Source organism: Sus scrofa, chromosome 2 (assembly GCF_000003025.6).
Source record: "Sus scrofa isolate TJ Tabasco breed Duroc chromosome 2, Sscrofa11.1, whole genome shotgun sequence".
In the NCBI taxonomy this organism is placed as follows: domain Eukaryota; kingdom Metazoa; phylum Chordata; class Mammalia; order Artiodactyla; family Suidae; genus Sus; species Sus scrofa.
In genome coordinates, this window is record NC_010444.4 from 11072630 (window position 1) to 11194919 (window position 122290).

Consider the following 122290-nt stretch of genomic DNA (forward strand, 5'->3'; position numbering starts at 1 on the left):
AACACATTGAAAAAACCTATATACAAGTTTTTCCTCTTTATTTATACCTCCTTAGTTCAAAATGAAATGTGGATGACTTGCCAAAGTGCATATATCAGATTTAAAAATGAATGAACAGAAATAACTGATAGGCAAAGACACTAGGGATAATAAGGATTCATATAACCAGCTGAGGTCCCTGTAATGTTAGTCCAGTGAGATTGTATTGTGGATCCCTGAACAATCTCTGGGACTGAATAGAACTAACATTCATTTTTGATTTTGAGGTTACTGGTGGCTTTCTTACTGTGTGCTACATGCATAATAAAGGTAGGTAAATATATATAACCCATGTGTGGTTTATCACACTGGGTAATCAATGCTCTCAACCTCTTATTGGATTCCCACCATATCTTGGAGGTCAGATTCGATGAGTCATTGTGTCAGAACAGCACACATACTGCACTTGCTCTTTCAGCTTCTGCTACATGATTTTTCTTCATCTGTATGAAAACTCAATGAAACAGTTGTTTAAACTTGCTCCATCTTCTGATTTTTTTCTTAAATCCACTCCAACCAGGTTTCCAAGCTCCACCTTGTCAACAAACTTCCTCTCATCAAGATTGCTAATGACTTCAATGTTGCAAAATCCACTGGCAATTTTAGGTCTTATTTCATCAAACTTGACCAGTCTGTAGTCTGAGAGTTGACTGTTCCCTTGTTCTTGACTCTACTTTCTTTGGCTGGCTTCCAGGATAGCGTACTCTCCTGTTTGTTTCCTCAGTTTTCTTTCTTTGTCCCTCTCCTGCAACCTGGATTCCTAATGTTGGAGATGTCCCAGAACCCAGGCAATGGTCCTCTTTTTCAGTCTGTCTACACAAGGTGAGATCACTTGTCTCAGAGCATTAAATACCATCAATATGACAGTGACCCCACATTTAACTTCTTTCTCAAACTCCAGAGACATATATACAAGTAGGATACTTGATATCTTGATTTGATGTCTGAAAGACATTTCAAACCCAACATGCTCCAAATTGAGCATCTGAAATTCTATTCCCTTCACTCTCATAGCCTTACCCATCTCACGTGATGGAAAATCCATTCTTATAATTGCTTGAACCAATATTTTGGTGTTTCCTTTATTTCTTTTTTTCCTTCTCGTATCCCATATTCAATCCACTAGAATATCTTTTGAGTTCTATTATAAAAATACATCCAGAATCAAGTAACTTTTTGTTTTACTACCTTCCTTGGTTTGAGCCACAGTTATCTCTCACTTGGATAATTGTAACTATATTTTAAGAAGTTATCCTGCTTTTACCTTTGCTCCTTTATGATCATTCAATGGCTCTTTAAAACTTAAGTCAGATCATATGATTCCTCTGTTTAACACCTGCAATGACTTTCAGTGTTTTTCAGAGTAATGGCACATAAAATGACTACAAATTCTTAGATGAACAGAGCTCCTCTCATAGCTCGATCTGCTCCATCCACACTGGGCTCTTTGATTTTCAGTAAACACTCCAGGCCTGCTCCCAGCCAAGGGCCTGTTCTTCTCACACACTTTCCTTCAGATATCTCTGTGGCTTATCACATCCAAGTCTTTCCTCAAATTTCTTTTCCCAATGAAGCTTGAATATCTTATAAAAAATAGAAACCTGCACTCACCTCATACCTGCTTACCCTCATCTATATTTTATTTTATTGTCTTTTTGCCATTTCTTGGGCCGCTCCCGTGGCATGTGGAGGTTCCCAGGCTAGGGGTCTAATCATAGCTGTAGCTGCCAGCCTACACCAGAGCCACAGCAACGTGGGATCTGAGCTGCGTCTGCGACCTACACCACAGCTCACAGCAACGCCGGATCCTTAACCCACTGAGCAAGGGCAGGGACCGAACCCGCAACCTCATGGTTCCTAGTCGGATTGTTAACCACTGCACCACGACGGAACTCCTACATTTTATTTTTTTCCCCACGGTCATTATCATCTTTTAACATGTTATCTTTTGCTAGAAGTTAAATTTTATAAGGGTAGGGATCTGGGTCTGTTTTGTTCATTGATGTAACCAAACCACTTAGAACAGAGCCTGGCCCATGCTAAGTATTTAGTAAATATTTACCAAGTCAATGAACTGAAACTATTTTTTTGTGATATAGGCAGATATTTTTGGGAAGTCTATAGGAAAATGCAAGGAGATGGAATATTTTACTCTATGCTATAAGACAACCCAAATCCCTTAGTAATCCCTATTGAATTCTTCCAAATTCCTCTTGAGCCAATAGCACCCTGCTCTCCCTTCCTTGCTCTTTTGCTGAACTACTTTTAAAAGTCTCTTTTATTGCCTAAGAAGTTAAGCTCAGGCTGTTAGCTTGCCTATTTTATCTGCAAACATGAGCCTTGCAGGTAAGCTGAGAATCACCAGCCATTTACTGCTCGCTTAAAATGACCTTTGGGATACTTACCATTCCTTGGTCTCAATATTCACTTAATTAAATAGAATCTTTGTATGGAAGAACTTTATCATTTAAAAATAACTTCAACAAATACAAGAATGAGCTGACAGCAAGTACTATTCGTTTCCATAGATGATATCTCTAGCATAGTGCCTGGCCACAGAAACAGTCACTAAATATATTATATAAATGAATAAATGATCACTAGCAAGATAATTTACTCACAAACAGAAATGCCCCAAATGGGTATCCTGATATCAAGGTTATAGGTACATGGTTTTGCGAAAGCACTGCAATTGTCTGATAAATAAATGTAACCAGATATATCCCAGAGCACAGTGGAGCAGACCGATCATTATTTGGGAAGCCTGTTAGAAAAGAATATAATCAATTGCCAAGACATAAAATTTCAAGAGAGTTGTAGATAGGGTGATAGGAAGGGCGTGGGTGTGTATGGCTTTTGTGTTTCTGAAGCATAGGGGTCTCTGCTACTATTCTTATTCAGCCTTAGAAATTTTTGGAGTTCCCTGGTGGCACAGTAGTGAAGAATCTGGCATTGTCACAGCCGTGGCATAGGTTTGATCCCTGGCCCGGGAACTTCCACAGGCTTTGGTGCTGGCCAAAAAAAAAAAAAAAAAAAAAGAAAAAAGAAAAAGAAAAAAAAAGCTTGAAAAGCTGGGAGAAGCCAAGGTAATGGAGGAAGGAAGGTGGCAGTCATAAAAGCACTTCAAATTTCTACCTGTAATTAATACAGAAATTATTCACAAGGGTTTTTAGCAATTTGTAAAGGTATGATTGCTTCCAGATATATGAAGATGGCTTGAGACTTGTTTATGAACTAGGTCAGAAGGACACAGGCCTGGGGGTCCCCTAGGTCTGAGAAAAGAGCTGCAGCCTCTGAAGGCCCTTCTGCCTCTTCTTCCTCTTGTCTCTTTGATCTTGCATATACTACCCTTAGTTCCGTTACTTTTCTATGATACATTTCTACCATCTCCATTCCCTTCAGCCAATTAATGGGACAATGCTTTTCTTCTGGTTGCAATTTTGACTTCCAGCGGCATGAAGTCGGAGGACCCCCTCACAACCAGACCTGCTGAATCTTAGGTTTCTGGCCCCAGTGATCTTAGGCACTTTCCTGAACCCCGATACATCATCTTACAGCCCTGGTTTTTATCTGACTCAAGACCCCACTAATTAGGATGTATGATGAAGAAAGATACAGCATGCTAGGTTCAGACGGAGAGAAAGGATAGAAATAGTGGTCTAGAAATTCATTTCCTCCAAGATAGATGTACAAGGAGGATGTCAGGAACACAAAGCTATGAGACAATCTATGTCCACAAAGCCCTGCCATCTCTTGACTATAACCTGCATCATCTACTTTAGGACCTACAGCCTCAGATTTACTTCAAAGGCTTTAGAGACATGCATAGATAGATAAAAGAACATCACAGAGGCATGACTGCTGGAACCCAGTCCATCAATTCTCTTTCATTGGGTAGTTGAGACAGAGGAGTCACACTCTCCTTTTTAAAATATTCAGAACTTAGAACAGCAAGGTCATTTATTCATTCAAGTAGTGCCCAGTCCTTACCCCCACCATTCTGGTTTCTTTTTTCAACACAATGTGGCGTCGTGGCATCTTACCCAAAAATATAACAGAGGCATTAGAGAAATGATGATATCTATTTCTAGAAGAAAATATAGAAAAAGAAACATAATGATTTTCTCAGATAAGTCATTAAAAAGTCATTGAGAAATGTATTCTTGCTTTCTATAATTTTTCACAATAAACAATTCCCCAAAATAATAATTTAAAATCAATTTATTGATATGCTCTCTCGGACAAAGCTAATGACTTCTTAAAATTTTAACTGTTCTGTTCAATTTTATCCATTTTTTTAAAACCAACTTTAAAGATACTTTACGAGCCCTTAGGATTCTTAGATGTATACAACAGAATCTAATCTGGCTTGGCTTAAGCAAAATAGGATATTAGTGAGCTCACAGAATCATTGGGAAGGCTGAACTTGTAGAAAATGCCCAGAGCCAAAGCACTGATCCAGACTGAGAAGGAAATATCCTTGCTATGTCCCACTGCAGAACTCTGCTGCAGATGGTCAAATCTTCCCTGCCTCCTTGGGCCACCACCTGTGCAAGCAGAATTGATGTTTTGTTTTTCACTTCCAAATCAAACTCTAGTGCAAGGGTATGTGATTGGAAGAACCTAAATCAAATGCCTTCATGGAAGGCTGGGGAATATAATTTTTTGGGATTCTATTTTTGGAAAGGTAGCATTTACAACTTAGCAATCAACAAAAAAGAGAAGATTTTCAAGAGATGTGGCAGTCATGAATGATTGATTACTTTACTCTTGTGGCTGTCCTTTGCGGTATGTGCTCCATTCAGCTCAGTTTCATGTTTGGCATCTGTAGGAATTACTCTTTGATCATACATACCTAATTGAAAGGGAGGTGGGGAATTTGTCTCAAATTGGACCCACAAATATCTCTTTCTCAGAATTTGCATGCTTAGAATGAAGGTAGTGTTTCTAAATATACAATTTAATCTGAGACTATCTCTTGATAAGGAGATGTAAACTCTCTGGAGTTCTTGTTGCGATGCAGAGGCAACAAGTTTGGCTAGTAGCCATGAGGATGTGGATTCAATCCTCAGCCTCACTCAGTGGGTTAAGGATCTGGGTTAAGGATCCAGTGTTGCTGTGGGGTGAGCTGTGGTGTAGTTTGCAGCAATGGCTCGGATCCTGCATTGCTGTGGCTGTGGTGTAGGTCGGCAGCTATAGCTCCGATTTGCTCCCTAGCCTGGGAATTTCCGTATGCTGCGAGTTCAGCCCTAAAAAGAAAAAAAAATTGATATAAACTCCTGGAACAAAGAATATTGATGTATTCTACTAGATGGGCTGAGAAGATAGCCAGAGAAATCAGAGGTGAGGAAATAGAGCAAGAAATCTGAGGACTGTCAATTTTCTAATTCCAATCCTTTCCTGAAACTTGGATATATTTCTGTTCTTCGGTGCTGGAAAACATATATATATCCTTAAAATACATTTTCCTTTGTTTTGCTTAAGCTAATGTGAGTTGTTTTCTAGTACTTACAACCAAAGTATTTTTTAATCCTTGCTTTGTCTTTCTTATAACTATCATTCTATGACTTTGAGAACTCACATTTTGATTCTTCAAAATCTGACAAATCTTCATTCTTTCCCTCATTTGGAGGTTTTTCTCAACCTTTTGTCAATAGTCAACACTGATGTTTAAGTTCTTGATTTCAGAATTTTTACTTACACTAATTTCTGTTCTAATTTACATCAATCATCAATTCTCAAGGATAAGTTACCAAGCTGATGTACCAAAGACACATGAACAGAGAAAATCGAACATAATATTACAGACCGAGTGATATAGATTTGAGTTCAAATCTTATTTATATCAATTACTAATTGACATAAATTCTACTTAATATTTTGGAGAATTAGTTTTCTGATACCACAGACTTGTTTTGAGAGGTTAATAATAGGAAATGGCACATAATTGAATGTAAAACTGAATTCATAGTTCAATGCTTTTTCCTATTTCCTTCAACCTTTCTCCAGTTACTCGATTATCAGAGTCCACTACTCTGCCATAGTTTGGAGTACTTTTTTTGGCCCCTATCCTATACATTTTTATAAACAAGCTCATTGATTATTTCACACCATTCTTTTAAATTACAGCTTGAGTTTAGTATGGGTCATCAGGAATCTATTCCCAGGTTAATGCAATGGCAATCCTGGTGTGCTCCCACATTAACCCAAAGTGCAAAAAGTTGTCTGTAAACTATACATCAAATGCCATAGTGCCTGCTGCCATGTTCACAGATCCATCCGGGGGGAGACTGAGCTCTGCCTCACTGCACCTGCCCTACAACTTCAGCAAGGTGCTTCTGCTGAGCCCTCACTGCAAGTGCAGCAGCTTCATGACCCCAACCGTCTCATGGTCAAAACTGGATATTTCCCTCAACTTTAACTTGCTAAAGAACAGAAAAATACAAAATGATAACCCAATGACCACAATGGAGGAACATAAAGCCTTAAATCTAGACTCTGTACTATGACCAATGACAATTCTAAACTGGAAATTGAATGTCGAAATCACTTGCTCAAAATCTTTCAATGGCTCCTTGTGGCCTGCAGGCTCAAGGCACATTCCTTTGTGTAGCTCATTAGAGTTCGGTATGATTCGACCTCCACTCCCTTCTCCCCCACATAGTACCCCACCCATTCTTGGCCACTGATATTTCCACTATCATATGATATCATACTCACATTTTTAGGCACTTTCTCATAAACATCTTTGCTGCTGTAAAACCTCACAGAGTGTTGTGGTGGCTCTAGTAACATATTTGTAAATTGTTGGAATTTGATAGTTGCTTGCTAAATCAATCTGACAAATAAAATTAAATTCTTTCTGTTGGTGTTTTACCACATTACATATGAGTAGATAGATTTATTTATACTGGTCATGTAACACATATTTGGGAAGGTCAGCGTTACAACGTAGGTTAGCTGGCATTTACTGAATTACTTTTGGATAGCACTAGAGGTTACCACAAATACAAATAAAGTCATTCTCCAGAGCAAGTGAATCCAACAAAAAAAGAACAGGCCAGCTGGGACATAGGGCATGTACTGAGAAGCCATGTGTAGAGAAAACAACCTTTGTTTTGATGTTGAGGGTCAAACTGAATTTCAAAGGCAGGCCAGGTGATTAGCAGGGAGTGATTCCCAGAAGGGCCACTTTTCAACTCTCTGTGGCCGGCTCCACATCACCAGGTGCAGTTAAAGATTCTTCCAAACAATGCTTGTGAACCCAGCTAAGAAAGGGAATACACGATCAGAGAATCTCTTAGCTCACCATTCCTATTCTCAAGAATATGAATTTCTGTTCATACATTTCCTATTGCAAAATCTAACACACACCCCCTTAACCACCAAGAAGATGGGAATATGGTCAAACGGTGAAAGGCAAGAGTCAGTATTGCCTCTACTTGCTCCATAACACTGGGATCCCCAAGTCGCTACACCCTGTATTCTCCTGTAAATCAGCCTATTTACCTTTATCTGAGAGAACAAGGTGTAAAATGGGTCAACTGTTGAAAATACACATTGGAAGAAGAGGTATTGAAAGGAATGAATGAAAAGTAGCACAATGAATACTTGGGTTCTTCCTAACTATAAGTGATTTGGGAAGTACTCTAACTAGGGGGTTGTTGGGAACGCCGGCCTCCCAGGATACCTTTGTTCCTAGTACCAATGACGACCCAGCCAAAGCTCTCTACACTCACGTGAAGGCCCCCTAAAAGCGTGATCCAGTAGGTTGTGCCCTTGCTTTGGGGCCTCACAGCTACGGTATCTGGGTGGGCGGTACTCCTCCCATCCCCCCTTACGCAGTTCCAGCTCTGCCGTTGTGGCCAAGACTGAGGGTGCTGGGGGCGTTGCGCGAGGAGGAGACCCACGCGGACACCACTGAGCCTGCAGGTTCCCAGGATGAGGGTGGGGTCAAGGGCTGACGACGATGCCATACTTTCCTATCTGTATTGGCATCATACTTTGTCCTTGGACCCGGGCATATCCGGGCTTGGGGAGAGGCTGTGCTTGAGGCTACGGGCAGGTTGATCACGTGGCTACCCTTCTCTAACTGCAGAGACCCCACCCTCCTGGCAACTGGGAAGAAATTTGCTGCAACTAAGAATCTTCTACAGGATGTGGTGAGTACAGCTTCTTTGTTCCTCAGTTTATTCTCTTGTGAAGTAGAGATAACATCACACAGGCATCTTACAGGCCCATGGCTACAGAACTTAGAAGACAAGTTCTTTTACAGACATACTCCATTGCTACGATCTGGTGTATATATCCATGCTGAACCCGACAGTGTACTTTTTATATACTCGTGTTTAAGTTGTCCCAACACATGAATGTAGGAACAAATGAACGACTATAAAATCTGGTCTAAATTATTAAATTATTTTCATCACATGGCTAATTATAAGTAGTAGATGGGATTAATGTGCATTGAGCTCCTTTATATTTGGTGCTTTGCCAGTTAATCAATTCAATAAATTTTCACTGAGTGCTGGTGATATAGCAGTGAAGAAGAAAAATGAAATACCCTGCCCTCTTGGGGGCTTACATTAAGAAGCAGGAAACCAATAATAAGCAAGATCCAGAAGGAAAAATTATAGTATGTTAAAGAGTGATGCAAGCTTAGGAGAAAAATTAGAGCAGGGACATAGGGATGTGGATGGAAATGTCAGGAAAGTCCTTCCTGCCTTACTTCACTCAGTATGAGAGTCTCTAGTTCCATCCATGTTGCTGTGAATGGCATTATGTCGTTCTTTTTTATGGCTGAGTAGCATTCCAATGTGTATATATACCACGTTTTCCTAATCCAATCATCTGTCAATGAACATTTGGGTTGTTTCCATGTCTTGGCTATTGTGAATAGAGCTGCAATGAACATGTGGGTGCATGTGTCTTTTTTAAGGAAAGTGTTGTCCGGATATATGCCCAAGAGTAGGATTGCTGGGTCATATGGTAGTTCTATGTATAGATTTCTAAGGTACCTCCATACTGTTCTCCATAGTGGTTGTACCAGCTTACATTCCCACCAACAGTTAAGGAGGGTTCCCTTTTCTCCACATCCCCCTCCAGCATTTGTTGTTTGTGGACTTATGAATGATGACCATTCTGACTGGTGTGAGGTGATATCTCGTGGTAGTTTTGATTTGCATTTCTCCAATAATCAGGGATGCTGAGCCTTTTTTCATGTGCTTGTTGGCCATCTGTACATCTTCCATGGAGAAATGTCTATTCAGGTCTTTTGCCCATTTTTCCATTGGGTTGTTGGCTTTTTTATGGTTGAGTTGTAGAAGTTGCTTCTATAGTCTAGAGATTAAGCCCTTGTCAGTGCATCATTTGAAACTATTTTCTCCCATTCTGTAAGTTGTCTTTTTGTTTTCTTTTGGGTTTCCTTTGCTGTGCAAAATCTTGTCAGTTTGATTAGGTCCCATTGGTTTATGTTTGCTTTTATTTCTGTGGCTTTGGGAGACTGACCTGAGAAAATGTTTATAAGGTTGATGTCAGAGAATGTTTTGCCTGTGTTCTCTTCCAGGAGTTTGATGGTGTCTTGTCTTATATTGAAGTCTTTCGGCCATTTTGAGTTTATTTTTGTGCATGGTGTGAGGCTGTGTTCTAGTTTAATTGATTTGCATGCAGCTGTCCAGGTTTCCCAGCAATACTTGCTGAAAAGACTGTTTTTTCTTCATTTTATGTTCTTGCCTCCTTCGTCAAAGATTAATTGACCACAGGTGTCTGGGTTTATTTCTGGGTTTTCTATTCTGTTCCATTGGTCTGTCTGTCTGTTTTGGTACCAGTACCACACTGTCTTGATGACTGTGGCTTTGTAATATCGCCTGAAGTCTGGGAGAGTTATTCCTCCTGCTTGGTTTTTGTTCCTCAGGATTGCCTTGGCAATTCTGGGTCTTTTGTGGTTCCATATAAATGTTTGGATGTTTGTTCTAGTTCTGTAAAAAATGTCATGGGTAATTTGATAGGGATTGCACTGAATCTGTAGATTGCTTTGGGTAGTATGGCCATTTTTACAATATTAATTTTTCCAACCCAGGAGCATGGGATATCTTTCCATTTCTTTACATCTTCTTTAATTCCCTTGATTAATGTTTTATGGTTCTTGGCATATAAGTCCTTTACCTGCTTGGTCAGGTGTATTCCCAGGTATTTGATTTTTTTTGTGGTGCAGTTTTAAAATGTATCGTATTTTTGTATTCCTTTTCTAATATGTCATTGTTAGTATACAGAAATGCGACTGATTTCTGAATGTTAATCTTATATCCTGCTACTTTGCTGTATTTGTCGATCGGTTCAAGTAGTTTTTAAATCAGAAATGAAAAAGAGGAAGTCACAACGGATACTACAGAAATACAAAAAACCATGAGAGAATACTATGAACAATTGTATGTCAACAAATTTGACAACCTAGAAGAAATGGACAACTTTCTAGAGACTTACAGCTCGCCAAAACTGAATCGAGAAGAACTAGATCAACTGAACAAGCCCGATCACTAGAAAGAAATTGAAGATGTCATAAAAACACTCCCTACAAATAAAAGTCCAGGACCAGATGGCTTCACAGGTGATTCTACCAAACATACAAAGAGGAACTTATACCATCCTCCTTAAACTTTTTCAAAAGGTTGAAGAAGAAGGAACCCTCCCAAAGACATTCTATGATGCCACCATCACCCTCATTCCAAAACCAGACAAAGATACCACCAAAAAGGAAAACTATAAGCTAATATCTTTGATGAGTATAGACGCAAAAATTCTCAACAAAATTTTAGCCAACTGAATCCAACAACATATAAAAAAGATCATACACCATGACCAGGTGGGATTCATCCCAGTTCACAAGGATGATTCAAACATACGCAAATCAATCAACGTCATACACCACATTAACAAAAGAAAAGTCAAAAACCACAAGGTCATCTCAATAGATGCAGAGAAAGCATTTGACAAAGTCCAACATCCATTCATGATTAAAACTCTTACCAAAGTGGATACAGAGGGGACGTACCTTAAGATAACAAATGCCATTTATGACAAACCCACAGCAAATATAATACTCAATGGAGAAAAGCTGAAAGCCTTCCCACTAAAATCTGGGATAAGACAAGGATGCCCACCCTCACCACTGTTATTCAACATAGTACTGGAAGCCCTAGCCACAGCAATCAGACAAACAAATAAAAGGCATCCAAATAAGAAGCGAAGAGTTAAAACTGTCACTGTATGCAGATGACATGATATCATATATAGGAAACCCTAAGGACTCAACCCATAATTTTTATATAATGCACTGAGAAACCAAATATTTGTGTGACCTGCTTTATTGTGATATTTGCATGACTGCAGTGGTCTGGAACCAAACCTGCAATAGCTCTTCGGTATGCTTGTATATCTGTAAAACAGAATATTATTTGATAATGAAACAGAACCAGTTACTGATTAATGCTATACCATGGACAAGTCTTAAAAAAATTATACTAAGCTTTGCCAGGCACAAAAGACATTCATAGTAAAATAGCCCTAAAAGGCAAATCCGTAGAGACAGAAAGTAGATTAATATTACCCTAGGGCTGACGTGAGTGGGTCAGGAATTAGAATAACTGCTAATAAGTTTGGGGGATAATGATAAAAATGCTACAAAATTATGTGTTGGTGATGTTTGCACAACTCTGTGAATACATTAAAACCCACTGAACTATATATAATTAAGTGAATTCTATGATATATGAATTATATCTCAGTGAAACTTTTTTTAAAGGAGAATGCAAGCTTTATTTTATCTCTTAATTTATGATTTTTTGGAATAATGAGCACTCTCCAGAGTGGGTGGGATAAGAGTGGCCCTTAAACTTTTTATGTTTGATTTGCTGACTAGGGCGTGATCTATGCAGTGCCACTGCTTTCCTCTCCTTGGAAGTTAGGTCCATGAGGACAGGGTCTTGTCTCTTTTGTTTACATATGTATTCTCAGAAGCAGTTATGCCTGGTGCACAGTGGGTAATCAATAACTAGTTTTTGGTACATGAATGAATGAATAAAAGAGCCACCCTATAGTTTCTGATCCCTTGGAGCTAATTCTCTCAGGTATCTGAATTCTAACGTCCTGTTTTGTGGTCACAAACATCATTCTCCAGTTTCCATATGTTATGACTCTTTAGTTACTCCTTGTGTTAAACAAGAGCAAGCTGTGCAGATGCTTGCACAAGGGTACATGCCAATGAGGGCAAAAATTGGGGCTGAAATCCTACCTGGGTTCCACCTGCAGAACTGACTACCCTTGGTGTTGAGTTGATCAGCTAGGAGGAAGAGGCCTCCAATTTTACTGTTCAGAGGGGGACTTATGTTCTAATTCAACCCAGAGGGGTTGCCATTGAGTAATGTGTCTTCTCAGAAGGGTGCTTTTTTCTAATTTCCACAAAGGCACCCTGTCTTTCATTTGTGTTTCAGATTATTGGCCCCCTGAACCCTACATTTCTTTCAAAATTATTGACCCCTTCCTAGCATCATATCCTTCTTTATTCATCCTGGATCCCACAGATACAACTCATTGCTTTCTTCTTGGAACCCACAAATTATAATTCGATCTTCTTTACCGTGGCATGTTGTAGGCAAACCCTCACAATCACACAGATAGCAGCACAACAAATCTGTTCTCAAATCTTTGGCTTTATCTGTGCTTCTCGTCAATTCTTTGATTATAATTCAGTCATTTATGTCTCTAATTTCTACAACTCTTAATCCAAACTACTACTTTACTAATTACCACCCCTCACCCTTAGGTGACTGCCTAGCCACTTATTTCAATGGACAAATGAAGGCTCTCGTGTTCTTCCCTTGTATCTCCCTAATGTATGTTTTTACATGACAATTATTTCTTATTTATTTACTTATTAAGAATCAGGTGCTCTTTCTCTGTCCCTAAGTGTATATCTATCTGTTCATGTGCTATTAACCTCATTTCCTTTCATAGGCTTATGATTCTTATTCCACAAGGTATCTTTCTCCTCATATTCAAACCTTACTCCCTATTCTACATTTCCTTTCAACCCATAAATGTGCTCAAGTCTCTCTTAATGGTTGTAGTTTCTAGTTCATAAAAGTTGAATGAACAGATACTACTTCTTCCTCATATCTGAGAAATGGCAAAAAAATTCTTTGCTATATTGGAAAATAAGAAGTGACACTATTTTGAGAGCAGAATTTGTGACTCTCTAAGGGGCAAAATGTATACAGACTCTATTGAAGAAAGATGTGAAACCTATAGGAACTGCAGCAAAGGACTGTTCTAAATGTTGAAAATTCTTGCAATTCATGAGTAAATGACATTATCTATCTAGATATCTAGGGTAAGTTGGGTGTTAGTAAGTTGATAATCAATATACTCTAAAATAAAGAACTACAGAATTGGGGGGTAGAAATTTGGAAAAAAATGCTAATAAGAATATTTTCAACATTGAGATTTTAAAATAATACCATATATGTTTTAGTTTTCTTCCTCTCCTCCCTCCCTCCTTTCATTCTTCTCTCAATACCTTCCTTCCTTTTTGTTTCTTTAGGTTGAAAGCCAAAGACAATGCTATGTTAAGAGATAGATTCCAAAACAGATTGATCACATAAGAACATACAGTTTTATGCTCAAACTAAATTGCATTATTTAGTACTGTGTTGAATACCTATCAGTTTGAATTTGATCTAGTTGAGTAGAAAACTATACTCATCATGTGTTCATTTTTTTCTCCTTTCACTTTATTCAGAGGAGAATTAAGAATTAGGGGTATGTGTGTGTGTGTGTGTGTGTGTGTGTGTGTGGTGTGGTGTGTTTTTGTTTACTTTCCTTTTGGCTAGAACCATGATTTCTTTTTAAATTCTGAATTTGGATGCCTTTAGATGGAACTTCCACTCCTCATTTTACTACTTAGCCACCATTTTCAAATCTCACATACTTGACCTTTCAATTCAGCTTTGTATCTGGGCCTTAATCTCCTCAGGCTGCTATTTCTGTCCCTTGACTTTTCTAACTTTAGTTTTATTGTCTTTCCATGGGCAACACCTTTTACAACTCTGGCTTGGTCCACTCCTTACACATTTACAACAATCCTTATGGTGAATCTTCATCCAAGACCTCTCTGGGATCATATTTCCAATCCCCCTGCCCCCTTTTTTTTTTTTCCTTTTTTGGCCACCCCATGGCACATGGAGTTCCCAGGCCAGGGATCAGATATGAGCCGCAGTTGCAACCTATACTGCAGCTGCGGCAATGCCATATCCTTTAACCCACTGTGCTGGGCTGGGAATAGAACCTGTGTCCTGGTGCTGCAGAAATCCTCTTGTAGTGGGAACTCCTACAATTTCTTACTACAGCTTCCAACCCAGATGATCACAAAACACTTCAAATAAAATAACTGAACTCATCGTCTCATCCACAAAATCATTTTTTTCTCTTCCATTTAAGAGCATTGCCATCACCCAACTTCCCTGGGCAAGGAGCTGAGACACAGTCTCAAATGGAGAACATTCTACACTCCTTACAATACAATCTAGGTATAGTTAAATCATGTCCTCCTTTTCTCTACCTCCCACAATTCAAGTTTATACAGGCAACACTCACAGCATGGGAGCCTGATCATAGAGCACAGCATTTATTTCTGTAATAATTCTGCCCAATCGATTTCTTGACCTCCATTTCCCACCATTCACCCCCACAGAAGCTGTGCTCCAGGCTCATTAACTTATTTACTAAAATTCCATAAATATGTTTGTTTAGTTTACCATCTTATTCTGCAGATTTCTTTGCTTAAATAATCTGTATACTGAATTAATCTGATAAAATTAATTAGAAGTAGATAAGGAATTATCAGCAAAAATTTCCCTTAGGTCTTCTACTTTTCTTGATAGTCAGAGGCTGCATCTCCATTTGAACTGCAGAAGGCATCTCCTTTTAAATGTATGTGAGTTAGGTGTCATTCCAAAGAAATTAGTGTTTTGAAAGCCTGATATCTGGATCACTGACTACCTTTCAATAAATTTTCTCTCTTTTTTCTTCTTCTTCTTTTTTGGCTTTTTAGGGCCGCACATGTGGCATATGGAGGTTCCCAGGCTAGAGATCGAATAGGAGCTGCAGCTGCCCGCCTACACCACAGCTATAGCAACATGGAATCTGAACCATGTCTACGACCTACACCACAACTCAAGGCAATGCTGGATCCTTAACCCATTGAGACAGGCCAGGGCTTGAACCCTCATCCCCATGGATACTGGTTGGGTTCCTAACCTGCTGAGCCACAGTGGGAACTCTTTAAAAAATTTTCTATTGCTAGTTTTTGAGATCCTAAAAAACATGTCTTTTGAGGATGTTTTCCCATATTCTGGTATTCTATAATTTCTATCATCACACATTTCACACAATGACACTTTTTCTTGGAAAAAAATTCTGTAGTCTTGGGTATAGCTTTTATGTGACTGGCGTGTCGCCTACTGCACTAATGAGGCGCCTGGGTATAGTTTTTAAATGCTGGGATTTACCCATATTATTCCTACCACTTTACAGCTTAGACGCAAGATTTCCTTGGGCTTCTTCCACTTCTTATTTGGGCATTTTGCTTTTATTCCCATTTCTCTTATCAGAGTAGTGGTTGACTTGATCTCAGTCATTTGTGCTTTAGTATTTAAGTTGGCCACACCTATTCCTGACAGATGCTTGAAGTGGAGGAAAATATTACCTGGGTATCAATGATTTCATCCAAGTACACATGAAGTCCTAGAATCAGAAATATTTGAGAACAGGATCTTTCAGCATCTCCTTTACTTTTTTCTCTCGACTCTCCTTTTCCTTCTGCTCCTGGACTCCCAGGTCCTAGCCATTCCATTCTTTCTTGATATTTCCTAAATTTATCTATGTATCTCTTCTAGACTAAATGGACAAAATTACTCTCTCTTTCATGACTTGTGCTCCTTCTGTGTTGTTGTCATGATTCCGTTGACCCTTAAGCCTGGTCCTGTTGTGTGGGTACTGGGAAGGAAAAGGCAAATACATCTTTCATCAGAGTTTTCTGATTCTGTGATGTTGACATAAACTGGAGATAAAGTTTCCCTTCAGACAATGAAGTAGTAGGAAAATAGCTTTACTGAAAAGTGTTATTATCTTTTCCAACTTCCCAGTTATTACTCCAGAATCTTGGTTTCTGAAAATACTAAAGTTCCTGAATCTTAACGTTCACTGCTCCTCTCAAATTGTGAGTGCCAAAGGTATGAGACTTCAGTATTTCCATATTCCTATGCTTGGCAACACCCTTCACAAAGATTTCCAGGGGAATATCTGTGGAATCAGACCTGATCCAGAAAGTCATATATCTTCTATCTTATTCTCCTATGAGGTATGAATATAAAGATATCCTATAATATAAGACACCTTTGCTTGGGAAAATTATTTACCCTTGGTTGTGTAGAAACCATGTAGTATATGAGGGTTAGTGCAGAGTGTTTTCAGTTACCTATAACTGCAGCTTAGAGAGGACACTAGTTACACTTCTTATCAAAACCTTAGTTCTTCAAACAGGATTAATAACAGAAGCTGATACCTTCTGACTCACCAAGGAAGAAATGAGATGCTCACCCATCTTTATTATCTGCTATACTTTGCTTTGTACATCCAGTTGACCACGGTACAGGTCACAGACAAGTCCAAGATGCTGAACAGGAGCAAACCGTCTGAAAGGACTTTACCAGCTCTCTGTTTTCAAAAAGAAAATGTCCATTCTTACAGATCTTTATATGTTAACACTTTAAAAGTAATAAAGATAAAATCGCAGAAAGATGGCAAATAGAAGAGAAAAAGTGCTCACTATACCTCCCACCTTCAACTATGGTTACATATATTTCTATTTTATCATCATAATAACTAATAATTATTGAGGATTAGTTTAAGCTGATAAATGTCACCAAATGGATGTGACATTGTGTTTTCACATTCGTTGTTATGGATAAGGTCAATACATTTTCATTGAGGCTAATAGATTTCTGGAGAAGATGGAATTGGGACACTCAAGGTTCAGCGCTATAGAATTTATTTAAGGTTTAAAATAGACCTACTGTTAGACAGGGCCATAGAGAGGAGTTCACAGTGAAGGAAGAAGAGGTTTGGATTTGTGACCTAGGCTCAACACAAGGGTATGTGTGTCCCAGGGGTAGTTGGTTTCCTTTTGGGATCATGCCTCTGACTGGAAGCCCCAGTAGACCCAAGTTCTTGCAGGATAGTTGGGTTGGAAACAAGAATATAGAATTGGTAATCTTGGAAACCCAAGCCTGAGGGACCAAAAGCACTTTGTGACAAGGTTACCATGGCTTTCGGGATCAGTTTTCAATATTGACACCATTTAATAGTAAATGAAGCTATGGCAATGGAAATTACAGGCATGCTGGTGCACTGCTGAGATGCTCCAGGATTCTATCAACTAGAGGTTTGGAGTCAATATTGAACTTTAGGCTCTCAACATTTTTGAATAACTTGAAAGGGTAAACAGGGAAGGGACCTCAACAGGAAGATTGTAGATTTCTTGCTAATATGAACATTGGTGGTTCAAGAGAAGAATTGGGAAAACAAAAGAATTAAGACTGTAATTGTACTCCAGTCCAGTAAAATGAGACATTCCTGTTATGCAAATATAATCTTAAGCAATATCTGGAGGTTTATATTTATTTAAAATTTCTCTTTGAGGGATCCTTCAAGGTATGTGTCATCAAATATTAGCATCCTCTACAACAATAAGCTGTTTCTTTGATGTGCCATTTAATTGATTTGTTAGGGCTCAATTTCGTGCAGTGAAATAACTTGGATTTTAAATCATCCTGATTGGGAACAATATTCTATAAGTGACCAGCCCTGTGACCCTGAGCTAGCAGCTCTAAGCTCATTTCTAAGGTTGTTTCTTTAATTGAATCAGTGACATACATCATTCCTTGAGGAAGTCTGCAATCCCAGTTGCTTTCAAAGCTACTTAGAAATAAAATTCAGCAAAGAGCAAACTAACAAATGCTTTGGAACTAGTTAATTGACCAAGAGTTGGGGATGTTGAAGTAAGGAGTGCTTTGCTGAATTAGGCTAGGAATTTAAAAACAAGCAACATCAATGGGTCTCAATTCAGAAAAATTGGTTTCTAGGTCTTGGTCAAAGGCCCAGCTATTATAACCTCTGAAAAGCCCTGGCCAGATGAGATAGAGCAGGACAGGACTCCACAGAGAAGGCTTGGACCTATGGCAATTCTTACACTATTTGCTTAGGACTGACTCCCAGCTTCCTGCTCTCCTAGCTCCTCCTGCTCTCCACAGCAACAAGCCTATATAGGTAAGTACACATACATCCACAGTCTCATTTGGAAATTTAATTCTAAATTTGTGATGAAATTCTCATAGAAAATGGTACTTACGTGAGGCCAAATACGTTTTGAAGATAAACCATATATTAAAAATTCAGGTAATAGTAAAAGCAGACCTAACACTAAAATGCAGGCACTTAGGATGTTCAATATTATAGTATAGGGCATCTGGAATAGATAAAAAGAATCACTTGGTCATTGGAAGTTATCCATATGCATCACTGGCAAGTGTATTCATGTGGAAGATTTTATATAAATTCTGATCTTTCCAGAATGGGAAGGTCATTAAAAGGGCTGTCAGAACTGCAGACTTTTCAGGATACCAATAAGACTGAACAATTTTAGAGAAAACAAAACTTTTGATGTAGAATTCATGTATTTATTCCTTAACTGACAAATAATTATTGAATCTGTATCATGGGAACTGTGCTCTCTGTTAAGTAGATAAAGAGGTAGAAAAGAAATGGTCTCTGTACTCAAGGAGCTTTCAGACTAATAAGGAAGACAAACAAGTGCATGTGAACAGAATTTTAAAAAACTCCATTCGGAAGTTCACATTGTGGCTCAGTGGTAACCAGCCCGACTAGTATCCATGTGGACATGGTGATCCCTGGCCTCGCTCAGTGGGTTAAGGATCCAGCGTGGCCTTGAGCTGTGGTGTAGGTTGCAGACATGGCTTGGATCCTGCATTGCTGTAGCTGTGGTGAAGGCTGGCAACTGTAACTCTGAGAACCTCCATATGCCGCAGGGCTTGGCCCTAAAAAGCAAAAAAAAAAAAAAAAAAAAAAAAAGAAAAAAAACCCACAAAAAACCTCAAAAAACCTACCCTCCCCCCCCCAAAAAAAACCTCCCCAAACCCCATTCTGTTAAGAAATAAAAAAGAACAACTTGAAGTGGCACTATGTGAAAGGCCAATACAGCAATTAAAAAGTGTGAGGTAGGGGATCAGCTACTCCCTTTGACCCTGCCATCCACTAAAGAGTTTTTTTCATTTCAGTAATATATTTCCTTAATTACTAATTAATTAGTATTTTTTGTATTTTGTATTTCCTTAATTACTAATTTCTTTTTTTTTGTATTTCCTTAATTACTAATGATGTCAAGCAACTTTGTTTATTGATCATGTATAGATTTTCTTTGTAAAGAATCTGCTCAAATTTTGCCCATTTTAATTGGGTTGTTTGTCCTCTTAATACTGAACTATAGTGATTTCTTTTGTATATTTTGGGTGCAAGTCCTTTGTCAGATATATGAGTTTCATATATTTTCTCCCAATCTGTAGCATGTTTTTAATTTTCTTGATAATGTCTTTTTTTATCTTTTTGGTTTTTTGGCCACGTCTATGGCATGTGGAAATTCCTGGACCAGGGATCCAACCTGTGCCATAGCAGTGACAATGCCAGATCCTTAACCACTAGGCCATCAGGGAACTCTTGATGTTTTTTACAAAGCAGAAGATTTTAATTTCTATGTCCAGTTTATCGGCTTTTTCTTTCATGAGTTATGCTTTTAGGTTCTTTCTAAGAAGTCTTAACTTACCCCAACATCACAGAGAATTTCTTCTATTACTTCCAGAAAATTTATAATTTCAGTTTAATGGTTAGATTTATAATCCATATCAAATTAGCTTGTGTATGGTATGAGGTAGAAGTCAAAGGGCATTTTATTCCATACGTATATTCAGGTGCTCCAGAGCCATTTGTCTAAATGACCCTATGAATTATAGTGGTGCCTTTGTCAAAAATGAATTGATAAACATGTGTGATAAGACTAGAATGTAATGCATATGTATACACACACACATACATAATGTATATATATAAGAATGTAATATAATGTAAAATGTATGTAATACATACATATATACATATATTTAATCTCACACAGATTAAATGTGTGTGTGTGTGTATATATATATATATGTGCCTATGTGAGCACACACATTAATATTGTCTTGACTCTGGTACAATAAGTCTTGAAATCAAGTAGTATATGCTTTTTTTTCTGGTTATTTCCATATAGATTTTGAAATCACCTCACCAATATCTAGAAAAAAGTCCTCTTAGGGTTTTTTATTGGGATCGTATTGAATCTATAAAATGATTTGAGAGAAAACTGACATCTTAAAAATGTTTATATCTTTCCATCTGTAAACATACCTAATTTAGATATTACTCAATTTCTCTCTGAAGTGTTTTGTAGTTTTCTATTAAGTGGTAATGAAAATACTTCACTAAAATTTAGGGGAAATATTTTCTAAGTGTTTTATATTTATGTGCAGTTAGTTGTAATTGGTGGTTTTCAATTTTTTATCTTCAATACATGGAAATATAATTGATTCTTTATGTAGTGAACTTGTATTCATTCTGCAATGCTGATAAATTCTTATTAGTTGAAGTTTTTTTTTTTTTGCAGAGCACTTAGGATGTTTTAGGATATCTGTGTACAAAACAAGTATTACTTCTAACTTTTCAAACATTATGCCTTTTATATCTTCTTCTTGACTTACTGCATTGAATCAGAGCTCCTGTACAATATTAAATAAATGTGGTGAAATGGTACGTACTTGCAGTGTTTCTGATCTTAGGGGAAAGCATTCATTCAGTCTTTCACCATTAAGTATATTAGTTATAGGTTTTTTTGTAGGTGTCCTTCAATAGGTTGAGGAAGTTCCCCTTCACAGCTTGTTTGATGAGAGTTAAAAAAAAAATCAAGTGTGTTTTATATTAGTGTTATCTCTTCAATTACCCTAATATGTTGAATTACACTGATTTTTTTTTTAATGTTGGACCAAGCTTGCAGTCCTGGAATAAATTCCACTTCAGTACGATTTTTAAAAAATAAGAACAAATATGATTTATGATATTTTAAGTATTTTGACATCAGCATTCATGATGGATACTTGTTCTGTTTTTCTTCTCTTTTAAGGTCCTTGCCAAATTTTAGTGTCAGGATTATCTTGGACTCCAAAAAATCAGTGGAAAGTGTTCTTTCTCCTATATTTTCTGAAATATTTTGTACTATGTGATAGTATTTGTTCATTAAATCCTTGATAAATTTGCCATTTAAATCATGCATGCCTGGAGTTTTCTTCATGGAAGGATTTTTAGTGACTAATATAATTCCTTTAACAGACAGATACAGGGATATTGAGTTTTCTATTTCTTTTTGGTAAACTGTATCTTCAAAATTTACTGACATAACATTGTTCATGTCATTTTCTTGTTATTTCTTCACTGTCTTTACCATCTGTAGTGATATTTATTTTGTTCCTGATAAAGGTTAGTTCATGTTTTCTCTCAGTTTTCTTGATCAGTCTTACCAGGGGTTTATTTTTAGAGAAAAAGTTTTCAACATTGCTAGTTTTCCTTATTAAGTATTTTATTGACATCTGCTCCTATCTTTATTATTTCCTATCTTCTATTTACTTTGTGTTAAATGTGCTCTTTTTTAACTTTTTAAGTTGGAAATTTAAACAATTGGACTTCATCCTTTCATCTTTTCTAATATATGCTTTTAAAGCTGTAAATTTCCCTCAAGCATTGCTTTGTGTCTCAAAAATATTGATATGTGGTGGGAGTTCCTGTCGTGGCACAGCAGAAACGAGTTTGACTAGGTTGCGGGTTTGATCCGGCGTTGCTGTGAGCTGTGGTGTAGGTCACAGATGTGGCTCAGATCTGATGTTGCTGTGGCTGTGGTGTAGGCCAGCAGCTGTAGCTCTGATTGGACCCCTGGCCTGGGAATCTCCATATGCCGCAGGTGCAGCCCTAAAAAGCAAAAGAAAAAAAATTTATATGTGGTGGTATAATTCAAAATATTTCCTAATTTCTCTCACGATTTTTTATCCATGGGTTGGTTATTTATTAAAAATATGCAATTTTCAAATATTTGGATAATTTCTTGGACACATAGTTGATTTTTAATTTAATTCTACCTCCTTTGTAAACTTATTCTGTAATATTTCAATCGTGAAATTTACCAATATTTTTTCTAATTCAAATATATTGCATCTTTGTGACTATTCTATGTGCATTTTAAAAGTATGTATTTTGTAGCATTCTGTATGTAGTCTTTGTGTGTAGTATCCTATAACGGTCAACTAGATCAAATGTTATTTCAATTTTCTACCTGTTTTTTGTCCACTTGTTCTATTAGTTACTTAGATGCAAAAATTTATTATGATTGTGGATTTTTTTTATTTCTCCTTTTATTTCTTTGGTTTTTGCTTTATTTATCTTAAAGCTGTAATATTGTATATATATGTTTGTGGCAGTATGTATTCTTTTTTATGATTTTTATTTTTTCCATTATTACTAATTTACAGTGTTCTGCCAATTTCTACTGTACAGCAAAGTGACCCAGTCATAGATACAGTCTCATTATGTATTCTTATTAAAATAACATTTCCTTTTATTGAAATGTATCTTTTTATTTATCGTAATATGTTATATCTTGAAGTTTATTGGGCTGGTATGATATAATCACAGAAGCTTCCTTATGCTTGTGCATATACTTTCTTTTCATGTATATATTTTTCTATTCTATTATATATAATCTGTATTTGTCATTATATTGAAACTGAGCTTATTAATGATAACTCATAGTTGGGCATTACTATTTTTATCCATTCTGAGAATACTGGACTTTTAATTGTAGTATTTGTCTATTTACATGTGATGTGATTATTGATACGTTTGGGTTGTCCTTTTTTTTTTTACATTTTTTCTTCCTTCTCTACCTTCTTTTGTGTTAATAAAATATTTTTAAAAATTTTATTTCCACCGTGAACTTTAAAAATATGTATTTTTACATTATTGTATATTTAGGGTCTTTGAATTAATATTGTATGATTTCATGGAAAATGTAACAAATCCATGAGAATTCTAATTAGTGTATTAATTTAAAATAATATTTTGGATTTGTGCTAACTTAAATTTATATAGTATATCGAACTTTGCTCCAATATACTTCTGCTTCTTCCCTTTATTCTCTATTATTATTATTATACACTTTACTACCTGCCAACATAAAACCCAGCACTCTCTAAAGGAAATCAACATAATCCAGACTCTACAATATCTCACACACAGTGTCCATCATACAATCAAAAGCTCTGAGAAATGTGAAGAAGAAAATAAAAAAGGTAATAACAGATACTGGGTCACTTCAAGAAATCAAATATATGTGTCATAACCAACATTTTAATTTGCATTAAATATTTTCATGTAGAAATTTAACTTCATGATTGACTTCAAACATCCTGAGTTATTTTGTGGCTAATTAAATATAACAAAGATTTCAGTAATTGGATAAAAATTCAATAGGAACTTAAATTTTTATATCTTAAAAGTTTATGCTCCAAAAGTTTGGATAGATTTCTAGTGACTTAAAGACAATGCTACTTCCTTATGGACTCTCCTTTTGGCAAATAAAACTTATCTCCAGAGTTCCTACAAACATTCTGACTTACCAAGAACCTTGAACGCTTCCTCTCTAACAATACTGTAAAGACTCCTGAGAGGATACACTGGAAACAAAAATCGCACTTATTAATACCAAGTCATTATGTCTACATATACTAACTTAAAGAGTAAGAGAATTCTGGAATGCTGTAATATGAAGAATATCACCTTGATTCTTTGGGGGGCCATTAAGACAATCGTAGGCTCCTTGAGTGACAAGGAGTGGGGCAAAAGGAGTGTTAAATTTTACTTAATTTTTGTCAATCATAATTTATCAAACCCACAAGGGGAATTACAAGAAAATATGTATCATTGATTAATTTACTACTAGACAATATTATATCTTAGTGATATTGCAAGCGAGTCCTTTAAACATAATGTTAAAAAGATTTTAGTAATAGAAAATACCTCATTCAGAAAATATTTAAGCTTCATTTTATGTATTTATGCATTTATTTATTTATTATGATTTTTGTTTTTTTTCCATTATAGCTGGTTTACAGTGTTTTGTCAGTTTTCTACTGTACAGCACAGTCACCCAGTTACACATACATGTATACATTCTTTTCTCTCACACTATCATGCTCCATCATAAGTGACCAGACATAGTTCCCAGTGCTGCACAGCAGGATCTCATTGCTAATCCATTCCAAAGGCAATAGTCTGCATCTACTAACCCTAAGCACCCCATCCATCCAACTCCCTCCCCCTTGGCAACCATAAGTCTACTCTCCTTGATGTTATTTTCTATGGAAAGGTTCATTTGTGCCATATATTAGATTCCAGATACAAGTGATATATGGTATTTGTCTTTCTCTTTCTGACTTACTTCACTCATACTGACTATTCAGGTCTTTTGCCCATTTTTTCCATTGGGTTGTTGGCTTTTCTGCTGTTGATTTGTCTAAGTTGCTTCTATAGTCTAGAGATTAAGCCCTTGTCAGCTGCATCATTTGAAACTATTTTCTCCCATTCTGTAAGTTGTCTTTTTGCTTTCTTTTGGGTTTCCTTTGCTGTGCAAAAGCTTGTCAGTTTGATTAGGTCCCATTGGTTTATGTTTGCTTTTATTTCTGTGGCTTTGGGAGACTGACCTGAGAAAATGTTCATAAGGTTGATGTCAGAGAATGTTTTGCCTGTGTTCTCTTCCAGGAGTTTGATGGTGTCTTGTCTTATATTGAAGTCTTTCGGCCATTTTGAGTTTATTTTTGTGCATGGTGTGAGGCTGTGTTCTAGTTTCATTGATTTGCATGCAGCTGTCCAGGTTTCCCAGCAATACTTGCTGAAAAGACTGTTTTTTCTTCATTTTATGTTCTTGCCTCCTTTGTCAAAGATTAATTGACCACAGGTGTCTGGGTTTATTTCTGGGTTTTCTATTCTGTTCCATTGGTCTGTATGTCTGTTTTGGTATAGCACCACACTGTCTTGATGACTGTGGCTTTGTAATATCGCCTGAAGTCTGGGAGAGTTATTCCTCCTGCTTGGTTTTTGTTCCTCAGGATTGCCTTGGCAATTCTGGGTCTTTTGTGGTTCCATATCAATGTTTGGATTGTTTGTTCTAGTTCTGTGAAAAATGTCATGGGTAATTTGATAGGGATTGCACTGAATCTGTAGATTGCTTTGGGTAGTATGGCCATTTTTACAATATTAATTTTTCCAACCCAGGAGCATGGGATATCTTTCCATTTCTTTACATCTTCTTTAATTCCCTTGATTAATGTTTTATGGTTCTTGGCATATAAGTCCTTTACCTGCTTGGTCAGGTGTATTCCCAGGTATTTGATTTTTTTTGTGGTGCAGTTTTAAAATGTATCATATTTTTGTATTCCTTTTCTAATATGTCATTTTTAGTATACAGAAATGCGACTGATTTCTGAATGTTAATCTTATGTCCTGCTACTTTATGCTGTATTTGTTGATCAGTTCAAGTAGTTTTTGGGTCGAGTCCTTGGGGTTTTCTATGCATGGTATCATGTCATCTGCATACAGTGACAGTTTTACCTCTTCACTTCCTTTTGGATGCTTTTATTTCTTTTGTTTGTCTAACTGCTGTGGCTAGGACTTCCAATACTATGTTGAATAACAGTGGTGAGGGTGGGCATCCTTGTCTTGTTCCAGATTTTAGTGGGAAGGCTTTCAGCTTTTCTCCATTGAGTATTATATTTGCTGTGGGTTTGTCATAAATGGCTTTTATTATCTTAAGGTATGTTCCCTCCATACCCACTTTGGTAAGAGTTTTAATCATGAATGGATGTTGGACTTTGTCAAATGCTTTCTCTGCATCTATTGAGATGATCATGTGGTTTTTGACTTTTCTTTTGTTAATGTGGTGTATGATGTTGATTGATTTGCGTATGTTGAACCATCCTTGTGCATCTGGGATGAATCCCACCTGGTGGTGGTATATGATCTTTTTTATATATTGTTGAATTTGGTTGGCTAAAATTCTGTTGAGAGTTTTTGTGTCTATATTCGTCAAAGATATTGGCCTATAGTTTTCCCTTTTGGTGGTATTTTTGTCTGGTTTTGGAATTAGGGTGATGGTGGCATCATAGAATGTCTTTGGGAGGGTTCCTTCTTCTTCAACCTTTTGAAAAAGTTTAAGGAGGATGCGTATAAGTTCCTCTTTGTATGTTTGGTAGAAGTCACCTGTGAAGCCATCTGGTCCTGGACTTTTATTTGTAGGGAGTGTTTTTATGACATCTTCAATTTCATTTCTAGTGATTGGTCTTGTTCAGTTGATCTATTTCTTCTCGATTCAGTTTTGGTGAGCTGTAAGTCTCTAGAAAGTTGTCCATTTCTCTAGGTTGTCAAATTTGTTAGCATAAACTTGTTCATAGAATTCTCTCATAGTTTTTTTGAATTTCCATAGTATCTGTTGTGACTTCTTCCTTTTCATTTCTTATTTTTGTTTATTTGGGTTTTTTCTCTCCTCTTCTTGGTGAGTCTGGCCAGAAGTTTGTCAATTTTGTTTACCTTTTCAAAGAACCAGCTCTTTGTTTTATTGATTTTTCTATTGTTTTTTTAAATCTCTATTTTATTGATTTCCTCTCTGATCTTGATGATTTCCTTACTTCTACTGACTTTAGGTTTTTCTCATTTTCTTTTTCTAATTCATTTAGATGGTAGGTTAATTTGCTGATTTGAGATTTTTCTCCTTTTTTTTGAGGAAGGCCTGTATTGCTATGAATTTCCCTCTGAGCACTGCTTTTGTGGCTTCCCATAAATTTTGAGTGGTTGTGTCTTCATTATCATTTGTCTTGAGGTATTGTTTCATTTCCTTCTTGATTTCCTCATTGACCCATTGGTTTTTTAGTAGCATGTTGTTTAGTCTCCATGCAGTCAGTTTTTTCTCATTTCTTTTCCTGTGGTTGATTTCTAGTTTCATGCCATTGTGGTTAGAGAAGATACTTGAAATAATTTCTGTACTTTTAAATTTGTTGAGGTTAGCTTTGTGCCCCAGTATGTGATCAATCCTTAAGAATGTTCTCATGTGCAGTTGAGAAGAATGTATATTCTGATTTTTTTGAAGGTAATGTCCTGAAATGTCAATTAAATCTAACTTTTCTATTGTGTCATTTAGGATCTCTGTTGCCTTAATGATTTTCTGTCTAGAGCATCTGTCCATTGATGTGACGGGGGTGTTAAAGTCTCCTACTATGATTGTATTCCCATCAACTTCTCCTTTTATGTCTGTTAGTATTTGTTGTAAGTATCTGGGTGCTCCTATATTAGGGGCATATATATTGATGATTGTAATATCCTCTTCTTGAATGGATCCTTAAAACATTAGTGTCCTTCTTTGTCTTTCTTTATGGCCTTCATTTTAAAGTCTATTTTGTCTGATATGAGTTTTGCAACTCCTGCTTTCCTGTCTTGACCATGGGCATGAAATATCTTTTCCCACCCCCTCGCTTTCAATCTATATGTTTCCTTTGCCCTAAGATGAGCTTCTTATAGACAGCAGATTGAAGGTTTTTGCTTTTTTATCCAATCAGCCATTCTATGTCTTTTGATTGGAGCTTTCAGTCTATTGACATTTAAGGTGATTATTGATAGATATGCACTTATTGCCATTTTCAACCTTGTTTTCCAGCTGATTCTTTGTTTCTCTTTTCTTTTTTTGGCTGGATGGTTTCCCTTTTTTTTTTTTTTTTTGTCTTTTTGTTATTTCTTTGGGCCACTCCCGTGGCATATGGAGGTTCCCAGGCTAGGGGTCGAATCGGAGCTGTGGCCGCTGGCCTACGCCAGAGCCACAGCAATGTGGGATCCAAGCCGCATCTGCAACCTACACCACAGCTCACGGCAATGCCGGATCGTTAACCCACTGAGCAAGGGCAGGGACCGAACCCGCAACCTCCTGGTTCCTAGTCGGATTTGTTAACCACTGCGCCACGACGGGAACTCCAGTTTCCATTTTTTAATGTTTGAGTTCTTTTCAGTTTTTGCGAATGTAATGTTCAGTTTTGATTCGTTGTTGCTCTGTTTTTAAAGTACATTTTATGTATTTAAATATAAGAATCATATAATGTCTTCAATGACAATGAGTAGCATCCATCATTTCCTAAAACTTGTTATAGAGATAGCAGTTACAGTGCATCAGAACTTATTTTTGCCTTTGGTGCAACTTTTATGTCTGCATGGAAACTTCCACAGCATAAAAAGTAGACTATTCAGTTAGTATTAGTGGAAAGGAATGTTCTTTCCCCAGAAAAAATGGGCCATTAACATTTCGATACTAAATAGCATTTTGGGGTCAGAAGGACCTGAACTTGAATTCTTTGCACGTTGCTTTCTATGTGATTCAAGAGAAATTACTTAACCTATTATTTTTTTTTCCATTGGTAAATGGGAATAATATTTTCCACCTTGTGTTACTACATTGTTATCGTAATAGTTACATATCAAGTAATTCACTGAATTACTTGTATTCAACTTGGTTCTACAATTTTCACCAATGCTCAGAACTGTATTTTCCAGAATTAATTCATTTTATGGTTTTTGGTTGTAAGAGTCTAAGAGAAAATCTCAAGCAATATTTCAAAGGGAGAAGGGAAATAGAAACTATTACCCTCAGAAAGTCATAGTGAACAGACATGGCAACTGTGGCTGTTTTTTTTTCCTCCCTCTTCTCTATTTTCATTTTATCTTCCGGAGACTGTGGTTTCCAGGCTGCTCCATGACCTTCCCTTTACAACCCTACTCTGTTGTCCCAGAACTGGGCTTCTCAGATTTAATTGCAGTCTCAACTTGTCCACTCATGCCAGTGCCTTGGCAGGAGTAATTAGTGATCCTTATTAAGATCCTCCAACTTTCTTTCCACATCTTCTCATCTGTGGGAAGTCCCACATTTACAAAGGCTCCAATTTTTATACCAGTTTCTTTACTCCCATAAGTATTAAAGTGGCCCTGTTTTCTTTACAAAACTCTGCACTGAAATAAGCACCTTACTATAGGGCCCCAAATTTGGACAATTGGCAGATATTATTGACTTTTATTTCTTTCTGTTTCATTTTCTATTTCCACATATTTTACTTGGGATTCTTTCCAGAACTTTGAAATGGGTGCTTCCTTGTCTTCCAGCTGCTTATCTTAGATATTCTCTATATAGCAAGAGAACAGTCTGTTCCTCCTTGGCATCCTGGACTTCCTCCATTTGACAGTCTCATTCCAAAAAGTCTCCCAGAAAAATCAAAACATAAAAGTCAGCAAAAAGAAAATGACCATCAGGACAATGTTTACTTTTGTAATATCAGGCAAAGTCAAAGTCATAAATAAAATTGCTATAGTTATTTATCACATGCTGCACAGGCCTCTCACAAAGTACAGATGCTACAGCACATACATTCATTTTCTTTTGCAGTTCTAGCTCTGACTGATAATCCATTAAGACATCAAAAAGGTGTATGAGCAATAATAAATGCCAAATTATCTACAGGTAGGTAACCAACGGTTTCAAAGGTGTTAATTCCCAATTTAGTGGGACTGTGAAGGAGGACTTAGGACATGGAGACCAGTTGATGGGATGCAGCATGGCAAGGAAAACCTTGATTTATGATATTCCTATTTTCTCTATTAGTACATTCATATTTGTCAGGCTAGTACTTCTGATATGTAAGGGAATAACTGGGGCCACCTTAAATAGGTGAATACAAGGTCTTTCTCTCTCTTTTTTAATGGCCACACCCATGGCATATGAAGCTCCCAGGCCAGGAACTGCATCTGAGCCTCAGCTGTGACCTATGCTGTAGCTTTGGCAATGCTGGATCCTTTAACCTATTTCATTGGGTCAACACTAAAGGATCCAACATGTACTTCCACAGCTACCCAGCTGCTGTAGTCAGATCCTTAACCCACTGCACCACAGCAGGAACTCCAAGGTCTCTTGAAAGAGTAACTTGAAAGCTGAGTTAAGAGTGATATGAAGTCTTGAAAACTAGAGGAAAGAAAGAGTTTTCTAGGGAGAGGAAATACAAGCACTTGACAGAGGAGAAATCTTTGTTTAAGGAATAGAGCCAAGAACAATGTGCTTGGAGCATTAAGAAAGATTATCACCCCAAAAGATTGCTCTAGGGTCAATCACTATCCTTTAGAAGAGGATGCTGCTTATTTTCTTCCTGACACTTCCTAACTGTAAGAGATTTTAAATACTTGCTTGCTAACTTTTTGTCTCCTCACTAAGAAAGTGAAGTCTATGAAAATAGAGGCACTTTTAATCTTACTTAAACTTGGAGTTCCTGTTGTGGCTCAGTGGTTAACAAACCCTCCTGGCATCCATGAGGATGTGGGTTTGATCCCTGGCCTCACTCAGTGGGTTAAGGATCCAGCATTGCCATGAGCTGTGGTGTAGGTTGCAGATGCAGCTTGGATCTAGTGTTACTGTGGCACCAGTTCCTCTTTAAATGTTTGATAGAATTTGCCTGTGAAGCCATCTGATCCTGGACTTTTATTTGTAGGGAGTGTTTTTATGACATCTTCAATTTCATTTCTAGTGATCGGTCTGTTCAGTTGGTCTGTTTCTTCTTGATTCAGTTTTGGTAGGCTGTAAGTTTCTAGAAAATTGTCCATTTCATCCAGATTGTTAAATTTGTTGGCATGTAATTGTTCATAGTATTCTCTTATGGTTTTTTTTGTATTTCTGCAGTATCTGTTGTGATTTCTCCTTTTTAATTTATAATTTTGGTTATTTGAGTTCTTTCTCTCCTCTTTTTAGTGAGTCTGGCCAGGGGTTTGTCAATTTTGTTCACCTTTTCAAAGGTCTTAGTTTTATTAATTTTCTCTATTTTTTTTTGAGTCTCTATTTTATTTATTTCTTCTTTGATCTTTATAATTTCCTTCCTTCTGCTGACTTTAGGTCTTTTTTGTTCTTCTTTTTCTAATTCGTTTAGGTGGAGGGTTAAGTTGTCAATTTGGGATCTTTCTTCTTTTTTGAGAAAGGCCTGTATCGCTATAAATTTCCCTCTGAGCACTGCTTTTGCAGCATCCCATAGATTTTGAGAGGTTGTGTCTTCATTATCATTTGTTTCAAGGTAGTTTTTAATTTCCTTCTTGATTTCCTCATTGACCCATTGGTTTTTTAGTAGCATGTTGTTTAGTCTCCATGAAGTAGGTTTTTTCTCATTTCTTTTCCCATGGTTGATTTCTAATTTCATGGCGTTGTGGTCAGAGAAGATACTTGAGATAATTCCTATGCTCCTAAATTTGTTGAGGTTAGCTTTGTGTCCCAATATGTGGTTGATTCTTAAGAATGTTCCATGTGCATTTGAGAAGAATGTGTATTCTGATTTTTTTGGATGTAGTGCCCTGAAGATATCAATTAAGTCTAACTTTTCTATTGTTTCCTTTAGGATCTCTGTTGCTATATTGGTTTTCTGTCTAGAGTATCTGTCCATTGGTGTGAGTGGGGTATTAAAGTCTCCTACTGTGATTGTATTCCCATCATTTTCTCCCTTTATGTCTGTTAATATTTGTTGTATGTATCTGGATGCTCCTGTATAGTAACTACAAATTTAAAAGCACTAACCAAAGTGACTAAAATTAAGAAAACTGACAATAGAAAGTACTGTTGAGGATACAGAACAGCGGTTTAATTCTCATTGCCTGCTAATGAAGGTGTAAACTGGCAAAACTATGTGGGAAAACTTTAGCATTACATGCTGAAGTTGAGTATGTGCATAACTTTAGACCTCATAATTTCATTTTTTTTTGTCTTTTTTTTTTTGTTGTTGTTGTTGCTATTTCTTGGGCCGCTCCTGCGGCATATGGAGGTTCCCAGGCTAGGGGTTGAATCGGAGCTGTAGCCACCAGCCTACGCCAGAGCCACAGCAACGCGGGATCCGAGCCGCGTCTGCAACCTACACCACAGCTCACGGCAACGCCGGATCGTTAACCCACTGAGCAAGGGCAGGGATCGAACCCGCAACCTCATGGTTCCTAGTTGGATTCATTAACCACTGCGCCATGATGGGAACTCCGTCATAATTTCATTTTTGTGTATATACCTGAAAGCTCTATCTGTACATGTGCAACTAAAATCTTGTACACATAAGTTACTAATAGCCCAAACTGGAAGTACTGTAATACTCCAAACTGGAAGCACCCAAATGTCCATTTGTTAGATTAAAAAAATTAACCATAGTAGATTAATACAATGGAATACTGAGTCAGCAATACCAATGAATGAACTACAGCTATATCAATAACAAGGATGGATCTCACAATCATAAATTGAGCAAAGAAGCCAGATACAAAATAATACACATTGTCTGATTCTACTAATATAAACTTTATAAACACATAAGAGTAATATATGATATTAGAAGTCAGGTTAATGGCTAGGATAGGATGGAGAAGTTACTGATTGGAAGGGACATGAATGGGACTTTTGAGGTGCTAGAATTTCTCTTTTTTTTCTGACTGGGTGTTGTTATTTCTGTTTTTTTTTTTCTGACTGGGTGTTGTTACACTGATATATTCACTTTGTGATAATTAAGATGTACAATTGTTATTTTGGACCTTTGTGTGTGTATGTTTTATTTAAACATTTGAAAAAAATAAAAAGCAGGAAAACCATAGCACCTAGCCCAGAACATTCTCTCCAACAGCTTTAGATAAATCAGGGAATTATTTTAGGAGCTAATGTATCAAATCCAACTCACCATCAGCAATTTTCCCCTGGATTTGTCTTATGTTGAGTGGCAAAATGGATTTTGTTCTCATTAATATTTTGATTCAATGTTTTCTTTTGTTTGAAGGTTTTTATGGCTGCACCTGTGACATATGGAGGTTCCTGGGCAAAGGGTCAAATTTGAGCTGCAGCTGAGGCCTATAGCACAGCCACAGCAATACCAGATCAGAGCCACATCTCCAACCTACACTACAGTTTGTGGCAATGCTGGATCCTTAACCCACTGAGCAAGGCCAGGAATTGAACCCTCATCCTTGGAGAGACTATGTCGGGTCCTTAATCCATTGAACCACAATGGGAACTCCTGACTCAATGTTTTAATAACCCCATGCAAGTGTTAATAATTATAATGTCTTCCTGCTCATGTTAGAAATAGGGACACAGATAATGTTAGCAGCATTATATAAGAGCCAGAACTAACATTCCTATGAAGAGTTCATAAAAATAATTAAAAATAAGGAAGGCATTTTGAAGAGATGAGAAATGAACTCATACTAATTAAATATTTTTTCTTTCAATTAAATATTTTTGATTAAGAATAGCATCCGTGTAATTCTCTCAACTAGAAATACCTTCAAAGTTCCTCTTTTTTTCCTCTCCCCTACAATCTGTCTGGAACTTGATAGACTCAAAACATTTTTTTTTCTTTGTCTTTTCTAGGGCCGCACCCACAGCATATGGAGGTTCCCAGGCTAGGGGTCTAATCATAGCTGTAGCAACCAGCCTATGCCAGAGCCACAGCAATGCGGGATCTGAGCCACGTCTGTGACCTACACCACAGCCCACAGCAACACTGGATCCTTAACCCACTGAACAAGGCCAGGGATTGAACCTGCAACCTCATGGTTCCTAGTCGGATTCGTTAACCACTGAGCCATGATGGGAACTCCAAAACATTTTTTTTAATTTTTTTTAAATTAAAGAATAAAAGAATGTCTCCTAGTCTGAAGTGTAAGTTTAGTGAGATTAAGTAACATTTATTTTTCTTTTAGTAAATAAATGTTTCTTGAGTAAAACTAAAATATATACTAACAAAGGAAATAGTGGTCTTAGGAAAATTGTGAATTAAACAAAAAATTCTAAATAATTTAAAATGCTACTTTCAGATGATAAATATGAATATATGTGATAATTTAATATAATTCACATAATATGAATACATAACTAACATAATGTATAACATGTAAATTATATAATTTATGTAATAGCAACCTAGTTCTTAATCAGAATATTACTTGAGATACTAATACCATTGACTCATTTGTTTTTCACTTAGAACCTATATATTTGGCACTCCTACATTGAATTAAGGCCCTCATTTTTCTTGTATGAACTGTGGTGGCCTTTTCTCCAATCTAATCTCTTACTACTCATAGAAAAATATTAGAACAATTTAATCATGCCACTGTCCTCAGTCAGAATACTTGGGTCCAGGGCTATCCAATATAAATACAATCAAGGGATACATGTAAATTTTAAGTTTTCCAGTACTACATTAAGGAAAATAATAAAAAATACTGAAATTGATTTTAATATATTTCATATTACTTTAGACTGTAATTTCAACATAGAATCAATATAAAATGATATATTTACCATTTTCTTTATTCATATCAAATTTCTGAAATCTGGTATGTATTTTATATTTACAGCACTTCTCAGTGCTGTACTTTGAAGGCTCAGTAGCTACATGTAACTAGTGGCTACTGAACTGGACAGAGCAGCTCCAGTCCTTGGTCATATTTGCTATCTTCACTCCCATCCTTGGTCATCTCATTCAGTCACATGGCTTTCAAATACCTACCTGCCAGTGACTCCCAAACTTATACCTTAAGCCTAGCTCTTTCTTCAAAACTCTAGGTTCTATATCAAAGAGGCTACAGCTCTCCAGTTGAATATTAAATATCTCAAACTCATTGTACCTTAAGCCTAGCTCTTTCTTCAAAACTCTAGGTTCTATATCAAAGAGGCTACAGCTCTCCAGTTGAATATTAAATATCTCAATCATTTATTGTTTTTTCTTTTTATCAGCTAACTCCAGTTGAATATTAAATATCTCAAACTCATTGTATTCAGAGCACACTCAGTTTTATCTTCCTTGAAAACCAGCTCTACCTGTCGGCTTCCTTGTATCAGTTGATAAATCATTCCTTGTATTAGCTTCACCCAAAACCCAGCATTATTCCTCTCTTTCTTGTTCCACACCCAATCTATCAAGATATTCAATTTACTCTATTTCAACAGGTTACTTTTCATCCCTTCACTATTATCAACCTTGTTTGGGACTTACCAGGATTTTCCAGTAACTTTCTAAAAAGTCTCTGAGTCCTTTCACTGTTTCTTTTCTTTTTCTTTCTTTCTTTCTTTTTCTTTTTTTTTTTTTTTAACACAACAGCCAAAGGGATCTTTTAATTTTTTAATTTTTTTTTTGGCCACATTGTGGCATATGGAAGTTCTCAGGCCAGGGTCAAATGTGAGCTGCAGCTTCAGCCTACACCACAGCTGTAGGAATGCTGGATCCTTAACCCACTGTGCCACCACAGGAACGCCCAAAGTGATCTTTTGAAAACATAGGCCAGATGATTTAACAGTACCTTAAATGCTAATTTCATGAGACACTCTAATTCCATTTTATAACAAGGGCCAAAATCCTTATAGGGGCTTAAAACGTGTTATACTATTTGTCCCCCATTATTTTTCTGACCTCTTTTTTTGCTACATTTGCTGTTTTTAGCTCTACTTCAGCAATATTTGCCATACTTTTTGAGGTACAATGCAGGCACATGAGACTTTGAAGATTTTGTTCTGGATGTTTCCTGTCCTAAAATGTTCTTTCCCCACATCTGGCCCAAGACTTTTGCAAGTCTTCGTTCAATATCACCATGGTAGTTTGAATTATTGGTCACAGTTCCTTACTTCCAGGTGATAACATTATACAGAAGTTCTTTCCATGGTCTCATGGTTGGTTGGACTATGCTTCTCTGATTCTCAACTAAAGGCTTTGCCATTTTATTTGCTTTGGCTAGGATGTTAGTAAACAAAAGCCAAGCAAAGGCTTGAAACGTTCTTGTCTAACTAGTCTTGACCTCTTGTGTTCCTGGTTTTCACAGTGAGGAAAATATGCCTTCAGTAGTCACTAGTCTAAGGAGAATAAGATACATATGGACATATCTGCACCTGACCTATAGCTTGAAGTCAAGTCTAGCTAGTTCCAGTCTAGAGAACTGAATCTCTGCTGATTTACAGATGATATAAGTAAGAAATAAATACCTGTAATTGTATGCCACTGAGTTTTGTGATGGTTTGCTATATAATAATAGATTATCAGTAGTAATTTTTCAATGAGGTCTACCTACACTATTCACTTAAAAATGATAACCCATGTTCCTCTGCTATTTTCCCATAAATTTCATTCTGTCTTACCCTATTCAACCTTTTCTTTTTTTATTTTTATAGCTTCATCATCTTCTAACATACAATCCCCTGCTGGAATAAAGCTCCATAAGGGCTGGGATCTTTGTTTTGTTTACTGATATATTTCTCACACCTAGAACAGGCACCTGACACATAGCGGGTACTCTAGTTGAATGACCAAATTTCAAATGTATTATTATTATTGAGAGTTTTACTCAGCATGTTGTGGAGACAATGGCATATCACTCATCATACTAACAGACAAAATTTACTTTAGAAATCTCTGTTAAATTATACTAAATGCTTCTTGGGAACATAGTAAAAAAGATCTCATTTTTCTTTCCTTATACAAGTCCTATATATGCCGCTATTTCAATTATGTTCTCTCATCTTGCTTGGCCCACTGGGAAAAGAAAAGCTCTATGTGTAGTGGAACAATCACCACTGTTCCATTTTCCTAAAATGCCCCTTGTGCATCTTAGCATTATCCCCCATATCCAAGAGCATGTAAAAAGTGGTTATCTAACAAAATAGACTCTTATTGCAGAAGAAAATAGACTGGTAAGACTCTAAGTTTTTTTCATCTTGATATATGCCTTTTCAACTAGGTATGAGTTCCTTGAAAATAGGAATTGTGCATTTTTAGTGTTCTATCTCTGGCATGCTACTGGGATCAGAAATATTTATTAAATTCAATGAATAAATTAATGAATAACAATTAAAGTAGATGATTTACTCACAAAGAAGCTGCCACAAATGGATATCCTGTTAGTGTTGCAATAGGAATATATGAATTTCCAAATGCTGGATTTTGTGTGGCTAACAAATACATCCAGAGCAGTCCCAGGAAGTGAAGAAATAGGCCAGCCATTATTTGTATGGCCTGGGAGAAAGGAACACCATTAATTACTTACTACTATTCCAGTCCAACCTTTGAAAGAAACACCCATCAAGAAAAAGCCAGGGTAGAGAGGTAAGGTGACAACCTAACAGAATTTTGAGATTTTCAACATTTAACTCAGTTTGCAGATACAATGACAATTTACACCCAATAAAACTGTACTAAGACACACTGTAAACCAGCTATAATGGAAAAAATAAAAATCATTATTAAAAAAATTGTACTAAGAGCCTGTTTATCTATTGTTTGAAGGAGCCATATGGCAAGAGCCTTGGCGCCTTGAAAGAACTGATCTCCTTGATACACATCAGTCCTCATGTGGTCAACAATCTTTACCTGCAGATATAACTCTTACGTTTTATATGATACTAGACTTGGTATTTTTTTACCTTACTTGCTTTTCTCTCATCTTCCCTAAACTGGAATTTGGACTTTGATTCCTTCTGTTTTTCCCACCCCCATGCCCTCTCATAACTATGGTTTATATCAGAGTCATAGGCCCTGTATGAACAAGAGTGAAAGAAAAATAGTGAATCCTTGGGTTACCTGGTTTTCTATAACTCCTCCAATGAATCATTACCTGGCTTGGGGATTGTAGATAATTTCTGCCCACTGAGGTCAAGCCGACAATGATAGTTTCTGAGCCAAAGGAAAAAGATAATTCTAAGATTGCTATGTAGAGCCCCCGACATGTCTCGGTAGGGCCTTTCAGTTAGTTTCAGATAGATGTTTCTCAGGTGTGCCTTATTCTACCACAGCTGAATAAGCCACCCCTCCATGCTCCTATTCATCCCCCAGACAAAGGAGTTAAGCTTGAAAAAACTTAGGGAGTTATATCAGAGTTCAGAACCTAGAATCTCTTGTCTTACTGCAACTCATATTCCCAGGATGCCTGGTGATGCTGACACCATTTTTCTCACAGATCTTCTTAAACAGGATAACTTCAACTTGAAGTTTACAACAGGCTCCTTTTATAGTATGTGATTATGAAGAGAGCCAAGAACTAGCTAGTTGGTGGGAAACTTCTTACCACCAACCACTATGACCACTAGGCAACACAAAAATATGCATTTAGTGGCATTTCTGACAGGCTATGGCAAGAGGAGGAGGCAAGGGGATCCTGAAGTAGATAGGACTTTTCCCACTACTGCAATGGTGTAGGGTTTTGGCTCCTTTGCTGGACTGGGAATATGGTGACTTTCTCTAAAGTCTGAGTTTAGAAGATTGCAGGATTAAAAAAAAACTTTTATTTTTAAGTAATTATAGATTTACAGGAATTTGTAAAAATAGTACAGAGAGGTCCCGCATGCCCTGAACCTGGATTCTCCCAATGGTTACATCTTAACATAAGTGTAGTCTATAATCAGAATGAGGAAATAGAGCTTGGTATGATATGTGCTTGTAGTTCTGTGCCATTTTGCGACATGTATATTTTTATATACCCACCACCATAATCAAGATACAGAACTATTTAATCACTACAAAGATATCCGTCATCCGACACCTCTATAGTCACTCTCTCTCCAACTTCCTTAATCCCTGAAAGTCAATATGATTTTTTTTTCTTTTAAAGCTGTACCTATGGAATATGGAAGTTCCTGGGTTTTTTGGTATCCTTGCTGATTTTTGTTTAATTACCAATTTTTCAGAAGGGGATATTGAAGTTACAATTAAAATTGCAGATTTGTTTCTATTTTTCTTCCACTTCTATCAGTTTTTGTTCCTTGTTTGTGCAGTGTTGTTGTTTGGTGCCTATGCACTGAAGATTATATTTTCTTGGTCTAACGATTATTTTATCATTGTGTAATGCCTCTTTCTGTCCTTTCCTTTATAACTTTATCTGTTTTAATAGAGCTAGTCCTACTTTATTTTCATTAAGTATATATAGTATTTCTTTTCCCATTCTTTCTCTTTCAACCTTTGTCATTGAATTTTTTGGTAGACATCATATAGTTATTGATGAAGCTTAAGTCTTTTTTAAAATTTGTTTTGTTTTTTATTTGCTCATTCTTTTTTATTTCTGTTTTCCTTTGATTGTCTTACTCTGGGTTTCTTGAATAATTTTTAGGATTCCATTTGATGTATCTGTAGTGTTTCTGAGAATATCACTTTGTAGAGGATTTTTAGTGGTCGTGCTGGGTATTTTTTAAAGATATACGTAGTTTATCACAGTTTACTGGTATTGACATTTTACCAGTTCAAGGGATGTGTAGAACTTACTTCCCTTTATTTTCTCCCATTTATACCATACTTATATAACAAAACAGAAACAGACTCACAGATAGACACTTACATTGAGAACCACATCAGACAATGTTATAATTTTTGCTTCACCTATCAAACATAACTTTAAAAACTAAAGGGAAAAAAGTATATTGTATTTATCCAAATTTTACTTTTTCCATTATCCTTTTTTTTCTTCTTCTTGATGTTCCAAAGTTGTTTTATCATTTATTTCTGGATAACTTCTTTAACCATTCTTTTAGGGTAAGTCTGTTTGGGACAAATGTTCTTAGTTTTTCTTCACCTGAAATTGTCTTGACTTCTCCCTTTGTTCCTGGAGGGTGTATGCATATATTTATATTATATTATATTATATTATATCATATCATATCATATCATATCATATCATATCATATCATATTATATTATATTACATTATCCTGAGTTGTCAGTACTTTTCTTTCAACACTTTAAAAATGTTGTGTCACTTTTTTCTGGCTTCCATGGTATTCTGATGAGAAATACATGTCATTCCAATTACCTTTCCTCTGAAACTAAGGGCATACTTCTCTTTCACTGTTTTCTTATGATTTTTTTCTTAGTTTTCAGAAGTTTCATCATGACATGTCTTGGCATTAATTTTTTTTTTTTTTTTGTCTTTTTGCTATTTCTTGGGCCACTCCCGCGGCATATGGAGGTTCCCAGGCTAGGGGTCGAATCATAGCTGTAGCCCCTGGCCTACGCCAGAGCCACAGCAACGTGGGATCCGAGCCGCATCTGCAACCTACACCACAGTTCATGGCAACACCAGATCCTCAACTCACTGAGTGAGGTCAGGGATCAAACCTGCAACCTCACCTCATGGTTCCTAGTTGGATTCATTTCTGCTGCAGCACAACGGGAACGCCTCTTTATTTTTTGGTTTATCCTCTCCATGTTCACATTGAATAATCTTTTTCTTATTGAATATGGTTGATTTACAAAATTATATTAGTTTCAGGTGTACCACATAGTGATTCAATCTTTTATAGATTATACTTCACTTAAAGCTATAAAATATGGCTATATTCACTGTGCTGTACAATATATCTTTGTAGCATATTTCTTTTATACATAGTAGTCTGTGCCTCTGAATCCCCTACCCCATCTTTCTCCTCCCTCCTTCCCCCTCCCCACTGGTAATCATTCATTTGTTCTCTACATCTCTGAGTCTATTTCTGCTTTGCTTTATTCATTAACTTGTTTTACTTTTTAGATTTCACATATAAGTGATAACATAAAATATTAGTCTTTCTCTGTCTGACTTATTTCACTTAGCAATGCCCTCCAAGTCCATCCATGTAGTTGAAAATGGCAAAATCTCAATCTTCATGGCTGAGTAATATTTCATTGCATGTATGTATGTATGTGTGTATGTGTGTATGTGCATGCACATATATGTGTGTGTACATACACATACATATATGCCACATCTTCTTTACCCATTAATCTGTTAATCGACACTTCAGATATTATAAATAGTGCTGCTATTGACAATGGGGTGCATGTATGTTTTCAAATAAATGTTTTCATTTTCTTTGGATGTATACACAGGGGTGGATTTGCTGGATCATACAGTAGTTCTATTTTCAGTTCTTTGAGGAAGTTCCATACTGTTTTCTGTAGTGGCTGTACCAATTACATTTCTACCAACAGTGTACAAAGGGTTCCCTTTTCTCCACATCCTCTCCAACATTTGTTGTTTGTAGACTTTTTGATGGTAGCATTCTGAGAAGTGTGAGGTGATATCTCATGGCAGTTTTTTTTTAATAATTTTTATTTTTTATTAAAGTATAGTTGATTTACAATGTTTCTTTAATTTCTGTTGTACAGCAAAATGACACAAACACATACAGTTCCCTCTGTTGTACATTAGAAGACCTATCCATTCCAAATTTTACAGTTTGCATCCACCAACCCCAAACTCCCCATCCGTCCCAATCCTTCTGGCATCCTCCCCTGGCAACCAGAAGTCTGCTCTCTATGTCTGTGATCTGTGTCTGTTTTGTGGATAGGATCATCAGAGCCATATTTCAGATTCCACATGTAAGTGATATCATATGGTACTTGTCTTTCTCTTTCTTTGTCTTTTGTCATTTTGTCTTTTGTTGTTGTTGTTGTTGTTGCTATTTCTTGGGCCGCTCCCGCGGCATATGGAGGTTCCCAGGCTAGGGGTTGAATTGGAGCTATAGCCACCAGCCTACGCCAGAGCCACAGCAACGCGGGATCCGAGCCGCGTCTGCAACCTACACCACAGCTCACGGCAACGCCGGATCGTTAACCCACTGAGCAAGGGCAGGGACTGAACCCGCAACCTCATGGTTCCTAGTCGGATTCGTTAACCACTGCGCCACGACGGGAACTCCTGTCTTTCTCTTTCTGACTTACTTCACTTGATATGAGAATCTGTAGTTCCATCCATGTTGCCACAAATGGCATTGTTTTGTCCTTTTTTATGACCAAGTAGTAATCCATTGTGTATATATACAAGAGCTTCTTAGTCCATTCATCTGCCAGTGGACATTTAGGTTGTTTCCATGTCTTAGCTATTGTGAACAGCACTGCAATGAACATAGGGGTGCATGTATATTTTTGAATGAATCTTTTGTCTGGATATATGCCCAGGAGTGGGATTGCTAGATCATATGGTAGCTCTATATTTAGCTTTCTGAGGAACCTCCATACTGTTTTCCATAGTGGTTCTACCAATTTACATTCCCATCATCAGTGAAGAATGGTACATTTTTCTCCACACCCTCTCCAGCATTTGCTATTTGTTGAACTTGTTAATGATGCCATTCTGACCAGTGTGAGGTGGTACCTCATTGTAGTTTTGATTTGCATTTCTCTAATATTAGTGGTGTTGAGCATTTCTTTTCATGTTGCTCTTATTGTGTTTCTCTAATGATTAGTAATGTTGAGCATCTTTTAATAAATCTGTTGCCCATGTGTATATCTTCTTTGGAAAAGTATCTATTCAGGTCTTATGTGAGTTTTTGGTCAGAATTGTCAGTTTTTTTATATTGAGTATTAAGAGCTGTTTATATATTTTAAATATTAACCCTCTATTAGTCATATTATTTGCAAATATTTTATTCCATTCAGTAGGTTGTTTGGATTTTCTTTTCTTTTCTTTTCTTTCTTTTTTTTTTTTTTTGATGGTTTCCTTTGCTCTGCAAAAGGTTTAAAGTTTAATTTATTGCTTTTGTTTCCTTTACTTTAGGAGACAGATCAAAAATAATATTGCTATGATTTTTTTTTTGTCTTTTTCCAGGGCCTCTTCCTGCAGCATATGGAGGTTCCCAGGCTAGGGGTCGAATCAGAGCTGTAGTCACTGGCCTATGCCAGAGCCACAGCAATGCGGGATCCGAGCCGCGTCTGCAACCTACACCACAGCTCACGGCAACGCAGGATCCTTAACCCAACTGAGCAAGGCCAGGGATGGAACCCGCAACCTCATGGTTCCTAGTCAGATTCATTAACCACTGCGCCACAATGGGAACTCCTATTGCTATGATTTATGTCAAAGAATGTTCTGCTCTTGTTCTCTCCTAGGAGTTTTATGGTTTCTGGTTTTACATTTAGGTTTTTAATCCATTTTTAGTTTTTATATATTGTGTGAGAAGATGTTATAGTTTCATTTTTTTTTTACATGTAGTTGTCCAGTTTTCCCAGTGCCATTTATTGAAAAGACTGTCTTTTTTCCATTGTATATTCTTGCCTCCTTTGTCACAGATTAATTAACCATATGTGTGTGGGTAATTTCTGGGCTCCCTATTCTATTCCATTGATTATGTAGGTCTGTGTTTGTGCCAGTTCCATACTGTTTTGATTACCATAGCTTTGTAGTATAGTCTGAAGTCAGGGATTATGATACCTCCAGTTTTATTCTTCCTTCTCAAGATTTCTTTAGCAATTCAGGGTCTTTTTGTGGTTCCATAAAGGTTTTAGAATCATTTGCTATGGTTTTGTAAAAAATGTCCTGGGTATTTTGATAGGAATTGCATTAAATTTATAGATTTCTTTGGGTAGTATGGACATTTGAACATATCAATTCTCTCAGTCCAAGAGCATGAGATATCTTTCCATTTCCTGTATAATTTTCCTTCATCAGTGTTTTAAAGTTCTCAGAGTATATGTCTTTCACCTCCTTGGTTAATTTTATCAATAGATATTATATTCTTTTTGATGTAATTTTAAGCAAGTTTTTTTTCTTTGTCTGTCTGATAGTTCATTATTAGTGTACAGAAAAGAAACAGACATCTGTATTAATTTCATATCCTGTGATTTACTGAATCCATTTAGTAGTTCCAATAGTTTTGGGGTGGAGATTTAGGTTTCCTATGTATAGTATCATGTCATCTGCAAATAGTGATAGTTCTACTTCTTCCCTTCCAACTTGGCTGCATTATCTTTCTTTTTCTTGTCTGATTTATGTGGGCTAGACTTCCAATACTATGTTAAATAAAGTGATGAAATTGGGCATCCTTGTTTTTTTTTCCTGATTTTAGAGGAAAAGCTTTCAGCTTTTCAACATTGAGTATGATGTTAGCTGTGGGTTTGTCACAAATAGCCTTTATTATGTTGAGATATGTTCCCTCTGTACCCACATGATGAGAGTTTTTATCATGAATGGGTGTTGAATGTTGTGACATGCTTTTTCTGTGTATATTGAGATGACCATGTGCTTTTCATTCTTCTTTTTTTACAATGTGGTGTATCACATTAATTTGTGGATATTGAATAATCTTGCATTCCTGGAACACATCCCACTTGATCATGATGTATGATCCTTGGCAGTGCTTTATCCTTGGCAGTGGCAGTCTTTGCCCTAGGAGGGAACATTGCAAGAGGGACCAGAATGGGTGCTGGATTCAGATTAGAGTATGTACTAAGGCAGTTGTGGGAAACCAGTCAGAGTGCCAGGCAGCTTCAATCCACTTCCTTCTGCCTTATTTCAGGAGTAAGCAAGCATGTACACACCTTTCATGAGCAGAGTCTAGGTTTATTACAGCTCGAATGTCAGTCTGGAGTTGGTTTTCAAACCTGCTAAGGGGACTTATCCTCCCAATGCTGGACTCCAAGTTTGGGATCCCCAGTATGTGGTTTGAACTGCTCATTCCCCAGAGAAGATCTATGAACCTGTGTGATCCCCTTCCTCTCTGTGTCAGCCTCCAGAAGATGTGGGCCCTGACTTGACTTCTCTCTTCCCTTCTTACTTGACTCTGTGTGGTTCCTTCTCACAGCCTGGACTGTATAAGAGTTTTTCTGACAGTCTCCAGTTTGTTTTCAGTGATGTGTTTGTGCTCTATGTGCTTCTACTTTGTCCTCTTGATCTCCTCTCGAATTGGGTAGTTTGTATTGTTATACTTAAAGTTTACTGATTCTTTCCTCTGTCTTTTCTATACTCTTGCTGAACACATCCAGTGATTGTTTTGTAAGTTATTATATTTTTCTGTTATAACATTTCCATTTAGTTTTCTCTCTCTCTTCTATTTCTTTTCTTAGACTTTCTATTTTTAAAGTTGTATTAAGCATGCTCATAATTGTTTGTAATATTTTTCTAGTAGCTACTTAAAAATCATTGTCAGATAATTCTAATGTCTATATTATCCTGGTGTTGGCATCTATGCACTGTCTCTTCTCATGAAAGTTGAGATTTTCCTGGTTCTGTTTTAGATGAGTGATTTCCAATTGTATCCTGGACTTTTTGTGTACAGTGTTAGAAAATCAAGATATTACTTAAGGTCAGAAAGATGGAAGATTAGGAAGCTCCAGGCCCTTTTTCCCCCATGAAAATATCAAGTGAAAAACAACAGGCTGACTATAATAGCTTTCTGAGAGCTCAATACTCTTTCATGATAAAGACGTTCAACAAATGGAGCAGAGGGAAGCTACCCCAACATAATAAAGACCAAACATTAAAGGCCATAACTAACTTCACACTCAGTGGTAAAAGACTAAAAACTTTTCCTCTAAGATCAGAAATAAGACAAGGATGCTCACTTTTGCTATTTCTATTCAACATGGTACTGGGGTTCCAGTCAGAGCAACTCAGAAAAGAGAAGAAATTAAAAGCATCCGAAATGGAAAGGAAGAAGTCAAGTGATCTCTGTTTGTGGGAAACCTAAAGATTCCACAAAAAGTGTTAGAACTTACAAATGAATTCAATAAAGTTGCAGGTTACAAAGTCAACATATAAAAATCATCAGATGTATTTCTGTGCATTAGTAATTACGAAATCAGAAAAAGAAATTAACAAAGCATTCCCATTTATAATAGCACCAAAAAGAATAAAACTCTTAGGAATAAATTTAACCAAGGAGGTGAAAGACCTGTACACTGAAAACTACAAAACAGTGCTGAAAAAAAATTAAAGATACCAATACATGGAAAGATAGCTCTTGTTCATAAATTGAAAGATTTAATATTGTTAAGATGTCAATACTACCCAAAGCAATATACAAAGTCAATGTCATCCTTACCAAAATCTCAACAATTTTTTTTTCAGAAATAGTAAAATAAATCCTGAAATTCATGAGAAATCTCAAGTATGAATCTGAATCATCAAAACAATCTTGAAAAAGAATAACAGATGTGGCTGTCACACACCTCCTGATTTCAAAACTTATCTCAAAGCTATAGAATCAAAACACCATTAATGTTAAAGAGATAATAAAGAAATATCATGAACAACTTTATGCCTGCAAATTTGATAGCTTAGATTGAATAGACCAACTCCTTCAAAAACACAATTTGCCCAGCTCATGCAGAAAGAAACAGAAAATCTGAGTAAGTATTATCTATTAAAGAAATTTAGGGAGTTTCCATTGAGGCTCAGTGGTTAACAAATCCGACTAGGAACCATGAGGTTGCAGGTTTGACCCCTGATCTTTCTCAGTGGGCTGAGGATCCGGGGTTGCTGTGAGCTGTGGTGTAGGTTGCAGACGCGGCTCAGATCTGGTGTTGCTGTGGCTGTGGCCGGTGGCTACAGCTCTGATTAGACCCCTAGCCTGGAAACCTCCATATGCCACAGGTACAGCCCTAGAAAAGACAAAAAAAAAAAAAAAAAAAAAGAAAGAAATTTAATCAATAATAAATAAGCTTCCAAAACAGAAAGCACAAGGTCCAAATGAAAGGACGTGGAGGAAACTTAAATGCATATTGCTAAGTGAAAGAAGTCAATGTAAAACACCTACATACTATTTGATTACAAGGATATGACATTCAGGAAATGACAAAATTATGGAGATAATAAAAAGATCTGTGGTTGGGTTGGGGGGGAGATGAGAAGGTGATGCTCACAGGACCTATAGGATGCAAAAATACTCCATGTGATATCATATAGATGGATACACGTCCTTATACATTTGTCAAGACCTATATAATATACAATACCAAGAGCAAATAGACTTTGGGTGATTATGATGTGTCAATGTAGAGTTCATCAATTGTAAAAAAATATATATATATATATACCACTCTGGTGGGGGTTGTTGATGGTGAGGAAAGCTATTTGGGTGTTTACGGGAAGTATCTGTTCCTTTCCTTCAATTTTGCTGTGCAACTAAAATTACTCTTAAAAAATTAAAGTCTTAGTAAGAAAAAAAGAACAAGACAAAAAAAACTCTAGTGTGGTACTGACATAAAGATGAACATATATACCAATGGAACAGAATGGAGAGATCAGAAAGAAACTCTTGCATGTATGGTCAAATGGTTTTTGGCAAAGATGCCAAGGCCTGTCAATGGGGAAAGACAATCTTTTCAATAAATAGTGCTGGGAACACTGGATATCTGTGTATAAAACAATGAAGTTAGACCCTTTCTTAGATTGTGTATGAAAATTAACCCAAAATGGATCCAAGACCTAAATGTAGGATCTAATACTATAAAACCTGCAGTGTAAGTGCCTGACATCAAGCTTTTGTGATTGTAATGTAAATGTTTGATATTAATCTTTTGATTGCTGAGGAATTTATTTCAAAGACATCCCTCTTGAAAAAATGTACTGCAACTGTGTAACACAGCATCTAGCAAAACAACCAGATAAGGAACCAGGCCACCTCTACCTATGAAATTCTCCTTTAGAAAGCCCTGGGTAACCTAGAAAACTAGCTGCCTAAGAGAATCCTCCTTCCCACACCCTGATTCCTGCTCTTATGCTTTAAATTCACCAATAATAGTGAGCTCATGAAATGCTAGATATTCTACGCTAGGGCCCTAATAATGCAGAGCCCCAGGTCCATGCTCTCTCCCTCTGTCTCTACTTACAACTTCACTGTGTAACTCCAGGACTTGCTCTGTATCCTCCAGGACCTGCAAGAAATAAATCTTGTTCTTAAAAGGTCCCTGATGTTTTCTTGTTGAAGTGCACCCTGTGATCATAAGAACCCTCTGGTCATAAGAACCACAAGGACTGGCCAGCTACAACATGGACCCCGGCGGGGGTGGGGTGGGGTGGGGTGGGGTGGGGCTCCCTATGAGTAAATATGGTCTCAGAAATTGGCTCTGACATTCCCAGCCAAGAATATCACAATCAATAAGCTGGGACAACACAAAACTCCTAGTAGAAAATATAGGAGAAAAGTTACTTGACACTAGATTTGGCAATGATTTTTTTGGATATGAGATTAAAAAAAACAGGCAACAAAAGAAAGAAGAAGATAAACTACATCAAAATTTAAAACTGCTGTGCATCAAAGGACACAATCAGAATGAGAATGCAACCCACGGAACTGTAGAAAAATTTTCGAATCACATATATTCACAAGAGTATATATCCACAAGAGTATTATAAAGAGTAAATATATGGAAAATGTAACTCCTAACACTCAACAACCACATCAACAAAAACATATAACCCAATTAAGAACTGGGCAGAGGACTCGACATTTCTCTAAAGAAGATACACAAATGGCCTATAAGTACATGAAATGATGCTCAGCATCACTAATCCAAGGGAAATGCCAGTCAATGAGATACTACTTTGCACTCATTAGGATAACTACCATCTAAAAAGCAGACTACAAGTGTTAGAGAAGATGTGAAGAAATTGGACCTTTTGTGCAGTGTTGGTGGAACTCTAAAAAGCTGCTCTGCTTCAGAAAGAGTTTGGCAGTTTCTCAGAAGTTAAACATAGAACTAGCATATGACCCAGCAATTCCATTCCTAGGTATATGTATAAAAGAACTGAAAGCAGGGACTGGAAGAGATATTCATACACCTACATCGACAGCAGCATTATCTGTAATAGCCAAATGTCTACTGATGGATAAATGGACAAACAAAATGTGGTTATATACACAATGGAATATTTTCAGCCTTGAAAAAGAAAGACATTCTGATATATACTACAACTTGGTTGACCTTGAGGACATTATGTTCGCTGAGCTAATCACGAAAGGCAAGTTCTGCACAACTCCACTTTTCCGAGGCACTAGTGTGGTAAAATTCATAGAGAGAGAAAGGATGGTAGTTGCTTCGGTCTGCAGGAAGGGAGGAATTGTTTAATAGGTATAGAGTTTTAGTTTTGTAAGATGAAAATAATTTTGTTAAGATAAAAGAATTCTGCGGATGTATGGTGGTGATGGTACAACAATGTAGACGTACTTAATGTCCCCGAACACTTAAAAAAAGTTTTTTAAGGGCCACACCCGTAGCATATGGAAGTTCCCAGGCCAGGGGTCAAATTGGAGCTATAGCTGCTAGCCTAGACCACAGTCACAGCAGCATGGGATCTGAGCTGCGTCGTTGACCCACACCACAGCTTACAACACCGCATCTCCAACCCACTGAGCAAGGCCAGGGATTGAATCCACGTCCTCATGGACACTAGTTGGATTTGTTAGCCACAATGGGAATGCCTTAAACTGGTTTTGATGGTAAATTTTATAACGTGTATTTTAGTACAATTAAAAATATGGATGGGAGTTTGGGGTGGTAGATGCAAACTATTACATTTGAAATGCATAAGCAACAGGGGGTCCTCCTACTGTACAGCACAGGGAGCTATGTCTAATCTCTTGGGTTAGAACATGATGGGAGATAGTATAGAAAAAAAAATGTACATATATGTATGTCTGGATCACTCTGCTGTACAGCAGAAATTGAAGGAACATTGTAAATCAACTATAATTTTAAAAAAGTAAAAAATATATATATGCATATATATATATATATATATTACTTAAATCTTTTTCAGCAAGTCTTCTCTGATACTGTGCTGGCAAGGGCATGGGGGTACAACCTTATTACTGCTGGGTGGGAGTTAGATTCCCCACTCAGCCTCTACTGACACTGGCAGATGGGTGGGGAGAGGGGTACTTTAGGCACCACTGTGCCTGGTTAAGGTAGGGTCACTACTTAATTGCTCCACCATGTGGCCTATACTGACACTGGGGAGGCTGGGTTAGGGCGCTCATTCCTGCTGAGAGACGTGAAAGTCTCAGGTTCCCATTTAGTTGCCTCTGGCACCACCCTGGGGAAGGGGAGGGGTGTCTTTTTACAGCCAGATGATGATGGAAGTCTAGATTCCCACATGGCTTTTGTTTATGGAGGTGGGGAGCCATAGTTTTTCCTATGGTGTTTGGCTAGAGTAGGTCAGTTATTGTCTGAAAGTGTTCTGCCTTGCTAGGCTGCCCTTTCCTGGATCTATGGCTGAGAAAATAGGATTTTCTTGGTTTTGTTTTTATTTTTTGTCTGTGCTTAATACTATTTTGGGGTTATAGGCTTCTTGAGCACCCAGTTCTGGATATTTGAAGAAAAGCAGACAAACAAACAAAAACCCCAAGAAATTCACCACCATGTCATTCCTTGGGTTCCCAGGGCCCTAGCTCTTCCGCTTCCTCTGTACCTTTCAGAGTCTTATTCTATTTGTCCAAAGTACTAGCTGTAATTAGTGGTAGGAATAGGGAGAAGTGTATCTATCTTGTCCAGAACTAGAAGGTAGAATGCTTTATTGAATGAAATTTACCCTTGCAAAATGGTAGATCTCATTAGAAGGACAGTAATGTGGCCAGTAACAGACATATTTTCAGAAACACTTTATTCCTTCTCAACATACAGACCAGGTTAGGGGACAAACAGGTTAGGAATCCAGATCTTTAACATAAAACTGGGAATGAGGAGAGGAAACTTTGGGTTCATTACTTGCTTTATGTAAGGCTCTTAGTACAATTCTGGTAGAGGATCATATAGATCTTAAATAAGAGAAGGCAACAACAGACTTGAGATATTGGGAATATTCCTGGACTAAGCTTTACTCCTGTTGGTTTAATTCCTAATCTGGCTCCATCATCTAACAATATGGGTGGCTAATGCAAAAGGACATAACCTGCTGGATTTGATGGAGGTTGCCTGGGAAAACAGTGCCATGTCTAGCGAACGATGTCAAGAACTTACCACTGTTATGATCACTGTCCACACGGCTTTATGGCCTGCAGCTTCTCCTGAATATTAATTCCCACAATCTAACCATTTAATATGGGACCATGTCATCATCAGTTCAGCTTGAAATAATTTATAGATGCCAGAAGGGATTTTATAATCATTTCCAGACTCAGAGTATATTTTCTGGGAGTATGACTAGGTTGTAGTAGTTTGGGCTTTTTAAAATATAGTTAATAGATTCATAATTTTTGCTTTATTTAACTTTAGCCTGATATATAGTTGATACGTTCAGGTGGCATGTGGAAAATGCAGGTATTACATAACTATTTCAGGACACTTTCATTACTTCTCTTTCAATTGAGGAGTTCATAATAGAGGTGGTTAATATCTTCTCCTTTTCAAATTTAGAAATTGCAACACTATAGTCATTTATTCACTCAAGTAGCATTGAGTTCTTACCCCCATCATTCTAGTTTCCTCTCTTATCCACAGATGACGTCCTGGCATTTTTCACTAGGATACAATAGAGAAACGAGAAGATAAATGTTTCTTTTCTACAGGAAAATGTGGAGAAAAAGAAATAGTAATTATGTTCTCTGATAAGATACTTAAAATTGAGAGAAATCTAATCCTAGAACTGCTCATTTTTCACTGTTTCTTAGTCCCCTCTTTTTCATCAAACCATCAATATTACTAACTTGAAAAATCCAATAATTAGTACTCAAATAGTGTTCTTCATTTGACAACCTTAAATTGGACTGCAGTACATAGAATACAGTGGTTGCTCTGATCCATCAGTTCCTTTAGAAATTACCCACATTCCTACAGTCACAGGGTCAGAAAAATTGGATTTTTTTCTTGCTATGGTTTATTCTCTTATCCTTGTTTCCTTCCAATTAAAGTCTGGTGTGGGGGTGTCTGACTGACAGAACCTGAATGCCTATATCAGCTGCAGGGATTCTAAAAAGGAAAGTGCTCTGTATTTTACTTTGTAAAGATGGGCTTCATAAACTAGGGACCTATGAAGATATAGGAAAGGGATTCTATAGATAAGACAAGTAAAACTTATGGATAACTATCATTAAAATTGTGGATAACCTTTGGTTTTTCTGTATAACTCATATCAGTTGTCCCTAGACTCCATATTTAATATCTATGAGAATTTTTCCTTAATCTTAGATAGCTAGGCAAAATGTGAACATATAACTCAAAGTGGGTTCATAATGTCCTCTTTCCCACATTGTTTGGTCTGATTTCTTGAGGGGAAGTTAAAACCTTAGGAGCAGTGGCATTGCATGCTCTACTCTAATGGACAGAGTTGTGGAGAAAGTGTTTGGAGAGTGACATTTGAGAATGAGAAAAATAGGACACCCAGAGGAAAAAAGAGATGAGGAGCAGCAGAACTTGCTGAGTTTCTGAGGGCTTTCAATTTTCTAGTTCCAGTTTCTTTTGGAAACCTGGCTAACTTCTTGCCCTTACATTATATAATCATATATGTTCATATATTACAACAAATATATCTCCATTTTGCTAAAACTAGTAAGGGGCAGTTTCTTGCAACTAAGAGGCCATTTAAAAAAAATCACCTTGTCTTCTAACTTTTCTCGTATGGCAATCTACTCTCATAATCCACTCTCCTGAATCTCCAGTCTGGCTCTTCTTCTCGCCCCTTCCCTTTTATTTACAGCCATTTCTGAAATCTAAGACTGTCTTTAAATTCTTCACTAGTCAACTTCCATTCACACGAACTCTTAGGCTTGAGTTCTTTAAGCTGGCCTATTGTCACTTGAAACTGAGAAAATGTAGACGTACAAAGAGCCAAATTTGCGTTCAAATCTTGTTCTTACCCATGTCATTTATTCTTTCAAAGGGTGTTTCCTCAGCAGCAAACAGGGTTGTTTGGGGGAGCAAATAAGAGAAATTGGTACAAAGTTGAAAATTCAGAAGAACTAGCGTTGAGAACGCCTGCCCTCAGCGTGGTCCACACCGACCACGGGCCCCTGCATTCACTTACTTCATCACAGGGCTAGAGTGGTGGGCTCTCTCGGGTGCGCCCTTAGTTCGGGCCTTTTCTGCCCCAGAAGTCCTGGTGGCAGCACTTGCCGAGTGGGCGCTGCTTCTTTGGTGGTGCCCCTCATCACCCCCCACGCGGTTCCACCGCTGCAACTGCAGCCAAGAGCGCCGCTTCCGGGGCGGCTGCACCAGGAGCCCCGTGGGAACACCTGCGTGGTGGGGTCCTCGAAGCCCTGCGGATTCTGCAGGTCCCGGGACACGGAGAGAGAAAGAGATGTTGGGGAAGGGAGTTGACATAGACAAACCCTTTGCTGCCTGTGTTGGCATCATCCTCTGACGGCTTTTGGCATCACAATCGGGGCACTCCTGATTCCCTGGCTACCTCTGCAGAGACATCTCCATCAAATACATGCCCCCCTCTCCACTTCTCTGTTAGGTTAGTATCAGCAAAAATCCTTCTACCTTTAATCTTCACAAGGTTCATCTTCATCAAGCTACTTGCCCTTCAACATATGTGCCTGCTTTTTTCCTTTGATCAGAGCAGTCAAGCTGCCAAAATGAATTCATTTTGATTAAATCTCTATTTTTGAATGAATCTGATTAAGTCCAGTAAGTAGGGAGATACTATTATCAGACATTAGAACTTTTTGTGTGTGCATGGGTAGCATTACTCTATTTTCCTTTTTCATTGAATTTTAGAGGTTGGCTCTTAATTTTTAATGCTTGGAAACGTTTTGTTTTCTTAAAATATGTGGATTTAAAGTCAGTTCGGATAGTCTGATTTGTTGAAAATTTGGTTAACTAATAAGACTGTGGCATTATTACTAAATTCTCTCTGTTTTTTTCTCCCTCCTTATTAGTTTCTTCCATTGAATCATCTGTGGGAAATTTTTTCACATTCCAGTTATTATAATCTTTTTTTGGCCGCACCCTAACATGTAGAAGTTTCTGGGCCAGGAATCAAACTGAAGCCATAGCAGTTTCAACCTGCTGACTCCTTAATAACTAGGTTACCAGGGAACTCCCTATTATAATCTTTATTGATGAATATCCCTGCTGTCTGACACATTGTTAGAAGTAAAACTAAAATATCTTAGGCCTAATTTGGTAAATGAACATGATTTCTATTCTTTCAGCCTGAAACTCATACTTGAGTCCCTTGTACTTTTATTTCTTCACATAATTTGAACTCTTTGTTTTTATATCCTGTCTTCTACCAATCATTTGTAGTTTAACATGAGTGAATTTCAAAGTTGGAGGGCTAATAGTCTGTTCCCATGAGAACCTAGGATTAGAAAAAAAGGATTATCTGGGCATCTCTGGTTTAACCCAGACATGTATGCAAGTACTTGAAAACAGGCCCTATAATCTGGTTCCCAACCCCCTCCTGCCTCCTAAAGTCCCAAGTCTCAGCATTTCCTTCAGTTCCAGTGCTCCTAGGTGCCAGAATCTTCTCATAAATTCCTGACCTCCATACTCTTTTGGGGCAAGGGTACACTCTCTTGAACACTAGTATTGCCTCTGGGTTGTTTCTTAAGTGTGGGCCTGTGACATAAATTTTAGAAGCACTTGGCATGGAAATGGAAGAGGTAGATGTACCTTTGATAAGAGTTCTCTGCATCACTGATGGATGAAACAAGTTGAAGATAAATTTTGTCTTCCAGATTTGCAATGGTAAGTATAGAAAGGGCAGAACTATATATAACTTTACTGAACAACTGCACCGAATTTTCTGGGGATAGCACCTGATGTTTCAACTCTAGCTGTAGAACTTCTGATTTTTGGAGAATATCCTGCCTTTTTGTATACAGCAAATTATAAAATATAGAGACCACAAATTTCACTGTCCCTTTAATCTTGTGGTTAATGATGATCTGCCAAGTATTCTTGGTCCCAGGAGAATACATATGAATAAGACACAGAGACAGAAAAATCATACCTATTCTATTGTCCTAGGAGGGTAGAGACATAGAAATCAACTTATAATTTATTTACAGTTTTATATAGGAGGATTTTGTTTCCCCTTATGCTCAACTATAAGCAAACAAACAAAAAAAGTACACATTTACCCCAGCATTTTTTCTTAACTTCCCAGGAAAATCATTTAGAAGGAATATTTGTTTTAATTCTATCAATATATTAGCCCTCAGAGTTCCCATTGTGGCGCAGTGGTTAACGAATCCAACTAGGAACCATGAGGTTGAGGGTTCGGTCCCTGGCCTTGCTCAGTGGGTTAAGGATCCAGCGTTGCTCTGAGCTGTGGTGTAGATTGCAGATGCGGCTCGGATCTGCACTGCTGTGGCTGTGGCATAGGCCGGTGGCTACAGCTCTAATTAGGCCCGTAGCCTGGGAACCTCCATATGCCATGGGTTTGGACCTAGAAAAGACAAAAACAAAAAAAAAGTTTAATTAGGTCCCGATTGTTTATATTTGTTTTTATTTTCATTAGTCTAGGAGGTGGAGCTAAGATGTTGCTGCAGTTTTATCAAAGAGTGTCTGGCCTACGTTTTCCTCTAACAGTTTTATAGTATCCAGTCTTACATTTAGGTCTTTAATCCATTTTGAACTTATTTTTTATATATAGAGTTTATTCATTTTTTGTATATAGTGTTCTAATTTCATTATTTTTCATGTAGCTTTCCAATCTTCCAAATGCTACTTTTGGAAGAGATTTTCTTTTCTCCATTGCATGTTCTTGCCTCCTTTTGTCATTCCCCATGAGGTTTTGATATAGGAATCTATATAGAGATATACACAAAACTGTTTTAAGTACTGGTCTCTTAACTGCAAATGCATCTCCAGTATCCTGCATTTGTATCCTCCTCTTCTCATGATTGCTGGTTTGGTGTCATATTTGTGTGTGGATGACTTCCTACCTTTACTATGTTTTCCTTTACTGTGAGCCTTCTTGTTTGCAATTTTATTGTTTCTAGTTGTGGCCTTTTCTTTTCTAACTGAGAAGTTCTTTTAGTATTTGTTGTAAAGCTGGCTTAGTGGGCTGAATTCTCTTATCTTTTGCTTGTTGTAAAGCTTTTGATTTCTCCTTTAAATCTGAATGAGAGCCTTCTGGGCAGAGTAAGTACATCATGCCACTCCCTTCTGGCCTGCAGAATTTCTGCTGAAAAATCAGCTGATAACCTTATCTGGGTTCCCTTGAGTGTTATTTGCTGCTTTCCCCTAGTTGCTTTCAATATTTTCTCTTTGTTTTTAATATTGTTCAGTTTGATTAATATACGTCTCGAGTGTTCTTCCTTGGGTTTATTTTACATGGTATCTGTTGTGCTTTCTGGATTGGAGTGAGTGATTCCTTTCCAAGTTAGGAAAGTTTTCAGTATTATCTCTCTTTGTTCCTCTTATTCAAGATTGCTTTGGCTATTTGGGGTTTTGTGGTTTCATATAAATTTTAGGATTTTTTTCTATTTCTTAGAAAAGTGCCATTGGAATTTTTATAGATTGCATTAAATCTATAGATTGCATTGGGTCATATGGATATTTAACACTATTAATTCTTCTCATTAAGAACATGTAGTATCTTTTCAATTATTTGTGTCTTCTTCCCTTTCTTTCATCAATGTACTAAGGTTTTAAGTCTATAGATCTTTTACTACCTTTGTTAAATTTATTCCTAAATATTTTATTGTGTTTGATGCTACTGCAAATGGGATTCTTTTATTTCTCTTTCTACTGTAGCTCATTGTAAAGGTATAGATGCAATATTTGTATGTTGATTTTGTATCCTGCAATGTTACTAATTCTTCTATTAGTTAGGGTTCTAACAGTTTTTGTGGAATCTTTAGGATTTTCTATATATAATATCCTGTCATATGTGAACAAAGATAATTTTACTTCTTCTTTCTGATTTGGATGCTTTTAATTTCTTTTCCTTGCCTGATTTTTCAGTCTAGGACTTTCAGTATTAATTGAACAGGAATGGCAAGAGTGAGCATTCTCATTTTGTTCCTGATCTTAAGAGCAAGAGCTTTCAGCTTTTCAATCTTGAGTATGATGTTTAAGTGTGGGTTTGTCATATATGGCTTTATTATGTTGAAGTACATTTATTTCTATTCTTATGTTTTTGAATTATCATAAAAGAATGTTAAAATTTGTCAAATGTTTTTCCTGCATCCATTGAAATGATCATATGATTTTTATCCTTCATTATGTTAATGTGGTATATCACTTGTGTATGTTGAACCATTCTTACATCCCAGAGAAAATTCCACTTGAATGATGTAGTGTGATCCTTTTAATATACTTGTGAATTCAGTTTGCTAATGTTTTGTTGATGACTTTTGCATCTATTTTAATCAGGGGTATTGGCCTACAATTTATTCTCTTATAGTGTACTTGTCTGGCTTTGGTATCAGGACAATACTGGTCTTGCAAAATGAATTTTGAAGTGTTCCTTACTCTTTATTTTTTGGGAAGAGTTTGGAAGTATTGGATATTTAAATGTTGGATAAAACTCACCAGTGAAGCCACCTGTCCTGAGATTTTGTTTGTTGGGAGATTTTTTTGTGTGTGGCCATGCATAGCACATGGAGTTCTTTGTCCAGGGATCAGACCCGAGCCATAGTTGTGACCTAAGCTGCAGCAACAGCAATGCCACATCCTTAACCCACTGTGCTGGGCCATGGATCGAAACTGTGCCCCAGTGCTCCTACCATGCCACTGATCCCATTGTGCCACAGTGGGAACGCCTGTTGGGAGATTTGATTACTGATTTAACACCCTTGTCTGTTATTGGTCTGCTCATATATTCTATTTCCTCAAGATTCAGTCTTAACTTGTAGGTTTCTGGGGACTTATCGATTTCTTTGAAGTTATCTAATTCATTGGCGTGTAACTGTTTCTAGGATTTTCTTATGATCTTTCATATTTGTTTGGTAACAGTTGTAATGTCTCTTCCTTTTAGACATCTATTTTTTTCCCTTAGTCTAGCTAAAAGTTTGTCAATTTTATCTTCTCAAAAATCCAACTCTTATTTTGTTCATCATGTCTATTGTCTTTCTAGTATCTATTTTATTTCTGCTCTAATCTTTATTATGTTCTTCCTTTCACTAACTTTGGGCTTAGTTTGTTCTTTTCCTAGTTCCTTGAATTGTAAGACTAGATTGATTACTTGAGATCTTTGTTTCTTAATGTAACATTCATTCCTATACACTTTCTTCTCAGAACTGCTTTCACTGCCTCCAACAAGTTTTGATATGTTGTGTTTCGATTTCCATTTGTCTCATGATATTTTTTTGATTTACCTTTTTTTTTTTTTTTTTTTTTTTGTCTTTTTGCCATTTCTAGGGCCGCTCCTATGGCATATGGAGGTTCCCAGGCTAGGGGCTGAATCGGAGCTGTAGCCACCGGCCTACACCAGAGCCATAGCAATGCGGGATCCAAGCTGCGTCTGTGACCTACACCACAGCTTACGGCAATGCCAGATACCTAACCCACTGAGCAAGGCCAGGGATCAAACCCGCAAGCTCAGGGTTCTAGTGGATTTGTTAACCACTGAGCCATGATGGGAACTCCTTGATTTACCATTTGATTTCTTCTTTGACACTCTGGTTGTTGATCGGCATTTTATTTTTCACATTTGTGTGAAATTTCCATCTTTCCTCATGTTATTTGTAGTTTCATACCATTGTGATTGGAAAAGATACTTGGTATGGTTTCAGTTCTCTTAAATTTGTGAAGACTAGTTTTGTGACTAAATATATAATTTATCCTAGAAGGTGTTCGATGTCTCCTTGAGATGAGTGTGTGTTTTGCTGCTATTGTATGTAATCTTCTATATATACATTAGGTTCAATTGTTCTAAAGTATAGTTCAAGTCCATTATTTCCTGACTGGCTTTTTGTTTGGATAATATAGCCATTATTTCTATTAATATTATTTTATTACCTATTTTTGCCTTAAGATGGGTTAATAATGTTTAATATATTTAGGAGCTGCAAAGTCACATTTCAAAGTGGCATGCATATGATGATGTGAAGAATCTGTGATCATTGTACAGGCTGCCACTTATCAGTTCTCTGTACCCTCTCTTTTCTCTTGGTGTATATATGTTTAAGTTTTTCCTAACCTTTTTGAGAGTATAAATAGCACAAATTAGTTCATCCTCTTATCTCTATGTTTCCATATCCTGTTAAAATTTTTTAACTTCCTGAAATTTTGCCAAAGATATAAGTACTGAGAATTTATTATTTTCCAATTCCACTACTGACTTATTTGACATAATTGAGTCCCTACCTTGGAACTCACTTCTCCTTCGGCTTTCATGATACTATAATTTCCTAATTTTCTTTTCTTTTTCCTATGACCACTTCCAGACTCTGTTACATCCTCTTTCCTGTCATTATCTTAAAGTTAGTTTTCTTCAGGGTTCTTCCCTCAGTACACTCTATTCACTCAATACTTTCATCCTGGTTGGTTTTACACATTCTCACATTTTAAAAAATAATTGGGTTGAATTAAATATGTCAGAAGCTGTATACATCCAGTATATGTTAGATAAATTAACCACAATGAAAATCCATGTAACCCCCCATTCAGTTTAAGAAAGAAAGCATTACTATCTCTTGAGAAGCCCCTCTCCAACCCTGTGATATCACGACCCATAAATTTTCTGTTTTTTACTTTTAGTTTTGTAGTAACTATAGATTCATAAAGATAACAAAGTACAGAGAGGCCTCATATATTCCTTACCCAGCACCCCCAACAGTTACATCTTACACAGATATAATACAATTATTCAAACCAGGAACTTCATATTAGTACTATGTGTGAGTATAGTTCTATGTCATTTTATCATGTGTACAGATTTCCCCTACCACCTGAAAGAAGAGTGTTCCTATAAAATCTCTGGTAAGCTGAAATAGCACAAAACAAAAAAGAAATTACCTTTGAAAAGAAAATACATCTTGCTCATGGATACACAAAATAAATCAAGATAAAGCACAGATGCTCAGAGACACAGTTCAAAGGTATGGTGGCTTAATGCTGAGATGCCAAGCATAGTTTCTGGGAAAGGAGCTTGGTAGTACCACTCTTGCTGTTTGGAGAGCTTGCTGCCTCTATAACTGTTTGCTGCAGAATAAACACTGAATGCTATTTTTGCTTTTTGCCCCTTTTTCCCCCATAAATGTGACAATCCTTTTCAGATTTCTCTCAGCAAAAACAGGTACTAAGGTAGGTCTTACCTAAAAGTGAAATAGTATAAAGTGAAGTTTTAAAAAGTGGGGCGTACCTGTAGATTCACGTAACCTCTGACACAATCAATATGCAGAACGATTGCATTATCACAAAGATGTCCCTCATGCTACTTCATTTTAATCACGCCTATCCCCACTATCCTTAACCCTGACAGTCAGGAATCTGTTTCCCATATCTCCATGTTTGTCATTTGAGAATATTTATACAGTTGACCCTTGAACAATATGGGGGCTGGTTCCAGGACCCAGAAGTGATACTAAAATCCATGGATGCTCAAGTCCCACAGTTGACTCTCTATATCTGCAGCTCTGCATCCATGAATTCAGTCAATCACAGGTCATGTAGTACTACAGCATTTATTGAAAAAAAATCTATGTATTATAAGTAGACCTATGCAGTTTGAACCTGGGTTGTTCAAGGGTAAACAGTGTAAGCGGAATTATATCACATGTGGCCTTTTTGAGGTTGTCTTTCACTCAGAATAATGCTCTTGAGATCCATTCAAGTAATTGTATTGTTAATTTTTTAAAGAAATCTTTGCATTTTTATTCATGTAGGGATTTTTTTTTTTACTCCTTTTTTATTTTTAATTGTTTTGACATCAGGATAATGGGAAGTGTTTCTGGCTCCTGTATTTTCAGAAAGAGATTATGCAGAATTGGCATTAGTTTTCCTTAAAATATTCCATAGAATTCTCCAGTGAAACTAGGTAGGCTTGGAAATTTTTTTGCATACAGTTTTAAATTATAAATTAGATTTGAAAAATATTTCTAGGGCTATTAAAATGATCTATTTCATATTAATGATTTGTGGTAGCTTTTACTTTTCAAGGAATTGGACCCTTTCAAGTAAGTTGTCCAATTTATTCATATAGAGTTGTCTGTAGTGTTCCCTTACTTTTGATGTCTGTAGATCTATAGTGATATCTCATTTCATACCTTATGTTAGTTAGAAATGTTTCTTTTATCAGTCCTCCTAAACTCTTGTCAATTTCATCAGTCTTTTCAAGAATCAGTTCTTTGTTTTGTTTTGTTTTCTATTTTTCTGTCCTAGGTTTCACTATTTCCTTTTATTTCTTACTTTCTTCTTCTTGCTTTGTGTTAATTTTGCTATTTTTCTAGTTTCTTGAGGTCAGAGTTTAGGTTGATTTAAGACAGTTCCTATTTTCTAGTGTAAACATTAAATGCTATAAATTTCACTGTTACAGCTATATCACAAAAAAATTGATAGCTCAAATTTTCATTATTATGTACATTTAAAAAACTCCCCTTGAGAAATTCTCTTTAACCTGAGGGTTATTTAGAATGATGCTGTTTAATTTCCATCCTTTATTCTGAAAAGTTACCACAATCTTGACTTCCAACATGCATTTTTTTTTTTTTTTGGTTTTTGATCCTTAACCAAATTGAATCCTGAAGTATATAATACTTTGCACTTATTTTTTATTTCTTTTTCTTTTTTCTTTTCTTTTTAGGGCTGCACCTGCAGCACATGGAAGTTCCCAGATTAGGAGTCAAATTGGAGCTGCAGCTGCTGGCCTACTTCACAGCTACAGCAACATGGGATCTGAGCAATAGCTTGTGGCAACACTGGATTCTTAACACACTGAGCAAGGCCAGGGATCAAACCTGCATCCTCATGGATACTTGCTTGACAGGTTCTGAACCCGCTGAGTTACAACAGGAAATCCCACTTTGTGCTTAATATGTTTGCTCAGTGTTAAATTTATTTAATGAAATCTATTCTATCATTGATGAGCATTCGGATTTGGAATTTTAGATTTTTTTTTTTCCAGTTGGGTTTTGGAATACTGATTCTGTGACTATTCCATGGGTATTCCTGTCTTTTGTTGAACATATAGGCTAATATGTACACATTTTTAGCCTTTCAACCTAGGATTGAAGTTTCCATATTGGATATTCTCAAACTAGTATCCAAAGTGTTTTAAACAATTAATATATTCCTACGTGCAGCATATATAAGTTACAGGTTCTCCACATGATCACAAAGAGTTGTTATTATCACTCTTTTCTTTGCTATTCAGGTGGGTGAGTATTGTTGTATTTTATTCAAATCTTCTATATTCCTACTGATTTTTGTCTGCTTATTCCATCAATTACTGACAAAAATTCTTAAAATTTTTCCAGTATAATCATGATGATGTTGCTCATTTTCGCTCAACTTTTGTTTTTTGTATTTTAATATTATTCACATACAAATATAGAATTACATCTTCCTGGTGGATTGACACTTCTGATGAAATTTCCTCTTCATCCCAAGAATTTTTCTTGCTTTAATAATTTCTCTAATACTAATTTATTTACCTGTGTTCTGTTTCTTTACTTTCTTCCCCCCTTTCAGATTTCTCACATATTTTTATTTTATTTTAATGAACTCCTGGGTTGTTACATAGTCTTTCAGTATTCTTTCTGTGTTTTTCTTAGAGATTACAACATGCACCCTCATTTTATTAAGGGCTGTTGTAAATTAGTTCTTTACTGCTTTACAGACAAGACAAAGAGTCTAGAATACCTTAACTACACCTATGACCTTCCTTGTGCTATTTAAGTCTTTTAAATCTATTTTAGTATTCCTAGAAATTGTTTACATGGTCATTATTTATTTATATTTACTCAGACATTTACCCTTTAAAATTTTATTCTTTCCTTTCTTGTTGCCACTTCAAATTTCCATCTAAGATCATTTCCCTTTTGTCTGATGAATATTTACTAAAATTTTAATTTAACATTGATAAATTTGGCTTTTATTATTTTTGTTAGCAAGTCAGCCACCATTTTTTTTTTTTGTATTTACTTAGCTTAGGATTGTAACCCTTCTTTATTTTTTATTTATTTATTTATTTTTGTCTTTTTGCCATTTCTTGGGCCACTCCCACAGCATATGGAGGTTCTCAGGCTAGGGGTTGAATTGGACCTATAGCCACTGGCCTACGCTACAGCCACAGCAACACGGGGATCCAAGCCAAACTACACCACAGCTCACAGCAACGCTGGATCCCTAACCCACTGAGCAAGGCCAGGGATTGAACCTGCAACCTCATGGTTCCTAGTCAGATTTGTTAACCACTGCGCCACGATGGGAACTCCGGATTGTAACCCTTCTTGAATCTATACTTTGCAATTTTTTATCAACTTGAGAAAATTCCAAGATATAATCTCTAAATATTACTTATTTTCTCTTATTTCTACTCTCCTTTTGAAATTCCAAATACATGGTATTGGAACTTTTCACCAGCATCATATGTCTCTTACCTTGTCTATCCCCACACTGCATTTTCCAACACTTTATCAATGTTTCAATCTAATTTTTTCCTTTTGGTCTTTCTTCCAGCTTACTTATTTGTCAGCTTTGTCTAATTGCTGTTACAGTTATGTATTTAGACCTTAACTTCAGTTATTGTGATAGTTCTCATTTACACTGGATTCTTCTTTAAAAAATAATTTTCATTTCTCTGCTGAAATCTTGTCATTTAAGATTTTATAAATCCATTTTTTGGACCTATTGTGGGCTTGTATTTTTTCTTGGATTTAAGTTAATTTTTATTTTACTATTATTGAATTGCAGACATTGTGTAGGAAAATTGTAGTGATAACTTGCTCTGGATAATGCTATCCTCCTCTAGAAATGATTTATATTTGCTTTGGTAGAATGTTAGATTTGCAGAAGCTCACTTTAATACAACCTGTAACTGAGCTGAGCATCAGACTATGAGAGGAATGTCTTATTTTTCTCACTTTTACTGTTAGGATATAGCCCTTGTAAGAATTAGAACAGAAAGTCCTCAGTGTCTATGAACTTCTTGTGCTCTCATGAGCCTGAGGTCCCAATGTAGTCCTTATAATCTTTTAAGAATATGAGAAGCTCTTAGCTTCTTAACCTCTCATCTGTTCTTTGTGATTCAGAAAATGCATTTTTGGGAAAAGTTAGGCTAAAAACCTGGATCATCCTTTGGTTTCAATTCTGGACTTTCTGTTTTTTAAATTCCAGCTCCCTCAAATCCTAGATTTCCAACACCTTCAAATAGATGTTGTTTAAAATTTTTGGCTTGCTTTTGTTGTGTTCTTTGTAGGAGGCTTTGCTGCAAGAACCTAGTTTTGAACTGCTGGAAATACAAACCCTCCTATTTCCATATTTTTAATTACCATCAAAATTAATCCCTTCCTACATAGCTAACCTTTCTTCAATCTCCAGTTACGTATTTTCAGCTGTCTAATAGACACCTCTACTTTAATATCTTCTAGTTATCTCAAACTCAACTTATTCAAAATAGAATTTATCATTTTATCCAATCCTGCTAGGTCTCCTGCATTTTGCATCACTGCAGCTGTCACCCAATTCAGAAACTGGGGAGTGATTTAAATTTTTTTTAAAATTATAGTTGATTTACAATGTTCTGTAAATTTCTGCTGTACAGCAAAGTGACCTATTTATTCATATATATACATTATTTTTCTCACATTATCCTCCATCGTGTTCCATAACAAGTGATTAGATATAGTTCCCTGTGTGATACAGCAGGATCTCATTGCTTATCCACTCCAAAGGAGAGTGATTTTAGATTTTTTTTTCTCTTTACACCTTATGTTTAATCAATCAACACAACTAAAACTTAATCTCTCTTTTCACTGCTTGTCTGAATCACTGTGGCAGTTATCCAACACTGTCACCTACACTCTAGTTCTTATTAAATTTACCTTTTGAACACATTTCCCTCTATTTAATACTTTTTCAAGGGTAAATACAAGCCTATCATTTCCTCCGTAAAAGCTCTTAGTGATTTCCTATTGTCTGCAAAGTACTTTAGTCATCAGTCTTTGATGATTTGACCTTATCATCTGATCTATTCCTAGGTCTCCTACTTTCACTCTTGATCTTCTTCTCTTCTGTTACTACTTTACTACTTTTGGATGAAATGTCCTATAAGTATCTATTAAGTCCATCTGGTCTAATGCTTCATTTAGGGCCTGTGTTTCCTCGTTGATTTTCTGTCTGGATGATCTCTCCATTGCTGTAAGGGGGGTGTTAAAGTCCCCCATTATTATTGTGTTATTGTCAGTTTCTCATTTCAAGGTTCTTAGCAGTTGCCTTATATATTGAGGTGATCTATGTTGGGTACATATACATTTACAATTGTATCTTCTTCTTGGATTGATCTTAGATCATCATGTAATGTCTTTCTTTGTCTCTTACAATATCCTTTATTTTAAGGTCTATTTTGTCTGATATGAGCATTGCTACTCCAGCTTTTGATTCCCATTTGCATGGAATATTTCCTTCCATCCTCTCACTTTCAGTTTGTTCGTGTGCCTAGAAGTGAAGTAGGTCTCTTGAAGACAGCATATATATGGGTCTGTTCTTGTATCCATTCAGCCAGTCTATGTCTTTTGGTTGGGGCATTTAGTCCATTTACATTTAAGGTAATTATTGATATGTATGTTCTTAATGCCATTTTATTAACTGTTTTAGATTTGTTTTTGTTGGTCTTTTTTGTCCCTTCCTCTCTTGTTCTCTCCTCTTGTGGTTTGATGATTATCTTTAGTGTTGTATTTGAGTTGATTTTTCTTATTTGTGTGTGTATCAATTGTAGATTTTTGGTTTGCAGTTACCCTGAGGTTTTGATATAGGAGTCTATATACATATGAGATTGTTTTAAGTTGTTGGTCTCTTAATTGCAAGTGCATCTCCAGTGTCCTGCATTTGTACCCACCTCTTCATGATTTCTGATTTTGGTGGCATATTTGTGTATGGATGATTTCCTACCTTTACTGTATACCTACCTGTACTGGTGAGCCTTGTCATTTGTGATATTTTTGTTTCTAGTTGTGGCCTTTTCTTTTCTGCCTAGAGAAGTTCCTTTAGTATTTGTTGTAAAGCTGGTTTAGTGGTACTGAATTCTCTTGGCTTTTGCTTATCTGTAAAGCTTTTTATTTCTCCTTCAAATGTGAATGAGAGTCTTGCTGGGTAAAGTAATCTTGGTTGGAGGTTTTTTCCTTTCTTCATGTTAAGTATATCATGCCCTTCTGGCCTGCAGAATTTCTGCTGAAAAATCTGCCAATAGTCTTATTGGGGTTCCCTTGTATGTTATTTGTTTCTTTTCCCTAGCTGCTTTCAGTATTTTTTTTTTTTTGTCCTTAATTTTGGTCAGTTTGATTAATATGTGTCTTGGGGTGTTCCTCCTTGGGTTTATTTTATATGGTACTCATTGTGCTTCCTGGATTTGAGTGAGTGGTTCCTTTCCCATTTTAGGGAAGTTTTTGGCTATTATCCCTGAATATTTTCTGTCCCTTTCTCTCTCTCTTCTCCTTCTGGCACCCCTGTAATATGGATGTAGTTGCATTCAACATTGTCCCAGAGTTCTCTGAGACTGTCTTCATTTCTTTTCAATCTTTTTTCCCTTTTCTGTTCCACATCAGTGATTTCCACTAGTCTGTCCTCCACTTTACTTATTCATTCTTCTGCCTCCTGTATTCTGCTATTGGTTGCTTCTAATGAATTTTTTATTTTATTTATTGTATTTTGCATCTCTGCTTGCTTGAGTTTTAAATCTTGTATTTCTTTGCTCAATGTTTGCTGTAAATTATCAATCTTTGCTTCTAGTTTATTTCCATCATCTTCAGCATTAGCAGTCTAAAGTCCTTTTCCTGGAGACTGATAATCTCCAGATCAGTTAGCTGTTTTTTTGGGGGTTTTCTTGTCCCCTTATCTGAGTTACAGTTCTCTGCCTTTTCATTTTTATAGGTTTTTGGTGTGGTCTCCTTTTTGCAGACAATAGAGTTTAGCCTCTCTTACTTCTGGTATCTGCTCCCCCTGTGGCTGAAATTGGTATGGGGGCTTACTGTAGGCTTCCTGATGGGAGGGATTGGTGCCTGCCCACTGGTAGGTGGCACTGATTTCTCTCCCTCTGGTGGGTGGGGCTTTGTCTCTTGGTGAGATTAGAGGTGGCTGTGTGTCTGGGGGGTCTTTAGGTAGCCTGTTTACTGATGGATGGGGCTGTGATCCCACCTGGATTATTGTTTGGTCTGAGGCTTCTCAGTGCTGATGTGGGGCCAGATTCTCCCAAAGTGTCCACCTCTAGAGGAACACATGCTGATGAATACTCCCGAGACCCTTGCTTCCAATGTCCTTCCCCCACAACGAACCACAGTCACCCCGTTTTCCCAGGAGATCCTCCAAGAACTGTAGTCATGTCTGACCCAAACTCCCACAGAGCCTCCATGCTGCCCTGGGACCCAGGGCACATGAAAGCCCATGTGTACCTTTCAAGAATGGGATCTCTGTTTCCCCCAGCCAGTCCTATGGAGCTGCTGCACACAGGTCCCACTGGTCTTCAATGCCAGATGCTCTGGAGTCTCTTTCTCCCAATCCCAAATCCCCAGGCATGGGGACCTCATGTGGGGCTCAGTTCTCTCACTCCTGTAGGTGAGTCTCTGTGATACAGTTACTTTCCAGTCTGTGGGCTTCCCACCTGGTGGGTATGGGTTGCTTATATCACATAATCACCCCTCCTACCATCTTGATGTGGCCCCTTCTTTGTCTTCTGGAATAGGATATATTTTTTTAAAGTTTCCAGTCCATTTGGTTGAAGGTTGTTCAGCATTTGGTTGTAATTCTATTGTTTTTATGAGAGAAGGTGAGCTCCGGTCCTTCTATTCTGCCATCTTAATCCCTCTTTCATTATTTTATTAGCTACTGGAATATACTATGATCTTTTTCACATGCATTAGCTAATTCTTCTATTTGAAATGTCCTCCCACCTTTCAATTTGTTTGGTAAAGTACAGTTAATCCCCTGCTCAGAGGCCATATTCTTCATAAAGCTTTATTTCCTCTTATTCCCCAGTGGAAGGATCATTATTTTTTCTGTGCTACTTCAATATTTTCATACTTCTGTTAGTACATGTATCACGCTGCATAATCTGTATTGATTTGTTACCTGTTTGTTTCCTCTCCTGAAATAAAAACTCTTTGTAATGAGGTACCTTGCTAATTTTTGATACTCCAAAGTTTAATATATTCATTGGACAATGTGTGTGAAGCTGATACTCATGAGCTAAGCATTGAAATTCTTAGTATGACAAAATCTTAATTTGTAGTATTAGATAACAACAGATGAAAGCTCATGAGAGACAAGGCCGAAAACAAAAAACAGCAGCACAATTAAAAAGAGCTGCATATACTCACAAGCATGATTAATACTGCTGAGCAATGCTTTCTGAAATTCCATATTTGAAGAAAGGACATCTCAATTCATAACACTTCCTTGGGAAGTTTTCCTTCATGTGGAAACGCATCCTGTTTACTTTGCAAAGCAATTGAACAGTGATCCAAGGGATGAGACGAAATAAGAAGGGGGGATGAAAGGGAAGAAAGACAGCAGAGACTTTCAGGGCAGAATGGAACTTTAATGAGGAAGGGAGCAGTTAAAGAAGAACAATGGGGGAAAATGAAGTGGATGTCATTTGATTCATACTCTGTTCAGGTAGAAGCTAGTTCAAGTAGAAGAACACAAGTTGAAATGTACTCTTTACTTGTAGAGGCATAAATAATTTAAAATTCTCCTGATAATTATACAATATCATGCTCCAAGTTTGTGTAGCTTGCACTCTAGAGAAAATCACAAATCTATTCAATGGTCTTTTACTAAAGCTCCAGTAGGAAAAGGTGACAGCTATCCAGAGTATCAAGAAAATAAATTCTTCCTTGTAATGATATCATATTTAATTAGGGAAAAGATTTCCAACTGGAGCCTACAAAAATATGTGCAAAGAATTTTCTTGAATACTGATAAGAAAAATTCACCTTGTGTATTTTCTTTTGCAGAAAATCTGTGGGCTTTGTAGCATTTTCTTACACAGATATATCATTAGGGCCCACATCAGGTAAGAGTGCTAGGAAAAATCTCACGTTTCTAAGTTTTTAAAGAGTACTTTCAGCTTCCTCTGTGTGAGTGTCTTCATTTTTGCGACACTGAAAAAAAAAATAACCTCTTATAAATCACATTGATTCCTAATATCATACATATAAGTACTTAGTTTTTAAAAAATATGATACTGATGTTTACAGAATAAAATGTTAAAGTGACATTTGTGTTCTTTCTGTTTCATCTCTACCTCAATCCACTCTCTTAATTCCTATAGAACCTCTTGTAACCTCTGGTATACTCTAGGGTTTTATAATAAAATATTCATAGTCTTCTGCAATATGAACAGCCAGTACCCTAGAAATCACTTTGTAATATTCCCAGTTGTTATCTGTCCCTTCCCGCTGAAAGTAACAGTCATTTTGACTTTTAGGTAATCCATCTTTTCTTTCTAATTTTATCAACAGCTTCCTAAACATTGTGGCTTAGTTTCCATTTTGCCTGATTTTAAACTTCATGTGAATGGATTAAAAAAGTATGCATTCTTTTGAGTCACTTTTCACTATTCAACATTGTATGTATGAGGCTTGTATATGTTTTTAAGCGTCAGTATAGCTCATTTTAATTACTACGTAGAATTTCATAGAATTATAGACCTCAGTATATCCACCATTTACCGAATGCATTTCCACTTTGGGATTATTATGAATAAACTATATATGTATTTCCTGGAAGTATATCTTGCTACATGTATACACACTTCTGTTGAGTAAATAATAAGGAATGAATTACTAATAGGGTATGCACATCTTAACTTTCAGTATATATATGCCTAATAGGTTTTCAAGGTTGTTGCAATAATTTATATTACAACTAGGAGTGTGTGAGAAATTTCTCTTATCCATAGTTATTATCATCTTATAGAATTGTATTTTGAAATATAGTCATTCTTTTAGGTACTTAATATCTCTTAGTTTTAATGTTATTATTGAAATGCTGGATTTATGTCTGACATTTAGCTATTTGTTTTCTATATGTCTCATGTCTTATGTTCCTCCTTTATCTGTTTTTTAAAAAATAGATACTTTTTGTGTATTATCTTAATTTGTTAATTTTGTTAGTATAATATTTTGGATTTTCTGAGTCATTGGTCAGGGATTACAACATGCATTTTAATTTATCACAATCTGCTCCACTTGAATGCTAATTTAATTCCAGTGAAATATAGAAACTTTGTTCTCATGTCTCTGTATTCCTTCCCCTTCCTTTGTGCTATTATTGCCATATATATTAAACCTAAATATGTTATATAACTAACAAGATAGTGTTATAATTCTTAACTCTTTTAAAATTTCAGAAAAAAAGTAGAAAATATGTATCTATAGATCAGAGGTTGGCAAACTATGGCAAATGAACCAAACATGGCCCACTACCTGTTCTGTAAGATTTTACTGGAACAAAGCTATATCCATTCATTTTAATACTGGTTATGGCTACTCATGTTATAAGGCAGAGCTGAGCAGCTGTGACATGAATTAAGGTTGATAAGAGCATGACCTTAAAATAAGGAGATTATCTTGGATTATTTGGGTGAGCCCAGAACAATTTATGAAATTGTCTTTTAAGTCAGTCAAGAAAGAACAAAAGACATATTTATACTATTTTTATAGTCATCAACATAATTATCTTTATTGATGCTCTTTAATTTTTTCATGTGTATTTGAGTTCCACCTGATATCACTTTCTTTCAGTCAAACAAATTTCTTTCAACATTTCCTGTAAAGAAGTTCTGCTGGCCACATATTCACTGTCTTTGTTTATCTGTGTTATGCCTTTATTTCACCTTCATCTTTGAAGGATAGTTTTAAAGGATGTAGAATTCATGCTTGACTGTATTTTCCTCCAAAACTTTAGTACACCATCCCACTGCCTTAAGCTGCCATTGTTTCTGATGAGTCTAACTACTAATCTTATTGTGGTTTACATTGCAAATAAAGTCATTTTTCTCTTGCTGCTTTTAAGATTTTTTTTTTGGTTGGTTGGTTTTTTTTTTTTTTTTTTTTTTCTTTTGGTTGCACCCACATCATGTGGAAGTTCTTAGGCCAGAGGTCAAACCTATGCCACAGCAGTTACCCAAGCTGCTGTAATGACAATGCCAGATCCTTAATCCACTGCACCAAAAGGAAACTCCCAAGATTTTCCCTTTTTTATCAGAGTGGCTCTGAAGCATCTAGGGGTAAATCTCTGTGTTTATTCTAAGTAGAGATTATTGAGTTTCTTAGATGGATAGAATTTTTCAACAAATATGGGAAATTTTTGGCCATTATTTCTTCAAGTTTTCTTCTCATTGCTCCATTTTCTGGGACTCATTATGCATATGTTGTGCACTAGATGGTGTCCTCCATATCTATGAGGCTCTGTTCATTTTTATTTCTGTTCTTTAGACTAGATGATTTAAAATGTTCTATCACGTTTGCTGATTTTTCCTTCTGTCTGCTCAGATTTGCTCTTGACGCTCCTCTAATGAGTTTTTCATATCATTTATCATATTTTTAAATTGCAGAATTTCCACTTGGTTCTTTTTAATAATTTCTCTTTTATTGATATTCTTATTTATCAAAAAAGTAACAGCTTCATTGAGGCATAGCTGATATACAAAGAACTATACATATTTCATATGTACAATTTGATAAATTTAGACACATAGAAACAGCATGATACCATTGCTATCATCAACAGAATAGACACTGATATCTGTTTTTTTTATTTTCAGGGCCGCAACTGTGGCATATGGAAGTTTCCAGGCTAAGGGTTGAATTGGAGCTGCAGCTGCCAGCTTACACCACAGTTACAGCAACATGGGATCCGAGCTTCATCTGTGACCTACACCACAGCTTACTGCAACATCAGAGCCTTAACTCACTGAGCAAGGCCAGGGATCAAATCTGCATCCTCATGGATACTAGTTGGTTTCATAACCCACAGAGCCACAATGGGAACTCCTAATATTCTTATTTGATTAGTCATTATATCATCCATTAATTCTTTAAACAAGTTTACCTTTAATTCTTCGAAGTCTTTCTTTGTGAAGTCCAACTTTTTTCTTTTCCTCCCCTCAAACACAATATCTACTGACTGCTTTTTTTCATGTGTATGGGTCACTATTTTCTTTTCTTTGCATATAATATGTTGTTGTTATTGAAAAATGGATATTTTAGATAATATGTTGTAGCAACTTTGGATTCTGATTGCCTCATCTTTCCTCTGGAGTGGTTGTTACTGCTTTCTTTTGTGATTTGCCTGTAGAAATTTTGTGGACTGCAGTATGTAGCCTCTGATATTTTATGCTTACTTTTTGGTAGTTTTTAATTCTGTTTTTATATTTAAGGCTAGTTTCCTAGGTTCTCCCCTGGGTCAGCATAAGTGGTCAGTAATGACTGGTTAGAGGTTATGCTTAAACATCTTGCTCTGGGCTGAATCGTGTCCTCCTAAAGTTCATGTTAAAGTTCTAATCCCCAGTGTCTCAGAATGTGACCGTATTTGGAGATAGGTCTTTAAAGCAGTAATGAAGTTACGATGATGAAGTTATTAGTGTGGGTCTTACTCAATATGACTGATGTCCTTGTCATAGGAGGAGATTATGACACACACATATACAGAAGGAAGACCATGTGATGACACCGAAAGAAGAAAGCAGTTTGAAAGAAAAGGAAAGGGGCCTTTGAAGAAACCAACATTGCCAACATCTTAATCTTATACTTCCAGCGTTCAGAGTTGTTAAAAAAACAAGTTTATGTTATTTAAGCCCCCAGTATGTGGTAGTTTGTTATGATAACCTTAGCAAAGTAACATATACCTTAAGCCAATAAGACAACCACCATTTATCAATGAATAAGTGTAACTTAAGAAAAGCATTCAAAGTTTAGGCCATCTATAAATGTATCACATCTTTTACTTTGTGTGGTACAAGGCCTCTTATTCAGTCAGGAGTAAGAGCCTACCAGGGCCCTCTCCAGTCTCCTTAGTGCATGCACAGCCTCATGCACTTTAGTAATCTTTCAGGCCATGAGGGATAAATAGGATATTATCAAGGCCCACTATAAGAATCTTATTCTTAGAATATCTCTGGTAAGTTTCTAGCTGGTTTCTGATTTCTTGCCATAATAAGTATTATAATAAGGCGTTATAGGCTAGGTGTTATATTGGCTTTTCCAGATTGTTTACAAGTGAGACCATTATTGTTTTAATAACATCCCTGTTCATAAAACTTTAGGAGCTCCACTCCAAATAAAATCAGCCCTCTCCAGAAAGGAGGCTGCTGGTCCTCACAGTCTGCCACATCTAGGTAAACTTCTGCAGAATGGAAGTTGGTGTTGAGGAGGGGAGCTGGAAGAACTGGAACAGTCCCAGGATAAAATGTCACAGACATCCACTGTTCTTAAAGGTTAGGTAAATTTTCTTAAACAAACCTTTCTCAATTTGCTGTATGATCTGGTAAATTTCCAGAATCTTTAAAAGGATGTTTATCGACAATTTCGTCCAGCTTTATAATTTATTTTTAGGGAAATTTGCCATATCCTCATCCAGCCATTCTGGAAGTCCTATCGTTCCCTATTCTTGGAAAAACCTTTTTACATGTAGTCTCATAGTACTTACGTACTTCAGTTGGTCTCTGCTCAGTGGGTCTTCCCTTACCATCTTGGGAAAAATAATCTTTGCCTTATCTTCTTACTGTGTTTCATTTTACTGTATGATATTTTTCGACTTCCTGAAATTATTATGTATTTGTTTGTTTATAGTCTTTCTCTCCCACTGGAATGCAGGCACCCTGAGGGCTGGGATGTTGTTATGTTAATCATTGTGTCCTCAGTGCCTATTACAATGCTTAGTAAATGGTGGGCCCTCCATAAGAAGGAAGAATAAATGACTGCGTAGTTTTCTTTTTTTAATGGCCACACCCATGGCATATGTAAGTTCCCAGGCCAGGGATTGATTCTGAGATGCAGCTGCAACCTATCCTGCAGCTTTGGCCATGCCAGATCCTCTAACCCACAAAGCTGGGGAGAGATCAAATCTGCACCTCTGCAGTGACCCAAGCTGCTGCAGTTGGATTCTTAACCCACTCTGCCACAGCAGGAACTCCAGATATCTAACCTTTAAGCTTGAGAAGAAATAACCAGTCTCATAAACTTTTGTGGTATTGTGAATTAATACAGCATTTTAGGATGTTATTAAACTTCCAATTACATTTCTAGGAATCAACCACCTATAGAAATACTGATCTTATCTGCAAAGAAAAAAGTATTACTGCATACATATATGGGATGGGCACATACGTAGTGGGATTTTCACGGCATCACGGTTTATAAGTTAAACTAGACAAAAGTTAAGTATGCAGCAGCAATAAAGGAATGTTAAAAGGAATACTAAGGAAGAGTATGATGCTATTAAAAGGCATTGTTCAGAGGAGTTCCCATTGTGGCTCAGCAGTAACATACCTAACTAGTATCCATGAGGATGCAGCTTCAATCCCTGGCCTCGCCCAGTGGGTTAAGGATTCAGCATTCCCTTGAGCTGTGGTGTAGGTCACTGATGCAGCTCAGACCCCATGTTGCTATGGCTGTGGCATAGGCAGGCAGCGGCAGCTTAGCTTCAACCCCTAGCTGGGAACCTCCATACACTTCAGGTGTGGCCCTAAAAAAAAAAAGCAAAAAAAAAAAGGCCTTGTTTAGATATTATTTTATAAAGATGATAGTTAAGAAAAATGCATGTGACAAAACAGTATGATCACACAATTAGTAAAATAACTGTGTGTCTTTTTGTGTAGATTTTGATAAATGAGAGAATGATGAGGACTACATTAAAAGGAAAATAACCTCTTGCTCTTTTTTTTTACTTTTAAATATTGTTTTATGCATTTCTTTTGTAATTTTATAAAGAATATTAAAAAGTGAAGTAAAAATTACATATTCATTTTTTAGTAGTTCTAAACACACTGTATCAGAACATTTCATGTCCCCATAGTGTTTGCTTCCTAGAAATCTATGTCTCTTGATTTGCCAGAGAGTTAAATAAACACTTACCAAACCAACACAGCTGAAGATTGTGTATGTGAATGAGATACCCAATTCCAAGGGGTAGAAGCCCAGTAAAACACGTGAAATTTCTCTCCCAAGTTTCTGAAACCAGAAAATAGGGAGATATTTGCATTATTATCTTTGTAAAAAAATATAAAAAAAAACTTATTGAGGTACAGTTCATTTATAGTTGTGTTACTTTCAGGTGTACAGCACAGTGATTCAATATTATATATTCTTTTAATATGTATATATTCTTCTTCAGATTCTTCTCCCTTACAGGTTATTACAAAAGACTGAGTGCAGTTTCCCAGGCTATGCAATAGGTCCTTGTTGGTATATGGTAGTGTGTATATGGCAATCCCCAAACTCCTAATTTATCCCTCCCCACCTTCTCCTCTGATAACATTATGTCTGTCCTCTATTACATCTATGGGTCTGTTTTGTAAATAAGCTCGTTTGTATTTTAAGATTCCATTTATTAGTGGTATCATGATTTGTCTGTCTTTGGAAGACTGTAACTTTGTAAGAATTCATCCATTTCTTCCAGGTTCTCCATTTCATTGGAGTATAATTGCTTGTCTCTTACGATCCTTTGAATATATGTGGTGTCAAGTTGTAATTTGTAATTTTTCATTTTGAATTTAAAAACAATTTTTGGAGTATAGTTACTTACAAGGTTGTATTAGTTTCAGCAAAGTGAATCAGTTATACATACACATTTATCGTTTCTTTTTTCCCATAAAGGTTATTAGAAACTATTGAGTAGACTTCCCTGTGCTATATAGTAGGTCCTTTTATTAATCTCTTTTGTATACAGTAGTATGTATGTTATTCCCACTCTCCTAATTTATTCCTCCTCCCATGGCTTCTCCTATGGTAACCATAAGTTTGATTTTGAAACCTGTGAGCTTGTTTTATAAGTTATTTCATATCATTTTTATTACATATAGGTAATATCATATAATATTTGTCTTTCTCTGACTTACTTCACTTAGTATAATAATCTCTAGGTCCATCCATGTTGCTGCAAATGGTATTATTTTGATCTTTTCTATGGCTGAGTAACATTCCATTGTATATATGTATGACGTCTTTATCCATTCCTCTGTTGATGGACATTTAGGTCGCTTGGTTATTGTAAATAGTGCTGCAATGAACCACTGAGGTGTATGTATCTTTTTGAATTATGGTTTTCTCCAGATATTGGCATTGCTGGATCATGTGATAGTTCCATTTTCTGTTTTATAAGGAAACCTCCATACTGTTTTCCATTGTGCCTGTATTAATTTACACACACATCTCCACCAACAGTGTAGGAGGGTTCCTTTTTCTTCACATCCACTCAATCATTTATCTTTTGCAGATTTTTTGATGATGCCATTCTGACTGGGATGAGGTGATACTTCATTGTAATTTTGATTTGTATTTCTCTAATAATTAGTGATGTTGAGTATTTTTAAGGGCCTTTTGGTCATATGTTTGTCTTTCTTGGAGAAATGTCTAGTAGATATCCTGTTCACTTTTTTGATTGGGTTGTTTTTGTTCATTTGATATTGAGCTGGATAAGCTGTTTGTATGTTTTGGAGATGGATAATCCCCTGTCAATTGCATCATTTGCAAATATTTTCTCCCATTTTAGGCTGTCTTTTCATTTTGTTTATGGTTTCCTTTGCTGTGCAAAAGTTTTTAAGTTTAATTAGGTTCCATTTGTTTATATTTCCATTACTGTAGGAGATGGATCCAAAAAGATATTGCTGCAATTTACATCAAAGTGTTCTGCCTATGTTTTCCTCTAGGCATTTTATAATATCCAGTCTTACATTTAGACCTTTAATCCATTTTGAAAATATTTTGTATATGGTATCTGGGAATATTCTAATTTCATTCTTTTATATGAATTAGCTGTTCATTTTCCCCAGGACCACTTATTGAAGAGGCTGTCTTTACTCCATTATATATTCTTGCCTTTTTTGTCATAGATTATTTGACAATAGGTAGTGTGGGTTTATCTCTGGGCTCTCTACCCTGGTTTCATTGATTTATATGTCTGTTTTTGTACCAGTACCATACTGTTTTGATTACTATAGCTTCTCAGTATAGTGTGAAGTCATATACCCTAATTCCTCTAGATCTGTTTTCTTTCTCAAGATTGCTTTTGCTATTTGGGAACTTTTATGTTTCCAATACAAGTTAAAAATGTTTTGTTCTAGTTCTGTGAAGAATGACATTGGTAATTTGATAGTGATTGCATTGAATCTGTAGATTGCTTTGGGCAGTATGGTCATTTTGACAAAATTGATTCTTCTGATTCAAGAACATGGTATATCATTCCATCTTTTTGTGTCATCTTCAATTTCTTTCATCAGTGTCTCACAGTTTTCAGAGTACAAGTCTTTTGCCTCTGTAGGTAGGTTTATTCTTAGGTATTTTATTATTTTTGATGTGATGATAAATAGGATTGCTTCCTTCATTTCTCTTCGCAATCTTTTGTTGTTAGTGTATAGAAACACAAGTGATTTCTGTGCATTAATTTTGTAGCCTGCCACTTTACCAGATTCATTGATGAGCTCTAGTAGTTTTCTGATAGCATCTTTATGATTTCCTATGTATAATATCATGTCATCTGCAAACAGTGACAGTTTTACTTCTTCCTGTCCAGTTTGGATTCTTTTTGTTTCTTTTTCTTCTCTAATTGCTTTAGCTAGGACTTCCAAAATGATGTTGAATAAAAGTGGTGAAAGTGGACATCTTGTCTTGTTCCAGATCTTAGCAGAAATGCCTTCACTTTTTTACCATTGAGAATGATATTAGCTGTGCTTTTGCCATGTATGGACTTTATTATGTTAAGGTAGGAAGTTCACTCTAAGCCCATTTTCTGGAGGGTTTTTTTTTTTTTTTAAATCAGAATTGGGTATTGGATTTTGTCAAAAGCTTTTCTGCATCTAGTGATATGATCATATGGTTTTTATTTTTCAATTTGTTAATGTGGTGCATCACATTGCTACTCCAGCTTACTTCTGATTTTCATTTGCATGGAATACCCTTTTCTATCCTATCACCTTCAGTGTGTATGTCTCTGGATCTGAAGTGTATCTCTTGTAGACAGTATATATACAGGTCTTGTTTTTGTATTCATTCAACCAGTCTAAGTGTTTTGGTTGGAGCATTTAATCTGTTTACATTTAAGGTAATTATCAACATGCATGTTCTTATTGCCATTTTATAAACTGTTATGGATTTGTGTCAGTCTTTTTTTGTTTGTTTCCCTTTTCTCTTGTGATTTGAGGACTATATTTAGTATTGTGTTTGGATTCCTTTTTCTTTTTTTTTCTGTGTATACCTATTAATAGATTTTTGGTTTGTGGTTACCACTAGGTTTTTGTACATAAGTCCATTAGGTTTTGTACCATTAGGTTTTAGTTTTTCTATGATTAAGTTGCTGGTCTCCTAATTAAAAATACATTTTAATTTGTACACTCTTCCTCTCATGATTACTGTTTTCTATCTTTACTGTATGTTTGCCTTTAGTGACTTTGTTGAGCTTTCCCATTTCATGATGTTCTTGTTTCTCATTGTGCTCTTTTCTTTTTCACCCAGAGAAGTTTTTTAGCATTTGTTGTAGAGCTGGTTTGATGGTACTGAATTCTTTTAGCGTTTGCTTGTCTGGAAAGCTTTTGATTTCTCTGTCAAATCTGAGTGTGAGCCCTTCTGGGTAGAATATTCTTGGTTGTAGGTTTTTCCATTCATCATTTAAAATATATTATGCAATTCCCTTCTGGCAGGCAGTTTATGCTGAAAAATCAGCTGACAGTCTTATGGGGGTTCCCTTGTATGTTATTTGTTGCTTTTTCTATGTTGCTTTTAATATTTTCTCTTTACCTTTAATTTTTGTCAATTTGATTACTATGTGTTTTTGTGTGTTTCTCCTTGGGTTAATCCTGTATGGGACTCTCTGCACTTCCTGGAGTTGAGTGACTGTTTCTTTTCCCAAGTTTTCAGCTATTATTTATTCAATTATCTTCTCTACCCCTCCTTCTCTTTCTGGGATCTCTATAATGCAAATGTTGTGTTTGATGTTATCCCAGAGGTCTCTTAAACTGTACTCATTTCTTTTCATTCTTCTTCTTTTTCTCCTGTTCTGTGGCAGTGATTTCCACCACTTTTGTCTTTGAGCTCACTGATGCTTTCTTCTGCCTCACTTATTCTGCTCTTGATTCCTTCTAGTGTATATTTTATTTCAGTTATTGTATTCTTCAACTCTGTTTTTTGGTTTATAGTTTCTGTTTGTCAAAAACCTCTTATAACATCTTTGTTCATCCATTCTTTTCCAGAGCTCTTGGGTCAACTTTATGATCATTACTCTCAACTCTTTCTTGGGTAGATTGTCTATCTATACTTCACTTACTCTTTCTTCTGGGGTTTAATAGTGTTTGTTCATCTGTAACATGTTTCTTTGCATTCTCATCTTGTTTAAAACAATTTCTTTTTTTTATTTTTATGTACTTGCTAGGTTAGTTACACTTCTCTACATTGACGAAATGGCCTTCTGTAGGTGGTGTCCTTTGTATCTGAGCAATATACTCCCCTTTAGTGACCCAAGGGTCAGGGACCAGCTGGTCCCAGGTTAGATTCTGAACTGTGTTTGTAGGCTCAGTTTTGCAGGCTATGGGATCAGTTTTCTTGCTTCTGGTGTCTCCCCTCGCCCAATGGCTGAGACTAGTTTAGAGGCTTGTGCAGGCTTCCTGGTGGGATGGCCTGGTGCCGATCCACTGGTGGGTGGAGCTGGGTCTTGGTTCTTTGGTGGGCAAGACCATGTAAAAGGGCATGTCTAGAGGTGCCTGTGGGTCAGGCCTGTCTGCTCATGGGTGTAGCTGTGTTCCCACCTGGTTAGTTCTTTGTCCTAAAGTGTCCCAGCACTGGAGTTTAAAGGCTGTTGGGTGGGGCCAGGTCTTGATGCTAGTCACCCAAGCAAGACATCTGCCTTGAGGAGAGTTCATGCAGATGAATACTCTCTGATATATACACAACCAGCTTTTATGACCCTAGAGGGAGCCACAGCTGCTCCCCTTCCTCTTGCCTCCCTAGAAGACTCTCCAGGACCATCAGGTAGGTCTGGTCTAGGCTCCTATGAAGTCACTGCTTTTGCTCTGAGTCCCAGTGCAGGCAAGACTTTATGTTTACCCTGTTTCTCCCAGTCCTGTGGAGCTCTTACAATCAAGTCATGATGGCCTTCAATGACAAATGCTCTGGGGGCTCCTCCTCCTGATGTTGGACCCTTAGGCTGGGGAGCCTGATGTGGGGAGAACCTCTGTGATATACTTATCTCCCAGTCTGTGGGTTGCCCACCTGTGTGATATGGGATTTGATTATACTGTGAGTGGGATGCTCCTACCATTTCATCATGGTTTCTTCTTTATGTCGTTGGATGTGGAATATCTTTTTTGGTATGTCCCAGTCCTTTTTTTTTTTTATCAATGGTTGTTGAGCAGTTAGTTCTGACTTTGGTATGATCGTGACAGGAGATGAGCTCAAGGTCCTTCTACTCCACCATCTTGTCTCCTACAAGTTTAAGCTTCTAAGATACCTGAAAGATGTTGGAAACTATCTTTAAGCTGTTTAATGATTGTAGAGAGGTCTGTACATGAGGTCCAGCCTTGAGCCAAGTCAGAGTATTATGAAAGTGCCCAGTCCTAACATGGTTCTCTCAGTTAAGAACCCCAGGAAAACCTGAGGAAGCAGAGATGAAGTATATGGAGACTAGCCCTCTGGCCAGACCACAGAAAAGCCAGGAGAGCTCACCAATCTCACTTGCGTTCTTGTCTTAAGTGCTGATATGTTCATGGAAGGAAATACCAATATGAGAGTCAAGGAAAAGAAGGGAAATCAAAGAATAAATAAGACTCTTTCACTGTTTGGTTTCCCTAAGCGTTCCTACTCTTGTATCTTCTTCTTTTTTTTTTTTTTTTTTTTTTTTTTGTCTTTTTGCCATCTCTTGGGCTGCTCCTGTGGCATGTGGAGGTTCCCAGGCTAGGGGTCTAATCAGAGCTGTAGCTGCCAGCCTATGCCAGAGCCACAGCAACACAAGATCCGAGCCGCGTCTGCGACCTACACCACAGCTCACGGCAACGCCGGATTGTCAACCCACTGAGCAAGGGCAGGGATCGAACCCGCAACCTCATGGTTCCTAGTAGGATTTGTTAACCACTGCGCCACGACGGGAACTCCCTACTCTTGTATCTTCTGCTTCACTTTCCTAGCTTTCATCCCAATTCATTAGCTACAGCTTCAGTTTTTGATCTTTATCACTCATCTTGTCTCAATTCTTGTAACTCTTCACTTTCATCCTCTTCATTAAAGCCTCTGGCACAGCTCACTGTCCAAACTCTTCAGTCAACAATATTTGGCTCTTCTATTTCCAATGATAAGAGGGCTATCAAGAGAGCTCATCAAGCAATTCTCATTATTAAAACGGCTGTTATTTTATTTATTTATTTATTTGTGTCTTTTCCTAGGGCTGCACCCGCAGCATATGGAGGTTCCCAGGCTAGGGGTCTAATCAGAGCTGTAGCTGCTGGCCTATGCCAGAGCCACAGCAACGCAGGATCCGAGCAGCATCTACAACCTACACCACAGCTCACAGCAATGCCAGATCCTCAACCCACTGAACGAGGCCAGGGATTGAACCTGCAACCTCATGGTTCTTAGTCAGAGTCGTTAACCACTGGGCCATGACAGGAACTACCCATGGCTATTATTAATTACAAATTTTCTTAAATGTAAATGTGTGGTGGTAAAAAGCTCATAGAGAAATTTCTATAATATCATATGGAAGAATGAATACACTCAAAAAGGGTTCAAAGAACATTTAATTTGGAAGTATAAGGTAATTGTTATTTTTGGGATAAACAGAGCAGATTCCTTCTGTTGCTATTGGAAAGATATTTTCAACTACATCTCAGGATGAGTTACTTGGCATTAATCCTGAAAATAAATGTAGATTTTGTGCTCATTGCAAGGGAAGAATGATATTCTGACCTGGAAAGAATAAAATCATAATTTTCTCTTCTTCAATTCCTTCATTTTCCTTTTTTTTATTAAATATATTTTATACCAAAGAAATTATTAGGTGATAGAGATTAGATGGTGATAATTAAGTGATAAAACTCCTGATTTCTCAAAGTTTATATTCAAGTAGAAAGCATAAGGTAACATATAAGGTTAAAGATGTCAAAAAGAACTTGATCAATAATTGTAGGGGAACAGGAGACTCACCTTAAGCCATATATATCTTGGAAGGCTTCATAAAGAAAGAACACTTTTGAAACAAGAGTGGGACTAAGAAAAATTAAGGAGGGAAGCAACATTCTAGGCAGCTTTAATTTACTTGTTTCTTTGTAACTTATTTTGTTTCATACAGAACTTAATAGCATAAATTAAGAGTGTGATAAAATAATTAAGAAATGGAGACCAAAAAACCCCCAAATAAAGCTAAACTGCCTATTATATGATCTACAGTTTGATACTATGAGCACAAAACTGAAGGTAAAAATGAACATAACATGTTGTGTGGAAACGATAATCAAGTTTAACTCAGCTAAAGTGTTCATTTATGATGATACTAACAGTAGGATAAAGAAAAGGGGGTTTGAAATGGCAAAGTAAAGAATTATCATTTAATACTGACAGAAACATAATCATAGCATTTCAGTGGGAAAGTACTTGTGACCTCTTATCTGGCAAGACTATAAAAAGTAATTTTGCCCACAAATTTTGTTTTCTTAATTTTTATGTGTTATCGTTATTCTCAAACTTTTCCCCTAAAAGTGGCAAGATGTGTGCCAAAGATGTTCAAATAGGAAAACAACAGAGAGAGTGACTGAGTTTTCAACATACGATTTAAGTCTCTGAATCCAGCTTAAGTGAGTAAGTGGCCCTTTTGGGCTAAAATCAATTTAGGTCATATTTCTTTTTTTTTTTTTTTTAATATCTGCACTTTTGGCATATGGAAATTCCCTGGGCTGGGGTCAAATTGGAGCTGCGGCTGCTGGCCTATGTCACAGCCACAGCAACATGGGATCTGAGCTGCATCTGCAACCTACCCTGCAGTTTGTAGCAATGCCAGATTGTTAACCCATTGAGTGAGGCCAGGGATCAAACCTGCATCCTCATGGATACTAGTCAGGTTCTTAAACTGCTGAGCCAAAATGGGAACTCCTAGGTCATATTTCTTGTTACTTATAACCAAGAGATCCCTAGCTGATAAAAATTTGAGTAAACAATAAACAATACTTGATAACTGGAAAGACAGTGGAAAGAGAAGGGTAAGGATTACATCAACGTTTTGAGCCTAGGAGACTGAAATAAGGCAGTCTTGCAGTACAGTACTTTTGAGGAAGTAAACATTTTCCACTTTACATATGTTGAGTTTGAGATGATGACAACTGAAGCATGTCCAAGTAGAAAATTCATTACAACAACAGTCCTGGAGTTTGAAAGACAGAGCAGTCAATAGATATGTGGCAGCATTTTCTCTATCTACTCTTAAAAATACTAAAGAACCAAGAAGTTAAGAAACTTGTCCAAGGGGTCACACACAGTGAGTATGAAAGATAGTAACTGAATAAAGGCAGTCTGGTTCTGGATTTATTTTATTAACCATTTTTCTATTTGAGAAGTGTATTTTAGAGGCACGAACTTTGGGGGACTGCTGAACCTACCTGAGAATACTGATAACTTAATGGGTTTGTGGATTGAGCCAAACTACTTGTAGACTATTTGGCTGTGTTAGAAAATGTAGGTATATAATTCTATAATACCTTTAGGAAATGAGAGTGTATATAAGTTCATTTTGTGCAACTAATCATAGCAAAGCTGAAATGTGTGTTTGGGAGATTATGAAACTGATCATTAGTACTGATATATCAGATATATATGATGTACAATGGTTTGTAATACTGTTTGCAAAAGATAAGTCTTGGCAATTATGTCATCTCTTAAACTTATGAGTAAGCTAAATAGCTTGAAACAATTCTATACTTACTAATTTAATTCCCCCCTCCCTATCTCTGCCTCTGAAAATGGAATTGAAGATATCTAGATTGAATTTCCAGGGGAAATGGAAAACCTGCTTAGAATTTACAGAGAAAATCTGATGCATGCTTATTTAAATAAATATATAATTCATTACAATCCATTTGGAGGTATTACTGCATCTTCTCTCATTATCTTATTAGTCTTCTCAGCTTTTGTTCTCCATGCTGGGATTCCTTCCACTGATAGTCCCCTTTATAATATACAGCAGGTGTGGAGAAAGGGCAGATAGCAGAGGAGGAAGAAGCTGATACCTCACTTACAAGGACGCTCCTACTCAGAATTATTTTGAATTAAATTTCCAAATTGTTACGTTTTGTTCTATTGTTCAGTAACAATGAGGAGCTCCACTCTAACCTGTTCTTATTTTATTTTATTTTTACTTTTTTGTTTTTTTATGGCCACACCTATAGCATATAGAAATTCCCAGACTAGGGGTCGAATCAGAGCTATAGCTGTCAGCCTACACTGCAGCCATAGCAACACAGGATCCAAGCCAAGTCTGTGATCTACACCTCAGCTCATGGCAATGCTGGATCCTTAACTTACCCAGCAAAACCAGGGATCGAACCCACGTCCTCATGGATCCTACTGGGGTTCGTTACCTCTGAGCCACAGTGGGATCTCCCATTTTAAATGGAAGTTTTTTTTATAACCACTTTTAAAGTCTTCTGCAGCACTAATAGTCTGTGATTCTAAATTTAAAGCCAACACAACTGAAATGAATATTGTGATATTAGTAGAGATTCACTTTTACTGGAGAATGTTATCTTAAAAAGAAACATAGTTATTTCTCTGGTACAAAGTATGTGACTAGATATTTAGTTAAATGGAAGCAAGGCAGATTCATGTACATTGAAAAAAACATAGTTATTTCTCTGGTACAAAGTATGTGACTAGATATTTAGTTAAATGGAAGCAAGGCAGATTCATGTACATTGAAAAAAACATAGTTATTTCTCTGGTACAAAGTATGTGACTAGATATTTAGTTAAATGGAAGCAAGGCAGATTCATGTACATTGAGCATTTAAAGACTTAAAGCAAAATTCATCTAAGACACAAAAATAGGCTGTATATAAAAATACCTATGTTAAATCAGAAATTACTAGGTGTTACATTCCCACTATATACATCAAGAGCAAAATTCTTTTTTTATTTTATCATTGTCTCAGCTTTTATTATTATTATTTTTTAATAGTTATTTCCCCAATACAATTTTTTTTCTACTGTACAACATGGTGACCCAGTTACACATACATGTATACATTCTATTTTCCCACATTATCATGCTCCATCATAAGTGATTAGACATAGTTCCCAGTGCTACACAGCAGGATCTCACTGTAATCCATTCCAAAAGCAATAGTTTGTATCTATTAACCCCAAGCTCCCCAACCACCCCACTCCCTCCCCCCTCCCCTTTGGCAACCACAAGTCTATTCTGCAAGTCCATGATTTGTTGATTTTGAGAATGGTTTTAAGGTCTAGGATTATACTTTTCTTTCATTAAGAGAATCATTCATATATATGTATCTTAATATATATTTTAATGTATATACAACTCATCACTGAAGTTTTCGAATGTTTTACTTGCTTTATTTTAATTAATTTAGTATCTTTTTTCTTTTCAGAGCCACACCTGTGGCACATGGAAGTTCCCAGGCTAGGGGTTGAATTGGAGCTATAGCTGCTGGCCTATGCCACAGTCACGTGGGATCCCAGATGTGTCTGCAACCTACACCACAGCTCACAGGAACACCGGATCCTTAACCCACTGAGTGAGGCCAGGGATCGAACCTGCATCCTCAGGGATACTGGTCAGGTTCTTAACCCACAGCCATGATGGGAACTCCATATTAAAGTTATTTTTTAATTAAAACCTTCAATCAAGAGTTCACTACTAAGTCTAAGACCCCACCCCTGAAGCCTTAGTTTACCTCCTCAGACTTCAAAACCTCTGAAAAGAATAATTTTGAAATTAAGGTGGTTCTATAGTATTGGTCACTTACCGCTTGTCCATAATTTCTATATGATACAGAATGAAAAGAAGACAACTCCAATATTGTTAGAACCACTGCTATAATTGCAGCAATCATGCATAAGATGTTCATGATCATAGCACATACAAGCTGAAAAGAAGATATACGGTAAATTTATTATACTCAGAATAGACAGTTTAGTTGAATAGTTTGTATTGCTGAAAAAAACCATCTAGTTAAAACTCTGATCTAGTTCTGAAGCTCTAGAAGTGTCCGGTATGCTTGCCATTGAACACTTTTTCTAGTTTATATGAAATTCAGTTAATTTGGAGGAAACACTGAAATATCATCACATCAATAAGCATAAATCTTCCATTTGGGCTCAAAAATATTATAGTTCATAATCTTTCGAGTCAGTTGGAAGAATGCCTTGTAAGATGTGATTTGAATAAAAGGAGTTCTATTGCAAAAAGAAAAAAAAAAAAAAAAAAGATGATTGCTTGTAGAAACAGGCCAAATAAGATTCAATGAATTTTAACCCTGGGTTTTCATTCTGTAGGGAAATCCATCAATATCTTTGGATATCAGTTCTTTATATCTGTACAATTATGAGAACAGACCAGTTAATTTCTAAGGTGTCATTTTAGCTCTAAGAGTCTAGGATTTTTTTTTCCTTCCCAATATCTTTACACCTATACCATAGCTGAATCTTTATTCTGAACAGATTTTCTATTTTGTTACAAGATACAAAATACCCTGTTCCCAAATTGGATAGTTAGAAAAATGAAGTTTTACAGCAGTATTATGTCTATATGTAAAGGCATTAGGCCTTATTTAATTTTTTTGTAACAGTGAAATTCATACAATGTTAAGATAGAACGCCAAACCAAAAAAATACCTCTACACTTAAATTTAGAAACCTTAATGTAATATATTTAAACTAATACAGCATGTTTGTCTATATTAAATTATGTGCTCCTAGATTTTTATTTAATTCCTTCACTTATTTTACAGATAGGGTAGATTCTTTCACTGTTTAGATGCCCACTATCTTTTCATTAAAACCTATTTATCTTTGTGACAAGTGTGATTTCTAGGGTATTCTAAACATTTCAACTTACCAGGCGTTGAGATGGATGCCTTGTTGCTCTTATTATGGAAATTCCTGACACGACAAACTGTATATAAAAACATATATTTGTAAATACTCATTGATAATGACCATCAGCTTAATATCATCATATTTTGAACAACTCCCTCTTTTAGGTCAATTATTTTTAGAACACCAAGTAAAATATAAATAAATTTCAGTAGAAGGGATTAGGACAAATTTACATCATATACTAATGCAAGGTCACAGGTAACAGAAACATATAGGGGACAGTGGGCAATTCAGACAGTAGGTTGTGGAATATGCCAAAATGACTTAAGCAGTCCTGGATTAGGGGCCAAATTTGCTTTTATCTATGCATGCTTTCGGAACTCATTTGATTCTCACTTCTAAAGCTATCCTCCCTATCGAGATATCATTGATTATAATTACTGCATATATATCCAGATATGAAAAAGTAGTCTGTGATTATATTCCAAATTGTGTTTGTACAAGATATATCTCTTAACTGAGACAGTAGCTATTACTAAGGTAATAGCTGCTATTCATGTTTTTGCCTTTTTTTTTCTTTTTAAAGAGGTTCCATTATTTCATACCAGGTTCCTGTGTTTATTTCCCAGAAGTATAAAGCTATGCCGTATTATTTGAAAGTGGGCTGCACAATCCTTTGAAATATTCCTTTTGTCTTGTCTGTTTTAGTGGCTTTGACAAAGCTCCAAGTCAACCGCTAATTTGTAGAAAAATAACACTCATACTATGCAACATATTCAGAAGGACCAAACTTTAAGCTGACTGATTACTCCAGGATAACTTAAGTCTACATGCTCAGCACCTCATTCTGTAGCAAAAGCTGAGATTTCCAAGAAGGTACACAGTGAAGATAAGAACTAGTTCAAAACAGAAAGTGAAAGTGAAAATACCTTGTGAATTTTAAACTAGTGCTAACTACATTACCAAACAATGGGCTTTACAAAATGCCTTTCAAAGTTTATGACCTAAATGGGAAGTTTTGCATTGGATTATATCTAATTGAAGCTTTAGATAATTTAATCTAGGAGCTAACTGTGCTATTTTTGTAACATAAATGATTGAAAACATTGAAAGACATGAATCATTTCTGTCTGGACTTTATTTGCAGATTCATTATTTTTCTCCTATTGTTTTCCAAGGCAATGCTTTGATACCTGTAACCACTATACAAAGGAAAAGGATTTCCTCCAGACTACTCTTTCCCCTACAGCCTTCTCAAATGCTGGCTATGTTATCTCCTATAGCAAAAGCTATGGAACATTACTGGTTCTAAGCCTGGGTAAGTGGTCCCCTTGCTCCTTCTTTTTCTTCCAACCACTCTCTCTCCTTCAGCTTTGAATCTGGTAATCATCAGATTCTATCACTCACTATCCCTTCTGGTTGAAGTCATCTATTGACCCCTTGGTCACTCGTCTCTTTCTAGGTGAGTTTAATTCTTTCTTTTCTTTTTTTTTTTTTTTAACTTTCTCTGTAATACCTCTTAATCCTTGGTAATTTCAATGTATACTTATATGATCCTTCTTATACCCTGGTCTTGTAGTTCTTTGAATTTCTCTCCTCTAATCCTTCGACTCCATCTTTTCTTAGTCACTTATCACATATTCATTCTCTTGTACTTGTTTCTGTCAATTAAGTACAATACCTATCAAATCTCAATTTTACTTATCCTACTCTGACCACCACCTTCCATCTTTATAAATCATGCTGTGCAGTAGTACAACTCTAACAATTCTTTGACCCCATCTGGATCTATAATCTAAGCCCCTTACCTCTCTGTTATATTCTGTCCTCTACCAGTTTAAATTCCATGGTCAACAATTAAAAATGATCATTTTATACACTCTCAACTCCTTTTCATCTTTCTTGTATGATCATAGTTGCACAGTTAAATCAAAATCTTGATTAAATGCAGTTCTCCTCCTTACTACACACCTGTACCCATGCAGCTGAACATGTTCTGAGAGAGGTGTATGCAAACCATCTTGACCCATCTCACAATACAATCACATTCCAAAAGCACAAGTGAGTCCTTTAATGCTGCATGAAAGTCATACTACTTTTCCACAGTTCATCCACTATCTCACTTTTCCTAGATGACTATTTCCTACCCTCTTCTTTCTCCTCAAACAACCAATCCATTCACCATTCACATTCTTAACTCATGATCTTGCTTCCTAAGTCACTGAGATATTTAAGGCCGTCAGAAGAAAAGTTCCACAAGCTCCCAACATCTGACTACCTATCTACAAAATCTGTCCTCTCTCTCTGTTCCTCTACCTTTCTTCCTGTTACCTGCCTTGACACTATTTACATTAAAGGTGGAGAGTTCTTTGTTGGGCCTGTGCTGTGCTTTGTAGGACGTTTACCAGCATCCTTGGCTTCTGCCCACTAGACATACACTTCCAGCTGTGAAAATCAAAAATGTCATCACCAAATGTCCTCTGAGGAGAAAAAATCACCTCAGCTGAGAACCACTGCTAGCGATAAACTGTCCATACTCCCAGAGATTTGTGTATTAAAATGCATCATTTCTTGCCTATACAAGTCCATGATTCTAACAATAGCTCACTCCCCCCATTTATCTCATATATCATCAACTTTCTCTCCTCTGGTTCAGCCCTCTTGACAAAAGACATGATACTTTTAACTTACTGGAACAAATAAGCAACCTTGTCCTGACCCAAGTTTCCCTCAACTATCACTTCATTTCTCTATACCACCTTACACCAAAGCCCTTAAAGGAGTGGTCTATTTGCTGTCTCTAATTCCTCTCCTCTCATTTTTTAAACCAATTCCAATCAGGCTTTTGCCCCACCAATCCCCTGAAACTACTGTCAAGTTTACTATTCAATTCTGTGTTGTTAAATCTGATAGTTAATTATCAGCCCTTGTCTTATTTGCCAACATAACAGAATTTGATATAGTTGATTTATCCCTTTTTTTTTTTTTGTTGTTGTTGTTGTTGTTGTTGACTTGGCTTCCATGATGTCACACTCTCCAGATTTCCTACTACCTTATGTCTGTCTAGAAACCACAGAAAGTGCAGATAATGACAGATTTAGAAAATGTGTGAGTATAGACTCATTGTATGAGGAACCTAAGGTAAGGACCCTAAATATAAAAATTTACCTTGCTAATGGGTATTATGCTTAAGATTCTGTCTTTCATATATCTAAGAACAATCCAACCTATGGTTGTCATTGTATATTCACTCTTATATCTACATCTCTTATAATAGCGCTGGTAAATTAAAGATGCTCAATAAATAGTTGTTGGAAAAAAGGACTCTGATTTTGAATAAATTACTGAGGTGGGATTTAGTTACTTAATTTTCCTGAAAATTTTATTCCCTATGTTCCACTAGTGGCATGAATATTATTTACTGAATGATTAAATCATATAAATGTATTCTACTCACAATAACACCCCATAAAGCACATCCTGCTTTGTAACTTATAGGTTCGTATGTCCCAAAGACTCCTTTAATTTGTCCCATATACAAAATCAACAGGAGATACCACATGAAAACACTAAAGATGCCAATCATAATCTGGATAGCCTATGAGAAGAGAATGTTGTTAGTACTGAAACCATGTAATTTATAATTTTGATAAATGTTAACTATAAGAGGCATTCAACATTTTTCAAAAGATGAAAGTAAAATTGCAGTGCACTTCACCATGAAATTCTGGACTGGTTGGTCTAAAAAGAGAGCCTAACCTGGAAGTACTGAGGTTTACCAAATAGGAATCAGCCATACTTGGAGCATCAGACTATTCAATAGTGATTCTGGTGAATTCTCCCATAAGAAAGTTGACAGTCTGACTCTACTGCTGGCTATTCTCCCCACCAATCAAGTAATGGCATGAGAGGAGAATACTGAGGGTACTTCTTTTCCTTCCAGGCACACATGTATGGATCTTTTTCACAAGCATGCTAGGTGAGGTAGAGCCAACACAGAGATACAAAGAATACCCAAAATACTCTTACTTGAGCAAGATCTTCCTTTTGAATAGGGGATAGGTTAGGGAAGAATTATTACTCAACGTTAATTTTAAAAAGACAATTATAATCCCAATAAATATGTACAAGTAAATTTATTTCTGAATTTATACATGAACTGATATTTCATCTACTGAATTACATTTTAATTACTCTTTAAAAATTTCAGAGGATACATTATTTTCATTTTCATATAAACTTTAATAGGAAGCTATTTAGTGTTTTAACTTTAATAGTTCCAGTTATTCATAAAGCAAGAAGTCTATGAAACACATAAAGCAACTGGCCAATATTAATATATGTTTTAGATAAATTTTTTTTTGTATAGAAAAATCACTTTTTTGGTAAAAATTTTATACATTTAGATTCAGATTCTAAGGTTTCTCTACTTCGAATTTGGAAGAATGACTTTATTTTCAAAGGTTCTTTGGATCTGACTGGGAGAAAATTCTCTACTAGATCTCAAACTCCTTGAGACCCTGGACTTTATAGTTATCCTGTATCCAGTCTCTTAACTTGGTGACCAGCACAGAACAGATACCCAGTAAATACCCCTTGAATAATAACATCAATATCAAGAACATTAAGTCCACATGACTTTATGATAAATGTAAAAGGCTTGAGAAATAGTGTCTCTTTTTATATGGATTGAAACTGTTTTATATAAAACTATGAAATATCCAAGTAACCAAATCTTGTAAACAGTTCTTATAAGAAAGCAAAGCTGCTAATAATTCATGGAGAAAGATAAGATTTTTAAATGAGAAAACTCATTTGAAATGAGATTTTTTTAAATGAGAAAAGATCACTTAACCTAGAGCTAATGAATGGGTTCCAAAAGGTCATAAAAACGACATAAAAACGAGGGCAAAGAATTATGATATGTACATGAAATTGGGGAGCTTTCAGAGCTTTCTTCCTATGCCCAAATAATTCTGGGCTTTGAAAGAGGTTAAGAATATCTGCTGAACGGTCAAGTAGGAGACTTAGACAACTAGTCTATAGTAGCCAAATTCAAAGGAAAAGTTCACATCCAATGGAAAAAAATTTTTTTTCCCTTTCAGATGTGATTTTCATAATTCCTTGGTGTTTATTTAGAGAGCTAAACTCTTTATAATACGAGACAAATTAATAATAATCCTACTGCCCAGACATCAACACAGTAATCTGAAAACATCAGCAACAGATCCTCTTACAGTTAAAAAAAAAAAACCCTGTTTTTCTTTTATTCCTTTTTTGGATTTATCTATTACTCTTTGTAGGTCGATTTAGTCAGCATACTTACATCCAAGCACATAGTTGTTTGTGAAGGGCAATGAGATCAAATTTGTATAAGACAATCAATACAAAAACCAAAATTTTACCCTTTTGACTTAACCAAATCTGCCCCCTCCAGATTCAAGAATATTCCTTATTTACATTGAAATAGTGCATGATACGGAATTTAGTCAAAGTGAAGTCCTACTTACCCCTAAAACAAGAGAATCTGCTATAGAGACTTTTGAACAACACGCACATGGAGCCATACTACCAGCATTTCTTCTAGATGATTATGTCTCTTATCTTTGGTGATATCTTTATTAGCAAACTTCTACAAAACAGTACAAAACACATATACATGCTTTGCTCAAAAGAAAAAAACCTAAGTTCATTTCTTTTCTTACTGTTTCACAACCACCTCTCCAAAGTCAGAAGAAATTGCTTTCTTCTTTTCTTGCCTTAATTGTTAGAGGCATCAGTTTGCATCCACCTGTTCTGATAACAGTCTCCATAACTGAAAAGCTTCTATGACTAGAAAATATTGCTATATTACAAATATTTTCTCTGAGTAGTAAACAGTATCTCTGGATGATAAAGTATATAAAACACTTAGGGAACCATATAGGAGGATTTTCAGTAAAGCTTTTAATACCTCACTTGTAATTCATAATCAATTCAATGTAATTCATAATGCCATGTCTGCATTTTTAAAACACAGTTCATCATGGCCTTGTGATTTTTTTTTGACACATACTTGCTACCTAGTTCTTGTTTCTGTAAGATGAATTTTTCCCCCCATCAGACAACTTATCAAAGTAGCTTCCACAATCCTAAAGACTTTTCCTGTTTATTTTTTTTTTCCTGTTACTCCTGGATTTCTCCCTGGTGTTTAAATCATATTCATATTTATATGAACATAGAAACTTGGCTAATAATTTTACCCTCTTCTGAGATTTTATCCACTTGTGGATCTGAAATTATAATGTTTAACACCTTCTAACATGGCATATTTAGGTCAATAACATGAGTTATGCCACTTAGCCATCCAAATGATCATCTAATAGATAATGTCAAAAGTTGAGCCTTGGGCCTTCTGGAAACGAAGGTGTTTGACTAAATTATTTGTCATTGTCTGCACCCTTAAAAATCTCATGATTTGATGACTTTAATAATTTTAGTCTTTGGTTTCTAAAATTGATTTTCTGAATATCTCAATTCTATAAAGTATAGAAACTGAAAAAGCTAGGTAAGAACACAAGAGCTGGTGTGTTCTTGGTGACAGCAAAAAGAGAAAACAATATGTTAATAAGTGAATTATAATAGTAAGCTTTATATATTCAAACATCACCTTTGAGAAATAACAAAGAAAGAAAAAAGACTTACTAGGCAAACTAGATTAATCATTCTGTCATGCTTAAAGACAGAGTTACAGAATTCATATATACAGTAATGAAGAAAAGTCACATCTAGATTGAAATTATTTGTTACTTTTCAGATAAAAGGAAAATAATAAAAATAGTAAGTCCTTTCGTGTACATGGAAAAATTCCTTTCACATTCATAGTTGATAGTGGAAGCTCCATGACTGGCTTTGGAGGTAGAACATTCAGCATCACTATAACTTCCATCAGGCCTCCACAAAAACCACCCAAATGAAGTATTCATTAAAATAAGAAAAAAAAAAAAAGGGTGTGTGTGTGTGTGTGTAAAATCCTCAGCTTAACTAACAGAAGGAAGAAACTAAGAAATGCTACAATATATCCCTGCAATAAATGCTTAGAAGTAAAAACAACAAAAAAATCTTTATTTGGTTACTCTACAACCCAGTTATAAACCAAAAATAGAATATAAAAATGAAATTATCATGTATTTATTTTTAATCTTCTGGTAATTCCATCACTAAACCAAAAAGCAGTTGCCAGACATGTATTTATTTTTAATCTTCTGGTAATTCCATCACTAAACCAAAAAGCAGTTGCCAGACAAGCCCCTAGCCCTTATTCTCAACCCTATCCTTATCACCTAAAATTTGCATAACACAGAAATTCTGGAACATTCGCAGAGAGCTCTCTGGAAACCAATTCTCCATCTGTAGCAGGGATCTGACACCTCACTGTCTTCTGAATAAAGTTCAAATTCATTAAGAAAGGCCTATAAACCTTCATGAACTGCTCCCTGGCTACCTTAGCCTGATACTGACACACTCCCTCAGTTTAAGCCCTCACAGCAGCCATAGCAATCTTCTCTGGAAAAACCCCTCTCCTCAATTCCCTAACATTCTGTGCATACTTCCTATGACCGTGTAGTCTTCTGATTTTCAGGACTGGCTCCCAGAAGTCCAGGAACTCATTTCAGTGTGACCAGGTCAGCCCCAGGCTACAACCAAGAGACTGAGACTTGACGAAATAAACTATAATAATATATTACCTCATATCAGTCAGAATGGCCATCATCAAACAATGTGCAAATAATAAATACTGGAGAGGGTGTGGAGAAAAGGGAGCCCTGCTACACTGTTGGTGGGAATTTAAATTGGTACAACTATCATGGAGAACAGTATGGAGGTTCCTTAAAAAACTAAAAGTGGAGTTACCATAGGATACAGCAACTCCACTCCTGGACATATATCTGGAGAAAACCGTAATTCAAAAAGATACATGCACCCCAATGTTCATGGCAGCATATTTACAGTAGCCAAGACATGGAAGAAATCTAAACGTCCATCAACAGAATGGATAAAGAAGATGTGGTAATTTATACAATGGAATATTCCTCAGCCATAAAAGAATGAAATAATGCCATTTGCAGCGACATGAATGAGCCTAGAGATGATCACACCAAGTGAAGTAAGTCAGACAAAGACAAATAAATGATACCACTTCTATGTTGAATCTAAAAAAAAAAAAATCAACTTACTTATCAAACAGAAACAAACTCACGGACATAGAAAATAAATATGGTTACCAAAAAGGAGGGATAAATTAGGAGTAGGGGATGAACAGACACACACCACTATATTATAAAATAAACAAGGATTTGTTGTATAGCACAGGGAACTAAATTCAGTACCTTCTAATAACCTATAATGGAAAAGAATCTGAAGCTCTAGACCTGAAACTAACACAATATTATAAACCAACTACAGTTAAGTTAAAAAAACGAAGACGACTGGGCCGGCACGTGGGTGGCTGAGGCTCAGCCTCTGCAGAGGGAGGTGAGGAGAGAGGAAAAGAAGGGTGGGGTGGGGGTGGGGAGCCACTGAATTCCATCTCCATGCCTCCTTGCCACTTTTAACACTCCACATATGCCAGAAGCAAAGACATACGATTACCCCTCATTTTACAAGCTCCAAGTCCCAAGGATGCGACTTTCGCCCTCACAAGTCCAGGGCCTGGCTAACGGCGTCGTCCCTGTGTGGGCCGGTCGCCCTGCCGCGGTGCCTCTGGTTCCTCCTGCCAGTGCCCAGGCCCTGGCTGAAGAGGCAGATCTCTGGCTGGCGCTCCCTCAGGGCCAGGTCCCCAGACCCTGCCCAGTCATCATCCCTGACAGAGCAAGGTGCCCAGGACCCAGCCCGCCCTCAGGCTCCTCAGGCTCCTCAGGCCTCGCGCGCCTCCAACGGCAGCAGCGCAGTCCTCGTGCGCCTGCGCACCGGGTCCAGCTCCGAGCGGCTGGGGGTGGGGGTGGGGGTGGGGGTGGGGGGAGCTTGTGCGCAGACTCACTAGAGCCTGGCGGGCCATATGCTCAGACCCGCGCCAACCACCGCTTGCTGTCTGTGGAAGTGGCTTCGCCAAACCTGCATTTCTGGTATTAGCCCTTCTGGTGCATTTCTTATGCATACATCCGCAGCAGAGTGACCAGGATCACTGATGAAAAGTCAATCCTTCACCTTCTCTGTTCTCAAAGAAAATTTTCGGCCATAAACGCACTTCAGAAGATGTACGTATTGAAAAAGGTAAGTAGCTGAGTCATCGGCTCTTATTTAAACATAAGTAGCCGGAGAAAGAAATTAATGAAGAGAGTATTTAGCAAGACGCTGGAATGGCTTTTTGATACCTTGCTGAGGTGAGTTCAACTTTCAGGATATATTTGGCGTCAGTTTCTGTTAGATGCGGACGGTAGTTAAAACAGTGTTTATAAAAAGATGTGTAAAGAAGTAGAGGTAGCTGCTCAAAGAGAAGAGGCAGATCTGGGAAGATGGATGAGGACATGGGGAAAAAAAGAAGCATGAACTGAAGCAAACAGTATAAGCTTAAATTAACTGACAAGCATAGATCACCCTGTTAGATGCAACTGTTATGATTTACTGAAGCATTAAAGTACCTGAACAGGAGTTCCCCTTGTGGCACAGCAGGAATGAATCTGACTAGTAACCAGGAGGTTGCAGGTTCAATCCCTGGCCTCGCTCCGTGGGTTGAGGATCTTAGGTTGCAGTGAGCTGTGGTGTAGGTCAGCACATGCTGCTCAGATCTGCGTTGCTGTGGCATAGGCCTGCATAGGCCAGCAGCTGTAGCTTCCATTCCACCACTATCCTGGGAGTCTCCATATATACCTAGGTGCAGCCCTAAAAAGCAAAAAAAATAATAAAATACCTGAACAGCAGATGTTCCTGCAGCTCCCGATTGTTATGAACTGTAATTTATTCCAGGAAAATTTTACTTGGTATTCTTTGGAAACGTTAAAATTCAGGTCTGTAATGTAAATATTTAATTGGGACTTGGAGCTTCACTACTATTCTTTTGTGCTTTACCTGTTTATTAAGATTCTAGGCACTAAAGAAAGAGGAAGTCACTTGAATGTGTCTTTAACCTCAAGATTATGGATTCAGTAGAAATAAGAATCAGTTCTGATAGATGGTGCCCTGTTGTAACCTGCTGCCATGGTTGGTTGATTGATTTATTGATTGTGAGAGAAGTGTTGTATCTTTTCCCTTCACTTAAGGTTTAGCCAACAGGTGCTGGAAATTATCCTGGATTTGATGATTTTCTTGGATGGGAGTCCAAATATGTATTCATCTTTATTCAGTGAATATGGATCATTCACATGCATTCAGTATGAACATAGGTAGGATTAGATGAGTGAGTCAGACTGTGAAACAGGCCAAATTCCTTGTTACTTAATTAATTCCTCTGATAATAGCACAGATTAGTAAACCAACCTTATTTTCTTCTGTCCGTATAACCTGGATTTGAAAATTCAGATGTCATTCATTTTTAATTTTTGTCTTTTGGTCCTCAATAACACCGTGTCCTTTAACAATGAAGAGACAATCAGCTATGGTTTGACAGCCAATGTGACTTGGCTTTAATCTTTGTCACCTTAAATTTTTCTCCATGCAGATTATGTTGTTAATTTCCCTTGAATTGGTTCTCAGGATACAAAAAGACACTATGAGGAAGTGTGCTGAGATCACTATGCCTGATACAATGTTGTTAAACCATTGTTGGGGGTCATTGCAAGGACTCTGTTGGCTATAAGCCCTGATAAAATGTCTTGTCCAAATTGTTACGAGGGATTTCATTACTTACATGCAGGAGAAAATAGATGCAGTCTCTTTGTAAACATCAGGCTGTTCTTGTAAATAAAATGGAAGTAAATCTCTGAAACACTGGAGAAACTAAGCAATTGATTTTACTATAGAAGTATAATATATATAAATATTTATAAAAAGTACAAAGTATATGTGTATATGTATAAACATATATGCACATAAATACATATGTAGTGGATTTCAGTTTTCATAGAGTTAGCATTATTACCTAGTGATTCTTTAATAAAATGCTAATTGGTATAGTTGACCCTTGAGCAATGTAGGGGACCACATATAACTTCATAATCGGCCTTTCGTATCTGTGGTTTGGCATCCATGCCTTCAGCCAACCACAGATTGTGTAATGCTGGATTGTGTATTAAAGTATTGGAAAAAAGTCTGTGTATAAATGAACCCACATAGTTCAGACCATATTGTTTAAAGGTCAGCAAAATTATTTTTCTTTTTTCTTTCTTTTCACCAGCATTAATTATCAACGTTATGTGCCTTATGGGTTTGTTTAAAGACCTTAAACTTTCGAGTGTGCCTATGAGGTCCATACCATTGTTAGTCATCATTTTAACAGATGAGAATACTGAGGCTTGGGTGGTTAAAGGTCTTGATCATGGTCACAGCTTATAAATGTGAGGTTTGTCATTCTAACTCTGGCAGTCTAGCTCCAGAATCTGTATCCGGTTTGCTTTCTCCAGGCCTCTTTCTGGAAGAGCTCTGCCCATGACTGTCATGGGATTAAGTAAAGAATTCTGTTGGCAAAATCACAGGGTCTAGGAATGGTTCTCAGATCCAGTCTGGTTGTGCGTACTGCATTGCATGTACAGCTGTTTTGTCGTTCCATGTGAATTTTAGGATTATTTGTCCTAGTTCTGTGAAAAATGTGATAGGTATTTTGATAAGGATTGCATTAAATCTGTAGATTGCTTTGGGTAGTATTGATATTTTAACAATATTAATTCTTGGAGTTCCTGTCGTGGCTCAGTGGTTAATGAATCCGACTAAGAACCATGAGGTTGTGGGTTCGATCCCTGGCCTTGCTCAATGGGTTAAGGATCCGGCGTTGCTGTGAACTGTGGTGTAGGTTGCAGATGTGGCTTGGATCCCACGTTGCTGTGGCTCTGGTGTAGGCTGGTGGCTACAGCTCTGATTAGACCCCTAGCCTAGGAACCTCCACATGCCGTGAATGCCACCCTAGAAATGGCAAAAAGACAAAAAAACCCCCCAAAAACCCCAATATTAATTCTTCCAAACCAAGAACATAGGATACCTTTTCATTTCTTTGTGTCATCTTCAGTTTCCTTCGTTAATGTTTTATAGCTTTCGAATATAGGTCTTTGATCTCCTTGGTTAAGTTTTATTTCTAGGTATTTTATTCTTTTTGATGTGATTTTATTTTATTTTATTTCATTTTATTTTTTTGGCCACACCTGCAGCATATGGAGTTTCCCAGGCTAGGGCGGAATCAAGAGGTGTAGCTGCCGGCCTACACCACAGCCATAGCAACACTGGGTCTGAGGCTCGTCTGGGACCTATACCACAGCTTACGGCAATGCTGGATCCTTTAACCGAGCGACACCAGGGATCAAACCTGCATCCTCATGGATGCTAGTCAGATTTGTTTCGGGAACTCCTAATGTGATTTTAAATGGGATTTTTTTCTTTTTACTTTCTCTTTCTGATAGCTCATTGTAGGTATAAAGAAATGCAACAGATTTCTGTATATTAATCTTTTATCCTGCAACTTTGCTTAATTCATTTATTAGTTCTAATAGTTTTGGGGTGGAAACCTTAGGGTTTTCTACATATGGTTTCATGTCATCTGCAAGTAGTGACACTTTTACCTCTTCCCTTCCAGCTTGGATGTCTTTTATTCCATTTTCTTGTCTGATGGCTGTGGGCAGCTAGGTCTTCCATTACTACGTTAAATAAAACATTGAGAGTGGAAATCTTTGTCTTCTTCCTGAATTTAGATGAAAGGCTTTTTCAGTTTTTCACCATCAAGTATGATGTTAGTTGTGGGTTTGTCATAAATGATCTTTATTATGTTGAGATATATTTTCAGTGTGCCCACTTTGATGAGAGTTTTTATCATGAATGGATGTTGAATTTTGTCAGATATTTTTTTCTGCATCTATTGAGGTGATCTTTTTTTTGATCATATAATTTTTTATCCTTCCTTTTGTAATGTAATGTATCACATGGATTGATTTGTGAATATTGAACCAGCCTTGCATCCCTGGAATACATCTCAATTCACTGTGGTGTATGACCCTTTTTAATATTTTGTTGAAGATTTTTGCATCTATATTCATCAAAGATACTGGCCTGTAATTTTTTTTTTTTTTTTGTAGTGTCTTTGTCTGGGATAGTGGCCTCGTAAAATGAATTTGGCATTGCTGTGTCCTCTTCAACTTTTTGGAACAGTTTGAGAAAGGTAGTTGTTAGTACTTCTTTATATGTTTGGTAGAATTCCCATTTGAAGCTGTCTGGTCCTGGACTCTGCTTGCTAGGGGTTTTTTAAATTAAAAATTCCATTTCACTACTAAATTGTCTGTTTCTTCCTGATTCAGTCTTGTCAGGTTGAAGATGGAGGGGCTAGAGCATTGATGAGTGTGAGGTGAGGTTCCCCTCTACTCAGTGGCTGTCACTGCCCCATTGGGGGTGATTGAGTCCAGGATGCTGGGGCAGAAGCCCTGAGGGTCCGCTCTGTTCTCTTTAATTGTGTGCTTTCCCTCTCTAAGCTGTTGGGACCCTTGCCCCCAGTGGAACAGTGCTGAAGTAAGAAGAACCTGGGCAGGCTCTCTGCTCCTGTCAGGGCATGGGCTGCAAGTGGGTTGGCTGCAGACAGACGTCTGAGCTGCCTCTGATTGTGTCACCTGTAAGGTGCCAGTAATTGTTGCCCTCACCCTGCTCAGATGTCATCTCAGGTCTGAGTCCCTGGCTGAGCTCTTTTTGTGGTCTTGGAAGCCCTAGGTCCTGTGCAGAGCTGTGATGTGCACTAAGTGGGCCGGAGCATTTGCTTGGCTCATGCTGGGATGTGGTGGGGGGCGGGCAGTTGCAGGGCACTGGGCTCCACTGGAGCAGAACCCCATCTGCTTTGTCTCAGAGGTAAGCCAGCATGTGGGTTTTCTCCACCAGTGGAGTCCAGGCTTCCCATAGCCCTCCTGTTAGTCCACTGGCCTCCCAAGCAGCCAAGAAGGCTCATCTTCCCTGTGTTGGACCCCTGGGCTGGAGTGCCCTGTAAATGGCTCATACTCTCACGCCTCAGGGTGGATGTTCACCCATGTAATCTCCTTTTCCCTCTGAGTCCCCTTCCATGGGCACAGGTCCTGACAGAAAGGCCCTCTTCCTTTCCTACCTGATTACATGTGTATCTTTCTTACAGCCTTGGTTATATAGGGGTCCTTCTGTTAGTTTCCAGTGAGGATTGTTCCACAGGTATATTATTTTAATTTTTTAAAAATTTGTATTCAATTTTAAAGGTTACTTCCCATTTACAGTTATTACAAGATTATTGGCTATATCCCCTGTGTTGTATAATACAATCTTGAGCCAAACTTACACCTAATAATTTATACCATCCACTCCCTCACCTCAATAGAGCCCTTCCCCATCCTCCACTGGTAACCACTAGTTTGTCTCTATACCTGTGAGTCTGCTGCTTTTTTGTTATATTCAGTAGTTACTTGTACTTTTTAGATTCCACAAATAAATGATATTATATAGTGTTTATCTTTGTCTGACATATTTCACTTAGCATAATGTCTTCCAAGTCCATCCATGTTGCTGCAAATGGCAAAATTTCATTCTTTTTTATGGCTGAGTAGTATTTCATTGTATATGTATACCACATCTTTATCTATTCTTCTGTTGAGGGACACTTAGGTTGTTTCCATAATGCTGCTGTGAACATTGGGGTACATGTATCTTTTTGAATTTGTGTTTTTGTGGGTTTTTTTTTTTTTTTGATATATATCCAGAAGTGGGATTGTTGGGCCATATGGTAGTTCTATTTTTAGTTTTTTGAGAAACCTCCATACTGTTCTCTGTTGTGGCTTCACCAACTTATATTTCCACGAACAGTGTACAAAAGTGGAAAAATAATTCTTGAATCCATATATTTCATGATGAATTATTGACCTTATAATTTAGAATTGGAAGACACCCTAGAGGTCTAATGATAAACTGTTTTCTTCTGAGGTAGGAAGAGATTAAATATAGGATATACTTGGGTTTTTCTTGTATAGCTTAAGTTATATTTTTGGGGTGAAGTCTTTGTACTCAACTCCAGAATTTATTACTTATACATGAAAAAAATGTATACACTGGAATTTATTTATTTATTTTTTTACTTTTTTGTCTTCTTGCCATTTCTTGGGCCACTCCCATAGCATATGGAGGTTCCCAGGCTAGGGGTTGAATTGGAGCTGTAGCCTCCGGCCTACACCACAGCCACTGCAATGCAGGATCCGAGCCGCGTCTGCAACCTACACCACAGCTCATGGCAACACTGGATCCTTAACCCACTGAGCAAGGCCAGGGCTCGAACCCACAACCTCATGGTTCCTAGTCAGATTCGTTAACCACTGAGCCACGACAGGAACTCCACACTGGAATTTAAATAAAGCACATTTTATCCTATTTTATATTATACCAAATAAAAAATATGTAAAGTCTTAATTTTATGTAATGGCATAGCACAGTGGTCACAAAGTAGCGATGTAATACCTTTTTTTGAGCAAATGAATGAATTAATGAATAAATTTTTAGGTATTTCAGAGTAAAAATACCATAGGACTTTAAAATAGCATCATATCAGTAATAGGCATATGATTTCTCTGCTGGGATGTAATGTTTCTACTCCAGTCACTTTCTCAGGTCTTAGACTGGAGGTGCATTTTTAGAAAGGCTGGAAGATTTAAATCTTAAAATTACACTTACTTGCTTTTATTCTTCACAAGAAGTCTAACACTTAGGTAATTTAGGCTTCCAAAGAACAGGATCTTTGTCATTCTTAAGCACACAGAACAGTGCCCTGCAGAGAAGGCACTGCATAAGAATGAATGAGTATTTTCCCCAATTGCATAAAAATGTGATTGCATTGCTTAAAATGAATCCACTGTATACAAGTCTTATGTTCACAGCATTGCTAAAATTGCTGAAGTAGGCAGTCTTGTTTTTCACACTGTAAAAAAGCTCAATTTAAATATTAATTTTGGATGCTTGAAACCCAGCTCTCTTAGCATCTTTTGACTATCCAGCAGAAAGAGGAGTTGGGGTGAATCATATGGTGCTGTAGATGTTGAGTTAGGGGGCTCTCAGGTGTGATAAAGAGGGAACAGTAACTTTCTGGAAGCAAGCGTTGAAGGTAGTATTTTTATATCACCCAACCCTTTCTCTCCCATTAGAGCCAGGTGGTAATTCCTTCCAGATGTACTACAGGTTTACGGTAGAGAATCATTGTTTGTTTGTTTTGGAGCTTCCTATCTCTAGTTCTGCCTGTGATAATAAGAAGGGTGGGAACAGTGTTTAGGAACACTGCTGGACCTGGGAGACAGACTGCCTGGGTTCCAGGGCATGCTTCATGTTTGCCAGCTACAGAGCTTAGTGGCAGGTGTTTGACCCTTCTGCCACAGTTTTCTCATCTGGAAATGATGTTAATTATAGTACCTGCCTCACAGGATTGTTTGAGCATGAAATGCATTGTTTTATGTCAAGTGTTTGGGGTGTGACTGGCACATAGAGTAGGCTGAATATTTGCTATTATTGCTATTACTAGAGCAAAATGAAAACTAGAATATGTTTGATGGAAATTTATTTAAAAAGTCAGCATTGCTGGAAATACTTCTCTTCCCGAAAGCAAGTGTTTTAAATTTGTTTGTATGAACTTACAGTATGCTGCCCCCAGACATTTGGAGGTGGGTACTCTTTAGTTCCTAGACCCTCGGGCCCCAGAGTCACATCTTCGTTTTTGTTTAGCTGTTCTGCTGAGCTTTGTTGTGAGGGACACAGCCTTGCTGATCACTGGAATTGCTGGCCAGTGGGATCTAGGCATGGCCCCTATGAAGGGCAGTTGGGTATTTGCTTTCTGGACAGAAATGGGAAGGGGGAGGAGTAAGGGAATTCTAATGACTTGGGCACCCTGTAAATCATTATCAAAGAAATTTTGTCAGTCTGTTTTGCAGTATTTTGTCAGATCTACTGCTTTAAAACCAATCTCAAACAAAAAGAATTTCTTAAAAAAAAAGAAATACAAGGCTCGGAGTTCCCATCTTGGCTCGGTGGAAAAGAATCTGACTAGCATCCATGAGGATGCAGGTTCAATCTCTGGCCTTGCTCAGTAGGTTAAGGATCTGGCGTTGCTGTGAGCTGTGGTGTAGGCTGAAGATGCGGCTCAGATCCCACATTGCTATAGCTGTGGCATAGGCCAGCAGCTGCAGCTCTGATTCCACCCCTAGCCTGGGAACCACCATATGCTGTGGGTGCGGCCCTAGAAAGACAAAACAAAACAAGGTTTATGCTCCTAGTAACATTTTATTGAGGGAAGGGTAACTTTAACAGGAAATTTTCTAACTTTAAGAGAGTTGCAGAGTCATTTCCAGTCCTCCAGCCCTTCACCTTTGCCAGCACGTGGTAGTGGCATGTAGGAAGAAACACTGGTAGAGAGGTCCATAGAGTTTTCATTCATGACAAACCAAGAACAGAACCTGAAACACAGTCTTTAAAGATTAGCAATCATTGTGAACGGCGAAGACCAACTTCTTAAGAAGTTTCTGCAGAGCGGTTCTACCCCCATGAAATTGCAGGATGCTTCTTCTTCTTTTAATACCTACTGGTATTAGGTGGTGTGAGCTAAGTGGCCGGAACTGGGGGAGGAACTGAGGACAATCCTGTCGTCAAGGGACTGTTTGCATACACAGGTGGAATAACCAGGACAGACTGGAAAGAATGAATAAATCAAGTAATATTGTTACTACAATCCTACGCAGAACCCCCACCCTGGTCCTATCAGAGTTGAGGACAAAGAGCCCTCTGATAAGCCCTCAGTGGGACTTAGCTGATGCTGCAGTCTGTATTTCTCCAGCACATACTCAGACTATTTTACAGAGAAGCGGCCCAACTCACCCCACTGGTGTTGGTGATGGTGTGGCTGGCAAAATAGGCTGTGACACAAGTTATGCAGAACTCCAAGAGAGAGAAGATAATCAGCATGGCTGAAATGCCTTTTCCAGAAAGCTGAAATTGGAAATAAACACACTGAAATTTTAACTCATCAGGAGGGTCTCACCCAGGCTTCCAAGTGTTACTGACTCGTCAAACATGCTCTTGCTTGTAGTTCACTTGCTCCAGGATTATTTCTCCACTGTTTCACACATTTATTTCAGGGGAATGTGAATTAATTTTGGAATTTCTTTAAAATGTCAGAAGACCTTCCTTTTTGCCAGTGGACTGTTTTATTTAGAAACATTGGAAAGGAAGTAGATTTTTTTTTCTTTGCAGTGGCTTTCTTTTTTCTTTTTAAATAAAATCTTATCTGCTTTTTTTTTTTTTTTTAAATCAAGCAATATAGAACACAACCCATCCTTCCAAATGCCCCTGTCCGGAAATGAGCAAAATTAACATCTCAGGCCTGTTATTCTCAAACTCTATGTATGGGCAAAAGGGGAATAGAAAAATGGATGCATGGAGTGACAACAAGAGAGGAAAAATGAGAGTAAGAGAGGGTGAGAGAATGAGCAACAGAGGCAACCTCACTCTTTAAGAATAGAATCATTTTGTACTTCCTGTTTTGAAGTAAAAGTATTACTTGATTTTAACAGAATAAAAAGAAGTTAAGTCAAATTAAGTTTATAAAATCCATGAAGAATCAACATCATTTTAAACCTACAAGTTTTAATTTGAGGCAGTAGTAGACTGGTGGGAATGTAAATTGGTACAACCAATATGGAGAACAGTCTGGAGGTTCCTTAAAAAACTACAAATAGAGTTACCATATAATCCAGCAATCCCACTTCTGGTCCTTTATCCAGAGAAAACCGTAATTCAGAAAGATACGTGCACTCCAGTATTCATGGCAGAACTTTTCACAACAGCCGAGACATAGAAGCCATGTGTAATTAGCATTCATGTGTTCTCTCTCATCTTTCCTTTCATCTCTTCATGTCCCAATTTCTGTTCTTTTCACGAATCTCCTTACACACCTTCTCCCTGGCCGTTCTGAATTCTTGATTTAATTTACCTCATTTATGGTTGAATAGTACTGTTTTTTAGCAGCACTGCCCATGTGTGTTATTGTTGTTTACTAGAGTATCTTCTTGTTGCTTTTCTATTGTCACAAGGGTTTTATTGGATTATTCCTTTTTTTTTTTTTTTTTTCGGTCTTTGTAGGGCTGCACCCACTGCATATGGAGGTTCCCAGGCTGGGGGTCTAATTGGAGCTGTAGCCTCCAGCCTACACCACAGCCACAGCAATGCAGGATCCATGCAGCGTCTGCAACCACAGCTCACTGCCACGCTGGATCCTTAACCCACTGAGGGCGGCCAGGAATTGAACCTGCAACCTAACCTCATGGTTACTAGTTGGGTTTGTTAACCTGAGCCACGATGGAAACTCTTATTGGATTATTCTTTTTTTTTTTTTTTTTGTCTTTTGTCTTTTGCCTTTTTTGTTGTTGTTGTTGTTGTTGCTATTTCTTGGGCCGCTCCCGCGGCATATGGAGGTTCCCAGGCTAGGGGTCTAATCGGAGCTGTAGCCACAGGCCTACGCCAGAGCCACAGCAACGCGGGATCCGAGCCGCGTCTGCAACCTACACCACAGCTCACGGCAACGCCGGATCGTTAACCCACTGAGCAAGGGCAGGGACCGAACCCGCAACCTCATGGTTCCTAGTCGGATTCGTTAACCACTGTGCCACGACGGGAACTCCGGATTATTCTTGAATCACATTTTCTCCTCATCTAATCTTTACAGACATTTCTCCATAATTTTCTGTCATCAAATGTTGCCTTAGTAGAGACTGAGTCAAGTAGATTTTTTTTCCTGTTTGTAAGTAATTTGATTTTTCTACCTAAACCCTCAAAGAATCCTTTTCTATACTTTATGCTTTAACAAGGATACATAATGTACATACATATATATCAATATGCATCAGTATCTATAGCTCACTTATTTTGCATTTCTTTCTCCTAGTGTAAGTTATTCTCATTTAGCCTACAAATTCAGTTATTATTTCATTTTGGGGAATTTTTTCCAGTATTTCTGAATACTCTTTTGTTTTTGCTTTTAGGGTCATACCCACGGCATGTGGAGGTTCCCAGGCTAGGGGTCAAATAGGAGCTGTAGCTGCCATCCATGCGCCACAGCCACAGCAACACAGGATCTGAGCCACGTCTGTGACCTACACCACAGCTCGCGGTAATGCTGGATCCTCAACCCACTAAGTGAGGCCAGGGATCGAACCTGTGTCCTCGTGGATGCCAGTTGGATTTGTTAACCGCTGAGCTACGTCAGGAACTCCAGTATTTCTGAATTCTCTTTAGCAGTCTTCCCTGTGTGACTAACCATGAAATAGACCAATAAAGAATGCCCTTTCTGCCCTAGTCTTATCTGTAGAGGTGAGTCTCCCACTTTATTCTGTAGTCCCGGAGATCATGTGACGAGGAATAGGGTTAGAATAGAAAAGGGGATTTTTTCTGCTAGAGCTGCTGTACAGTAGGAAGAACAAAAGCAGACCCCACTGTATGTGAGTGGAAAGGGAGGAGGCACCTGGGGGATGATGGAATACTTACCACCGCCCAGTAGTCTTGCTCGGGCAGCCCGTTGATGCTTTCATCCACCAGCAACAGGATCATCCCAATGAAGGCAAAGAAGGAACTAACAATACTCATTCCCAGGCTGCTTTTTATCTGATGGAGATGACAAGAAAAATAAATCTTACATAGGATGAAAGAAATTAAGTGAAATAAGAATTCGTTAAACCTAGGAGTTCCCATTGTGGCGCAGCGGAAACCAGTCCGTCCAGTATCCATGAGGATGAGGGTTCCATCCCTGGCCTTGCTCAGTGGGTTGGGGATCCGGCATTGCCGTGCCCTGTGGTGTAGGTCGCACATGTGACTTGGATCCCTCGTTGCTGTGGCTGTGGTTGTAGGTCGGCAGCTGTAGCTCAGATTTGACCCTAGTCTGGGAACCTCCATATGCCATGGTTGCAGCCCTAAAAAGCAAAATAATAATAATAATAATAATAAATTAATTAAATCCAATGGTTCTTCATCTCTGAAATCTTGAAAACAGTTTTGAAGTTGAAGTGATTTTTTTTTTTCCCCTCTGCTCTTCTGGGTAGTTACCATGAAAACTATTCTGTATGCTGCCTAAATGCAGGGCATTTCTAAAATCTGTAGAAAAATATAAATAAAGCAGAACCTCATCTGTTATATTTATCTAAATCTCATGCATAGTAACAATTCTCTGCCCTTTTAAAAACAATAAAATGACATACTTTTTTTTTTCTTTCTTTTTTTGGCCGCACACACAGTATATGGAAATTCCTGGACCAGGGGGTGAATCCAAGCTGCAGCTGAGACCTTTGCCACAGCTCCAGCAACACCGGATCCTTAATCCACTGTTCAAGGCCAGAGATTGAACTTGTGCCTCAGCAGCAACCTGAGCCCCTGCAGTTGGATCCTTAACCCACTGCACCACAGCAGGAACTCCAAAACGACAGACTTTTAATGAGCATATTTCTGTGACAGTCACTGTATTAAATTATTTAAGTATATTATCTCGTAGAACTCTCACAGCCTCTATATGAGGTAGTACTACATAGTATCAAATTTTATAGATGAAAAAGTTTATACACAAACAGTCTTTGCTGATAAATTTTGAAATTAATGAAACCCTTGTCTTTCTAAGGACTAGATAAAGAACCCTCAGTTTAGAATGAGGAACTCATTAGGCTTTTGAGGGTGGAGGTGCAAGGCAGAGTATAAAACTTTCCTGTTTCTGGGGAGTTCCTGTTGTGGCCAGTGGAAACCAATCTAACTAGTATCCATGAGGATTCGGGTTCGAGCCTTGGCCTTGCTCAGTGGGTTAAGGATCTGGTGTTGCCGTGAGCTGTGGTGTAGGTTGCAGACAAGGCTTGGATCATGCATTCCTGTGGCTGTGGTGTGGGCTGGCAGCTGTAGCTCTGATTGGACCCCTAGCCTTGGAACTTCCATATGCCACGGGTGCAGTCCTGAAAAAAAAAAAAAAAAGCAAACAAAGCAAAATGGAACAAAAACTTTCCCATTTCTCAAGATTTTGAAATTCAGCAGAATAATTATGAAACCAAGTCCTCTGCTGACTTGTTAAGAGTTCTTTGGAATGTGCTAGTGCTACAGCTAGTGCTTCGAGTCTTCTGATGGCCTCTGTAAGGCTCCTAGAAAAATTGCTTTAGGTATAATTTCAGAGTAATTCTCTGTCTTCTCTCAAAATGGACAGATTCTATGCTTGGACAAGCATAGTTAGAAGGAAGGGTCTCTAAATCATCCAGAGAAAAGATGCTTTATTTTATTTTTGGATTAAAACAGGTCTGGTTAATCAGGATTAGGATGATTTATTGTTTTCGCATTTGTATTGTATTGTATTGTTTTTTAGCTGAGTCTAGTCTGGCAAAGGATGAGCAGCATGATTCTATGTTTCTATCTTCCCATTCTTTCCTCTTGTGCCGGATTAAATTGAATTTTGAAAGCACCTCTGCTCTAGTTGTCTCTCATTCTTGGCCAACTATTTTCTTTCTCCTGTTTCAGAAGTGGAACCAGGAAATTAAAAGGGCAGAGCGTTATGACCGAGAGAATTGGAAGGCCTATGTCAGTGATTTATGACCTCTTCTTATGTACTGAGCTAGGTGTTTTTAATGATGATTTAAGGAACCATAAAATAAAAGTCACATCTGAGTAAGAACGGAGACATGCACAAATAAAGAAATACAAATACAAGGCAAGGCAGAACTGAGAAATGGCAAATGAATAGCAGAGTCTTCGATAATTGAAGTGGCAAGCAGGTGTTTCCTGGCTTCTAGGATTCTACTTGGAGCTCCCCCAATGCAGTGTGACCCCACTGAATTGGGGCACCTTAGGGATAACCAACTCTATCTTCACTGATTTCCACTCTTGTGAATGAAAGAGTTGGGATGTGGAGCACTGCCGTTTCTGAGTAGCAACTTATGCGGCCCATGTGAAGGCACACATACCGTGGAGAGTCAGCCAGTAGATGTTTTTGGGGAAAAAATGTTCCCCTTTGCATTTTCTGAATACACCCTCTCAATTTTCTTCCTCAAATAATTTAATCTTTAGAGAGATTTGAAAAGTAGAAACACTCTAACTTACCAGAGCAGGGGAAGACTTCTTGGATGCCAAAATACAGAGAATTCCAGTAATAATGAACTGTAGAAATAGACCAGTGTATTTGTGAGATGATGGGGTCTTTGTTCCCAGAAATTACTTCTCTTTATATGCTGAAAACTTAGCCTATTTATACTTCCCTCTCAAAAATTCTTCAAGCAGTTATGTCCTTTTGACTTCTTTTCTTTTCCTTTTTAGTTTCTTGCATATAAAGAACTCATTCCCTTGTAAGCTTTCCTTGTTCTTATGGCTTCTGACCTTACTGCTGAATCTCTTCTCCTGAACAATTTTTTTTTTTTTTTTTCGTTTTTGGCCACACCTGTGGCATATGGAAATTCTTGGGCTAGGGATCCAATCAGAGCTGCAGCTGGGGCCTATTTCACAGCCATGGCTGATCCGAGCCACATCTGCAACCTACACTGCAGCAACGTCAGATCCTTAACCTACTGAGCAAGGCCAGGGATTGAACCCCCATCCTCACAGAGGCAATGCTGGGTCCTTAACCCACTGAACCACAAGGAAACTCCCTCAACTGTTGTTTTTTTTTTTTTAATTTTTATTTTTTTGCTTTTTAGGGCCAAACCCATGGCATATGGAGGTTTCCAGGCTAGGGGTCGAATTGGAGCTACGGCTGCCAGCCTACACTACAGCAAATGCCAGATCCGAGCCCCGTCTGTGACCTACACCACAGCTTATGGCAACGCCGGATCCTTAACCCACTGAGCAAGGCCGGGATCGAACCTGCAACCTCATGATTCCTAGTTGGATTCGTTTCCACTGCGCCATGACAGGAACTCCAATTGTTATTTTTGGTCATGTTACTGATCATTTCTTTTTGCTTTTCTCCATCCAACACATTCATTTCCATCTAAAATGTAATGGGGAACTAAAACTTTGGTTTGCTGCCTACTTGATCAGAATAAATTTTAGGGTGTAACTTTAGCCTGCAAGTTAAAATGGGGAACAAAAGCTCTCCTGTATTTAATTCTCTAATTAATATTTAATATTACTACCTAATACCTAAATTTCCCAGCTAATCAGATGCAGGGCTTATAAAAAGGTGAGTTGTACATAGACTGGGGATAGCTATACTCGATAAACTGAAGAGAGGTGTTGTTGCAGTCTACTCACAGAGAGGCCGCCCCAGAATGGATATCCGCTAACAAAAGCCAAGGAAGCAAAACCCAAAACTCGCATATAAGTGCGGCCCATTAAGCCCAGAATAATTCCGAAGCCAATGTGCATTGATCCAATCAGGATCTGGATTGCCTAAAAAAAAAAAAAAAACAGACATTTAAAAACTGCTTCATCTTCAGGCATTACTGTCATTGTGCTGTGTTATTTATGGCCAACGCTGTCAAGATCCACGGCTGTCATTTAGCTGTACCTCCACAGGAGGTGGGCCCTTCAGATTTTGATGTTCACTAGAGCCAGGGCCTCAGCATAAGGTTTTGTTTGAGGTATTTGGGGAGGTTTGTGCCGATGGCCCAAGGAGAGTTCTTCAGAAAGTGCTACCTTGTAAGCGTGTATTAGTATCCCCTGAGAGCCTCTAAGACTCTTAGAAAAAAGGGCTTTAACTGACTTCAATGGCTGTTTTTTGCAAACAGACCTGTCCTCTGCCTGGGTAATCCCAGTTCTGGAAAAAAGTATCAACAAAGAAAAAAAACAAACAAATCATTAAGCATTAACGATACACTTGATAATATTCTAAGCCCTTTACACCTAATCCTCCCAACAGTAGGATGGAGGCATAGAGACATAAAGAGATTAGGCGTCCACTTAGTCTGTTCAAGCTCTTGTAATAAAAATGCCCACATGCTGAGTGGTTTATAAACAACAGAAATTTATTGTGCACGGTTCTGGAGGCTGGGAAGTCCCAAGTTCAAGGTGGCAGCACAGTCACCTTCTGGGAGGGCCCTCTTCTGGGTTCATAGCCCATGCCACGCCTTTCACTATGTCCTTACATCATGTAAGGGGCTAGGGATTTCTCAGGAGCCTGTTTTATAAGGCACTAATCTCATTCACGAGGGCTCCACCCTCCAGACCTAATAAGCACCTCCCAAAGGCCCACCTCATAATACTATCATCCCTGAGACTTAGGATTTCAACATATGAATTTGGGGCAGGGAGACAAATAGTCAGACCATCCCAGTGCCCAAGATCACACAATTACTAGGGGCAGATCTGAGAATTTAATGCAGCACATTGAGTCCAAAGCCCATGTCTTAACTATCTCCTCAGGCTCAACTCAGCTCCACCTCTTCCATGAGGTCTTCTTGATTATACCAGTGAATTTAAACTATCATATTTTTTTAAATTTCTGTTGTACCTTATGATATAAATCCTACACCTTATTTCTTAGTTTTGTGCTCATATATCTAAGCTCTGAGTCAGTTGGGGCAGAAGGTCCACTCAGATCTTACCTCTGGAGGCCTCTACCCTGTTGTGGTGACTGGGGGCTACCAAGGGCTTTAGTTGTACAGTCTTTAGGGAGAGGAAATAGATTCTGCTGACTGGAGCTTTTAAACAACAAAACAGCACATTTATTTATTTATTTATCTTTTTTTACAGCTGCACCTGCAGCATATGGAAGTTCCCAGGCTAGGGTCCAATCAGAGCTGAAGCTGCCGCCTACGTCACAGCAATGCCAGATCCCAGCCGCATCTGTGATCTACACTGCAGCTTGTGGCAACACGGGCTCCTTAATCCACTGAGCAAGGCCACGGATCAAACCCACATCCACATGTCCTCATGAATACTAGTCAGATTCTTAACCCGCTGAACCACAACGGGAACTCCCAAGACAGCACTTGAAAGCACTTCTGTTAGGCACCTCTTTGGGATCGGACGGCATGCCCCAGTAGCTCCCCACTCCACTGAAAGCCAGGGCCGCTGGTCCTTCCAGCTTCACAGGGGCCTGGCCCCATCGCCTCTCTGGCCTCTTCCAGCTGCTCCCTCTGTCTGTCATTCTGCTCTGCTTTATTGGCCTCCTCCCTGTTCTTCAAACATGTCATGCACATTTTCCCCTAAAGACTTTCCAATTTTACCTGGAACCTCTTGCCTGATGTCTTTCTGACTCACCCTTCACTTTATGTCTTTGCTTGAATGTCATCATCTAAGGAAAGTCTACCCTGATGAGCTTGAAATTTCCACCCCTTCCCTGCCTGGAATTGCTAATCTCTTTCACTTTTCTTAACCCTCCACATCCTTTACCACCTTCTGATGCCCTGTGTCCTTTAATGCTTTATTATGTGTGTAGTCTGATTTCCCCCACTAGATTCTAAGCTCCATGAGGGCAGACATTGTGCCTTTTGTTCTCAGCAATATTCCCAACACCCATGTGGGGTCCGCTGTATGGAGTGCTGGTTTGTCCCATTGACTCCATGGGAGCAGGAACTTCTTCCCTCTGGCAGGAGGAGTACCTGAGAAGCCACCTCCCAGCTTAGATCTGCCTGCTGGAAGGGGACCAGTGCTCAGTTCCTAAGGTGGATAGAAGAGTTTCTGGCACTTAATGGTCACTCAGCGTTATCTACTGAATGCTCTAGCAGAGAAGTTAGATGTACACCCAGGGAGGGACAGTACCATTTGGTGAAAAATTGTGTTAGTGGCGTGAAAGGGGTGTTTGAAAAGCACAGCAAAAGGGCTAACAATTCTGCCTGTGGAAGTTGAGTTTTCACATGCGAGTAGGGCATATTTTACAGTGCCTCCATAAACTGGATTGGGAAGGGTCAAAGTGCCCTAGGTGGAGGTCACATGGCAGTGAAGCCATCCCATCTCCGTGGACACTGGGTGAGGGGCATAGCAGATAGAATAGCCCTGGGTCTTTCACCCACTTTCCATAGACAGCCCATTCATAGTTCCTGCTGTTTTTAACACAGACCTCAGTGTTCATATGGTGTGAATTTGCATCTATACAAATATCAGGTTTGAAGCTAATCCAGAGAAAGGCTTGCGGGTACCATATACTTTCCAGAAATGAGATCAAGCTAGAAGTAGTGATGTTTCCACAATGTCAGTGTTACTGGGTCATCCTGCTAGGAAGAATCCTTTGTCACCCATTAGATTTTTGCATGAGTCTAAAATAAAATGAATTCAGGGTAAAATCTATATGCAGACTAATTATTTCTACCTAAAAGGGATACTGTTTGTGGAGTAGCATTCAGAACTTCCCAATGATTGGGTGTGTGCCATGAGATCATAAACTTCTCTCCACCTACGACTTGTAAGCACAATAAAACCTTATGAATGCAGAATTAAAATTCTGGTAGTAAGTAGACTTACCCCTAGTGTCTTTGCTTCTTCTTTAAAGTTTGTGGCTGCTTTTCCTGTATCTGGATTTACCATTTGTATATTTCCTTGAACCTGCTGACTGTTATTGGGGATTCCTGGAGAGACGATGAAAGGTGCCTGGCTACTCTGAACTTGGATTCGTGGGTTGATGAACCCTGGGGGTTGTTGAGACCCAGGCACCATAAAGTTACTTGGTGGGTAAAGATCAGGTGTGGTTCCATACACTCCAGGGTAGGTTGTTGGCTTGGATGACATCATTTTGTCCTAAGTATTACAAAATATGACAGAATGATAAATTTACCCAGAAAAGAGACTAAAGAAAATCTTGTCAAATGTCAATTATCTATGCAAATAGAGACAAGCAAGTGACCAGTTAATGGGAAATGAATGATAACCAATATGAACCAGATTCTTACTTGACTTTGGAATCCTGTACCTCCTATAGTTTAAAGGACGTGAAGGAGGGGACGATGGGGATAAATTTAGTTTCCAATTCCCACTTGATGCTGTATTCATATACAGTGACCTTCTGTGAATTCGCCATGTCTAAAGGATGACAGAGGAGAGAGGCAGTGGTAGGCAGAATAACACACCCGCCTCCTTTCCCTGAAGATGTCCTGTCACGTTCTAACCCGGGAAACTGTAGCTGTGTTAAGTTACATGGCAAAGGGGTTTAATGTTGCAGATGGCATTGAGGTTGATAATCAGCTGACCTTAAAACGGGGAGATTTGGGAGTTCCTCGGTGGTCTAGTGATTAGGATTTGGCCCTTTCACTGCTGTGGCCCGAGTTCAACCCCCGGTCTGAGAACTGAAATCCCACATCAGGCCACTGCACTTTGTGGCCAAAACAACAATGACAACAACAACCCAAAGCAAAAAAGAACAACCAAAACCAGGGGGGAAAAAGCAACAATTAGGGAGATTTTCTTGGCTTAAGTCAGAGAAAGAGATGTGATGGTGCAAGTCAGATCAGAAGTGATGCCGGAGTTCCCGTCATGGCTCAGTGGTTAACGAATCTGAATAGGAACCATGAGGTTGTGGGATCGATCCCTGCCCTTGCTCAGTGGGTTTACGATCCGGTGTTGCCATGAGCTGTGGTGTAGGTCACAGACGTGGCTCGGATCCTGTGTTGCTGTGGCTGTGGCAGAAGCTACAGCTTGGATTAGACCCCTAGCCTGGGAACCTCCATATGCCGCGGGAGCGGCCCAAGAAATGGCAAAAAGACAAAAAAAAAAAAAAAGTGATGCCGTGCTTGATGCCTTTGAAGACCAAGGAAGTGGGCCATGAGCCGAAGGATGTCGTGGCCTCTAGAAGCCAGAGAAAATGAGGAAAACAGGTCTTTCCTGGATATTTCAGAATGGAATGCCGCTCTGCTGACACCTTGATCTTAGCTCAGTGAAAACACAGTTGGATTTTTGACCTCCAGAACTATCAGATGATGACTTTGCGTTATTTTAAGCCATTATGTTTCTGGTAATGTGTTATATCAATAAATAGAAAATGAAGACAGGGGCTTAGAATACAATTGACTGGCAAGGAAGGAGTCCAAGATTTAAAATTGTCAGTATTTTTCCAAGTAGATAATTCATATATGATCTATTAAGTTGATTCTCTTGTTCTTTAAGAAAAAAATACACTTGAGATTCCCTGTTCATTTTTTTTTCTTTTTGGATCCACACCTGGGGCATATGGAAGTTCCCAGGCTAAGGGTCAAATTGGAGCCGCAGCTGCTGGCCTATGCTACAGCCATGGCAACATCGGATCCTTAAGCCACTGAGCAAGGCCAGGGATCTATCCTGCATCCTCATGGATACTAGTTGGGTTCTTAAACCACTGAACCACAATGGGAACTCCTCCCTCTTCAGTTTGGTTCCTTCAGGAAGCATAAAGTATCTCAGGTCCTTGGTGGCCAAGGGGAATTTTGTTGGAAATCAGCACAACTAGATATGGACAGCCATCACTATTAATCCTTGGGAAAAAAATCGCAACAATTAAAAACATTAGTCTTCAGTACCCTAAGATTCTTTTTGAGAGCTCATCCTCAAACCATGTTCTTATATACCATCAGTCTCGATAAAGTAGGACTTCTTGATGCCTTCATCCCTGCTATGGAGTGAGAGTAGCCTACTGGAGTTTTGTACCACTGGTGTTTTAACAGGGACCTACTGGTGTTTGAAGTAGGAAAGAGCCCTTCCAGTTATCCTGTCCCATTCACCTGGGTTTATAAGCAAGATATTGACGCCACGGCAGCTGAAATGGCTCCATTGAGGTTACACAGGAAGTGTGTGGCAGAGCCAGGACTAGAACATGGGCTTTTGACTGGAGGGAAGCCCCCTGCAGCCACTCTGCTCACTTGGAGGTTTACAGAGCTTGTCTTTCCAGGCTGCCTAGTAGTGACAGGGCATTGCCTCTGCACCTGTAACTACCCAACGCCAGCAAACAAAAGTACTATTTTCCAATGCCGTGAAGAGGACTATGTAAACTGACTGACTTCTTGGTGATTCAGCAGTTAAGTTAGTGAGGCCTCTGCCCACCAAGCCTCTGGAGGGCTGTCCACGGAGCTGACATTTCATTCAGCACTTAATGTAGGCACAATAGGGGTGGTCTAGTGCCATGGTTAGGAGCACAAACTCAGGGTTGGAATTCTGGCTCTAACACCAGCTCTGTGTGTTTGGCCAGTTAGTTAACCAGTCTTTGCCTTAGTTTCTTGTTGTAAAATGAGGATGATAAGACTATCTTCCTTTTCAGGGTCTCTTTGAGTTTTTTTTTTTTTTTTAAGGGCCACACCTGAGGCATATGGAGGTTCCCAGGCTAGGGGTCTAATTGGAGCTGTAACTGCCAGCCTATGCCAGAGCCACAGCAACTCGGGATCCAAGCTGTGTCTGCGACCTACACCACAGCTTGTGGCAACTCTGGATCCTTAACCCACTGAGCAAGGCCAGGAATCGAACCTGCAACCTCATGGTCCCTAGTCGGATTCGTTTCCGCTGAGCGACATAGGGAACTCCGGAGGGTCCCTTTGAGTATTAAAGTGTTAGTCCATGTAAAGTTTTTACAGCTGTACCTGTTACAACTGCACGAGTAGCTCTATGATTATTTTATTATTGCCATGTTAGGTAGTTATCTGTCCTCGTTTTTACAAACACCCACGAGGTAGATAATAATATCATTCCCGTTTCACAGTGAGATGTTTAAATCCATAACCTACACCCATAACCCTTGCCTTAAGCTGCTCAGACGCTAGATTCAAATGAAAAGGTTGAAAACTCACTATAAAGGCAGAAAACAAGTTTTGGAAACATTTGATTACAAAAGGGATTAGCATTCAAAGTAGAAACACTTGCTTTTCTTTTTTTCTTTTTTAGGACAACATCTGAAGCATATGGAAGTTCCCAGGCTAAGGGTAGAATCAGAGCTGCAGCCACAGGCCTACACCACAGCCACAGCTACAGCAACACCAGATCTGAGCTACATCTGCAACCTGTGCCACAGCTTGTGGCAACTCTGGATCCTTAACCCAATGAGTGAGGCCAGGGATTGACCCTGAATCCTCATGGAGTTCTTAACCCACTGAGCCACAGCGGGAACTCCTGTAAACAGATTTTAATCTAGTTATTTAAACAAGGAGAAAAAAAGGAATCAGTTCCATAGCTGTGATTCTTGGAGTGACTCGCTATAGCTCTCAAATGACATTTGAGAACATGAAGATTTTATATCATGTGGACCTGGTTTCTGTGACCATTTACTGTTCAAACCTTCCTCATCTGCTCCTTGCACAGCTTGCTTTCTTTCACCCGTGGCATCTGGAAATTCCCAGGCTAGGGGTCAAATTAGAGCTGCAGCTGCTGGCTTACGCCACAGCCTCAGCAACACCAGATCCAAGCCACATCTGCAGCCTACACCAGGGCTCATGGCAACACCAGAGCATTAGCCCACTGAGTGAGGCCAGGAATCGAACTCACATCCTCGTGGATACTAGTCGGGTTCGTTAACTGCTGCACCATGAAGGGAACTCCCTTTACACAGCTTTTTTAACCAGATCCCTGTTAGCCTCTGTGTGGCAGTTGTAAAATGATGCTGTTCACAGGGGCTGGCCTGAAGATCACATAACCCTAATTCCTGTGAAGCTGTTGGAACAGTGCTCAGCACTGCCGTCAAGAGTGTGTTAAGCAGTAACTGTCATTCTGTTATCAGAGCCCCAAGTCCTCTATCCCTATTTAAACAGTGGATGTACCATATGAAGAGTTTATTTTTTATTTTCTTATTTTTATTTTTTGTCTTTTTAGGGCTGCACCCGCGGCATATGGAGGTTCCCAGGCTAGGGGTCTAATCGGAGCTGTTGCTGCTGGCCCACGCCAGAGCCACAGCAACACCAGATCTGAGCCACGTCTGTGACCTACACCACAGCTCATGGCAATGCCAGATCCTTAGCCCACTGAGCGAGGCCAGGGATAGAACCTGCAACGTCATGGTTCCTAGTTGGATTCGTTTCTGCTGTACCACAATGGGAACTCTGAAAAGTTTGTTTATAATAGATAATGAATTTCAAAGGGTCAGTGCCAAGTTCAAGGAGATAGGATATGGGGAGTCAGGGTAGGGTAATTTACCAGAACAATAGTTTTCTTGATTTTTTTTAAAGTATTGTTTAAGTATTATTTATTTATTGAAAGACTTAAACTATTTCTATACATATGTAATCTCATTACCTCCTTTTGTGATTATTGATCATTGCAATTTTTTTGTCTCACTGGGTAATTTGATAAGAAAACTCTAGACTTTTCATCTATTTATCATTTTTGTATTTCCTGTCTGCTATTTAGTTTCTGGACTAACACCTTTGAGTTCCATATAGAACCCAGATTATTAATAGTTTTGTAAAGGTTATGTTGGCCTCAGATGCATTTTTTTCCTGGGTCAAGTTCTGGTTTTATAAAAAGGATTAAAGAGCTGAGCCAGTCTCACTCCTTTTAGTTTATACCAAAATGACTTAATGTGTAAACAGCCTTATAGTTTGGTGCAAAGCAGGGAAAAATGCTTGGGGGTATAACTAAGTGATTATCCAGTTGAAATAAGGGTAATCTTGTAAATGATAGAAGGAAAAGGAAACCAATGAATAGGCTCTTTTCTTCGATTCCATCTTTCAATTTAGTACAATTTTTCTCTTAACCTTTGGTAAAATATTTACTATTGATTGTCTTTATATTCTAAAAATTAAACATTTATTTTTAAGTGCAAGGAACACATCAACAAACAGGAGGGCTGTAATACTAAGAAGAAAGCTCATCAATTTGCTCTGATTAGATAGTTTCAAATAAAAATTGGGAAAACTTACTTTTTTCCAGTTTCTTTCTACCTCTTCCACATTAATTTCACTTTTAACATTTTCAAAATGTGGATCACCACTATTTTTGAGAAGATATTATAGCATATAAAGCAACATAATTCTTAATCATTTCCACAAGTATCACCCAATATATCTACAAATAAAAGTACTGACCTAGTGAAAGGAGTGATTCTCCTCCCACTGCACCCTGTTTTTTGTTTTTGACATTCAAAAAAAAAGCACCTTCATTAAAAATGTATTACAAGGCCAAGTGCTCCAGTTTTTCTGCTGGTGCTGTGTAGTCCCATGGTCTGCTTGCTATTATCACTGGCTAACAGTGGAACAGTGCTTCCTCCTTGATGAATCTTCCTGGAATAGCATATGTTCAAACCTCCTGTCTCCCCTTTGTTAGCATCGACTTTTGATTTTTTTTTTTCTTGAAGTATCTCTTACCTGCTTAATAGCAGCTGACATTCTCTTTCATTTCTCTCCTGCTTTTCTTTCCTTCCTTGTTTCATTTCTTTCCTGCTTCATCCCCCCCTTCCCCCCCCTACTCACCTACATGCCCAGCAGAGTCAAGAACTGGCCTTAACTCTCCAGCCCAGAAAGTGGAACGCTGCAGACCACCCACACAGCGACACCAGCCCCTCTGTTGATGGCCATTGCTTTGGATGAAGAGATAGATGAAGATGGTCAGTGGACTTACTCTGTTCCTTTGGCACTTCTTGGCTTCCTCTCTCTGTCTCTCTCTTCTCCAAGCTCTGTGCTAATCTGAGATACTTACCTGGATATTACAGGTACTTTTTACTTCCTTGCTTCGAAACAACCTGTCTCCTATCTTTATTTAATTCCAAAGTCCTTGTCATTGACGCTTCACCATAAATGGATACCTAGGCCCATTAGTAAACTGTGGAATATGCTGTGCTTTCACGCCTTCCTCTCCCTTGGGCTGGGAGCCTCTCCTGGAACCCCAACACTACATGCCTATTTTCTTCGACCTCAGCACTTTTTTTTTTTTTTAACTTTTTTTACTTTTTTAGAGCCACACCCACGGCATATGGAAGTTCCCAGGCTAGGGGGGCTAATCAGAGCTGCAGCCACCGGTCTATGCCACAGCCACCGCCACGCCAGATCTGAGCCGCATCTGCGTCCCTACACCTCAGCTCACGGCAACGCCGGATCATTAACCCACTGAGCAAGGGCAGGGACCGAACCCGCAACCTCATGGTTCCTAGTCGGATTTGTTAACCACTGCACCACGACGGGAACTCCAAATTATTTTTTTTACTCTTTAGAATTCTCTGTAACAAATATTCCAGAAAAATAAATCAGAATATAAACACAATGTAATATCCTTTGGCTTTCTCTTCTGCTTAAGTGGCATTTTATAACAGAAAGTTGTTACCAAACAAGTTGTACATACTTGCTAGAGCCTCAGAAACGTATAATGAAAAAATCTGAAAAAGTGAGGGCAAGGGGACTGTGAGCGCTATGCATAAGGAACAAAAACTTGGAGTTCCCGTCGTGGCGCAGTGGTTAAGGAATCTGACTAGGAACCATGAGGTTGCGGGTTCGGTCCCTGCCCTTGCTCAGTGGGTTAATGATCCCGCGTTGCCGTGAGCTGTGGCGTAGGTTGCAGACGCGGCTCGGATCCCGCGTTGCTGTGGCTCTGGCGTAGGCCAATGGCTACAGCTCCGATTCGACCCCTAGCCTGGGAACCTCCATATGCCGCGGCCCAAAGAAATGGCAAAAAAAAAAAAAGGAACAAAAACTTATGAATCTCTCCATTGCTAAGGATTTCTTTTCTTTTTTTTTTTTTTGGTCTTTTTAGGGCTTCACCTGCGGCATATGGAGGTTCTCAGGCTAGGAGTCGAATTGGAGCTGTAGCTGCCGGCCTACACCACAGCCACAGCACCTTAGGATCTGAGCCACGTCTTTGACCTATACCACAGCTCATGGCCACACCAGATCCTTAACCCATTGAATGAGGCCAGGGATCGAACCTGCATCCTCATAGATACTGCTCAGATTCATTT

The 122290-nt window shown here is 37.8% G+C and overlaps 2 protein-coding genes across 4 annotated transcripts; both read right to left on the reverse strand.

Moving 5' to 3' along the window:
- Positions 53076-91027, reverse strand: MS4A13 (membrane spanning 4-domains A13). The gene is made up of 5 exons (XM_021084549.1): positions 90878-91027; positions 87440-87496; positions 86349-86468; positions 75251-75346; positions 53076-53456 (listed from the first exon to the last, which is right to left on the reverse strand). The coding sequence occupies exons 1-5, from the start codon at positions 91004-91006 to the stop codon at positions 53076-53078; spliced, it is 783 nt and encodes a 260-aa protein (XP_020940208.1). The 5' UTR covers positions 91007-91027.
- Positions 104777-121115, reverse strand: MS4A12 (membrane spanning 4-domains A12). 3 transcript variants are annotated; one of them, XM_013994267.2, is made up of 8 exons: positions 120961-121110; positions 115347-115476; positions 114922-115194; positions 111772-111909; positions 110626-110682; positions 108052-108168; positions 105388-105498; positions 104777-105201 (listed from the first exon to the last, which is right to left on the reverse strand). In XM_013994267.2, exons 3-8 carry the CDS (start codon positions 115186-115188, stop codon positions 105115-105117), a joined length of 777 nt encoding a protein of 258 aa, XP_013849721.2. In that variant the 5' UTR covers positions 115189-115194; positions 115347-115476; positions 120961-121110; the 3' UTR covers positions 104777-105114. The 3 variants fall into 3 exon arrangements, with proteins under 3 accessions (XP_013849721.2, XP_003353885.2, XP_013849722.2); XM_003353837.5 differs by lacking the exon at positions 115347-115476 and having other exon boundaries at positions 120961-121115; XM_013994268.2 differs by lacking the exon at positions 115347-115476 and having other exon boundaries at positions 120813-121100.

Bases quoted from the DNA above. Each gene is read 5' to 3' on its own strand.
- MS4A12 (XM_003353837.5), bottom strand. From the start codon at position 115,188: ATGATGTCATCCAAGCCAACAACCTACCCTGGAGTGTATGGAACCACA. The intron at 111,910-114,921 runs GTAAGTCTACTT...TTTTTTTTTTAG, and splicing joins AAGAAGCAAAGACACTAGGG to GCAATCCAGATCCTGATTGG. The intron at 105,202-105,387 runs GTGAGTTGGGCC...CATTCTTTCCAG, and splicing joins CCATCACCAACACCAGTGGG to TCTGTCCTGGTTATTCCACC.
- MS4A13 (XM_021084549.1), bottom strand. From the start codon at position 91,006: ATGATTGGCATCTTTAGTGTTTTCATGTGGTATCTCCTGTTGATTTTG. The intron at 87,497-90,877 runs GTGAGTAGAATA...TTTTATATACAG, and splicing joins GTGCTTTATGGGGTGTTATT to TTTGTCGTGTCAGGAATTTC. The intron at 75,347-86,348 runs GTAAGTGACCAA...TTCTGGTTTCAG, and splicing joins ATAGAAATTATGGACAAGCG to AAACTTGGGAGAGAAATTTC.